Source organism: Bubalus kerabau, chromosome 4, assembly GCF_029407905.1.
Source record: "Bubalus kerabau isolate K-KA32 ecotype Philippines breed swamp buffalo chromosome 4, PCC_UOA_SB_1v2, whole genome shotgun sequence".
Lineage (NCBI taxonomy): Eukaryota > Metazoa > Chordata > Mammalia > Artiodactyla > Bovidae > Bubalus > Bubalus kerabau.
In genome coordinates, this window is record NC_073627.1 from 26,789,461 (window position 1) to 26,933,639 (window position 144,179).

At 44.9% G+C, this 144,179-nt stretch overlaps 3 protein-coding genes and 1 non-coding gene across 5 annotated transcripts in view; 3 read left to right on the top strand and 1 right to left on the bottom strand.

Moving 5' to 3' along the window:
• Nucleotides 1-22,896: 22,896 nt before the first annotated feature.
• B4GALNT2 (beta-1,4-N-acetyl-galactosaminyltransferase 2 (SID blood group)) lies at nt 22,897-99,138 on the top strand. Its single transcript, XM_055576128.1, has 11 exons — nt 22,897-23,047; nt 59,516-59,716; nt 61,054-61,191; nt 80,316-80,422; nt 81,975-82,012; nt 86,322-86,502; nt 87,488-87,574; nt 95,110-95,297; nt 96,050-96,190; nt 97,797-98,016; nt 98,583-99,138. Exons 2-11 carry the CDS (start codon nt 59,541-59,543, stop codon nt 98,786-98,788), a joined length of 1,482 nt encoding a protein of 493 aa, XP_055432103.1. The 5' UTR covers nt 22,897-23,047; nt 59,516-59,540; the 3' UTR covers nt 98,789-99,138.
• A 21,845-nt stretch (nt 99,139-120,983) lies between these two features.
• Nucleotides 120,984-121,055, top strand: TRNAQ-UUG (transfer RNA glutamine (anticodon UUG)). Its single transcript has one exon. It is a non-coding gene; the product is annotated as a tRNA-Gln (tRNA).
• A 10,930-nt stretch (nt 121,056-131,985) lies between these two features.
• GNGT2 (G protein subunit gamma transducin 2) lies at nt 131,986-137,229 on the bottom strand. 2 transcript variants are annotated; one of them, XM_055579994.1, is made up of 3 exons: nt 136,862-137,229; nt 134,784-134,889; nt 131,986-134,324 (listed from the first exon to the last, which is right to left on the bottom strand). In XM_055579994.1, the coding sequence occupies exons 2-3, from the start codon at nt 134,865-134,867 to the stop codon at nt 134,199-134,201; spliced, it is 210 nt and encodes a 69-aa protein (XP_055435969.1). In that variant the 5' UTR covers nt 134,868-134,889; nt 136,862-137,229; the 3' UTR covers nt 131,986-134,198. The 2 variants fall into 2 exon arrangements, with proteins under 2 accessions (XP_055435969.1, XP_055435970.1); XM_055579995.1 differs by lacking the exon at nt 136,862-137,229 and adding an exon at nt 135,403-135,506.
• Nucleotides 137,230-137,444: 215 nt separating this feature from the next.
• Nucleotides 137,445-144,179, top strand: part of ABI3 (ABI family member 3) — a 9,462-nt gene continuing 2,727 nt past the window's right edge. The window contains exons 1-3 of the mRNA XM_055576142.1: nt 137,445-137,829; nt 141,890-142,057; nt 143,126-143,302. Of these exons, the coding sequence (XP_055432117.1) occupies nt 137,713-137,829; nt 141,890-142,057; nt 143,126-143,302 (462 nt within the window). The 5' untranslated portion in view covers nt 137,445-137,712. The remainder of the gene's footprint in view (nt 137,830-141,889; nt 142,058-143,125; nt 143,303-144,179) is intronic.

Genomic DNA, 144,179 nt, shown 5'->3' on the forward strand with positions numbered 1-144,179 from the left:
AGCTTGTCCAGATTTCCTCAGAATGAAATCAGGGCAGCACAGACAAGTGAAGGGCTAAGGAAAACAGGTCAACCAAGCTGGATAGTCACTTCTGTCCCTAAGCCTCCAGGAAGCTGGTTCAGCTTGTAATTCAGTGAAGTCATGAGTGTGCATTTCAGTGACAGCATTCCTCCTTGTTCACTAGGACCTTCACATACCTGAACCCAAGGTCATGGGGGATGGGAAAAAGATTATTCAAGAAAATTATTATGTGTAATAGTAAGAGGGCTGCTTCATCCATGAAGCATGCTTCTCCAATCCATGCTTCCAGGCTGAGGGGAAGAAAATAGCATATAATGGCCACAGGTTTAAAGGATATGCTCATTAGACAGAGGCAAAAAGGGGCCCTGACTTGGGCCAAGCACTTCAGAGGCCCTGCTGTGTTTCTCCTGTGAGGGGTGTGGGGTCCTCATGATAGGAGGAGTCTGGGCCAAGGGGATGTATCAACCCAGAGCCCACACATACCCAAGCCACTCTCTAGGTGCCCAGGACCCTGGAATTCCATGCCCACTTCCAGAATCTGCACAGGCCTCTCCCACAGGCCTGCATCACCACCATCAGCATATACATCCCTAGGCTTACGGAGTGGCCAAGGGTTAGTTCTTTGCAGAATGAGCAGATAGCACATGAGATGTGAAGGCTTAGTTCATGAAAATTTATGAAAATCTATGGAAAGATGAAGGAAGTGGTTGGAAGGGGAAAGGACTGGACCATGGGATGCAAGACCATGCTAGACCATGGGAATTGGCTTGCCATGCAATACAGAGATTGCAAAACTCTTAAGTTCAAAGTTGAGTTTCCTCTGCTAGTTTGTACCTTTTAATCCTCTTTACCTATTTTTCCCCTCCCTCATCCTTCCCCCTGTAGTAACCACTACTTTGTCTCAGTATCTGTGTCTGTTTTTGTTATATTAATATTTGTTTTGCTTTTTAGATTCAACATATAAGTGAAAACATATAGTATTTCTCTTGCTCTGTCTGACTTAGTTCATAATACCCACTAGGTCCATCCATGTTGTTGCAAATGGCAAGATTTTATTCATTTTTATCATTAGTATTGCAACGTATTACCATACAACTGGGCTCATTTCACATGCTAGTAAGGTTATACTCAAAATTCTTCAAGCTAGGCTTTAGCAATATGTGAACTGAGAACTTGCAGATGTACAAGATGGGTTTAGAAAAGGCATAGGAACCAGAGATCAAATTGTCAACATTGATTAGATCATGGAGAAAGCAAGGGAATTCCAGAAAAGCATCTACTTCTGCTTCATTGACTACGCTAAATCCTTTGACTGCATGGATCACAACAAACTGTGGAAAATTCATAAAGAGATGGGAATACCAGACCACCTTACCTGTCTCCTGAGAAACCTGTATGTAGGTCAAGAAGCAACAGTTAGAACCAGACATGGAACAACTGACTGGTTCAAAATTGGGAAAGGAATATGACAAGGCTGTATATTGTCACCCTGCTTATTTAACTTATATGCAGAGTACATCATGTGAAATGATAGACTGGATGAATCAGAAGCTGGAATCAAGATTGCCAGGAGAAATATCAACAACCTCAGATATGCAGATGATAATACCCTAATGGCAGAAAGTGAAGAGGACCTAAAGAGCCTCTTGATGAGGGTGAAAGAGGAGGGTGAAAAGCTGGCTTAAAACTCAACATTCAAAAAACTAAGATCGTAGCATCCAGTCCCATCACTCTAATGCAAATAGAAGGGGAAAAGTGGAAGCAGTGACAGATTTTATTTTCCTGGGCTCCAAAATCACTGCGGGTGGTGACGGCAGCCATGAAATTAAAAGATGCTGGGGTACTCTTTCTGCCCCCTTCTGATGCCTATGTCAGAAGCTTTCTCTATCTCCTTTACACTTTAATAAAACTTTATTACACAAAAGCTCTGAGCGATTAAGCCTTGTCTCTGGCCCCGGATTGAATTCTTCTCCTCCAGGGGCCAAGAATCCCGGTGTATTTGTGTGATTCAACAACAACCTTTCAACACAGAGGCTATAACATTCCATGAACTGCAAGGTCTCCAGATGTGAGGCAGTTCACATTTTCAGACAAACCCTACACAGAGGTACTCTTCAAATCCAGACTGCTTGGCCAAGTAACCAATGTCTTTTCCCACTGACCAGACTGCTTTGTTACTCCTGCTCTACAAAAAGACAGTATCAGCATGTCAATGTCCTGCTAGTAAAATACATACCTATACTTCAGAACCAGTGGTTATTCATTCTGACTATAGCATGCCTATCTGTAGAACAGTGGAAGAAGAGAAAGCTGTGACTTTTCTTTATCTGTTGCCTTTAGTCTCATAGGTTTTACATTTCCCCAATAAAGCCTACTCCTTAACCTATGCCATGTGATATTAAAAAATTCATCCCAAACCCTTCTGGCAGGTGGCAATCTAAATGGGATCTATTTCTATTCCACAATAGAGGGGAACTCAGAAGGGATAAAAAGAAAAAAAATAAAAATAAAAAATAAAAGATGCTTGTTCCTTGGAAGGAAAGCTATGACAAACCTTGACATCACTTTGTTGACAAAGGACTGTATAATCAGAGCTATGGTTTTTCCAGTAGTCATGTATGGTTGTGAGAGTTGGACCATAAAGAAGGCTGAATGTGGAAGAATTGATGCTTTTGAGTTGTGGTGCTGGAGAAGACTCTTGAGAGTCCTTGGACTGCAAGGAGATCCAACCAGTCAATCCTAAAGGAAATCAGTTCTGAATATTCATTGGAAGGACTGTTGCTGAAGCTGAAGCTCCAATACTTTGGCCACCTGATGTGAAGAGCCAACTCACTGGAAAACACTCTGATGCTGGAAAAGATTGAAGGCAAAAGGAGAAGGAGAAGGGAGCGGCAGAGGATGAGATGGTTGGATAGCATCATGGACTCAATGGACATGATCTGAGCAAACTCCATGAGATAGTGGAGGACAGAGGAGCCTGGTGTGTGACCATCCATGGGGACCCAAAGAGTCAGACATGACTTAGCAACTGAACAACAACATAACTGACTTACTTTGATGTTCAGCAGAAACTAACACAGCATTGTAAATCAACTATACTCCAGTAAAAATAGAGAAAGAAACACTTGTTCTGAATCAGGTTTCCATTAATTTGTCACCTGGGAGTTTCCACAAGTAAGCAGTACAGTCAGTGACAGTTATTAATCAAAGAAATTTACACAGTTGGCTTTATAGAAAAAGGATGAGGTTCAAGGCAGGGCTCAAATTCAAGCCCTGCCTTGAACTAAAATTAGACATCTTCCATTAGGGTAATTAGGGTAGGCTCCTCTTCTTGGGTGTTGCATGCATATCCAAGTTCAAATGGCAGTGTTCTCTGGGTGTGATAGGAACTGCGGGGTGCTTTCCAATATCCATTCCACCCCTTTTTCTTCATAGTAGAACCTCAGTTGTATTCAGGATGTCAATAAGTTCGGCTGAAAAAAAACCTCCACATTTTCCAGCCTATCTTAAAGTTAGGGGTGGTCATGTGACAAAATTCTGGTCAATAAGATGTCAGTGGAAGACACTGGCTTATTAAGGGGGGCAAACTCCACTGGTAGTTTCCGCTTTGTATACTTGGTCCTTCCTTCCCTACTCCCAGGAATGTGGAATTGATGGCTCCAACCTTAGCAGCTATTATGTGAGTGGAAGGATGAAGACTCACCCTGGGAATAGCAGAGTGGGCACCAGAGGAATCTGGGTTCCTGGCGATGTGAAGCCATCATTCCAGTTCTGGATTACCTTTCTCTGGATTTCTTATTATACAAGGTAAATAAAACTTTTATTTTGTTCAAGCCACACTTTTGAGAGTCTCTATTTCTTGCAGAAGATTTCAATTCCCAACAGATTCAATGTATTTCCTGCCTGCTGCCTGGTATACAGACAGCTTGACTGGGGCTCCAGCAGCTTTCTTATAAGTGACTGAATGCCAGAAGGGGCTTAAGATCTGGAGGATATGTGTGTAAGCAAAAAAAAAAAGTATATAAAACACCAAATAATTGGATAGCTGAGCCCTGGTTTGGTAATCACAGATAAAGGGGTATGGTCAGAAGTGCCCAGAACTCTTCCTATGCTTAGATTGGAAGACTAAGGCAAAGCTCCCCTCTGGCTTACTACCCCTGTTTGGTATTTCCACCACTCCCTTAAAGAATCTGCCTGCAATGCGGGAGACCTAGGTTCGATCCCTGGGTTAGGAAGATCCCCTGTAGAAGGGCTTGGCAACCCACTCCAGTGTTCTTGCCTGGAGAATCCCCACGAACAGAGGTGCCTGGCAGGCTACAGTCTATGGGGTTGCAGAGTTGGACATGACTGAGCAACTTAACACACACATACACACACACACACACACACACACACACTGCTCCCAGGCCTGGGACTGCCACAAGGTACCCAACTAAACTCCATGGTAACCTGAGGCTTACATGATGCCATCTGGTTGAGTGAGGCACCTTTGTAAGGTGCTCATAAAAACTGCAAACAATCTCCATCCACTCCTCACCTGGCCATTTGGGTCTCCAAGGGCCTACTGAGTTAACTGCAGGATGATGCAAATAAGCAGCTTTCCCAAGGATCACAGGTGGAAAATGTCATCAGTTGTCTTTTGAAGTGGGGAATCATTCTGCTCGCACAACTCTGGACAAGTTGAGAGCCTGTGAGGATACACAGAGCAATGAGTGCATGGTTCCAAGCATGAACAAAAGCCTCCTATGAAGTTTCGGTGGTAACTGTGACTGGTTCACCCGGTGCCGTGTTCTCTGTATTTGCTCTAGAAACAGAATGCTGGTTCTAGGTGATAAAAAACAGTATACCTAAAACATCTCTGCCCTTTTCTGTCCGAGCTTGTGCATGGGGCAGAACAGAGAACTTAAGTGAATCTCAGCTCTAAGAAACCAAGGTATTTCCTTAACGTGTGTGGGTGACACAAGCAGAACCTGGAGTCACTGATATGTGAAGAGTTAAGGATTTATGAATAATGTGGGTATTTAATGAACTTTCCAAATCTAGGCAATGGCCTGAAATTCGTGGGCATGATGGCATGAAGACTCTGTGGCCCCATAATACACCTGGACGTGGGAGGGAGCTGTGGGCACTTGCTGAAGCATCAGTTACAGTGGGTAATAGAGCCAGACAGAAGAGGACACGGGGGTAACCCCATCATAAAATTTGTGCAGCTTCTAACTACAGCTGGGGCATTATTATTGAGTTGTGTGTCAGGAAGAAGAGGAAAACCCTGATATTTATGTGCACTCATGATCTCTGATGAAGGTGAAAGAGGAGAGTGAAAAAGTTGGCTTAAAACTCAACATTCAGGAGAATTTGAATACAGTGGGGGACCACGGACTCGGCTGAGGAGAGGTCGCCTGTCTGAGGTGCTACCAGGAGTTAAAAAAAAAACAAAAGAAAACAAAACAAAAAAAAAAACCTCAACATTCATAAAATGAAGATCATGGCACCTGGTCCCATCACTTCATGGGAAATAGATGGGGAAACAGTGGAAACAGTGTCAGACTTTATTTTTTTGGGCTCCAAAATCACTGCAGATGGTGATTGCAGTCATGAAATTAAAAGACGCTTACTCCTTGGAAGGAAAGTTATGACCAACCTAGATAACATATTCAAAAGCAGAGACATTACTTTGCCAACAAAAGTCGGTCTAGTCAAGGCTATGGTTTTTCCTGTGGTCATGTATGGATGTGAGAGTTGGACTGTGAAGAAGGCTGAGCACCGAAGAATTGATGCTTTTGAACTGTGGTGTTGGAGAAGACTCTTGAGAGTCCCTTGGACTGCAAGGAGATCCAACCAGTCCATTCTAAAGGATATCAGCCCTGGGATTTCTTTGGAAGGAATGATGCTAAAGCTGAAACTCCAGTACTTTGGCCACCTCATGCAAAGAGTTGACTCATTGGAAAAGACTCTGATGCTGGGAGGGATTGGGGGCAGGAGGAGAAGGGGACGACAGAGGATGAGATGGCTGGATGGCACCACTGACTCGATGGACGTGAGTCTGGGTGAACTCCGGGAGTTGGTGACAGACAGGGAGGCCTGGCGTGCTGCGATTCATGGGGTTGAAAAGAGTCAGACACGACTGAGTGACTGAACTGAACTGATGATCTCTGACACAAGGATTATAACTCAAGTTGGTTTTTAAATTCATCCAGCCAAGGCAGTCCCCTTCAGAGCTGGACACTTCAAGTTCATGCCTAGAAAGGGTACCTATTAATATTTATGAACCCAACTCAATTCTCCTTCACATTTTTTCATGGATGTGCCACAGAGATTAGAGAAAGATCATTTAAAAACTACACTAGCTTGGCATTACAAATATAGAATAATATAGAAATAAAAATTTATAGATGACTTAGCTATGAAATATGACTAAAACTACTGCTGCTGATGTAACTTTAGGGACAGTGTCAAAGAGATATGTAACTCAGAAAATAATAGAAATTGTTGGAAGGCATTTTAGAATTTAATAAAGAGCATTTTACTGTTTTTGGAAGTATAGGAAACTCTGTTAATATTTATGGCCATAAGCATTGAACATTAGGAATCTAAGATCATAAATACCAACCAAAAAAATAAGTGGATACCCATTCATACAAAATTGAAACAAAATTTTGTTACTTTAAGTTCCACATGGCAGTTCCTGGACCAAATTGGTTTGATATTTGAAGAGCTCCCACAAGGTCCAACTGACAGATCCCATCCCAAATTCTGACATGGAAATATGAGATCCTCACAAAAATTCCAAGAGCTGACATGTCTTTTTCCTAGAACCTTTCATTCTTCTTTCACTTCAAAGACAAGAGAAATGGAAGAAGAGTCTTAAGACGGCCTCTGGTGAACAGCTTCGATTTCTAGATTGACCAATTTTGAGGCCCATGACTTTTGTGTGGGGAAGGCACAGCATTATCAAGCTGCAGCTGCTACAGCAGTGCTGTGTAACAAACAGCCCCAAACCCAGTGGCGTGCAGCAGTGCATATTAGCCATCGTGCTGTGTAACAAACAGCCCCAAACCCAGTGGCGTGTAGCAGTGCACATTAGCCATCACACTCATGCTTATGGGTCGGTGGGTCAGCTGGAAATGCTCTTCTCACATATGTTTGAGTTTTCTGGAACCAGGGCATTTTTTCTCCCATAGTGATGGCAGAGGCACAGAGGAAATGCAAAGTCACGCTACTAAAGGCATAAGGAAGGGTGAGTGATTGGGAACGATAATGCAATCAATATATGCTATGTTCATCAGCAGTTGAAAAAAGGAGGTGTGAATAACCCAATTCTCTAGACTTAGAATTGTGAGGACACTGCTGGGAGATCGAGAAAGATGAGAGCTGAAAAGCATGCATTAGGCTTAGCAACATGAAGGCCACTGGTGATATTAACAAAAGCTAATTTTGTGATATTGTGGAGTGGAATCCACAATGGGGAGATTGAGGCATGTGTGGCAGGTGGAAGAATGGTGGTGATGAGTATAGACAACATTTCAGAGATCTAGCTCTGAAGGGAGGAAGGAGACTAGTAGCTGAAGAACAATCTGAGGAGGATTCTTCTTTTTTAATGAAAGCGGCACAAACATGTTATATGTTGCCTATAAGGGTCAGAATGAAGGGATGGAGTCAAAGCAAAAAGAATACCCAGCTGTGGATGTGACTGGTGATAGAAGCAAGGTCCGATGCTGTAAACAGCAATATTGCATAGGAACCTGGAATGTCAGGTCCATGAATCAAGGCAAACTGAAAGTGGTCAAACAAGAGATGGCAAGAGTGAATGTCGACATTCTAGGAATCAGCGAAGGAAAATGGACTGGAATGGGTGAATTTAACTCAGATGACCATTATATCTACTACTGCGGGCAGGAATCCCTCAGAAGAAATGGAGTAGCCATCATGGTCAACAAAAGAGTCTGAAATGCAGTAGGTGGATGCAATCTCAAAAATGACAGAATGATCTCTGTTCGTTTCCAAGGCAAACCATTCAATATCACAGTAATCCAAGTCTATGCCCCAACAAGTAATGCTGAAGAAGCTGAAGTTGAATGGTTCTATGAAGACCTACAAGACCTTTAAAAACTAACACCCAAAAAAGATGTCCTTTTCATTATACGGGCTGCTAAGTCACTTCAGTCGAGTCCGACTCTGTGCAACCCCATAGATGGCAGCCCACCAGGCTCCCCTGTCCCCGGGATTCTCCAGGCAAGAACACTGGAGTGGGTTGCCATTTCCTTCTCCAGCGCATGAAAGTGAAAAGTGAAAGTGAAGTCGCTCAGTTGTGTCCGACCCTCAGCGACCCCATGGACTGCAGCCCTCCAGGCTCCTCCATCCATGGGATTTTCCAGGCAAGAGTACTGGAGTGGGGTGCCATTGCCTTCTCCATCATTATAGGGGACTGGAATGCAAAAGTAGGAAGTCAAGAAACACCTGGAGTAACAGGCAAATTTGGCCTTGGAATATGGAATGAAGCAGGGCAAAGACTAATAGAGTTTTGCCAAGAAAATGCACTGGTCATAACAAACACCCTCTTCCAACAACACAAGAGAAGACTCTATACATGGACATCACCAGATGGTCAACACCGAAATCAGATTGATTATATTCTTTGCAGCCAAAGATGGAGAAGCTCTATACAGTCAGCAAAAACAAGACCAGGAGCTGACTGTGGCTCAGATCATGAACTCCTTATTGCCAAATTCAGACTTAAATTGAAGGAAGTAGGGAAAACCACTAGACCATTCAGGTATGACCTAAATCAAATCCCTTATGATTATACAGTGGAAGTGAGAAATAGATTTAAGGGCCTAGATCTGATAGATAGAGTGCCTGATGAACTATGGACTGAGGTTCGTGACATTGTACAGGAGACAGGGATCAAGACCATCCCCATGGAAAAGAAATGCAAAAAGCAAAATGGCTGTCTGGGGAGGCCTTACAAATAGCTGTGAAAAGAAGAGAAGCGAAAAGCAAAGGAAAAAAGGAAAGATATAAACATCTGAATGCAGAGTTCCAAAGAATAGCAAAAAGAGATAAGAAAGCCTTCTTCAGCGATCAATGTAAAGAAATAGAGGAAAACAACAGAATGGGAAAGACTAGAGATCTCTTCAAGAAAACTAGAGATACCAAGGGAACATTTCATGCAAAGATGGGCTCGATAGGACAGCAATGGTATGGACCTAACAGAAGCAGAAGATATTAAGAAGAGATGGCAAGAATACACAGAAGAACTGTACAAAAAAGATCTTCACGACTCAGATAATCACGATGGTGTGATCACTGACCTAGAGCCAGACATCCTGGAATGTGAAGTCAAGTGGGCCTTAGAAAGCATCACTACGAACAAAGCTAGTGGAGGTGATGGAATTCCAGTTGAGCTATTCCAAATCCTGAAAGATGATGCTGTGAAAGTGCTGCACTCAATATGCCAGCAAATTTGGAAAACTCAGCAGTGGCCACAGGACTAGAAAAGGGCAGTTTTCATTCCAGTCCCAAAGAAAGGCAATGCCAAAGAATGCTCAAACTACTGCACAATTGCACTCATCTCACACGCTAGTAAAGTAATGCTCAAAATTCTCCAAGCCAGGCTTCAGCAATATGTGAATCGTGAAATTCCTGATGTTCAAGCTGGTTTTAGAAAAGGCAGAGGAACCAGAGATCAAATTGCCAACATCTGCTGGATCATGGAAAAAGCAAGAGAGTTCCAGAAAAACATCTATTTCTGCTTTATTGACTATGCCAAAGCCTTTGACTGTGTGGATCACAATAAACTGTGGAAAATTCTGAAAGAGATGGGAATACCAGACCACCTGACCTGCCTCTTGAGAAATCTGTATGCAGGTCAGGAAGCAACAGTTAGAACTGGACATGGAACAACAGACTGGTTCCAAATAGGAAAAGGAGTACGTCAAGGCTGTATATTGTCACCCTGTTTATTTAACTTCTATGCAGAGTACATCATGAGAAAAGCTGGGCTGGAAGAAGCACAAGCTGGAATCCAGATTGCCGGGAGAAATATCAATAACCTCAGATATGCAGATGACACCACCCTTATGGCAGAAAGTGAAGAGGAACTAAAACGCCTCTTGAGGAAAGTGAAAGTGGAGAGTGAAAAAGTTGGCTTAAAGCTCAACATTCAGAAAACGAAGATCATGGCATCCGGTCCCATCACTTCATGGAAAATAGATGGGGAAACAGTGGAAACAGTGTCAGACTTTATTTTTGGGGGCTCCAAAATCACTGCAGATGGTGATTGCAGCCATGAAATTAAAAGACGCTTACTCCTTGGAAGCAAGGTTATGACCAACCTAGATAGCATATTCAAAAGCAGAGACATTACTTTGCCAACAAAGGTCCGTCTAGTCAAGGCTATGGTTTTTCCTGTGGTCATGTATGGATGTGAGAGTTGGACTGTGAAGAAGGCTGAGCACCAAAGAATTGATGCTTTTGAACCGTAGTTTGGAGAAGACTCTTGAGAGTCCCTTGGACTGCAAGGAGATCCAACCAGTCCATTCTGAAGGAGATCAGCCCTGGGATTTCTTTGGAAGGAATGATGCTAAAGCTGAAACTCCAGTACTTTGGCCACCTCATGCGAAGAATTACTCATTGGAAAAGATTCTGATGCTGGGAGGAATTGGGGGCAGGAGGAGAAGGGGACGACAGAGGATGAGATGGCTGGATGGCATCACTGACTCAATGGATGTGAGTCTGGGTGAATTCCGGGAGTTGGTGATGGACAGGGAGGCCTGGCGTGCTGTGATTCATGGGGTCACAAAGAGTGGGACACGACTGAGTGACTGAACTGAACTGACTGAGAGAGGGAGAAGTTGGAGATATAAGAGGTAGAGGAGGTGACCGATAGGGCAAGGCCTGGAAAAGGGGGCATGGAGGGACCCAGGAAACAGGGGAGACTTGCATTATAGGGAGGAGGAGGGACACCACCAGGTCCCACTCTTGACTCATAATGAACTTAGAGAAGAAGCTGACTCCCCCATCTTTTCCACAGCTGGTGTAGTATGCTCTGAGTTCCTTTTCCTGCCATGGAGCATCAGTATTTTGTATCTGTGTGCCCCTCTGGATATTTAGTCCCATACATTTCACGAGAATCAACTCAGTCTTCACTAGATTCCCTCAACATTGTTGCTGTGAAAGCAAGCACCACAAGTTCTAGCCTTGGATCAGAAGGTCCGGAATTGCTTGGAGACTGTACTGGTTGGCTTTTTTGCATCAGCATGACTAAGCCATGGGTTGCCCAGATATTTGGTTAAAGTATTATTCTGCATGTGTCTGTGGAGGTGTTTCTGTACATCTGAATCAGTAGGTTGAGAAAAACAGATTGCCCTCCCCAGTGTGGGTGGGCCTCATCTGATCTGTTGAAGTCCAGAATAGAACAAAAAGGCTGAGTGAGAGAGAATTCTCTTTCTGACTATCTTCACACTTGGGAAATCCTTTTCTTGGTCTTTCTGGCTCAGTCACTGACCTGAACTATTCCATCAGCCCTCTTGGATCTCCAGCTTTCTGATTACAGATCTTGGGACGTCTTAGTCTCCATAATCACATGAGCCAATCCCTCATAATAAATCTGTCTATTTAGATATAGATATGTAGATACCCTAGGGGTCTTTTGGTTTTGTTTCTCTGGAGAACTCTGACTAATACCAAATCCTTGGAACATCCCCTCTTAGGAAAAAGGCTTGGCCTGGGGCTGGGACGAAGCTTAGGGGGAGGATGCTGGGGCCTCTGGTGTGCGAGTAATGTAAGTGGGGGGCACCTGCTCCACTCTCCCCATTAGAGGAGCTGCTGCTTTAGTCTTTCCACCATGAAGACAGTACTCATAGGAACAGTGGAGGAGCATGCTTTTGGGACCTCTGTGACACTGGTGAGTCACTGAAAATTCTGAGAAGCAGGTTCTCCTGGCTTCTGGCAAAGAGATGAGCAATGGCCTTGCTTCTTAAGCCCTTTTAGCCAGGTGTTACCTGAGGCTGAAAAAAAAGTCACAATCTTAATCTTGATATGACCCTGGAGTTTGCCCAGCTGTTAGATTCACATCCATAGGTGACACACTAGATGTGGAGTAAAGGACAAAAAGGCACTTATAAGGCTCCACAGTGATCGTTGGGGCTATCAGCATCAGCGGGCTGGAGGTGACAGAAAGCTAATCCAAGAGGCAAGAGATCCAGTTCTGAGTAAAGCTCCAGCCGTGCCCTTTCCTGTATGTCCTTGAGAAGGTCAGGTCACCTCTCTGGGTCTCAGTTTCTACTCTCTTCTTTTGCCCCATCTTGTCCCTGTGATATGTAGAGACTCTTAAATTCTCCACCTTCTTCTACTAATACCCAGAATCAGGCTAAGGGAAGAATATTATTTTGCAGGTGATTCAAAGATAAGTGTGTTCACTCAGTTGTGTCAGACCCTTTGCTACCCATGGACTGTAGCCCGCCAGGCTTCTCTGTCCATGGGGATTCTCCAGGCAAGAATACTGGAGTGGGTTGCCATGCCCTCCTCCAGGGGATCTTCCCAACCCAGGGATTGAACCCAGGTCCCCCACACTGCAGGTGGATTCTTTACTGTCTGAGCCACCAGGGAAGCCCTCAGAGATGACAGGTGTAGCTCATATGTTGGTGGTGGTGGTGGTGTAGCTGGTCTACCAGATGACAGGCCCAGTTCACCGCTTCGTTTGGTGTGTATGCTGCTCCCATGCCTGGGTCTGCTATCAGGTACCCAATAAACCCTGTGATATTACAGGTAAGCAGAGGCTTATGCAGTTTCACCTGGTTGAGTGAAGCACCCTTGTAAAGTGCTCATAAAAAACTGCAAACAAGCTCTACCCACTCTGGCCTGGCCATTTGGGTCTCCATGGGGGCCTCTGAGTTAACTACAGGACCAATACAAATAAGCAGTTTTTCCAGGGGAGTCCGATTACAGGTGAACAATGCCATCAGATATCCTTCGGAGTGGGAGGTACTTCAGATATCCCTCTTCCCACCTCGTGCCCCTCAGCCTAAGATGGTAACAACTTCTTACTGCTGCTTACTGCCCAAGGGTTTTGCCATCTCATTTTGATTTCTTAACTGTACTCACATCTCTGTAAATAGTTCTCCAGTCAAACCCTTTGGACTGAGTCAACAGTGAAGCTGACGTGGACAGATGCATATGATTGTTTAAAGAAGTTTAAATAATTTTTATTTATTTATTTTTGACTGAGGAGCAGATTCCCCTGGCTTCTGGCAAAGAGATGACCAATGGCCTTACTTCTTCTGGTCTTACTGCTGCACGGGTGGGGTGGGGTGGGGCGGCTTTCTCTAATTGTGGCAAACAAGGCTACCCTCTAGTCGCACTGCATGCGCTTCCCATTGTGGGGGCTTTTCTTGTTGCAGAGCACAGGATCTAGAGCATGCAAGCTTCAGTAGTTGAGGCACCTGGGCGTGGGCTCTATAGTTGTTGCACACGGGCTTAGTTGCCCCTCAGCATAAGCAAGTTTAAATATTAATCAGAGTTTCTCTTAAAGCTTAGGATTCAAATATACTGGATTTATTAATAAAAAATATGTCTTAGTTGACTTTTCTTGCAATACTGCTGTGTAAAAGCCATCCCAGCAATGCTTACAAGCATTTATTCTCATGCTTGTGGGTCCAAAGATCAACTAGATTTCAGCAGACCTAGACTGGGCTCAGTAAGCTTTAGACTGCTTGTCAGCTGGCTTGGCTCCTGGCCATGGGTTCAGTTTGAATCCCCTTCCTGGATTTTCTTCTGGAGTCAAGGCTGAAAAGCCATCTGCTACCTGGGGCATGTTCTTCTAAGGAGAGCTTGCTGGAGCTAGGGAGAAAAAGGCAATCCATGCATATTTCAGCCTCTGTTAACATCCCCCAGGCTAAAGCAAATGTTTTGGCTGCACCCAAGTTTCAGCTTGGCTCACCTTGTGGCCATGGCAAGCATGTGATGTAAAACTCTAGTACAGGGGAGTAAAGTATTGGAACCCGTAGTTCATTCCACTACAAAAAATAAGATTTGTTCCTTGAATATGGAGCTTGCACTTGTGATTCCACTAAATTCAATATTAACTTGTAAGTCAGAAAGAGAAAGGCAAATACCATGTGATTTCACTTTCATGTGGAAACTAAAATATGACACAAATGCATTTATCTATGAAACAGAAATAGAATCAGAGAATAGACAGGTAGTTGCCAAGGGGGTAGGGGGTGGGAGAGGGTTGGATTGGGAGTCTGAGATTAGCAGATGCAAACTGGTATATACGGATATGTCAAGTTGCCTTCCCCCATGACTCAAAAACAATTGTGAGCTTTCCTGGGGCTGACCCGGTTTGTAGAATCTGGATACCCAACTATGGCCTAATTACCCAGCTATTATATGAAAGCTTAAAGAGATGGGATGATTCAGTCCCACTGATGTGGGGATCTCCTCAAAAGGAGACAGAGACTACACTAAAACAATCCTTAACCCAAGCACTTGCCTTAAGGTTGCCAGACCCAGAAAAAGCATTCCAACTATATGTCCATGGAAAGGAAGGAATAGTCTTGGGAGTGTTAACTCAAAGGTTGAGACCTGTGCCCCAGTCAGTAGGTTACTTACCCAAGAGGCTTGACCCAACCACTCGAGGCTAGCCTCCCTGCCTTAGAAAATTTGCAGCTATTGCAGTCCTGATAGAAGATGCTTTAAGACTTTCTCTTGAGGACAAACTATTTTTACCAGTCACCATGTGAAACAACTCCTGAATGGGAGAGGCCATTTATGGATGTCTGATCAAAGAATCCTCAGATATCAAGTCTGATCAAAGAATCCTCAAAAAATCCAGGCTTGACTGTATCCCCTTGTGAGCTTCTTAACCCAGCTACCCTCCTGCTTACCCCAGAGGGCTCTCTCTTCTTTCACTCTTGCTTAGAAACTTTGGACCATTAGACAAAACCCCAAGAGGGATTGTCAGAAGATCCTCTGACCAATCCTGAGGAAATCTGGTACACTGATGGGAGCAGCTTTGTCTTAGATGGAAAAAGGAGAGCAGGATATGCAGTAGTCTCTAACTTCAAGACCATAGAGGCTAAACCTTTACCACCAGGCACTTCAGCCCAATTAGCTGAGCTCATAACCCTGACTTGAGCTTTAGAGCTGGGAAAAGGAAAAAGAGTAGCCATTTACACTGACTCCAAGTATGCCTTTCTGGTGGTACGTGCACATGCTGCTATTTGGAAAGAAAGAGGCCACTTGACCACCTGAGAGTTCCCAGTTAAGTATGGTGATCAAATCCTCAGGCTCTTGGAGGCAGTCCATTTGCCTGCTGAGGTTTCAGTCTCCCACTGTAAAGGACAGCAAAAAGGGAGCACGGAAGTGGCACGAGGGAACCAGACAGCCAATGAGGCAGCTAAGAGAACAACATTACAGAACAATGACCTAATAGGGGTTACCACCCTAGTTCTGCAGACTAATTTGCCAGAAACTCCTTCATACACTGAAGGTGAGACTCTTAAAGCTAAGAGCGAGGGCTTTCAAGAAGATCATATGGGGTGGTTCCAAAAGGAGGGACTCCTTTTTCTGCCTGGGAACCTCCAATGGAAGTCGGTTAACTCCTTATATGCCACCACTAATTTAGGTGACAAGGCTCTCCAAAGATTACTAGAAAGGTCCTTCAGAGGAACAGGCCTCCAAACGACTATAAGGCAAGTGGTCTTCTCTTCTCTCACTTGCCAATTAAACAACCCCAAGGAGCTTGGAGACCCCAGCCGGCCCAGCCTATCCAACAGAATGGGGCCTACCCAGGAGAGGACTGGCAGATGGACTTCACCCAGATGCCAGTTTCTCAAGGGTATAAATACCTACCAGTTATGATAGATACCTTCACAGGATGGACTGAAGGTTTTCCCACCCGGACTGAGAAGGTCAAGGAGGTGGTAAAAAAAACTGCTCCATGAAATCATTCCAAGATTTGGTCTGCCCAGGTCACTATAAAGTGATAATGGGACATCATTTACTTCTAAAGTCACCCATGGGGTCTCTAAAGCATTGGGCATTACTTATTAGCTCCATTGTGCCTGGAGGCCTCAGTCTTCAGAAAAAGTAGAAAGAACCAACCACATCTTAAAATCAGAGATAAAAAAGATAACCAAGGAGATCTCCCTCTGGTGCAAGGAGGCTTCAACAATAGCTTTCCTCCACACCCGTAGTGCCCCTAAAGAACAGGTCAGTCTTAGCCATTATGAGATGCTATATGGGAGACCTTTTGTTTATATCAATGACCTCTTCCTAGATCCAGAGACTCAGAACCTCCGATCTTACACCATGGCCACTGGGCAATTCCAAGAAGAAATATGCTTGTGGGGTGTCAACAAGGATCCAAAAGAGTCTAAAGGGCCACCACTATATGCTCCAGGGACTCAAGTCCTAATTAAGGCCTGGAAAGACAGGTCCCCAAAGGCTCAACTCCAGCCCACATGGAAGCGCCTCTACCCTGTAATACTTTCTACCCCCACAGCAGTCAAGGTACCAGGGCCTGACTCCTGGATCTACTGCTTATGAGTCAAACTGTGGAAGAAAGCAGATGAGGACACTCAGCATACCTGTGAGCCCCTGGGAGATCTCAGATACCTACTCAGGACTACAGATAACTACACACACCATATGATCTCACTAATATCTAGAATCTAAAAAATAAAACAAACAGGCAAGGAAAACAAAAACAGAGTCATAGATACAGAGAACAAATGGGTGATTGCCAGAGGGGAGGGTTTCGAGGGTGTGTGTGAAATAGGTGAACAGAAAATCTCCAGTTATAAATAAATAAGCCAGGGAATGTAATATACAGCAAAAGGAATGTGGCCAATAACACTGTAATATCCTTGTATGCGGGACAGATGATTTCTACGCTTACTGTGGCGAGCATTTCATAATGTATGCAGATGTCAAATCACTATGAAGTGGTGCACCTGAAACTAACATAATACTGTACATCAACTATATTTCAACTGGGAAAAAGAAATCATTTGATTTCTCCCCTGAGCACCCCTCCTCTTGGCTGACTCACTGGACCAGGATGCAGAGTTGGTTTAATCAACCTTCCAAGAACACTTTTCAGGAGGCACCAGGATCTTCTGGATCCATCTCAGACCCAAATAGATAAGCGCTCAATTGTCAAAGAGAAAGAGTTTGTGTATATAACCGCGTCAATTTTCTGTACAACAGTGATTATCACAAGATTATAAATCACCCACATTTCACTAAAAAAGAAAAAAAAAAAGGGTTTGGCCTTTAGCCCAGTGTCACCAGTGATGGTGGTGCGTAGATTGGGCACTGGAAGTGGCTGGAATAACCAAGCTCAGAGGACGTCCAAATGACTTAAGAACTTGCCAAATTATCAAAGTGACTGCCAGAAATGGGCCTACAGATAGGGAGAAGTGGAGGTCTTGTCATGGTGGTAAAATAGCAACCCCGGCCACCATGAGAAAGCCTCATGTCATCCTGGGAGAGGCTACCCTCAGGCTAGCCCAGACAGCATGGAGTAAAATGTGCTCAGACCTGGTCACCTGTCAGGGCTCCAGGTAGACTGGAGGAGCTCTTTCTTCACCTCTCAGGGCAGCAGCAAACACTGCTTGGCTCTGGGTCTAGACACCCAAGGGACCACAGCCAGACTTTGCCATGGGGAACTGGTCTTTAAGCCCCTGGCTAAATTAAGCTGAAAAAGAGCAAACATCCCTACTTAGGTAACTTTCCCTTCCTGCCAACCACAAAGAATGTACGCTGGAACCAAAATCACAGGTCGCAATGTTACTGAACAGAAGTTCTTGTGTCCAATGCACAGTGAGGCCAAACTGAGACTTTGGAGTTTGGAGAAAAGAAACATTTATTTCAGGGCCAAGCAAGGAGAAAGAGAAGCTCCTGCTCAAAAACCCTGAACTTCCCAAAGGCGTTCAGGGAAAAGTTTTTATAGGCAAAATTTGGAGTGAAGGCTGCAGAGTTTGTGACTTACTTCTGATTGGCTGGTGGTGAGGTAACAGGTTGGTGTTACAGGAATTGAGAAGCTGGGACTTGGGACCCGGGACCCTTTGCTGCAGGGCTTACACCTGGGCAAATGTCTCAAGCAACAAAGTACAAAGAAACTAAATTATAAGAGAATAAAACTAACAGCATGCATGCTTGGGGGAGGTTATGGACAACAAGATATAAAAAGACAAAAAAAAAAAAAACAGCAAACCAAAACACCCAACTGCCACTTCTGAAGAACTGGAAGCAAAAGTAGGGTAATGTGCACGCCTTGCACTCAACACTGCCAAAAGGGTGGGCAAACCATCTAAGCCATCCCTCAGGCTTGCACCTAGACACACCCCTACCCTCACCCCAAATAAGGAACCAGGTCGTTCCTTATATGGAAGGAGCAAGGTAACTTGTTATTTGTTTTCCATTCTCCCCTACTACAGCAGGGGCCCCATTAAAGCCTTGCCTGAATTTCTTTTCTGATCTTTTATCAATTTCTATTGATAGGTGAAGGTCAAGAACCCTGGAGGACATCAGAATCTTGGGTTCACTCTGAAGTTACCACATTCACTTGTTCAGTTCACTTCAGTCGTTCAGTCGTGTCCAATTCTTTGTGACCCCATGGACTGCAGCACACCAGGCTTCCATGTCCATCACCAACTCCTGGAGTTTACTCAAACTCATGTCCATTGAGTCGGTGATGCCATCCAACCATCTCATCCTCTGTCATCCCCTTCTCCTCCTGCCTTCAATCTTTCCCAGCATCAGGGTCTTTTCCAATGAGTCAGTTCTTCGCATCAGGTGGCCAAAGTATTGGAGTTTCAGCTTCAGCATCAGTCCTTCCAATGAACACTCAGGACTAATCTCCTTTAGGAAGGACTGGTTGGATTTCCTTGCAGTTCAAGGGACTCTCAAGAGTCTTCTCCAACAACACAGTTCAAAAGCATCAATTCTTCGGTGCTCAGCTTTCTTTATAGACCAACTCTCACATCCATACATGACTACTGGAAAAACCATAGCCTTGACTAGATGGGCCTTTGTTGGCAAAGTAATGTCTATGCTTTTCAATATGCCCTCTAGGTTGGTCAGAACTTTTCTTTTCCAAGGAGTAAGCGTCTTTTTATTTCATGGCTGCAGTCACCATATGCACCTTCACTTGGGTGGGGCCTTAGTTCCCTTAGAACTCAAAGATAATTGTTATGTATATTCCCCAAGGAGGAACCAGGACTTCGCTCATCCAGCACTATAGTTTCTTGATTGTTCCTCCTTTGTTTTTGCATTCCCTATTTCCTTGTTTGAATCTGTCCTTTGGTACTGAGGGAAGATCAAGAGGCTGAAGACTTTATCCTGCAAATAAGAAACAAGGGACCTGATGAACTATACTCCAATAAAATAAAATAATTACAAATTAAAAAGTAAAGAAAGAAATCAGATCAGATCAGATCAGTCGCTCAGTCGTGTCCGACTCTTTGTGACCCCATGAATCGCAGCACGCCAGGCCTCCCTGTCCATCACCAACTCCCGGAGTTCACTCAGACTCACGTCCATCGAGTCAGTGATGCCATCCAGCCATCTCATCCTCTGTCGTCCCCTTCTCCTCCTGCCCCCAATCCCTCCTAGCATCAGAGTCTTTTCCAATGAGTCAACTCTTCGCATGAGGTGGCCAAAGTACTGGAGTTTCAGCTTTAGCATCATTCCTTCCAAAGAAATCCCAGGGCTGATCTCCTTCAGAATGGACTGGTTGGATCTGCTTGTAGTCCAAGGGACTCTCAAGAGTCTTCTCCAACACCACAGTTCAAAAGCATCAATTCTTCAGTGCTCAGCCTTCTTCACAGTCCAAATCTCACATCCATACATGACTACTGGAAAAACCATAGCCTTGACTAGACAAACCTTTGTTGGCAAAATAATGTCTCTGCTTTTGAATATGCTATCTAGGTTGGTCATAACTTTCCTTCCAAGGAGTAAGCGTCTTTTAATTTTATGGCTGCAATCACCATCTGCAGTGATTTTGGAGCCCCCAAAAATAAAGTCTGACATTGTTTCCACTGTTTCCCCATCTATTTCCCATGAAGTGATGGGACCGGATGCCATGATCTTCATTTTCTGAATGTTGAGCTTTAAGCCAACTTTTTCACTCTCCACTTTCACTTTCCTCAAGAGGCGTTTTAGTTCCTCTTCACTTTCTGCCATAAGGGTGGTGTCATCTGCATATCTGAGGTTATTGATATTTCTCCCGGCAATCTGGATTCCAGCTTGTGCTTCTTCCAGCCCAGCTTTTCTCATGATGTACTCTGCATAGAAGTTAAATAAACAGGGTGACAATATACAGCCTTGACGTACTCCTTTTCCTATTTGGAACCAGTCTGTTGTTCCATGTCCAGTTCTAACTGTTGCTTCCTGACATGCATACAGGTTTCTCAAGAGGCAGGTCAGGTGTTCTGGTATTCCCATCTCTTTCAGAATTTTCCACAGTTTATTGTGACCCACACAGTCAAAGGCTTTGGCTTAGTCAATAAAGCAGAAATAGATGTTTTTCTGGAACTCTATTGCTTTTTCCAAGATACAGAGGATGTTGGCAATTTGATCTCTGGTTCCTCTGCCTTTTCTAAAACCAGCTTGAACATCAGGAAGTTCACGGTTCACATATTGCTGAAGCCTGGCTTGGAGAATTTTGAGCATTACTTTACCAGCGTGTGAGATGAGTGCAATTGTGTGGTAGTTTGAGCATTCTTTGGCATTGCCTTTCTTTGGGATTGGAATGAAAAGTGACCTTTTCCAGTCCTGTGGCTACTGCTGAGTTTTCCAAATTTGCTGGCATATTGAGTGCAGCACTTTCACAGCATCATCTTTCAGGATTTGGAATAGCTCAACTGGAATTCCATCACCTCCACTAGCTTTGTTCGTAGTGATGCTTTCTAAGGCCCACTTGACTTCACCTTCCAGGATGTTTGGCTCTAGGTGAGTGATCACACCATCGTGATTATCTGGGTCGTGAAGATCTTTTTTGTACAGTTCTTCTGTGTATTCTTGTCATCTCTTCTTAATATCTTCTGCTTCTGTTCAGTCCATACCTAACCATTTCTGTCCTTTATCGAGCCCATCTTTGCATGAAATGTTCCTTTGGTATCTCTGATTTTCTTGAAGAGATCTCTAGTCTTTCCCATTCTGTTGTTAAATGGGGGACCCAAAAAGGCTTTTGTGCCCAGGAGGATTCCACAGGGTCCTGCTCAGTTTCCACAATACTTCTGTGAGGCAAGAGTCATGGCTAAATAAACCTGGTCCCATCTCCAAGTCGAGCTTCCCTGGTGGCTTAGGTGGTAAAGAATCTGCCTGCAATGCAGGAGACCTGGGTTCAGTCCCTAGGTTGGGAAGATTGCCTGGAGAAGGAAATGGCAACCCACTCTGGTATTCTTGCCTGGAGAATTTTATGGACAGAGGAGCCCGGCAGACTACAGTCTATGGGCTCGCAAAAAGTCGGACATGACTGAACAACTAACACTTTCACTTTCATGTCTAAGTCAGAAGAGCTCCCCTCTTAGACACAACCAGGGGGCAGGTACGGTACAGTGCACTGATCTTAGAGATACAACTCCAGGGTGCAAGTCTTCACTCAGATGCTGGTACGAAAGTTTGAACAAGTCGTGGAATCTCTCCCAGGCTGGGTCTTCACAACTGCAAAGCGGTACATTATGAGAGTTGAGTAGAATTAAGGAGTGCAATGTATGTGAAAGCCCTTGGTAAACAATGGGGTGTTTTTACTTCATGTACCTGCAAGCGCTACAATGTCTTGCTGATTACTCTTGTCCAGGAAATCCTAGAATCCGGTTTACAACTATTGCTGCTAACTGAAGCAAACTGACTGAAACCGCCCACCCTGGCTGGGCACCATAGTAACAATATGCATGGGGTATAAGATAGGAGGTTCAACGGGGAACTAATAAGCCACCACCAACCAGAAGAGTTCCATAAAGGTAAAAGGAGACACTATGTGCCCTACCACCTCCCAGAATCCTTTCTGGCACCCATCTTGGCTGAGCAATGCCTAAGCCAATAGGAAGGACTCTGAGTAGGAATGCTTGGCCAAAGATAACCCAGAAACTAACCCCCTTACCAAAAACCAAGACTGCAAGCTGAATGACTGTGAGTTGAGCTGCCAGGCAGAGCAGTTCTTCTGTGTTCCCTTATCCTACTGCTCTCCGCCTGGGCGCCTCTTCCCAATAAAGTCTCTTGCTTTGTCAGCATATACTGTCTCCTCTGACAATTCATTTCCAAGTGTTAGACAAGAGCCCATTTTCAGGCCCTGGAAGGAGCCCCCTTCCTGCAACGTTGGTAGGAAAAGTTATCTGCAAGAGCCACTCCAGAACTCCCTCCAGCAGGGTTTCTCTTTTTTGCTGGCTGCTGAGAAGCTCTGAGCTGACTTTGGGACTCAGCTACACCAAGGCTGTAGATCTCTCTGGTTGTAGATCTCACCCCAGACTTTCTGGGTTTCACTGATTGTCTGGGTTTGTTTGATTTTATGTCTGTCTGAAATTCCTTTTCGGAATTTATATGGACAGAAAATCGGTCATTTTGCAATGGCATTACTAATGCCATTGTTTTGTCTAGTTTAAAACAAGGTTATGTTCATGATTTAAATACTGGATCATACTAAAATACAATACAATCACACTTGAGGTGAACTACAGGGAGCCGCCCAGCACCGCACCTGGCTGAAAAGGGATGGGCAAACGCTAATTTCACCTGAAATCCACCAGACTCTTCCAGACACATGCATTACGTGGCTGTACAAGAGTGTTAGAGGGACTTGACCAACTGCAGCTTTCCTCCCCCAACCTTTCGCCAGAACAGTTCCGGTGGGGCGGGGATGTGGAGTGCGGAGCGCGGTGGAGGTGGGGCAAGACGGATCTCCGCGAACTCAAATGTGAGCTGCGCGGGAGCTTGTGAGGCTCGCGGACGAGTTGGATGGATACCGTTTCAACAGGGCGGAAAGTGAGAGGCCGCGGTCGTAGGGAGCCTAGAGGTGGGCGCGGGGATTTTATTCTTTCTGGTGGAGAGGGTGCTCCGTCTACCCACCAAAAAGTGTCACAGAGATTGGGAGTGAGAGATTGGGAGTGACGCGGTGCAAGGACGGGCTCCGACAGCCCGAGGCAGGTGACCTAGGCAGGAGAAGGGAAGTGCGGGCGCCACGGGCAAAAAACGTTGAGTCCACGCGGTTCTCCACGGAGAGGCCCCCCCCCCCTTTTTTTAATCAACTCGGGCCAACAAGAGGAAGTCTGGCCATCTTGGGGGCTCCGCGTCCAAGGGAGAGAAACTGCACCACTTGTCAGGGGCTTCCGAGTCATCCAGACTCCGTTCAAATCCCAGTTCTTCCATTCAACTGATCACCCTACTTCGCCTCAGCTTCCCCGTCCTAAAAGTGGGGCTAGTAACTGCACTGGTCTCTTAGGGCTGTTGTGACGAATAAATGGTACCACGTAAATAAAGCGTTTGTGCCTAATATCTATCATAGGCAGGGACTATGTCATTACTGTGACCTCGGGAATTCCTTGGTGGTCCAATGGTTAGGCGGAGAAGGCAGTGGCACCCCACTCCAGTACTCTTTTGCCTGGAAAATTCCATGGACGGAGCAGCCTGGTAGGCTTCAGTCCATGGGGTCGCTGAGAGTTGGACACGACTGAGTGACTTCCCTTTCACTTCTCACTTTCGTACATTGGAGAAGGAAATGGCAGCCCACTCCAGTGTTCTTGCCTGGAGAATCCCAGGGATGGGGGAGCCTGGTGGGCTGCCGTCTATGGGGTCGCACAGAGTCGGACACGACTGAAGCGACTTAGCAGCAGCAACCAGTGTTTAGGACTTTGGAGCTTCCGTTGGAAGGGACACTGAGTTCCATCCCTGATCGGGGATCTAAGATCCTAAAAGGTTCAGTTGTCCCCCAAAGACCACAAAGATGCTGGCGCCAAGCTGTGCTCAGGACAAGACCCAGGAGATGGGCGGGGGTTGGTGGTGAAGTGGGCGGGTTCGACCCAAGCTCTCGCGGCTTTCTCAACCCCGGGTTGGTGCCTAGGGCTGGACAATCTGCTGGGAGGCTGCCGGGCTCCACCAGCCCAGGGCGTCCGAGGCGGCGGGATTCGTGATGACTTCGTTCGGGTGAGTGTCTCTGGAGCAGAGGTCAGTCTTGGCCAGCCAGACGCGCCTTCGGAGAGCGGCCAAGTGCGGGGCCCGCGGACGCCAGGATCAAGGGAGGGGGCAGCCGGTCTCTAAATTTAGTCCAGTCCGCCCCCTACTTAGGTGGGGCAGCTAGGAGACAGTGCCTGGGGACACTGATGAGAACCCTTGCATGTTCTCGACCGCTGCGCTCTGGGAACACTGGTTTTAGAAGTGGAAATGGAAATTTGACGTGGAGGTTGCTTCTCGAGCTTGGAGTGCGTAGCGCGGTGTTGCCGAGCGTGCGAGAGCGGCCTGGAACCCGAAGTCTCTGAACAGGGCTGGGAGGTGTGCTTCCCCGGGGTGTAGAACCCCGGCGCGGAGACCGCCAGCTCTGGGCTGCCAGCTCTGGGCTGTCAGAAACTGCGGCTGCGTCCCTTATGCAGCTTCAGAAAACAGCCTGGGGTTTAGGAGTCAGAGATTTTGAAAAGTCGGTTCTCAGGTCCAGGCGACAATCTCGAGGCAGAGTAAGTGTTTATTTTGTGGCTCCGGGTGCTAAATCCTCTAAGGAATAGCGTAATAATTAACAGGGGAAAAAATAGACTTGGAGGGCTCAATTTAGTTTTTATAAACCAGGAAGAAGGATCGGAAATACAATTTGTGCCTTTTTATCCCCAAAGTTTACTTTCTTTGTATTTTTCAAAACTAAAACGATGATTTAATGCTAACAAGGAAGGCATCTTCCGGCAATACAAAAACGTGTTGGTGGGATGATGTTTTATGGGCATTAACATGAAGCGCAGTTTGTAAGCGCTTCCCTGGTGGCTCAGATGGTAAAGGATCCGCTTGCAATGCGGGAGACCCAGGTTGGATCTCTGGGTGAGGAAGACCCCCTGGAGAAAGGAATGGCTACCCACTCGGTATTCTTGCCTGGGGAATCCCACGGACAGAGGAGCCTCCTCCATGGGGGTCGCAAGAAATCTGACACAACTGAGTGACTAACACTTTCACCTTCACTTTTGTGGCTGAGCGAGGAGAGGAGGTAGCCCTTTCATCGCAGAAAGACCTCTCCCCTTCCTTAGCCAGAGACTTCCCTCATCCCACATTCCTTGATGAGTTCTCGAGAAGGAGCCCTGGCACCAGGCTCCCAACTGGTGCCAAGGAATTTAAAGCTGGCAAGTCCTCAACAAACTTGACTTTCCCTTCACATATGGACTGCTGGAATTGTGAACAAAAGGTCTGGGTTTTGCCTGATATTTTTGCTATGTTTATACCTCTGTAATAGTAAGGCTGCTGACTCGTGTGGCCTTGGGGAACTAAAGTTTTTTCCTCAGAAGAAACTATTTCTTTCTTTCTTTTTTAATTTAATTTTATTTTTTTAACTTTACAGTATTGTATTGGTTTTGCCATATATAAACATGAATCTGCCACTATTTCTTTTAACCTTTGCCTTTTTAGTTTTCTTTTTTATTAAAAAAATACCTGACTCTGAAATAGGTATTTCTAATTTTTGTCCCTCTGTGATAGGATAGTTCACTCCAACACACCGTGCTACTGCTACTGCTGAGTCGCTTCAGTCGTGCCCGACTCTGTGCGACCCCATAGACGGCAGCCCACCAGGCTTCCCCGTCCCCGGGATTCTCCAGGCAAGAACACTGGAGTGGGTTGCCATTTCCTTCTCCAATGCATGAAAGTGAAAAGTGAAAGTGAACACACCCTACCTACCCAAGAAACAATCGCCATAGTAGCATGCAGTGAAACTCAGTAAATGTTGGTCGGTAAATTCCTGTCATCCACTGTGGAGCACTTATTTGTTATGAATAGGCCCTGTTCTAGATTGTACCACTAGAGTTCACCTCAGCACTCTTTGAAGTGTCATGTCCAAGCTACAGTTGTGGAAATGGAGAATAAAGGTTGTCCAAGGGCTACATTGAAAGGAGCAGGTTGGAATCTAACTCTGAGGATAGTCAGTACTTTTTTGATTTATTCATAGCATTTCATTCCACAAAAGTTTGATAATCTTACCATGTGAGAGGCATTATACCAGGTATGGGGAATACAACTGTCCTGACCTCTTGGAGAAGTTATGACTCTAGCATATTTGACATCATCAGTTGATCATTTTTTAATACCCTTCTCTACAGGACAGAATTATCTTCAGTAATAATATATAATACCAATGATAATTACTATTGTCTTGCTTTCTTTTCATTTGCAGACAATTAGAAATAAACAGCAATTTTTAAAGATATTCAAATTGGGTAAAATAATTTATATATGAATTAATTCAGTTCAGTTCAGTTCAGTTGCTCAGTCATGCCCGACTCTTTGTGACCCCACGAATTGCAGCATGCCAGGCCTCCCTGTCCAGCACCAACTCCTGGAGTTCACCCAAACTCATGTCCATTGAGTTGGTGATGCCATCCAACCATCTCATCCTCTGTCATCCCCTTCTCCTCCTGCCCCCAATCCCTCCCAGCATCAGAGTCTTTTCCAATGAGTCAACTCTTTGCATGAGGTGGCCAAAGTACTGGAGTTTCACCTTCAGCATCAGTCCTTCCAATGAACACCCAGGACTAATCTCCTTTAGGATGGACTGGTTGGATCTCCTTGCAGTCCAAGGGACTCTCAAGAGTCTTCTCCAACACCACAGTTCAAAAGCACCAATTCTTTGGCACTCAGCCTTCTTCACAGTCCAACTCTCACATCCATACATGACCACTGGAAAAACCATAGCCTTGACTAGACGGAACTTTGTTGGCAAAGTAATGTCTCTGCTTTTGAATATGCTGTCTAGGTTGGTCATAACTTTCCTTCCAAGGAGTAAGCGTCTTTTAATTTCATGGCTGCAGTCACCATCTGCAGTGATTTTGGAGCCCAGAAAAATAAAGTCTGACACTGTTTCCACCGTTTCCCCATCTATTTCCCATGAAGTGATGGGACCAGATGCCATGATCTTAGTTTTGGTAAATTCATACCAAACAAAATATACTTGGCAGTTTGCACTGTTTTTGCTATTTTAAATTTTAAACACAAATGAAAAACTCAAGTGGTCACCACTAAAGATAGAAGTAACCAGAAGCTTGGTTGTATCTTTAAAATCATTGTGTTATTGGTGTCTATTTTACATCTGTTGCTTAAATGGAGAAATGGGCTTGAGGAATTCTGAATACTTATTCTGATTGAACATTTACTCCTGTGAATCTATGTAGCTGAGCCAGGTATGTGTTGGGAACCAGCTGTGCCTGTGCCTGTGAGTTCTTCAGATTAACTTGCACATAAAATAACTTTTATTAAAGATAAGTAATGTGCTAATTTGAAGCTCATCTGTATTATTATTATCTTATTAAAATTTTTATTGCGGCATAGTTGATGTACGATAAGTTTCAAGTGTGCAACATTTTGTTGTTCAGTTCCTCAGTGGTGTCTGACTCTTTCACACCCCAGGGACTGCAGCATGCCAAGCTTTCCTGTCCTTCACTACCTCCCAGAGCTTGCTGGACTCATGTCCATTGAGTTGGTGACGCGATCCAACCATCTCGTCCTTTGTCATCCACTTCTCCTCCTGCCTTCAATCTTTCCCAGCATCAGGGTCTTTTCTATAGTGACTGATGAATTTTAAAGATTATATTCCATTTATATTTATTATAAAATATTGGCTATATTCCCTGTATTGTACTATAAGTCCTTGTGAAAGCTCATCTATATTATCAAGAACCATAGTTATTGCTTAGAACTTAGATCAGCAATTCTTGGTCTTTTTGGTCTCAGGACCCTTTTATGCTTAGAAATTATTGAGGACCCCAGAGAACTTTTGTTTAGGTGGGTTGTATCTATTCCTATCACCATATTAAAAATTAAAGCTGTGAAAAATCTAAAAATACATAAAGCCACTAAAAATAATAATCATAAACCTATCCAATGGAAACATAACACATTTTAATGAAATAACTGTGATGAGTTGAAGACTCTACTGGGGCTGATGGCTGGATCCACTTCCTAGCTCACTCAAGTGCCTGTTGGCTGGGGACTTTAGTTCCTCCCCACGTGGCTCTGCATGGGCAACTCACAGCATAGCAGTGGGCTTTTCCAGAGCAGATCCTCTGAGAATGTGTCACCAAGGTGATAGTCACAGAGTCTTTCATTAGAAGTCTCAGAAGTGACCTATGTTGTTTTCATACTGGCCACCCAGACTCGTGTGGGAAGGGGCTTCTTCCACTCTGTGCTGTTATTGGCCAGGGTGGAAAGGGCTACACAAAGGTGTGACTGCTTGGGAGCTGAGACCATCCAAAGGCCACCGCGGAGACTGGCTACCACAGGACTTTGGTGTTTATTTTCATGAATGAGACTGGCTGTGATTTTTTTCTTTAAAACATTTTTTTTTAATATTTGTTTTTATTTATTTGGCTGCTGTGGGCCTTAGTTGTGACATTAGAGCTCTTAGTTGTGGTGTGTGGAATCTCATTCCCCCACCAGGGATCAAACTTGGGTCTCCTGCATTGGGAGCTTAGAGTCTTAGCCACGGGACCACCAGGAAAGTCCCTCTTTCTTTCTTATACCTTTGTAAGGTTTTGGTGAAATGTTTATGCTGTTTCATAAGTTGTAGTTTTTTTCCTATTCTTTGGAAGAATAGGAAGTCAACTGAAAATGAAAATTTGGCTTATAGAATTATTCAGAATTTTCTATTTTTCCTTGTGTCAGTTTTTTAAAACTGTATTCTTCTCTAAGAACTTGCTTATTTTCTCTAAATTTTCAAGTTTAGTGTCACAAAATTACTCATTTATATTCTCTTATTACTTCCTTAATAGCTTCAAGTTTCAAGTGATGCTCTCAACATTCCTGACTTTGGTGATTTGTGCCTGCTGTTGTTTTTATCTTAATTCCTTCCAGTGAGCTTATTACTTTTATAAGGGATTCCCTGATGGCTCGGATGGTAAAGAATCCACCTGCAATGCAGGAGACCCTGGTTCAATCCAGGGAAGATCCTCTGGAGAAGGGAAGGGCAACCCACTCCAGTATTCTTGCCTGGAGAATCCCATGGACAGAGGAGTCTGGTGGGCTACAGTACATGAGGGTCACAAAGAGTCCAACTAACACTTTCACTTTTAAAGTAAAACAGCTTTGGCTTTGATGATACTTTGAAGTATATGTTCCCTATTTCATTATTTTCTGCTCTCATATTTATTATTTTCTTCTTCCTACTTTATTTTGAGCTTAATTTAACTGATCTTTTTCTAATTTCTGAGGTAGATGCTTGACTTCCTGACTCTCAGATTTTCTTCTTTTCTAATGCTATGCTATGCTAAGTTGCTTCAGTCATGTCCGACTCTGTGCGACCCCATAGACGGCAGCCCACCAGACTCCCCTGTCCCTGGGATTCTCCAGGCAAGAATACTGGAGTGGGTTGCCATTTCCTTCTCCAATGCATAGTGATATTCAAAGGCATAAATTTCTTTGTGAGTATTGGTTTTTAGCTGCTTTCCAGTGGTGTTGATTTGTGGTATTTTCACTGTCATGTAATTCAAATGAATGTTAATTTCCATCGTGATTTTTTTCTTTGACCCATGGTTATTTAGAAGTGCATTTCTGAATTTTTAAAAGCAAGGATTTTCTAGTTATCTTTTTATTGTTCACTGCCAACTTAATTGCATTAGGGTTAGAAAATATACTCTATATTATTGAAATTCTTTGAAATTTTGGACACTTGTTTAATGACCCAGCATATGTTCAGTTTTTGTAAATGTTCTGTGTATGTTTGGAAGAAATTCATATTCTGCAGTCATTACATGTAGGGCTTTATATAGTCCATTTATATTGTTTGCTGATTGTCTGCTTCAAATCATCTAAATGCTTATTAATTTTTTGATTACTTTGTTGATCAGGTTAAAGTCTCTCTCACCATGATTGTGAATATGTCTGTTTCTCCTTGTAATTCTTTCAGTATTTTGCCTTATATATTTTAAGGGTATGTTATTAGAATAAAGAATTGTAATCTCTTTCTGTGAGCTGAGTATTTTATAATGAGGTATTCCTCTATCTGTGGTTTTGCTTGATATCTCTATATTAATATCAAATGAAGTAGGCTTAACTTGATATTAATTAAGTCAACTTCCTTTAATATTAATATAGAGATAGCAACTTTATCTTGGTTACACTTAGTGTATTTATTCCTTTTTACTCTCAACATTTCTATATCATTTTGTTTTGATGTATCTCTTGCAAACCACATATATTTGGATTTCTTTTTAGCATCTAGTCTGATTACCTTAGGTTTTAATTGGAGCCTTTAATCAATTTATGTAATTATTGGATGAGATGGTTAGATAGCATCACTGACTCAATGAACATGAATTTGAGCAAACTTGGGGAGTAGTGGAGGACAGAGAAACCTGGCGTGCTGCAGTCCATGGGGGTCACAAAGAGTTGGACATGACTTAGTGACTGAATAGCAACAATTATTGATATAGTTGCTTAAATCTAACATCTCAGTGAGTGCTTTCTATTTGTTCTGCCTGGTCTATATTCTTTTCTCTCTTCTTGCACGTTTGGAATTGATTTTTTTTTAATTATCCCATTTTCCTGTCTATTAGCTTTATTATCTGTATTTTATTTCTGCAGTAGTTACACTATAGATTATAAGGTTCTTGACCTACCAAAGTCTAAAATGTTGTTTTTAAAAATTATTTAATTCTCATTTTATTTATTTTCATTTTTTGGCTGTGCCATGTGGCATGTGGGATCTCAGTTCCCCAATCAGTGATCAAACTCATGCTGCCTACATTGGAAGAGCAGAGTCTTAACCGCTGGACCACCAGGGAAGTCCTTACTTGTTTTTTTTAATCTTCTTCCCAGGGAAATGTAAAGACCTCGAAACACTTTTAGTCTGCTTACTCGTTTCCTGACTTACATGTCATTACTTTACCCTTTTTTGGTTCTGTTGTGTTTTATGATTTTCTTATTGTTTCTTACTGTTACTAAACAAAACAGTACTATTTTTATAGTCAGTAGTCATCTAGACTTACCCACTTTTCAGTTTTATTTCTCTTCCTTATTTCTTTATGATCTTCCTTCTGGAGTAATTTACCTTTAGTAGTTATTTTAGTACAAGTATGCTGGTGATCAGTTCCCTCAAATGTTGCTTGTCTAGAAACACCTTTATGGGCACCTTCATTTTTTAATAGTCCTGGTGATATCAAAGATATTTCAGTATCTCTGGCTTCTCATATTGCCGGGGTCCTGCCCCGGTTGGATCCAGGGATTCCCTCGGGAGGATGGCGTCGGCAACTGAGAGAAATAGAGAAAGAGATAAGGAAAGAATTTTGCAGTTAAGAAAATAGAGGAGAGAAAAGAGGCTGATATTCCTTGGTTTACGCAGAAAGCCAATAAAGCCCCAGCACAGGACTTGCTCTGTTCACATAGGCTGCAGGCGCCCTCTCGAATAGCTGAAGGTGCCCCACCTTAGGCACCTTCTCAAGTGGGTCTTAGAAGCCCAGGCAGGAAAGTGAATGCAGAGGGCCCCTGCGCTCCAGGGAATCAGCCTGAAAAGGAAAAGGAAAGAGAAAGAACGACATGGGGAGCCCAAGCCTGATGAGCATGGCCCACACTTTATTTTCCAAAGTAGTTTTTATACCTTAAGTTGTGCATAGAGGATAATGGTTGGGGGGTGGGGGTAGAGTCATGCAAGGTCAGCAGTCCTTGATCCTTATCGAAGCCAGGCTTTCTTTCTGCAAACTTATCATATGCAAAAGCTTTAGGTGATTTACATCATCTTCTGGCCAGGAGGCTTGTTAACATTTTATGACCCTTTCTTCAGAAAACTTATTTTTCTCTAAAGGTGATTATTCTAAAGTCAGGCGCCACCCTCTGAAAGCATTAGATAAAGTTGCATTCCTATAGGGCAAAAGTGTGGTGGGCTATAACAAGAAAAGAATTAACTCAAGGGTCCAAGGTTACAAATATTAAAGCTACTACTTACATTTCTATATACCAACTATATTAATCAATACACTCCCAGGGACACAGTAGGTAAGGGATATGGATACTTGGCAACAAGCATTAGCTCAACAAAGAAATCCTCTACTAGTTCTAACAATTTTAACTCTCTGAGAAGCTCTGCATTGTTAGAATATCTTAAGCTTCCCGTGCCTCTCGTGGTTGGGAAGCTGTGAACAATCACATGCGTAGCTGCAGGAGTCCAAACAAACCTGCCAGGCAAGCTAGAAAGTCATCAGAGGGGTTAGAACTGAAACACCCCTATTATGCCCAGGAGACTTATTAACTAGAGTTTTAAGTTGATTTTCTTACAGAGAAAGGTGGTTGGGGATAGCCCCCCGTTAATGTCAGAAGAGTTGGTGAAAGTCATGAAATAGTAAAACAGACAGATTCTGGTTTTGGGGTAGATACTCAGGCAAATCCTGAGGGGGGAGGCCCTCAAGCCCTGACTCGCCTTGCCCGTCAGGGCTCTCCCGCATGACCTTGTCATGGGTGGGAACTCCCGTGCTGGCCCCCGGCACCATATATTCTGTTGGAAAATTAACTAGCAACTTCCTTTAAAGGTAATCTTTTATGGCTGCTTTTAAGATTATCTTCTTGTATTTTATTTGTTTTTTGAAAAGCACTTGTTCAACTTTATGCATCTCCGACCATATGGCTTCCAGCTACCAGGACAAAAGCCCCACCCACACCTTAAATCTCCTCAGCTCTTCTGCTGAAGAATTTGGCCATCGTGACCAGGCTGCTTTGGGAACTTCCCATTCCCCAGAACTTCTGAGTAGCCCAATCGCACCACACCCATGCTAGGACTCACCCCAGTCTTGTTCTTGGCAGTGTTTACCTGTGTCTCCTCACTGACCGAGATCCATGTTTTATCAAGATTGACAGTTGGGCAGAAGCTCTGGTTCCTCTTTAAGTAGTAATGCCTCACCAATTTTGTGTGACTGGGGAGAGAAGGCAACCATTTTCATTACTTTACTACGATTAAAAAGCTATGTTTATCATCTTCACAGCCCATCTCCCTCATTACAGTGTAAGTTGTTCACTCGTGCAAAAGAGTGACATAGCAGGTATTCCACTTTTCAAATAAAACAAATCTTTAAAAAGCCACCAAAGCTATCAAGTGGAAAAGACTAGTTTTTTCATGGAACCAGAGTAAGTCACTGAGAAGGTCAGAGGCAGTGCCAAGACTAGAATTCAGGTCCCTTGATAGTTTCTATAGCTGTTACTCCTGTAACAGAGGTCTCCTAAACCTCCCCCTAGCTTGCGGGCATGCATGGATCTAACAGTTGTGTAGGTCAGTCTGATGCATGTCACTAACCTAGTACTGTGTCGTGAGGGCCACAGCCAGTGACTAACGTCAGCAGTTACTTTTGGAGGACTCCACTGCACTCAGGCAGTAGCTGATACCCAAGCGTGACTCTAGCCCTGATTCTCCTTATGTTTTAATTTTTACTATAATGCTTTTTGGTGTGTATTTATGTTTAATTTTCTTCCTTGTGGCTTAAATAGAACTTCACAAAAGCTCCTTCATTAGTTCTGAAAATTTTCAGTCATTTTTCTTCAAGTATTCCTCTGTCCCAGTCCCTCTTCTCCAGTACTCGAATACTTACTGTTTCCTCTGTGTCTTTGATTCTTTTAGTAATTTGAGATCTTTTGTTCCTATATTATCCATTTTGGCAGTTATTTTATTTTGCTTTTTATTGAAGTATAGTTGATTTACAATGTTTCAGGTATACAGCAAAATGATTCAGTTATACATATACATACATAAAAAAGTAGAGCTGGAAAACCAATAAGGTAGATAAGTGCAGTGAAGTGAAAGTCGCTCAGTCATGACTGACCCTTTGCAACCCCATGGACTATACCGTTCATGGAATTCTCCAGGTACTGGAGTTGGGTAGCCTTTCCTTTCTCCAGGGGATCTTCCCAACCCAGGCATTGAATTCAGGTCTCCTGCATTGCAGGCAGATTCTTTACAGGCTGAGCCACAAGGGAAGCCCAAGAATACTGGAGTGGGTAGCCTATCCCTTCTCCAGTGGATCTTCCTGACCCAGAAATCGAACTGGGGTCTCCTGCATTGCAGGCAGATTCTTTACCAACTGAGCTATCAGAGAAATCCCAAGGTAGATAAACTGGTATACTAAGAATGTCATAGCAAGCTCTGTGAGAATGTTTGGAGGTAGTGTTGTAGGAAGTGGGGAAGGGCCCTACAGGACCCCAAGAGCGGGCTCTTGTCTAACACTTAGAAAAGAATTGTCCAAGGAGACACGTGCTGACCAAGCAAGAGATTTTATTGGAAAGGGCACCCGGGTGGAGAGCAGTAGGGTAAGGGAACCCAGGAGAGAACTGCTCTGCCGCGTGGCTCACAATGTCGGGTTTTATGGTGATGGGATTAGTTTCCGGGTGGTCTTTGGCCAATCATTCTAATTCAGAGTCTTTCCTGGTGGTGCACGCATCTCTCAGCCAAGATGGATGCTAGTGAGAGGGATTCTGGGAAGTGGACGGACACACGGTGTCTCCTCTAGACCTTTCCCGAACTCTTCCGGTTGGTGATGGCTTATTAGTTCCGTATTCCTTATCAGGATCTCCTGTCATAAAACAACTCATGCAAGTGGTTACTATGGTGCCTGGCTGGGGTGGGCGGTTTCAATCAGTGTGCTTCCCCTAACAGCTCCCCTCTGAGAGACTTCGTACTCAAGATACTTCTTGGGAATTGGGGCAGAGGTCTCTTTCTTCTGTAACTTCTTCCTGCTGTGCATGGGCGTAGGCCTGCCTAGCAGAGCAGAAGTCTCTCTCTACCTGATCTAAGTTGGGGTGTTCCACATCTGAAACCAGCTTCCACCCTTGTAGTAACAGCAATTTAGTTTGAAACTGCTGGAGTCTGCTGGAAATAAACTTTGTAAGGAGTTGGAGTATACAGGGGCCAAATAGGGAGGCCTAATAAGATAGTTATCACTGGACCCATGAACAGTAGGAGCCAAGAAGGGAAATAAAGAGAACTCCATATACTTGTTGAACTCAAATCCCGGATCTTTGTGGCCTGTTCCAAAAGTCCCTTGATATCTTCTTGGACCTTCCCAGACTAGTTGTAATAAAAACAGCATTCTTCCTTTAGATAGAGACAAGTGCCCCTCTGTCCTGCAGTCAGTAAATCTAGGGCCTGACGATTTTGTAGGACCATTGCAGCTAGGGAGTCTAACTGGGATTGTAGGCGTTGGAGGGTCCTCGCCATTTTTTCTATGGATACAGCAGTGTCAGTAGAAAGCTGCTGAAATTTATGTAAAGAAGTTCCCCCCATGGCAGCTCCTGTCAAACCAGCAGTCAGTCCTAATGTCAGGAAAAGAGGGGTAAGTATTACCATGCGACGTATCCTCTGGTTGGTATATACTGGTAAAGGCAAAGAGGTATTACTCCAGGCCAGATCTATGTGGGGTGTAACATACCCTAGGGAGCAAGTTCCTGACCAAAAAGGTGGTAGGGATAAATAAGCTTTATCCCCACATATGAAATAGACACCATGACTGGGTTTAAGCTGGGCAGCAAAACGGGTTTGCCAAAGAGGAACAAGATTTCCATCTGCCTTACAACTGGAGCATGGCATAATGGAACAGGGGCAGTTCTTTAGCAGCTGGGAGGAGACCGTCACCCCACTTGCTGCAAAACCAGCAGCAGTGAGGGCATTTAGGAAGGGATTCAAGTGTTGTGAGGCATCCTGGTTCTGTCCTCAAGGTAGAGAGTATTTCGTTTAGGCTCCCACCATAGGGTTAGGTTTTCAGGGTGGGTACCCCTACAAGGGAATAACAGGGGTCAGAGTTGCTTGCCCGATTTAGAAACCAGGATGAACAGGTGTGGTTCTTTGGTCATCCAGAACAGAACATGGATTTTCGAGAATGCTTAATAGCATCCGAGGAGAGCCTCATGTTCGGGGATAGGTATAGTGTGTCAGTTCTGCCAGAACCTCTAGTTCCCAGACTTTGGCTAAATCGTAATACCCTAGTGAAATTTCTAGGTCCCAGTTTTTCCCATCAGTTTCAACAGTGAAGGTCACCGCACATTGTGAGTTACCTAGATTTCCCACTGACACCCCTGTCAGGGAGTCGCTTTTTAGATAGGGAAGGTCACTTGGGGAATGTTAGTCAAGAGAGAAAATAAGGGCTCAGGTGGGATTGCAGATGTTATCGAGGGGGTAAATATAGACAGTTGTTGCTGATACCAAGGCATGAAGTTTTTTCCCCCTTTTTCCCAAAAAGGCCATACCACGACCAGATGGGGTGCGCTGGGTAACAGCATGTAGCTCAGCTGGAAGGGTGGGCCATTGATACCCTGGGATAGGTTGGACATACCTCCAACTTCTGCCATTAATGCAGATCCAGCAGGGGCTGGTTAGGTTGAGTTGAGAAGCAGTGTGGTTTGCAAGTGTATATGCCTCGTTTAGGGAGAGATTAATAGCCATACAGGGAGACATGATTAGAAATAGGAAGAACATCATATGATGCATTTTTACTTATCTGAGGGAGAGTTGATGGGGTTCCGCCTGAACAAGAGTCTGAGATCTTCAACAGGTTCACAGGAATAGTTGTCCTCTGGTTTTGGAGTCTCAGTCCCCGTCTCCCCTTCCTGTAGGCCATAGGGTTTTATTCTAGAATTGTGGACCCAGGCAGATAGACCCTTCACCTTCACAGCATTTGAAATTACTAGGACAACCTGATATGGTCCTGTCCATTTCTCGGACAGCTGGCTTGGACTCCCTTTTTCTTGCCAGGTCTTTACTAATACTTGGTCCCCCGGCTCTACCTGGGGATTTTTCAAGTTTCCTGTGGTCTAGGGAGGATCTGTTTTCCATATCATTGGAGTTCTTGTTGAAACCTTCCCAGGTCAATTATATGTTTTAAGAGAGTATTGGCGTCCTCATCAAAAAACAAATCAGAAGTTAAGAATGGACGTCCATACATCATTTCATAAGGGCTTAATAATAGTGGCTGTTTGGGGGCTGTCCATACCCTCATGAGGGCTATGGGTAGCATATGGATCCACTTATTATGTGTTTCTTGACATAGCTTGGCCAGAGCCCTTTTAAGAGTCTGGTTGGCTCTCTCTACCTTTCCCGAAGCTTGAGGCCTCCAGGATGAGTGAAGGCAGTATTTTATGCCTAAGCATGCGGCCAGGTTCTGCGATATTGTGGCTGTAAATGAGGGCCCATTGTCACTCTGAAGTGATCGAGGCAACCCAAACCTAGGTACTGCCTCCTTCAGCAGAGCTTTACAGACTTCTGTGGCTCTCTCTGTCTTAGTAGGGAACGCTTCAATCCATCCTGAGAACGTGTCAATAAAGTCAATAAAGACTAGCAAATAAGAAAACCCTTGGGTCTTTGGCATGGCTGTAAAATCCACCTGCCAGTCATCTCCTGGGTATGATCCCCAATGTTGGACAGGTTTAATTAGAGGAGGTGGCAAGGGTCTGGTTTTTGGGTTATTTCTTAGACATGTATCACAATTCTGTGTGACCTGTCTAACAACCTTAGCCAACTGGGGATGGTAGAGCATAGGCTTGAGCAAGGTTTCCAGATTCTCTCTTCCAAAATGGGTACTTTTATGTAAGGAGTTAATAATTTTCCAAACCTGAGAGTCAGGGAGTATTACTTGGGCCTGATCAGTCTGAAACCACCCATGTGACCCAATCTCCCAGCCCCGCTCAGCATATCGGGAATGTTCCTCTGGAGTATAATCTGGAGTCAGGGTTTCCTTGGGGAAAAGGGGGCAGATAGCAGTGACAGGGGTAGCTTCCCTAGCAGCTCGTTTTGCCTCCTGATCAGTTTTTCTATTTCCCTGGGCCTCCTCTTCTTGCCCCTTTTGACCTTTACAGTGGATGACAGCTAATTTTGCAGGAAGTTTGACTGCCTCCAGGAGCCTGAGAATGAGCTCTTTGTGTTTAATAGGAGAGCTTCGAGCACTGAGCATCCTTCTTTCTTTCCAAATTCCTGCATGGGCGTGCAGGATGAGGAAAGCATACTTAGAGTCCGTATACACATTAATCCTCTTTCCTTCCCCTAATTCCAAAGCTCTTGTCAGGGCAAAAAGTTCAGCTTTCTGGGCTGAGGTGTCTGGGGGAGGAGACCCACTTTCCAAAGTTTCTTCTAGGCTCACTACAGCATATCCTGCTTTCTTCTCTCCCTTTTCTACAAAACTGCTGCCGTCTGTGTACCGTTTGTCCTCTGGGTCAGATAAAGGTGTCTCTGATAGGTCCGGGCGAGAAGAGTATAACTCGTCTATGATTTGCATGCATTGGTGATCCAAAGGGGAAGTAGGGGGATCTGGCAGTAAGGTGGCTGGATTTAAAGTCTGACAGACCCTCAACTTTATTTCTGGAGTGTCAAGGAGGAGGGCTTGGTATTGGGTGATCCTTCCCCCTGTCATCCACCTATCCCCTTTAGTTTCCAAGACTGCTTTCACCTGGTGAGGCGTATACACTGTGGTGGGCTGACCCAGGGTCAGCTTAGATGCCTCCTTAACCATAAGAGTGGTGGCTGCTACTGCCTGGAGGCAAGTGGGCCACCCTCTGGCCACCTCATCTAGTTGTTTTGAGAGATAAGCCACGGGTTGTAATACAGGTCCCATCATTTGTCCTAACATCCCAAGAGCAGTTCCTATCCTTTCAGAAACATAAAGCTTGAAAGGCTTTTCCAGGTTTGGGAGGCCTAAAGCTGGGGCTGTAGTGATAGACTCTTTTAGGGCATTAAAAGGCCACCTTGCAGGTTTCATCCCAGTTGAGTGGCTCTTCCTCTTTCCCTCTTAACTTTTCATATAGGGGTCGGGCCAGATTGCCATAATTAGGAATCCAGATCCTGCAAAACCCAGTCATTCCTAAAAATCCCCTAAGCTGTTTTTTTGTTTGGGGATATGGGGTATTTAAGATGAGGGATTTCCTCTGGGGGTCGAGCATTCTTTTTCCTTCCATAATTATAAATCCAAGGTATTTTACTTGGGTTAAGCTAATCTGAGCTTTCTTGGGGGATACTCGATAACCCTTTTCATACAGGAAATTTAGAGTTTTAATAGTGTCCCTTTGAGAGCTGGTAAAGTCTGGACTAGCTATAAGCAAGTCATCCACATATTGTATTAGATTGTTGTTTGTTAAAGTTAATTCCCTTAGTTCCCTCCCCAAGGAAGTCCCGAAAATATGAGGGCTGTCCCTAAACCCTTGTTGTAGTCGAGTCCAGCAGAGTTGTATGGCCTCCCTTGTTTCCAAGTCCCGCCACTCAAAAGCAAAGAGTTTTTGGGATTCAGGATGGAGAGGAATGCAGAAGAAAGCATCTTTAAGATCCAAGACTGAGAAGTACTTAGCATTTCTTGGGACTTGGGATAGGAGGGTATACGGATTTAGGGCTATGGGGTGTATGGGAACCACAGCTTCATTAACAGCTCTTAGATCCTAGACGAATCAGTAAGATCCATCTAGTTTTTTAACAGGCAAGATTGGAGTAGTGTAGGGAGACTCACAGGTGATTAGAATTCCAGTATCTCGGTATTTGTTAACTAATGGTCTAAGATCTTGAAGAGCTTCTGGTTTTATGGGATATTGTCTTTTCCAGGGGTAGGGAGCATTTGGCCTCAGAAGAATCTTTACCGGTGAAACATTTATGGCTAGACCAGGGCTGGAGACATCCCACACCTGGGGACTGACCTCATCTAAGAAAGGGACAGACTCTTCCTTTTCTACATCTGACTGTAAATATTCAGACACTAGGCAAAGGAAATTATCGACTTCTAGCTTTCCCCAAGTCACTCTGGTCTGGAGGCGGCAAAGAAGGTCTCTCCCCAGTAGGGGAGCAGGGCAACCAGGGATGTATAAGAAGGGGTGGGTTCCTTGCCAATTGCCCACCTTACAATGGAGGGGCTTAGTAAAATTTCGGCTTTGGGGTTTTACATCTACCCCTATCACTGTTTTAGTCTGGTAGTCTAAAGGTCCTAATCGGAAAGGAAGAACAGAGAAGGCAGCCCCCGTGTCTAAAAGAAAGTTCACATCCTTACCTTCTATTTGTAGAGTCACCCAAGGGTCGAGAGGAGTGATCTGGACCTCACCATTCACCGGGGTTTCTCGAGCCGCTGGGCACCATCAGTCCCGGTCGCCCAGGACTAATACAGAGGGAGCAGGTTTAGGGGTCTCCATATGCCTTCCCTTAGGGCGATATGGGCACTCCCTTTTCCAATGCCCATCCTCTTTGCGGTGGGCACACTGGGTGTGTCTTAGCCGCGGTGGATTGTTAAGATCCTTTTTCCTTCCTTGCTCTCCCCTGGACTCTCGAGTAGTGGCAGGATGAATCAAAACCAGGATTTTAGCCTGTTGTTGGGCCAAGGCCTGTGTCTGCCTCTCTATTCTATCTTTTTGGGCTTCCTTTTGCTCCCTTTTTGCTTCGTCCTCCTGGTCCCTGTTCAAAAACACCCTATTTGCCTCCTCCACCAAATCGGAAATTGGAGTCTCTGGTCCTTTTCCTAGTTTTTGTAATTTTCTCCTTATGTCTGGGGCTGCCTGGGTTATAAAGGAATGGGCCAACAGGACTCTTCCTTCCATAATTTTTAGATCTGTCTTGGTAAAGTTTTTAAAGGCTTCTGTGAGTCTGCCCCAAAAAAGAGCTGGATTTTCATTTTCTTCCTGTGTAACCTCTTTTATTTTATTATAATTAACAACCTTTTGGACACCCTGGGTCATTCCCTGTAGTAGGCAAGTAATGAGGTGTCTTAAGGATTCCTTTCCTGCCCTTGTATTAGGATCCCAGTCTGGCTCTGTAGAGGGGATTGCCTCTTCGTCAGCTGCCAGACTGACATCTACCCATTTTCTTTCATCAGCCACTTTTCTAGCCTGATCTAGGATTCGAGCTTTTTCCTCATCATTACAACACCGGGTGAGGATGACCATTATATCCCTCCAGGTGAGGGAGAAGTTAAGGCTAAGATGCTCAAATTCATCCTTAAATTTTTGGGGGTTCTCGGAATATGAGCCCAGTTGTTCCTTGCATTGGGTAATGTCTTGCATAGAGAACGGAACATGAACGTGGTACCTCTCTTAGGGGGCAGATTTTGTCTGAGGATGACCTTTCCTTCTCTGGAGGACAAAGCTTACTTCCTGATCGTAAACCCATGGGGAGGGGGCATATGGAGGCGGAGCCGAGGCGATGGTGAGTGACTTCCCTTCAGATCCCATGATTTCTGGGCCCAGCCTCCTGACTTCCGGGTCCTAGCTCAAGACTCCAGGGTGTGTCTTACCCTCCTTTCCAGTGACTTCTCTGCTGAAGCAGAGGCGGTCATGAGAAGGTTAAGGGAATCTTCTGTATCAGACCTTGCTAAAAGGATTTTGGAAGAGCATTTATCAAATTCCTCAAGCTTATATTTTTCCTTTTTCCTGGAATCCTGGTTCAGTTCAGTTCAGTCGCTCAGTCGTGTCCGATTCTTTGTGACCCCATGAATCTCAGCACGCCAGGCCTCCCTGTCCATCACCAACTCCCAGAGTTCACTCAGACTCATGTCCATCGAGTCAATGATGCCATCCAGCCATCTCATCCTCTGTCGTCCCCTTCTCCTCCTGCCCCCAGTCCCTCCCAGCATCAGAGTCTTTTCCAGTGAGTCAACTCTTCAAATCAGGTGGCCAAAGTATTGGAGTTTCAGCTTTAGCATCATTCCTTCCGAAGAAATCCCAGGGCTGATCTCCTTCAGAATGGACTGGTTGGATCTGCTTGCAGTCCAAGGGACTCTCAAGAGTCTTCTCCAACACCACAGTTCAAAGGCATCAATTCTTCAGTGCTCAGCTTTCTTCACAGTCCAATTCTCATATCCATACATGACCAGTGGAAAAACCATAGCCTTGACTAGATGGAACTTTGTTGGCAAAGTAATGTCTCTGCTTTTCAATATGCTATCCAGGTTGGTCATAACTTTTCTTCCAAGGAGTAAGCATCTTTTAATTTCATGGCTGCAATCATCATCTGCAGTGATTTTGGAGCCCCCCCAAATAAAGTCTGTCACTGTTTCCACTGTTTCCCCATCTATTTCCCATGAAGTGATGGGACCAGATGCCATGATCTTCATTTTCTGAATGTTGAGTTTTAAGCCAACTTTTTCACCCTCCTCCTGGTAGAGGGCCATAAAGGCCTGGACATAGGGAACCTCCTTGTATTTACCCTCACGTTTGCAGTATAGACTGAGCTGTAAAATGGTGTTGTATCCAAGTTATCCCAACTGGGGCCATTTTCCCCCTCCTTCCAGGGAGTAACTAGGCCAGTACTGAGTACAGTATTTGATAAGTTTTTTCTTTTTTAGTCCTTTCAGTTGGTATCCCTCCCAGTGGGCCAAAAGAAAACCCAGTGGGGTGTCTAAAGGGAAGCTAGGTTTATTTCCCATTTTAGTGACAATATAGTTTATATCTCGTTCCCAGGGGACCAGTACTGGGGTCAGATCAGATCAGATCAGTCACTCAGTCGTGTCAGACTCTTTGCAACCCCATGAATCGCAGCACGCCAGGCCTCCCTGTCCATCACTAACTCCCGGAGTTCACTCAGACTCATGTCCATCGAGTCAATGATGCCATCCAGCCATCTCATCCTCTGTCGTCCCCTTCTCCTCTTGCCCCCAATCCCTCCCAGCATCAGAGTCTTTTCCAATGAGTCAACTCTTTGCCTGAGGTGGCCAAAGTACTGGAGTTTCAGCTTTAGCATCATTCCTTCCAAAGAAATCCCAGGGCTGATCTCCTTCAGAATGGACTGGTTGAATCTCTTTGCAGTCCAAGGGACTCTCAAGAGTCTTCTCCAACACTCCAGTTCAAAAGCATCAATTCTTCAGCACTCAGCCTTCTTCACAGTCCAACTCTCACATCCATGCATGACCACAGGAAAAACCATAGCCTTGACTAGACGGACCTTTGTTGGCAAAGTAATGTCTCTGCTTTTGAATATGATATCTAGGTTGGTCATAACTTTCCTTCCAAGGAGTAAGCGTCTTTTAATTTCATGGCTGCAGTCACCATCTGCAGTGATTTTGGAGCCCAGAAAAATAAAGTCTGACACTGTTGCCACTGTTTCCCCATCTATTTCCCATGAAGTGATGGGAGCGGATGCCATGATCTTCGTTTTCTGAATGTTGAGCTTTAAGCCAACTTTTTCACTCTCCACTTTCACCTTCATCAAGAGGCTTTTTAGTTCCTCTTCACTTTCTGCCATAAGGGTGGTGTCATCTGCATATCTGAGGTTATTGATATTTCTCCCGGAAATCTTGATTCCAGCTTGTGTTTCTTCCAGTCCAGCGTTTCTCATGATGTACTCTGCATATAAGTTAAATAAGCAGGGTGACAGTATACAGCCTTGACGTACTCCTTTTCCTATTTGGAACCAGTCTGTTGTTCCATGTCCAGTTCTATGTGGATGCCCCTATATCTGACTCTAGAGAGATTGTAAGCTCTCTCCTGGTCCCAAATTGCCTGATTGTATATGCACCAAAGGAAATGTTCAGTAGTAAGCACAATCAACGGTGCTGTAGGACTGGTCCCGAAAGGTGAATTAACCCCTAATGATGTGTCTAGGGTGTTAATTTTCACCCAAGACCAGGTGCGACTATACTGAACCCCGTCAATCAGTTCCACGTGGAAGCACTCAGCCAAATGCTCAATTAAATGGCTGAATTTATAGAAACAGGGCACCCGATGGAGGGCTTCTAACACTCGATTGTCTCCCCAGGAACAGAAAGCACAATTGATGGGGAGCAGAGAGCATAGCCTCTCAGAAAATCTCTTGCAAAGACCCAGAACTTCAGGTCCAAGTATCGACAGACAGTGAATGGAAATAACTTGGGTCTTCACAGAGAGGAAAAGAGGCCAGGTTGAGAGGAGTGGGAAGAGACAAAAGGTGGAAGAGTGGGGGAGAGAAAGAGGAAAAAGAAAAAAGGGGTGGCCTTACAGACGTCCCCTGCCACCTACAGATACCCAGGCATTACGGGGCTTTTCCCTGGGCCTCCAGAGAAGGGAGGACTGGAACTCGGCCCTACCAGCAATCAGAACCAGAATTTGAGTTCTCTGCCAAGAGGAGGTGATCAGTCTCCAATCCTCAGCTCAGGCTGAGGCCCTTCGACCAGACTCCTGCGTCCAGGACCGGGGGACTAGAAAAATAGAATGGGATAGGTTGAAAGGAGGGGTGAGATAAAAGGGGGTCAACAAAATCTCTTGTTCCTTACCCGGTCAGGGCACCCTGGCCAGTTGTCCACGTCAGGAGGAGACCAGGGACAAACGAGTCCCAGTTGCGGCCACTGGGTCAGATCCATCGGCAGGCGAGCTGGTCCTGGAGTACCCCAAGCGGTCTGGATGTCAGCCTCAGTAAAAACGGGGGTGTCCCTTCATGGTAGCCAGTTGTTGTAGGAAGGGGGGGACCCCTACTGGGTCTCAAAGGTGGGCTCTTGTCTAACACTCGAAAAAGAATTGTCCAAGGAGACACGTGCTGACCAAGCAAGAGATTTTATTGGAAAGGGCACCCGGGTGGAGAGCAGTAGGGTAAGGGAACCCAGGAGAACTGCTCTCCTGCGTGGCTCACAATGTCGGGTTTTATGGTGATGGGATTAGTTTCCGGGTGGTCTTTGGCCAATCATTCTAATTCAGAGTCTTTCCTGGTGGTGCACGCATCTCTCAGCCAAGATGGATGCTAGTGAGAGGGATTCTGGGAAGTGGACGGACACGCGGTGTCTCCTTTAGACCTTTCCCAAACTCTTCCGGTTGGTGATGGCTTATTAGTTCTGTATTCCTTATCAGGATCTCCTGTCATAAAACAACTCGTGCAAATGGTTACTATGGTGCCTGGCCAGGGTGGGCGGTTTCAATCAGTGTGCTTCCCCTAACAGTAGTAGATGCAGGTTAGGTTGGAAAATGGTAGCTTGGATATTAGGTTATGAAGGGCCTGTAATAGGCCTCCCAGTTGGCTCTAGTGGTAAAGAACCCAGCTGCTAATGCAGAAGACACAGGAGATGTGGTTCAGTCCCTGGGTTGGGAAGATCCCCTGGAGTAAGAAATGGCAATCGCACCAGTATTCTTGCCTGGAGAATCCCATGGACAGAGGAGCCTGGCGGGCTACAGTCCATGGGGTTGCAGAGAGTCACACACGACTGAGCAGCTTAGCACTAACACTAGCAGACATATATATCTATTCTTTTTCAGATTCTTTTCCACTATAGGCTATTACAAGATACTGAATATAGTTCCTTGTGCTACAGAGTAAATCCTTGCTGTTTACCTATTTTATATATAAGTGTTTATCTATTAATCCCAGTTCCTAATACATCTGTCCCCCTCCTTGGTAGTTATAGTCTGACCTATCTTCCAGTCTTGTCATATTCTCTGTTAAATTCATCCACTTAAGCTTTCAGTACTGTTATTTTTTTATTTCTAAAATTTCTGTGTCTTTTTATATTCTCCAATTTTGTGTTTGGGAAGCAAAAGGCAAAGGAGAAAGGGAAGGATATACCCAAGTGAATGCAGAGTTCCAGAGAACAGCAAAGAGATAAGAAAACCTTCTTAAGTGAACAGTGCAAAGAAATAGAGAAAAACAATAGAATGGAAAAGACTGGAGATCTCTTTGAGAAAATTGGGAGATAACAAGGGTACATTTCATGCAAAAATGGGCGCAATAAAGGACAGAAACAACAGAAGCAGAAGCGATTAAGAAGAGGTGGTAAGGATACACAGAACTATAAAGGTCTTAATGACCTGGATAATCATGATGGTCTGGTCACTCCCTAGAGCCAGACATCCTGGAGTGTGATGTCAAGTGGGCCTTAGAGAGCATTACTATGAACAAAGCTAGTGGAGGTGATGGAATTCCAGCTGAGCTATTTCAAATCCTAAAAGATGATGCTGTGAAAGTGCTGCACTCAATATGTCAGAAAATTTGGAAAACTCAGCGGTAGCCACAGGACTGGAAAAGGTCAGTTTTCATTCCAATCCCAAAGAAAGGCAATACCAAAGAATGTTCAGACTACCACACAGTTGCACTCATTTTACATGCTAGCAAGGTAATACTCAAAATCCTTCAAGCTAGGCTTCAGCAGTATGTGAACTGAGAACTTCCAGATGTACAAGCTGGGGTTAGAAAAGGCAAAGGAGGGACTTCCCTGGTGGTCCAGCGGGTAAGACTCTGTGCTCCCAATGCAGGAGGTCATGGTTCAATCTCTGGTTAGGGAACTTGATCCCACATGCTGCAGCTAAGGCTGGGAACAGCCAAATAAATAAATAAAATAAATAAATATTGAAAAAAAAGAAAAGGCAAAGGAACCAGAGACCAAATTGCGAACATCTGTTGGATCATAGAAAAAAAGGGAATTAAAAAAAAAACTACTTCTGCTTTATTGACTACCCTAAATCCTTTGACTCTGTGAATCACAACAAACTGTGAAAAGTTCTTAAAGAGATGGGAATACCAGGCCACATTACCTGCCTCCTGAGAAACCTGTATGCTGGTCAAAAGTAACAGTTAGAACCATCCATGGAACAGCAGACTGGTTCAAAATTAGGAAAGGAGTACATCAAGACTGTATATTGTCACTCTGCTTATTTAACTTATATGTAGAGTACATCATGCAAAATGCTGGGGTGGGTGAAGCACAAGCTGGAATCAAGATTGCTGGGGGAAATATCAAAACGTCAGATATGCAGATGATACCACTCTAATGGCAGAAAGTGAAGAGGAACTAAAGAGCCCCTTATGAGGGTGAAAGCCAAAAGTGAAAAAGTTGGCTTAAAATTCAACATTCAGAAAACTAATATCATGGCATCTGGTCCCATCACTTCATGCAAATAGATGGGGGGAAAATGGAAGCAGTGACAGATTTTATTTTTGGGGGCTCCAGAATCACTTCGGACTGTGACTGCTGTCATGAATCTAAAAGACACTTACTCATTGGAAGAAAAGCTGTGACCAACCTAGATAGCGTTTTAAAAAGCAGAGGCATCACTTTACCGACAAAGGTCCATATAGTCAAAGCTATTGTTACTGAAATTGCAAGTCCATATGCCTGATGCGGTGAGGCCCATCAATATTCAACATTGGAGTTTGGAATAGAGAAAGGTTTTATTACAGATTCATGGAAGGAGATGAATCTGTAATCTGCTCATGCCCTAAGATCCCCAAAGTTACTGAAAGCTTTCAGCAAGTCCCTTTAAAAGCAAAAGGTGAGGGATGGGCGTGGTTAGTTGTTGCAGACTTCTCCGTGTCAGATCCTTTGTTCTTGAGGTCTGGTCGGAGAAGGTAATGGCAACCCACTCCAGTACTCTTGCCTGGAGAATCCCATGGACGGAGGAGCCTGGTAGGCTACAGTCCATGGGGTCGCGAAGAGTCAGACACAACTGAGCGACTTCACTTTGACTTTTCAGTTTCATGCATTGGAGAAGGAAATGGCAACCCACTCCAGTATTCTTGCCTGGAGAATCCCAGGGACAGAGGAGCCTGTTGGGCTGCCGTCTATGGGGTCGCAGAGAGTCAGACACAACTGACACAACTTAGCAGTAGCAGCAGCAGCAGCATGGTCAGGTAACCATGTTCCTGTAAATCTCTACCAGATAAATGTTATTCTCTGTCCTGACAAGAAAGGACAAAGTCTCAAGGCACAACTTTCACCCCAAAGCCCCAGTCCTGGCTAAGAGGAGGCAGATTTCAGTTGGCAGCTCTTTCGGGGCCAGGTTCCCACATCCTGCCCAACTGTTATCCTTGAGGGAGCCAGGCATCCAACCCAACTGGCCCTCAGTTTGCTCAGGCCACCCAACTGGGGGGACCAGTTCTCTCAGACTGCAACTCACACAAATGGCCACTGCCATTAGGTTGCAGAGAGAGAGATGGGGGAGAGGTTCCCTGCTCCCTCAAGGGCTGAGCCAAGACTAGTGGAAGGGGCCTTAGTGAGAGCTCTGGAGCCCTACAGGATGTAGTCCCCAGTCTGTTCCCTGGGCTGGCCAGCTGACCTTCTGGTCCAAGTCTGGGTAAGCTGGAGGCCCACCAGGAGAAGGCCTGAATCTGCCTCTTATGTCACTCTCCACTGGATGACCACCATACCACCGCCTGTTGACTCAGTCACCTCCCTAGTGATTGACAGGTACTAGTGGGCAGGGCACACTGCAGCCCTGACCAATAGCTGAGCAAGACAACTAACGGTCACTCACTGATGGTTGGTTGCTGTGGGCAGGGCCCGCTGAGGCAGGGAGCAATGGCTGAGCAAGACCTGAAGCCTAGTAACAGGGGGGAGAGTAATAAGACACAGCAATGGCTACCTGCTAAGGGCTGTGCTCTTCCTGCTCTGTTACAGGAACATCAAGAGCTTCTAAAATCAGGGAGAGAAAACCCTGACATCCCTGTAGAAGAAAAGGCTAGAGCAGGGCTTCTTCGTGGGCCAGAGACTCCTGAGGGTCCCAGTGACCTCCTTAGGGAGTCTGTAAGGTCAGAACTGTTTCAGGATAGTATTAAGATGCTAGTTGCCTTTTTCACTATGCTGACTTGGACACTGATGATGCAGGGGCAATGATGGAAAACTGCTGCTGGTACCTTCGCTTGAACTGGTGGGAGTTGCATTCTTCCCACCACACCCAGGGGAAACTTCAGAATATCCTTGATGAAATGGTTAAATCAATTGATTTTTAAAAAAATACCAATTTTGGACTTCCCTGGCAGTCCAGTGGTTAAGGCTTTGTAGTTCCAATGCAAGGGGTGAGGGCTCAATCCCTGGTGGGGGAATGAAGATCCTGCATGTGGCATGAAGACAAAGAAACAATTTAAAATATACCTTTTGATGAACAGTAAAACATTCCTACTACAGACTGAAGTGCAGTTGTTGCCTCAATAAAAAGTGCTTGTGCAATTTGAGCAGGGAGCTGAACTAACTGCCTTTTTTTTTTATAACCACTTTTTAAAAATTTATTTTTTAATTGAAGGATAATTGCTTTACAGAATTTTGTTGTTTTCTGCTAATATCAATATGAATCAGCCACAGGTATACATATGTCCCCTCCGTATTGAACCTCCCTCCCCACCCCACCCTCTAAGTTGTTACGGAGCTCCTGTTTGAGTTCTGAGTCATATAGCAAATTCCCATTGCTTATCTATTTTACATATGGTAATGTAAATTTCCATGTTACACTCTCTATATATCTCACCCACTCCCTCCTCCCCATCCTCGCCATGTCCATAAGTCTGTTCTCTCTGTCTGTTTCTCCATTGCTGCCCTTCTAATGAATTAATTAGTACCATTTTTCTAGATTCCACATATATGTGTTAGTATACAATATTTATCTTTCTCTTTCTGACATGCTTCACTCTGTATAAATAAGCTCTAGGTTCATCCACCTCATTAGAACTGACTCTAATGCATTCCTTTTTATGGCTGAGGAATATTCCATTGCATGTATGTACCACAGCTTCTTTATCCATTCATCTGTTGATGGACATCTAGGTTGCTTCCATGTTCTAGCTATTGTAAATAACGTTGCAATGAACATTGGAGTACATTGTCTTTTTCAGTTTTGGTTTCCTCATGGTATATACCTAGTGGTGGGATTGCTGGGTCAAATGGTGATTTTATTCCTAGATTTTAAAAGTAATCTCCACACTATCTTCCATAGTGGCTGTATCAGTTTACATTCCCACCAACAGTGCAAGAGAATTCCCTTTTCTCCACACCCTGTCCCTCATTTATTGTTTGTAGACTTTTTGATTATAACCGTTCTGACTGGTGTGAGGTGATATCTCATTGTAGTTTTGATTTGCATTTCTCTAATAATGAGCAGCGTTGAGCATCTTTTCATGTGTTTGTTAGCCATCTGTATGTCTTTGGAGAAATGTCTGTTTGGTCTTTTTCCCACTTTTTGATTGGGTTGTTTGTTTTTCTGGTATTGGCTTGTATGGGCTGCTTGTATATTTTGGAAATTAATCCTTTGTCAGTTGTTTCATTTGCTGTTATTTTCTCCCATTCTAAGAGTTGTCTTCACCTTGTTTATAGTTTCCTTTGCTATGCAAAAGCTTTTAAGTTTAATTAGGTCCCACTTGTTTATTTTTGTTTTTACTTCCATTACTCTAGGAGGTGGATCATAGAGGATCTTGAGTTGAACTCATAGAGGATCATCAAGTTGAACTACCTGCTTTTTAATTGAAATATTTTTTGTTTAAAGAATGAATAAAAATGAAGAATAAGCTGGTTATTCAGACTTCTGTTTTTGGTAGATATCTCTTTTAAAAAATGAACCAAGTGATCTTGTCCATTTGAAGAAAATGCCTGGTAGTATTTGTTACCAATCACAAAATTCAAGCTTTCCAAAAATTGGAACTTTGTAAAACTTATTTCTACTGCAATGAGTTTGAAAGTCTTATTATTTAGAGACCTTTCTGATGAGACTGGTGTCGATATTAATGAATGAATTCTCTGTATTGCATTAAAAATGCAGCATAGCTCAGTGAACCAGTATTTTCCATATGAATGATCAGATCAGATCAGATCAATCACTCAGTCCTGTCCGACTCTTTGCAACCCCATGAATCGCAGCACGCCAGGCCTCCCTGTCCATCACCAACTCCTGGAGTTCACTCAGACTCACGTCCATCGAGTCAGTGATGCCATCCAGCCATCTCATCCTCTGTCGTCCCCTTCTCCTCTTGCCCTCAATCCCTCCAGCATCAGAGTCTTTTCCAATGAGTCAACTCTTCGCATGAGGTGGACAAAGTACTGGAGTTTCAGCCTTAGCATCATTCCTTCCAAAGAAATCCCAGGGCTGATCTCCTTCAGAATGGACTGGTTGGATCTGCTTGCAGTCCAAGGGACTCTCAAGAGTCTTCTCCAACACCACAGTTCAAAAGCATCAATTCTTCGGTGCTCAGCCTTCTTCACAGTCCAACTCTCACATCCATACATGACCACTGGAAAAGCCATAGCCTTGACTAGACGGACCTTTGTTGGCAAAGTAATGTCTCTGCTTTTGAATATGCTATCTAGGTTGGTCATAACTTTCTTTCCAAGGAGTAAGCGTCTTTTAATTTCATGGCTGCAGTCACCATCTGCAGTGATTTTGGAGCCCCCAAAAATAAAGTCTGACACTGTTTCCACTGTTTCCTCATCTATTTCCCATGAAGTGATGGGACCAGGTGCCATGATCTTCGTTTTCTGAATGTTGAGCTTTAAGCCAACTTTTTCACTCTCCACTTTCACTTTCATCAAGAGGCTTTTGAGTTCCTCTTCACTTTCTGCCATAAGGGTGGTGTCATCTGCATATCTGAGGTTATTGATATTTCTCCCAGCAATCTTGATTCCAGCTTGTGTTTCTTCCAGTCCAGCGTTTCTCATGATGTACTCTGCATAGAAGTTAAATAAACAGGGTGACAATATACAGCCTTGACGTACTCCTTTTCCTATTTGGAACCAGTCTGTTGTTCCATGTCCAGTTCTAACTGTTGCTTCCTGACATGCATACAAATTTCTCAAGAGACAGATCAGGTGTTCTGGTATTCCCATCTCTTTCAGAATTTTCCACAGTTTATTGTGATCCACACAGTCAAAGGCTTTGGCATAGTCAATAAAGCAGAAATAGATGTTTTTCTGGAACTCTCTTGCTTTTTCCATGATCCAGCAGATGTTGGCAATTTGATCTCTGGTTCCTCTGCCTTTTCTAAAACCAGCTTGTACATCTGGAAGTTCACGGTTCACATATTGCTGAAGCCTGGCTTGGAGAATTTTGAGCATTACTTTACTAGTGAGTGAGATGAGTGCAATTGTGCAGTAGTTTGAGCATTCTTTGGCATTGCCTTTCTTTGGGATTGGAATGAAAACTGACCTTTTCCAGTCCTGTGGCCACTGCTGAGTGTTCCAAATTTGCTGGCATATTGAGTGCAGCACTTTCACAGCATCATCTTTCAGGATTTGGAATAGCTCAACTGGAATTCTATCACCTCCACTAGCTTTGTTCGTAGTGATGCTTTCTAAGGCCCACTTGACCTCACATTCCAGGATGTCTGGCTCTAGGTGAGTGATCACACCATCGTGATTATCTGGGTCGTGAAGATCTTTTTTGTACAGTTCTTCTGTGTATGCTTGCCACCTCTTCTTAATATCTTCTGCTTCTGTTAGGTCCATACTATTTCTGTCCTTTATCGAGCCCATCTTTGCATGAAATGTTCCCTTGGTATCTCTGATTTACTTGAAGAGATCTCTAGTCTTTCCCATTCTGTTGTTTGCATTGATCGATGAAGAAGGTTTTCTTATCTCTTCTTGCTATTCTTTGGAACTCTGCATTCAGATGTTTATATCTTTCCTTTTCTCCTTTGCTTTTCGCTTCTCTTCTTTTCACAGCTATTTGTAAGGCCTCCCCAGACACCCATTTTGTTTTTTTGCATTTCTTTTCCACGGGGATGGTCTTGATCCCTGTCTCCTGTACAATGTCACGAACCTCATTCCAGAGTTCATCAGGCACTCTATCTTGCATGGTGTTATAAAATCAAGTGTAGGTAAAAGATTCATTCAAAGTCCAAATGATACCAATGAAAAAAGTTCATTGATATGGTTTCAGATTCCATGTTGCTGCCAACCTTTACACTACTACTACTTGATTTTTGGCATGGTATCAAAGATGAATATCCACAATTATCTTTGTTCCACTTATATATCTGTATGGGGCTGTATTTTCCTCACGTGTTTCTACCAAATAATGTAACAGATAAAATGCAGAAACAATATAAGGATTCATTTTATCTATTAAGCTAAATATTACAGAGATAGGCAAAAATGTAAAACGATGCCATTTTTCTCACTATTTTTTGTTTGGAAAAATGTAATTATTTTTCATAAAAATATGTTATTTGTGTTAGCTTTTAATGGGCTTATTATGTTATTTCTAAATTAATACGTACTTTTAAAAACTTCTCAAATTTAATTTCCAAAATGGTAAATATTGACAGATATAACCCACAAAAACAAAAGCTCTTTGGGAGTCCTCAGTAATTTTTAAGATTATAAAGAGGTCCAGGGATTTTCCTGACAGTCCAGTGGTTAAGATTTCGCCTTTCAGTGCAGGGCATGTGATCCTTGGTGGAGGCTTTAAGATCCCACATGCTTCATGGCTTAAAAACCCAAAACATTAAAGCAGAAAAAATATTGTAACAAATTCAATAAAAGCTTTAAAAATGGTCCACATCAAAAACAATTTTTTTTTTTAAAGAATAGAGATCCTGAGCCCCAGAATACTCAGAACCAGTGATCTGGGCAGTCATCAAATGCCTACTAATATTCCGCAAAAGAGAGATGCTGTGCCTAGCCTCTCTGATGGATGGGCGCACACCATCACCTATGAAGGGATTTTCTCAGAAATCAAACCTGGATCTGATCAAGCCTCTTGATCTAACTACAGATTTATAGAAATTTCAGGAAAAAAAGGAACATGGCCCGGGTCGGGGGAGGGGGGGAGCTGAAATCAACACAGTCCAGATGTGGAAAATCCAAATTATGTAGGATAAACAACATGGTTCCTTAAACAAGTATGTTGCTAGGAGGAGATACAGAGGAATGTATGTATTAAAAGGAACTGATGAAACATATCAACCAATGTATGGATCTTATTTAGATTCTGCTTTGATTCTATTTTTAATTGGAGTATAATTGATGTACAGTGTTGTGTCTGTTTCTGTGTACAGCCACATGAATCAGCTCTATGTATACATATATCCCTTCCTTCTTCAGCCTGCCTCCCACCCCACCCCACTCCACCCCTCTAGGTTGTCACAGAGCACCAGGCTGAGCTCCGTGTGCTATACAGCAGCTTCCCACTAGCTATTTATTTTATGCATGGTTGTCTATATATGTCAAATGCCACTCTCTCAGTTGGTCCCACCCTCTTCTTCCACTCTGTGTCTACAAGTCTGTTTTCTATGTCTGAGTCTCTTCCTGCCCTGCAAATAAGTTCATCAGTATCATTTTTCCAGGTTCCATATATATGCCTTAATATACAATATTTGTTTTTCTCTTTCTGACTCATTTCAGTCTGTACAAAAAAATTAAAAAAAGACAGAAGGGAACTCTGTGCACATTTGATGGTAGTAAAGACTGATTGTTAGATTTTTAGCTGATAATGGTATTGGGTGTCTCTGTGTGTGTAAGAACCTTTATCTGAATCCCCCAAGCTTTAAGCAAAGAAGCAGAACTTCAATGAGGACTGCACAATAAGAAATTTATTATAGGAATTAACACAGTTTTGGGACGAGTTCCAAACAAAAAAATTAGAGAAAAGTCACCAATCATCTCATCACAGGTGAATGAGCTGGAACTGGGAAGAATTCAGAAACATCTGTTTTCTGGAGTACAGCCACAAAGAGAGTTTCTGGAGAAGTATATGAAAGGTTGCTTGTTCCTCATGGTTACCACTACTGTGAGTTCTCAGAGAAAGTTCTTATAGTGAACCTGAGGTAGTTGGTCAGCAGGGCCAGTTGTTGGGAAGGAGGGCTGGATACAGAATTGAGGGAAAGAGGACCAAGTGGATGGAACTTGCCAGCATCTGGCACTGCCTCTGAACTCATGCAAATTTCTCTGTGGCCATCCCTAACCCGGCATTACACAGGGAAGGGAATTCCAGCTTGGTTCATCTGAGTACAAAACTGCCACATTACCCTTCAAAGATAGAATATTTACTGATGAAATGATATGATGTCAAGATTTTCTTCAAAATGATATGAGAAGTGAGGAAATAGGTGAAGAAACAGATAAATCCATTTTGTCCAGAAGTAGAAGGTAGGTAATGGGTATAATAAAATTCATTTTATCGTTATTTTTATTTTTTGTATGTACTTGGGATTTTTTTCTATAATTAAAAAGTTTTTGTTTTTAGGTACCCTGATCACCCCTTGCATTTTTCCCTTGGAGTATCATTAACTTTATGGATTTTATTTTATTTAATATGTTATAGTTAATTATAGTCATTGTTCTTGTTGATGTATCAACTATCTCAAACATGGCTGGTAAAAGACCCTTTAAACTGGCTCCTCTTTCATGGATATAACTGTGGTCTTCTTAGATAGCCCCCTTCCCTTCTGGCATCACAGGATATTCTAGACTTGCTTTGAATTTTCCTTACCCAAAGCCAGAATCAGCCATTTCTGCAAGGGGCTTTGATTTTTCTTTAGAGGGGAATGCTGTATGTAAACCAAGATCCAGATGTTAGAGGTGCTCATAATTATTAGTGTGGTATCATTTCTTCCAGGTTCTTCCCTTTTTAAAAAAGTTTATTGGAGCATGGTTGATTTACTATGTGTCAGTTTCTACTGTGCAGCAACGTGATTCAGTTATACATATTTATATATATATATATACTTTTTCCTATTTTTTCCATTATGGTCTGTCACAAAATATGGAATATAGTTCCCAGTGCTATAGGGCAGGACCTTGCTGTTTATCCATTCTAATGGTGTATATCTGCTAATCCCAAACTCCCAGTTCTTCCCTCTCTCACCCTCCCTCCCTTGGCAACCACGTCTGTTCTCTGTGCCTGTTTCTGTTTTGTAGATATGTTCATTTCTGTTGTATTTTAGATTATACATATAAGTGATATAATACGGTATGTGTCTTTCTCTTTTTGACTTTGCTTAGTATGATAATCTCTAGGTCCATCCAATTTGCTGCAAATGGCCTTACTTTCTTTTCGTGGCCGAGTAATATTCCATTGTATAAAGGTGTACCAGACCTTTATCCATTCATGGACAGTTAGGTCGCTTCCATGTCTTGGCTATTGTAAATAATGCTACTGTGAACATGGTGCATATATATTTTTGAATTATGGTTTTGTGTAGATAAATGCCCAGGAGTGGGATTGCTGGATCATATGGTAGCTATATTTTTAGTTTCTTTTTCTTTTTTTTCTTTTGACTGTGCAGGGTCTTTGTTGCAGCGTGTGGGCTTCCTCTAGTTCTGTCGTGCAGGCTCAGTTGTGGTACATGGGCTTAGTGGCCCAGCACTATGTGGGATCTTAATTCCCCAACCAGGGATCAAACTGAGTCCCCTGCATTGGCTGATTCATGTTGATGTTTGGCAGAAACCAACGAAATTCTGATCACTTATCAATTATCCTTCAATTAAAAAGTAAATAAAATTTTAAAAAAGAATGGATAATTGTGTTAAATGATTTTAAAATCATCTGTCAATATAATCATATTGGGTGTTCTCCTGACCTGAATTTCCACGTGGTGAAATTTATCAATAAATTGTATAATTATTGGAAGGCAGAGATATTGAATAATATCCTCCTAACTGAGAAGGAACTTTGTGACCCAAAACAAAACAGGCAACTGCATGAAGAGCAATTCTGAAGTTTGTTGTGGGTGACTTACACATGAGTAGGAGGCTGGCAGATGATCCAGAGGCATTCAAAGCAGCAGAAAAGGGTACACAAGATTTAAAGGACCAAAGCTGAAAATAAAATCTGACTACTAGGGAGAATCACGTCCTTATCAATGGGAAATGGATGCTTTTCACTCCCTTTGTGTATGTGTGGTAGGGGGAGGTTCTCATGACCATTAACCATTCACAACAGCAAAAGGCATTCTTCCAGTTTTCATGTCAGATGAAGGCCAGGGGAAAACTTGATAGGAAACTCCCCTGGCTTAGGCATGTTTCTTGTGAGTAAGCTAAAGCTCAGTCTTGCAGAAAGGGGAGCAGGTAACAGTTTAAGGAGAAAAAATAATATGGAATACAAGGAAAGTAATTTACCCAGAGAATTTTTTTCTCATTTTGTTTTGTTTTATTCAATGACACACAGTTTCATTTCCTGCTAGCAGAAGGAAAAGAACCAAACCCTCAAAAAAACCAAGACCACATCCCTCTGTTTTTCCTGATTTGTTTCTTTCTGTTAAGTTGAAAATTGTGTAATGAACTTAATGACACTGTTATTCTTTAAAAAAAAAAAAAAGAAAGAAAGAAAGAAAGAAAAGAGGTAGGATTGTGGGCCTAGGATAAAGTTGGAGTGGTTCAACCACACTATAGGATTGAGTCATCCTTGCTCTCCTAGAAGAACTTCATTAGTGATGAATCTTTCATTTAGGATACCATTATACTCTATTTGCTAATATTTGTTCAGCATACTTACAGCATTATTCTTCAGTACTTATACTTGCATCACTGTAAAACTGGTTTTTGTAAATTGGCATGGAATTGTTTACTTATGAAATAGGGATTTCGGATTTTGTTGAGGCCTTTGACAACTTCCCTTGTTTTTTGTTTTTTGTTTTTTTCTTTCACTTTAATGGATCTGTTTAGATCATCTCTTTCATCTAGGTATTCAAGATCTAGGCTTCTTCTTCTTACTTATTCTATCTTCTCTTCCTTCTCTCCTTTCCTCTCTTCTCAGTTCAGTGGGCCAGATTTAGCTGATCTCTGCTTACCAATTCCTGGGAAAGAAATTCTGGCTGAATGGCCCACCTCAGAGGTGTTCGCCTTTGGTCCAATCAGCCAATGGTCAGGGGAGAATCCTGTGATGCAACTAGCTCATAGGTGTGACCTCTGTGGGTCAGGCAGGCAAACAGTCTTAGAGCAGGGAGGTTTTTAAGTAGGCAGATATCTCAAAAGTTGTCTCCTCTGTGCTTGGGTTTAATAATTATTCCATTTTAGATGTTTTCTAATTTACCACTTTCCATTTGCCTTGTTATTAGGTTCTTGTTTCTACTTTTCTTAGATTCATTTTGTTATCCATTTTCAAACTTATTTGATTGTTTAATGTATTAATTTTATGTCTTGTGATCAGAAATTTGTATTTAAATTCAAAATTTCCACTCAGCATAATTTTAGTGTATTCCATAGTTTTGTATGTAGTATCTTCATTATCTTTATATTTTTGTTCTGATGTTGTCCTTGACTCAAATTGTTGCTTTGGAAAGCTTAAAAAAATTTTTTTTTCCATATTGTGAAAGAGGGGCTTACTATTATTATAGGTTATATTTAAATTGTTTATTTATTTATATTTGGCTGTGCTGAGTCTTCTTTGCTTCACGGGCTTTTCTCTAGTTGCAGTGAGCAGGGGCTACTGTTCCTTGCAGTGCGTGGGCTTCTCATTGTGGTGGCTTCTCTTGTTGCAGAGCAAAGGCTGTAGGGCACGCGGGCTTCAGTAGTTGTGGCTCTTGGATTCTAGAGCGCAGACTCACTAGTTGTGGTGCACGGGCTTAATTGCTCCACAGTATGTGGAATCTTCCCTGACCAGGGATCAAACCCATGTCTCCTACATTAGCAGGCAGATTCTTTACCACTGAGCCACCAGGGAAGCCCCTATCAGTTACATTTTGATCGCACTCGTCAGTGTGTGGAGTGTATAATCTGAATGATTTCTACTTTATTATGGTTTTCTTTGTGTTCAAACAAGTGGCCAACTTTTGTAAATGTCCTAAAAGCTCTTTAATAGAATACAAGATCTAAAATTTAGCTGCAGACTTCCCTGGTGGTACAGTGGATAGGAATCTCCCTGCCAGTGCAGTACAGGGAATGTGGTTTCAACCCCTGGTCCGGGAAGATTCCACATGCCACAGAGCGACTAAGCCCATGCACCACAACTGTTGAGTCTGTGCTGTTTAGAGTCTAGGACCTGCAACTACTGAGCCTTAGCTCTAGAGCCCATGCCCTGAAACAAGAGAAGCCACCGCAATGAGAAACTCACACACTGCAATGAAGAGTAGCCCTTACTCGCCGCAACTAGAGAAAGCCTTCCTGCAGCAATGAAGACCTAGGGCAACCCAAAATAAATAAAATACATGGATTTTAAAAAAATTAGTTGCTTTCTTGCTTTATATATTTCTGAGACTTGATTTGTTAGGGAATGAGATGTTAGTGTGTTAGACATGAGAATGTTAGAATCCATGACCACCTTTGGATTTGTAATCTTTCTTCTCCCATATTCTGCCATTCTTTGCTTAAATAATGCTAATACCTAGTGGCTACAGTTCATGACCACTACATGATCTACATCTGTTTTGTAGATCACTCATGTGATCACAGTAAGTGATCCTTTTGGCCCCATTTAATTTTTTTTTTTTCTTTTTTTGCCTCAAATTCAACTATGTTGACATTAATACTGCAAGCCTTACTCTTCCCCTCTCCCTCCTTGGGCTTTAGGACATTCTTTTATTTGTGATCTTTCTGAGTGTCTGTTGCAACTTAATTCTTTTCTCTTTTGCTTATCAGAAATCAGTCTTGGTAAGTAGTAGAAGATATAGGTTTAATTGACCTTTTCCCTCCAGTTACTATTCCCATCTATATTATACAACCAGGTCCTTTTATGTTTCATGTAATCAAGGAAAAAAGATTTACACAGCATTTGCTCTTTTGTGTCCTAACAGCTCTAGATATCTGTGGATCCTCAAGATGTCCGTCTTATTCTTGGCCCTGGGCATTGTTTTATTTATGTTCAGAAGTGTGTACCTGTATTCAGAATTCAGCAGCTACAAAGCACCACTCCTTCAGCCTAGTCCGGCTGCCGGAATGCTGAAGCTTCTCCCTGAGGAACATATCAAGACCCTCTTTACCCACGATGGAATCTGGTGAGACAGCCAGTTATTTCCCCTTGGTCTGACCTCTCCCTCCCTCCTCCTGTGGCTGAGTGTCCTATTGTGCCCACCTTACAGCCAGTTCCCTACCTTTCTGCACCTGTGCTGATTGTGAATGTGATTCCAAACTACAGGCCCAGAAAAGACCTGGGTCTGCAGGGCACAGACTCTGTTCCCTACAACACCCAGCAAAGTCCCTTGTGATTTTGAAGGGCCCGTTTAACCCAAACTACAGGAAAGACGTTGCCTTTCTGTCCCTTTGGCCTCCTCTTCAGGTGGGTGGGACTGAGATGCCACTGTGACTCTCAAGTTTAAAGAAGTTTGGAGAGGGCTTCCCTGGTGGCTCTGTGGTAAAGAATCCGCTTGCCAATGTAGGAGACAAGGGTTTGATCTCTGGTTCTAGAAAGATCCTACATACCGCTGAGCAACTAAGCCTGTGCCACAATTACTGAGCTAGTGCTCTAGAGCCTGTGAGCCACAACTAATGAGCCCATGTGCCTAGAGCCTGTGCTCTGCAACAAGAGAAGCCACCGCAATGAGAAGCCCCTGCACTGCAACTAGAGAGTACCTCCCGCTTGCCGCAACTAGAGAAAGCCCGCACAGCAATGAAGACCCAGCAACAACCAAAAATAAATAAATGAATATTATTTTTTTAAAAAACATAAAGAAGTTTAAGGAATTCCCTGGCAGCCCAGTAGTTAGGACTTGGAGCTTTCACTGCTGAGCCTGGGTTCAATCCCTGATCAGAGAACATTCATGTGGCCTGTGGGATCTTAAGTAGAAGTTTGGTGCAGGAGATGATTTAAGACAGGGGTGGTGTTTTTTTTTTTTTTGGATTACAAAATTTATTTTTTATTATTTAAAACAATTTATTGGAGTATAATGACCTACAATGATGTGTTAGTTTCAGGTATACAGCAAAGTGATTCAGTTATACATGTATATATATTCATTCTTTTTCAGATTCTTTACCCATGTGGGTTATTACAGAATATTGTGTAGATTTCCCTATGCTATACAGTAGGTCTTTGTTGGTTATCTGTTTTATATACAGTAGTGTGTGTATGTTAATCCCAAGTTCCTATCCATCCTCCTGCCACATGTCTGCTTTGGTCACTATAAGTTGGTTTTGAGAGGGGGCCTTCTTATCCCTTCCCCTCGCTGTGTCTTTGGGGATGGCTACTGCTGGGATTCTAGAGTCTCAACCCAACCTGGTTGGTGGTTGTGAGATAGGAGAGTTTCGGGGGAACAGCACGGTGGGTTAGACTTCAAGTGCCTGCCCCACCCACCAGCCCACCCAGTCTGTGATCTTAGTCCTCATCTTGTTTTAGGCTCTTCCCGAAAAACCAGTGCAAATGTGAAGCCTGGATACATCAGGAAAGATATAACTTTGAAAATGCCTATGGCCAGACTGACCTCCCTGCAGTGAAAATGAGGAGACAAGCTGAATTTGAACACTTTCAGAGGAGGTAATGCAGACCACGGGGGTTCTTGGTCCCTGAGGTGGTGTGGAAGCTCTCCCCGCTCTCTCCTGAGGGTGTAGGGCCAAGGAGAGAAGAAAGGCATTCCCACTCTTGCAGGGTCCCTGGAAAGAACTCCTAAGAATAAGCCAAGTACAGAGAACTGGGGAAATAGTCCTTCAGTGAAGATTTATAAAACTTGGAAATTCCCTGGGGGTCTAGTGGTTAGTACTCGGCACTTTCATTGCTGGGGCCTGGGTTTGATCCCTGGTTGGGGAATGAAGAGTCTACAAACTACATTGTGAGGCCAATAACAAGCACACAAACCAAAAAACCCCAAGACACTTGACATGTCTCAAGCATTTCATAATAAAGAAAGAGCAAAGGAAGGAAAAGACTGAAACATCGGTGCAATGTTGGTGGCACAGCCTCCATGCGCCCAGGCCACCAGAGCCTTTAGTCTCACCACGTTGCACTGTCTGATTCATTTATATGTTGAGAATGTACTGTCCCTCTGCTGTGTGTGAAGCCCAGAGTTAAACTTTTGGGATGTGTTGACCAGGATTGTTGGTTGAAAACAGGAGAAATGGATTCTGGCTGGCTTATGTTAAGAGGGAATCTGTAGGAAAGATGTTGGTACTTTCCCATATCCATAGGTGGTAGGATGACCAGGTTGGGAAATCAAGACCCAGGGGAGCACAGAATGGCTGGGCAGGGTTTCCCTTTTTCCCCCCTAGGAATCATTTATGAGTTACAGTGGAAAGCGTACTGTAATAAATAATACCATTTAAGGACTTGAATTCTGGAACAGGCTGGATGGCAAGTTGCTTAACGTCACAGACTTCCCTATCTTCATATGAAAAACTAACAGTGTATTACAGTACAGCAGTAACAGCTTATTACAGTAATAACGGATGGCAAGTTGCTTAACGTCACAGACTTCCCTATCTTCATATGAAAAACTAACAGTGTATTACAGTAGTAACAGCTTATTACAGTAATAACAGTTTATTACTGTAATAGGTTATTTGTAAGAAAACATGCAAAGAGCTAGCAACTCATACAGGGCCTGACGTACAAAAGCACTGCGAAAATATTACCTACTGTTTTGCTTGGTTTATTATTAACATTATCATTCTTATAGTTCTTCTACAGGATACAGTAAGAGGGACTTCCTTGATGATCCAGTGATTAAAACTCCACGGTTCCACTTTAGGGGGCACATGTGTGACCCCTGGTTTGGGAACTAAGACCACATCCTACATGCCGTGCAGTTTATCCAAAAAGAAACAAAACACATAAATAACCTAAATAGTAGATTGTTACCAGTGCTATGGGAGGTTAATTAAAATATCATGGTCGATGGCATAAAGTTTAATGGGACAATGAAAGAAGGTTACTTATTGTCTATCACGATCCCCCATGAAAGAGCATTCCAGAAGGAAGAATTAACAATGTCCAAAGCCAGAGTGGGTTACATGACAGGAAAACAGGCCTTTCCTGATGGCTGCATGACAGGAAAGCAGGCCAGGACCGATGTGGCCTAGCGTGTCAAGGGGAGGCTTGAGGCATGAGCCCAGAGAGGTGACAGCCATGGTAAGCCAGCAGGTGCATTTTGCTTTCTGGGTAATGCAAAGCATTGAACAGTTTTTCTTGATTTGTTTGTAATTTATTTTGGCTGCACTGGGCCTTCTTGCTGCGTGTAGGCATTCTCTGTCTTCGGTGAGCAGGTGTTACTAGTTGCTCTGACTTCTCCTTGCGGTGCCTTCTCGTTGCGGAGCGCGGGCTTCAGAGCACACGGGCGTCAGTAGTTGCAACTCGCAGGCTCAGTAGTTGTGTACAGGGTTAGTTGCACTGCTGCGTGTGGAATCTTCCCGGACCAGAGATCCAACCTGTGTCCCCTGCATTGGCAGGTGGATTCCTAACCACTGTACCACCAGGGAAATCCTTGAACAGTTTTTAAAATTGGCAACTTATTCTATGAGACAGGTGCATGCTAAGTTGCTTCAGTTGTGTCCGACTCTTTGCGACCCCATGGACTGTAGCCTGCTAGGCTCCACTGTCCATGGGATTCTCCAGGCAAGAATACTGGAGTGGGTTGCCATGCCCTCCTCCAGGGGATCTTCCTGACCCAGGGATTGAACCTGTGTCTCTTACATCTCCTGTGTTGGTAGGTTCTTTACCACCAGCAGCCCATTCTATGCGGTACTTTCATATGTAAAATACCACTGTGGCTTTTCTGTGGAGGATAAGCTGGAGGGAAGGTAAAGGGAAGGCAGGGGCATCAGTTGAGGTGCTGGGAAGAAGCTAAACATTTTCTACTGCTGCGGCAATTGTATGTGCCGCTTTGATGACCAGTCCCCAGGCTTTACTGCTCAGTTGACAGCCTAAGTCTTGAATTAAGGAAGGGAAAAAGGGACTCTCGCTCTTGCAGGTTTGATTTCAAGAACGAGCCGCTACCCCAGACTCCATACAAATGGAAGACTCCCCCGAAGACGGAAGAGCAGCAGAAGGGAGTGTTGGTGGTCAGGAAGCCAGTGCAGCGTGCAGGGGATCCTGGCTGGGGTTTGAGCCCTGGGCCCCCATGGCTGTGCGGGGAGCGTGGGGCTCAGTGGTTAACCTGCTGCCAAGGGAGGCAGACCGACTGCATCCTCCATGTCTCAGATAGGCGACCTTGGGCAAGCAGTTTAACTTCCTCTGTGGGGGCCATAGGTACAGGGTGGAATGGTGATAGCGCCTCAGGTTGACGTTTAGCGCTGAAGAATTGATGCTTTTGAACTGTGGTGTTGGAGAAGACTCTTGAGAGTCCCTTGGACTGCGAGGAGATCCAACCAGTCCATTCTGAAGGAGATCAGCCCTGGGATTTCTTTGGAGGGAATGATGCTAAAGCTGAAACTCCAGTACTTTGGCCACCTCATGTGAAGAGTTGACTCATTGGAAAAGGCTCTGATGCTGGGAGGGATTGGGGGCAGGAGAAGGGGACGACAGAGGATGAGATGGCTGGATGGCATCACTGACTCGATGGACGTGAGTCTGAGTGAACTCCGGGAGTTGGTGATGGACAGGGGGAGGCCTGGCGTGCTGCGATTCATGGGGTCGCAAAGAGTCGGACACGACTGAGCGACTGAACTGAACTGACTGAAGGTGATCCATGAAAGGCCTGAACAACCTCAGTGAAATTATAGGGTAGTAAAGGAGATAAGAAAAAGATGTAAATAAACCTATGACATGGTAAGCTCTGGCACATGCAGAATGTGTACCCTGGCCCTGGGCCCCTGTAATACCCTCTGCCTGCCTCCTGCCGGGAAAGCCTGCTATTTGCCTCCTGGTCTCTGTTTGTCACTGTCTGTGAGGTCCCTGTGCTCAGGGACTGTTAGCTCCTGGCACAGAGCAGGGCTATTAGGCATCTGTTAGCGGATGGTGGGAGGGGAAACACGTAAGACGGCTCCATCTCTGTCTGGGATGGCACAGAGCTGCAGAGAGAGAGAGAAGTCACAGAGCCCTCAGGAGAGGGCCCCAGGTGCGCACAGTGCATAGTGGGGGAAGGGAGAGCAGAAAGGGAGCTTTGAAGAGATCGGAGCCAGTAAGATGGGGACAGGAAGGGATAAGAGGAGGTACTAGTTGGGAGTGTGGGCTCATCTGGAGGAATCTGGGCAGAAGGAGTCACAGAAGGGACAGATTCCAAACAGGAATGGCCAAGGACTGGCTGTGTTCTCACCTTCCCCTCCTTCGCCTGTTTGAAATGCCCAGCTCTCTTGGGATTATACCTGGCAATCCAGGTATGAACAAAAATGACCCGATAATGATAACTGACATGAACTGGGTCTAAGGCCAGTAAGGAAGTAGCTGGGTGGGGAGACTCAGTGCAGGGCAAGGCACTGAGTCAGGCACAAAGGTCAGTCTGGTCTAAATAACATCTCTCACTGAGCTTATAGGACTATAGAGGAGTATAGAGTGTGTCCTCCCCTGGGGTCAAGTGGCTACTCTCTGAGTTATAGCCTCCCTGCACCGCCATTATCTGGGTGCATGGAACCCAGCATTGAGTGCACATGGGCAGTCTGTGGCCTGGGGAGTGTTTTCAGCAAATTGCATGGGACTCAAGAGTTCCATCCCCAGCTCAATGATAATAGTAGTCAGAGGGAGGGATGTGGTAGGGTTTAGGAGGGAGGTCTGAGAATTAAAAAAAGAACATTCAGGAAGAAGGTGACATTCAAGCTGGCCTGCCCTCTTTTACTGAACTGATAACCTTGTGTTCTAGTTATTGGGGTTTGGCTCTGGGTTCTCACCCTTCCCAGAAAGTGACTTTACTGATATCTTTGTCCTGGGTTTAGCACAAGGCTGGGCAAGTCAAGGAAGGAATGAATAAGAGGCAAGGGGTGATGTGTGACTCCAGACTGAGCTCTGGGTGTGGCTCATTCCTTGAGGGAAGAAAAGTAATTTGGAGGAAGAAGCTTCAGGCATTAAATAACAAAGGGGAAAGAGCTCCCTTCATTTATTTAGTCAAAAAAGCAAGATGCAGAGGGTTTGTACAGTGTGTTACATTTGTGTTTAAACAAGGAGGGGGTGTTTCTGTGATTGTGTGTGTGCGGAGACATGTTTATATATATTGAAGGGAGGAGGATGAACAGTGATGGTGTTTAACAGTGGGCTTTTGATAGTAGCTTGTAGCATGTGCTAATTTCTGTGGTTCAATAGTCACACTGTGGCTGATTTCAAGCCATGGACAAGATATCACTAGATTCCAGTTATAAGATATCTCCACCATTCAGATACAATAGATGAAAATAAGCTCCAGAGCAGAGATAATAGGAAGATGTAGTAAAATAATTAGGAAGTGGTGAGTTTTGACTGCTTTTCAGCTGTGTCCCATAATTTAATTTTTGTTAATGACTGCGTTTAAAAGCTGGCTTGCAAAATTCCTGAAAATTCAACAGTTGACTGCACTGTGTGGGTGCAGGCTGGCTCTCCCACACCACTGTTACACATGAATATCAATGGCTCGCTGTCCCTTTGTGGTGGGCAAGTGATTTTGCCTCCCAAGCCCTTTTCACACACAGTTTCCAAGCTTCCTGATGGACAGTGGGCTGGGCCAAGTCACTGAGTTACCCGCCTTCAGTGGCCGGTATGCTGGCTACCAATTTAGGGGTATCCAAGAGGCCCAACTTGGACACGACTGAGCGACTTCACTTTCACTTTTCACTTTCATACGTTGGAGAAGGAAATGGCAACCCACGCCAGTGTTCTTGCCTGGAGAATCCCAGGGATGGGGGAGCCTGGTGGGCTGCCGTCTATGGGGTCGCACAGAGTCGGACACGACTGAAGCGACTTAGCAGCAGCAGCAGCAGCAGCAGCAAGAGGCTCAACTCTGGGAAAAGTTTTCTGCTATTCAGTCCCCTCAGAAAGAAAGATCCTGCTTAAGGCCAATGGTGTCCTTCTCCTCACCCAAGTCCTTCAAGGGCTCGTTTCCCCCTCCAGTCTGAGGGATTCCCCACGCCCCCAACCTCAGTTGTAATCACACTCTGGATAAACTACTCTCAGATGCACAAACTCCATTTGCTGTCTCACCGTTCCTTTCCACACTGCTGACAGTCCAGTGGCTTCTTGCTGGAAGGAGGCAGGTCTGGAACTTGTGGGATGGATAGGACTCAGCCCTGGGTTTTTAATGTGTCAATACAGGCGTAAGCCAAGCTATCAGAATGTGGGTACTGCATTCCAGTAGATATCAGCTGAGTGGGACCAGCCAACTCTCAGGCCGGGAGCCTGGACAAAGACACTGTAAGGGCCTACCCAGATCCTCCTAGCCCTGTTCGTAGCAAAACACACCAATTAACAAACATTGCTTCCACATTCTCTGTTTCACACACTCTCTTCCTCTGAGTTTCATTTGTCATCTTCAGGCTAGAAACCTGTTTCTCTCAGCTCAGCAAGTACAAACTTGTCTGGCCAAGGTCAGGTTCCCCAAAGACTTTCTGTCCCAGCACACCGAGGGGAATAGGGGACTCTACAGCTCTTTGGTAACAGCAAGTAGAGATTTTTCTGGGGGTGTTGTGGGGGAGCTGGGTAATAGAAAAGATGTTATTCCATATAATTTTTATATCGTTACACAGATAAGCACACATAATCACATACTTATGTGTGTGCATACATATATAAATATATACTACTGGGGTTTTGTATATATATATATTTATTTTTTTATTTTTAGTTGCACTGGATCTTTGTCGCTTTGTGCGGGCTTTCTCTAGTTGCAGTTCAGTTCATTTCAGTTCAGTTGCTCAGTCCTGTCTGACTCTGCAACCACATGGACTGCAGCATGCCAGGCCTCCCTGTCCATCACCAGCTCCCAGAGCTTACTCAAACTCATGTCCATCGAGTTGGTGATGCCATCCAACTATCTCATCCTCTGTCATCCCCTTCTCCTCCTGCCTTCAATCTTTCCCAGCATTAAGGTCTTTTCCGTTGAGTCATTTCTTCGCATCAGGTGGCCAAAGTATTGGAGTTTCAGCTTCAGCATCAGTTCTTCCAATGAATATTCAGGACTGATTTCCTTTAGGATGGATTGGTTAGATCTCCTAGCAGTTCAAGGGACTCTCAAGAGTCTTCTCCAACACCACAGTTCAAAAGCATCATTCTTCAGTGCTCAGCTTTCTTCATGGTCCAACTCTTAACATGCATACATGACTACTGGAAAAACCATAGCTTTGACTATATGGACCTTTGTCAGCAAAGTAATGTCTCTGCTTTTTAATATGCTGTCTAGGTTGGTCATAACTTTTCTTCCAAGGAGCAAGCATCTTTTAATTTCATGGCTGCAGTCACTATCTGCAGTGATTTTGGAGCCCAAGAGAAGAAAGTCTGTCACTGTTTCCATTGTTTCCCCATCTATTTGCCATGAAATGATGGGACCATATGCCATGATCTTCGTTTCTTGCATGTAGAGTTGTAAGCCAACTTTTTCACTCTCCTCTTTCACTTTCATCAAGAGGCTCCTTAGTTCTTCACTTTCTGCCATAAGGGTGGTGTCATCTGCATATCTGAGGTTATTGATATTTCTCCCAGAAATCTTGATTCCAGCTTGTGCTTCCAGACCAGTGTTTCTCATGATGTACTCTGCATATAAATTGAATAATCAGGGTGACAATATACATCCTTGACGTATTCCTTTCCCAATTTGGAACCAGTCCATTCCATGTCCAGTTCTAGCTATTGCTGCTTAACCTGCATACAGATTTCTCAGGAGGCAAGTAAGGTGGTCTAATATTCCCATCTCTTGAAGAATTTTCCAGTTTGTTGTGATCCACACAGTCAAAAGCTTTGGCATAGTTAATAAAGCAGAAGTAGATGTTTTTCTGGAACTCCCTTGCTTTTTCTGTGATCCAATGGCTGTTGACAATTTAATCTCTGGTTCCTCTGCCTTTTCTAAATCCAGCTTGAACATCTGGTAGTTCTCTGTTTACGTACTGTTGAAGCCTGGCTTGGAGAATTTTGAGCATTACTCTGCTAATGTGTGAGATGAGTGCAATTGTGCTGTAGTTTGAACTTGCTTTGGCATTGCCTTTGGATTGGAATGAAAACTGACCTTTTCCAGTCCTGTGGCCACTGCTGAGTTTTCCAGATTTGCTAGTAGCAGTGAGTGGGGGCTACTCTTGGTTGCGGTGGGCACACTGCAGTGGCTTCTCTTGTCGCAGAGCACAGGCTCTAGGTGCCCGGACTTCATCAGTTGCAGCTCTAGGGCTTAGTTGTATATTTTTAATGTAATTAGTACCATAAGAACAAATCACTCTGAAATTTGCTTTTTCCTTCAATGAGTTTTTTTCCATTTTAAACAGGAAGTTTATTTAAATGATAAGATTTTTTGACTTCCCTGATGGTCCAGTGGTTAAAAATCTGTCTGCCAGTGCAGGGGGCATGCATTCGATCCCTGGTCTAGGTAGCTTCCACATGCCACGGGGCAACTAAGCCCAGGCGCCATAATGCAGCAAAGACCCAGCACAGCCATAAATAAATAAAAACAAACAACAAGATGTTTGACTTGGTGGGAAACTATCCAAGATTCATTTCTTTTCTAGTAATTCATCCTTCCTTAAATACAGATTGCTCTACCTGTAACAGCTGTGTGTAAAAGAATTATAAAATTATCCTTGGTTTTACGACGATAAATGAAAAACATTTAAATTCTCCAATAGAGGGACTTCCCTGGTGGTCCAGTAGTTAAGAATCCACCTTGCAATGCAGGGGACATGAGTTTAATCCCTGGTGAGGGAACTAAGATCCTACATGCTGCAGAGAAGCTAAGCTCGCTTGCCGCAACTACTGAGCCGTGCACCGCAACTAGAGAGTCCCTGTTCATGCGCCACAACAAAGATCCTGCATGACAAACTAAGACCTGACGCAACCAAATCAATGAAATTTAACAAATAAAATTCTCCAATAGATCAAAGTATGCAACGACTTTTATCTTGTGTTAAACTTCAAAAGCAAAATAGCGTACTGAATATAAAGACAAGAGCTGAGTGAGCCTGTTGCTAATGGAGAAAGGGATATTTTCACATAACCAGTATTCCCCCATCCCATCTCCATTTGATGTTGATCAAAACATACTATTGGCTATTTAGTTTAAAAAATTCAACACGGGGGAATTCCTTGGGTGGTCCAGTGGTTAGGGCTTCATACTTCCACTAAAGTGGCCTAGGTGCCATCTCTGGTAGGGGAACTAAGATCCCACAATCCCCTCATTTCAACAATAAACAAACAAGCAAACAAATAAATATGCATGTCCACACACACGAGGAATGGGGAAGGGGAAAATGAAAGAATAAAGAAAACAATACTGTAGTGATCAGGAGGTGATAGAACCAAATTGGAGTTTTTCTGATTTCTGCAATGGCTCCTTGGTCTGGAGGAACAAAGCAGCAGGTTTCCTTTCTAGTGGACAGCCCCTGTCTGCTACTGGGACGCTTCAGTGGCATCTCCAGCCTCTATGTCCAGCTGTGTGTGTCTTTCTCATTGATTGGCTGCCCATCAAATCAGAGTCTGATCTGCCTCGTGGGCAAACCCTGCCAGTCACATAAACTTCCACTGGTTTGCTGAGTGGTGTGTGCCTCTTCATCTCAAACGGCCCGCCGCCTTCAAACCCTGTGATTGCCAGTTCTCAGTTTTGACTCCTTCCTTGGGATTTTTGTGGGTCAGCTCTGAGTCTCCTGTTGCTGCTTCACAAAAGAGGAAGGGAGAAGCACCAGGAGACTCTGATATGTTTTTAAGAGTTATCTATACATCTAGTTTGTTCTTTTTAATTGCTATACAGCTATGAGTATGAATGCATTGAATTTTATTAAGCCATTCCCCTATTGAAAGAGACTCCGATTTTTATAAAATTTTTATGATTACAATTTCATAATTTATAATATTACATTGCACTTCCATTCTTTCCTTCATTTATTAAGATGTGTATAAGGATGTTCATTTCAGACAGTGCTGAAACAAACCTCCTTATATGCATGTCCTATTGTTGACAACTGCAGGTTTCTCCCCCTACCTATAGCATCTGAATTGCTCGACCACAGGATATGCTGATTTCTGCTTTTAGTAAATATGGCCAGATTGCCTTCAAGAGGACCTACATTAATTGACACTTTCATGAAGAGTCGGTAAATGTAGTGCCTTATTTATATATATGCTTGCGGGCTAAGTTGCTTCAGTCATGTCTGACTCTTTGTGACCCTATGGACTGTAGCCCACTAGGCGCCTCTGTCCATAGGATTCTCTAGGCAAGAATACTGGAGTGGGTTGCCGTTCCCTCCTTCGGGGGATCTTCCCAGCCCAGGGATGGAACCCATGTCTCTTAAGTCTCATGCATTGGCAGGCGGGTTCTTTACCACTAGCGCCACCTGTGATGCCTGTTTATATATATACCCTCTACCTAATCAACACTCGTTATTATCAAATTTTAAAACTTCAAGGAAAAGGTGCTGGGTTTTATTTATTCATTTGACTCACCATCTCCATAATGTGCCTGCTCAGTAGTTGCTACTTTCGAGTTTAGTTACCCCACGGCATGGGTTCTTAGTTCCCTGACTAGGGATTGAACCCATATCCTCTGCAGATTCTTAACCACTGGACCATCAGGGAAGTCCTCTTTTTTTTAATTAATTAATTTAGGGCTGTGCTGGGACTTTGTTGCTTTGTGTGGGGTTTTCTCTAGTTACGGCTAGTGCGGGCTACTCTTTGTTGCAATGCACGGGTGGCTTCTCATGTTGCGTAGTTGTGACATGCAGGTTCAGACAGGTTCAGCAGTTGCGGCTCACAGGTTCAGTTGCCCCGCAGCATGTGGAATCTTCCCAGACCGGGGATGGACCTTCTGTTCCCTGTGTTGGTCGGCAGATTCTTATCTACTGCACCACCAGGGGAGCCTGCCTTGTTGTTTTCTTCAAGTTTCATTTCTGTGACTAATATTGAAGCTGAATGTGTTCCATATATTTACTGGCCATTTGTATTTCTTCTTCTGTTAATTACCTATTTCTGTCTCTTTCACCTTTTAAATTTTGGCTTTTTCATGTTCTCATAAATACTTAAGTAGTCTAATCTTTCTTCCAGGTAATCTCGATGATTTCCATGTTTAAGTGGATCCCTGAAGCCTCCATTTCAACTGTATTACCTTAGTCCCTCAAATAGTCAATATCACTGGGTTGTCCTATATCCTTGACTGAAGGTTGTGTTATGTCCTTGACAACAAAACCATCTGAAAATTGTCATTGTGTTTGCTCTGAACATATTGAGACATCATCAACTCCGAGATAAAGTTTGTTACGTATTTTATTTTGTAGTTCAGTGTCAGGAAATTTGACCCCATTCAGTTGATCTGCTTTGCCCTTTTGATAATAAATCCAGCACATTGATTGTCAATTACTTTGTACCCTGGCTACCAGGAAATTTGATGTGACTTTGGTATTTCCAAAAAAAACTGGCTTGACTGATATGACCTAATCATTTTTTTCTTTTTCATTGGTTGTGATTTTTTTTTAATTTTTAAAAAACTTATTTATTTTGGCTGTGCTGGGTCTTCGTGGCTGCACGTGGGCTTTCTCTGGTTGTCGAGGGCAGGGGATATGCTCTCTAGTTGCAGCGCACAGGCTTTTCATCGTGGTTTTTCTTGTTGTGAAGCGCAGGCTCTAGGTGCGTGGGCTCAGTAGTTGCGGCACAGGGGCTTAGTTGCTCCAAGGCATGTGGGATTTTCCCGGATCAGGGATGGAAAATGTGTCCCCCTGCATTGGCAGGTGGTTTTTTTGGGACCCTGTGGACTGTAGCCAACCAGGCACCTCTGTTCATGAAGTTCTCCAGGCCTGAGCAGGTTGCCATTTCCTCCTCCGAGGGATCTTCCCAACCCTGGGATGGAAAGGATAAATAAACGTTCTTACTCTGGGTGTTGTTGGAATTTATGCCTGGAACTGCTGTACTTGCCTGGTGGCCATGACAGAAGAAAGTCTTCAGGCAAAGCTGACACCATCAAGGGGTAACTAGCAGGTATTCAACCTAGAAATTTGGCTATCTCACCAGAAGACTAACCAAACTGGTCACACGGATCACAGCGCTGCCTAACTCAGTGAAACTATGAGCCACGCCGTGCAGGGTCACCCAAGATGGATGGGTCATGGTGGAGAGTTCCGACAAAATGTGGTCCACTGGAGAAGGGAAAGGTAAGACATTTTAGCATTCGTGCCTTGAGAACCCCATGAACAGTATGAAAAGGCAAAAAGATATGACACTGAAAGATGAACCCCCCAGGTTGGTAGGTGTCCAATATGCTACTGGAAAAGAGCAGAGAAATGGCTCCAGAAGGAATGAAGAGGCTGAGCCAAAGCAGAAACAGTCCCAGTTGTGGATATAACTAGTGGTGAAAGTAAAGTCCAATTGCTATAAAGAACAATATTGCATAGGAACCTGGAACGTTAGGTCCATGAATCAAGGTAAACTGGACGTAGTCAAACAGGAGATAGCAAGAGTGAACATTGACATTTTAGCAATCAGTGAACTAAAATGGACAGGAATGGGCGAAAATAATTCAGATGACCATTATATCTACTACCGTGGGCAAGAATCCCTTAAAAGAAATGGAGTAGCTCTCATAGACAACAAAAGAGAAATGTAGTACTTGGTTGCCATCTCAAAAATGAGAGAATGATCTCTGTTTGTTTCCAAGGCAAACCAATCAATATCACAGCAATCCAAGTCTATGCCCCAACCACTAATGCTGAAGAAGCTGAAGTTAAACAGTTCTATGAAGACCTACAAGACCTTCTAGAATTAACACCCCCCAAAAATGTCCTTTTCATCATAGGGGACTGGAATTTGAAAGTAGGATACCTGGATAACAGGCAAAGTCAACAGATATCTAGAGTAACAGGCAGGTTTGGCTTTGGCGTACAAAATGAACCAGGGCAAAGACTAACAGAGTTGAAGATGTAGCTCAGATCATGAACTCCTTATTGCAAAATTCAGACTTCAATAGAAGAAAGTAGGGAAAACCACTAGCCCTGTTCAGATATGACCTAAATCAAATCCCTTACAATTATGCAGTGGAAGTGACAGATTCAAGGGATTAGATCTGACAGGGTGCCTGAAGAACTGTGGATGGAGTTTCACAACGCTGTACAGGAGGCAGTGATCAAAATCATCTCCAAGAAAAAAGAAATGCAAAAAGGCAAAATGGTTGTCTGAGAAGGCCTTACAAATAGCTAAGAAAAGATGAGAAGTGAAAGGCAAAGGAGAAAAGAAAAGATACACCCATCTGAATGCACAGTTCTAAAGAATAGCAAGGAGAGATAAGAAAGCCTTCTTAAGTGAACAATGCAAAGAAATAGAGAAAAACAATAGAATGGGAAAGACTAGAGATCCCTTCAAGAAAATTAGAGATACCAAAGGAACATTTCATGCAAAGATGGGCACAATAAAGGACAGAAATGGGTATGGACCTAACAGAAGCAGAAGATATTAAGAAGAGGTGGCAAGAACACACAGAAGAAATATACAAAAAAGATCTTCATGACCTAGATAACCACGATGGTGTGATCATTTACCTAGAGTCAGACACCTTGAGAGTGTGAAGTCAAGTGGGCCTTAGGAAGCATCACTACAAACAAAGCTAATGGAGGTGATGGAATTCCAGTTGAGCTATTTCAAATCCTAAAAGATGATGCTTTGAAAGTGCTGCACTCAGTGTGCCAGCAAATTTGGAAAACTCAGCAGTGGCCACAGGACTGGAAAAGGTCAGTTTTCATTCCAGTCCCAAATAAGGGCAATGTCAAAGAATGTTTAAATTACCGTACAACTGCACGCATTTCACATGCTAGCAAAGTAATGTTCAAAATTCTTCAAGCTAGGCTTCAACAGTATGTGAACTGAGAACTACCAGATGTACAAACTGAATTTAGAAAAGGCAGGAGAACCAGACATCAAATTGCCAATATCTGTTGGATCATAGAAAAAGCAAGAGAATTCCAGAAAAACATCTACTTCTGCTTCATTGAGTATACTAAAGCCTTTGACTGTGTGGATCACAACAAACTGTGGAAAATTCTGAAAGAGATGGGAATACCACACCACCTTGCCTGCTTCCCAAGAAACTTGTATGCAGGCCAAGAAGCAACAATTAGAACTGGACATGGAACAATGGATTGGTTCCAAATTGGGAAAGGAGTATGTCAAGGCCGTATATTACCACCCTGTTTATTTAACTTATAGGCAGAGTATATCATGCAAAATGAAGCACAAGCTGAAATCAAGATTGCTGGGAGAAGTACCAATAACCTCAGATAGGCATATGACACCACCCTAATGGCAGAAAGCCAGGAGGAATTAAAGAGCCTCTTGATGAAGGTGAAAGAGAAGAGAGAAAAAGTTGCTTTAAAACTTAACATTCAAAAAACTAAGATCATAGCATCTAGTCCCATCACTTAATGGCAAATAGATGGGGAAACAATGGAAACAGTGACAGACTTTCTTTTCTTGGGCTCCAAAATCACTGCAGATAGTGATTGCAGCCATGAAATTAAAAGATGCTTGCTCCTTGGAAGAAAAGTTATGACCAACCTAGACAGCATATTAAAAAGCAGAGACATCACTTTGCCAACAAAGGTCTGTTTAGTCAAAGCTATGGTTTTTCCAGCAGTCATGTATGGATGTGAGAGTTGGACTATAAAGAAAGCTGAGCACCAAAGAATTGATGCTTTTGAACTGTGGTGTGGAGAAGACTCTTGAGAGTCCCTTGGACTGCAAGAAGATCTAACCAATCCATCCTAAAGGAAATCAGTCCTGAATATTCATTGGAAGGACTGATGCTGAAGCTGAAGCTCCAATACTTCGGCCACCTGATGCGAAGAGCTGACTCATTGGAAAAGACCTTGATGCTGGGAGAGATTGAAGCAGGAGGAGAAGGGCATAACAGAGGGTGAGATGGTTGGATGGCATCACCAACTCGATGGACATGAGTGTGAGCAAGCTCCGGGAAATGATGAAGCACAGGAGGCCTGGTGTGCTGCAGTCCATGGCGTCGCAAAGAGTCAGACACAACTGAGTGACTGAAAACAACAACAGCAACAGAAGACCCCTGTCTGCTGATGGTCCTGTCTTCACTTCACGAAATACACACCAGGTAACAATGAAGAAAGGAGCTTGAAAGAGCAGCAGTGTGGGAAAAAAAGAAGTAGTAGGCCTATCTACATGTTCCCTCATACCATACAAGGGAAGGGTGTTCCCATTCTGGGCCTGAGAAGGGAGGATGTTTCATGTGGACGGTCCCTCTCACTCAGCTCCCTCTGTCCCCTCAATTCTATCCCCTTTTCCCTCTTGCCTCCAAGACACACAGTCCAGTGCATCCCAGCCCCTTCCTGAGAAACTTCAGCCCTGGACAAAGGAAAGGCAGGTTCTGCTCCTTCCAGTCCTGAGGCAGGGAGCGTCAGCACTCCCCCTATATCCCCTGCACATCCTCTCTGCCCTCATGGACCTTCCCTTCCACACCGACAGTTCTTTACCTCACACACCTGCACCCTCCCACTGAGACCCACTCTGCTGTGGAAGCGTGCTGGCCTCCTGGGGCAGGCCAAAAATGGGCAGAGGTTGGGAATGAACAGCTCTGGGGGTGGCCCTCAGTTGATGGTGGGTAGAAGTTAGTGACACCCCACTCCAGTACTCTTGCCTGGAAAATCCCATGGACACAGGAGCCTGGTAGGCTGCAGTCCATGGGGTCGCTAAGAGTCAGTCACGACTGAGCAACTTCACTTTCACTTTTCACTTTCATGCATTGGAGAAGGAAATGGCAACCCACTCCAGTGTTCTTGCCTGGAGAATCCCAGGGACGGGGGAGCCTGGTGGGCTGCCGTCTATGGGGTCGCACAGAGTTGGACATGACTGAAGCGACTTAGCAGCAGCAGCAGGAGTTAGTGGATAAATACCCCAGCTGTCTCATTCGTGGTTAGGAGAACTCTGAGACAGGTTCTGTTCAGGACTGAACCCAACTGCCCGCAGCAGCCCCATGAGCTCATAGTTCACCCTTGTGGGCTTCCTCCCCTCACCCTGCCTCTGCCTACGCTTCTTAGAATTGTCACCCAATAACACTATGTCCTCAAAAGCTGTTCGGCGTCTGCTTCCTGGAGAACTCAAGTTCTTTGTTCTGTTTTATTTATTTTTATTTTATTTTTAATATTTGTATTTATTTATTTGGCTGAGTGGAGTCTTAGTTGCCACATGTGGGATTCTTTTTTTTTTTTTTTTTTTTAGTAGCAGCATTCCCTGCTGCTGCTGCTGCTGCGTCGCTTCAGTTGTGTCTGACTCTGTGCAACCCCATAGACGGCAGCCCACCGGGCTCCCCTGTCCCTGGGATTCTCCAGGCAAGAACACTGGAGTGGGTTGCCATTTCCTTCTCCAATGCATGAAAGTGAAAAGTGAAAGTGAAGTCTCTCAGTCGTGTCTGACTCTTCGTGACCCCATGGACTGCAGCCTACCAGGCTCCATGGGATTTTCCAGGCAAGAGTACTGGAGAGGGTTGCCATTGCCTTCTCTGACCAGGCATCAAACCCAGACCCCTTGCCTGCATTGGTAATGAGGAGTCTTAGCCACTGGACCACCAGCTAAGTCCCTGTTCTGTTTTTGAAAAATACCCAGACATTTCAGGATGTGGTCAAATAATTGTCAGTCATATTCCCCTCTGTGCAGTCTTTGATGAAATTAGGGTCATAGAGTGTGGTCTGACAGAGTGAGAACAAGAAGTGGGTTCCCCAGTTTTCTCACACTCTACTAGCTTTTACTGCTAGTATGGAGTCTCCTGTTCTTTTCTTTTCCTTTTTTTTTTTTTTTTTTAATTTAAAAGCATTTAAAAAAAGTCAAATACTATGTGTACACTGTTTCAAGGCAAATGATACTAAAAGGCCTAACCCCGCTCCCTACTCCCAGTCCTACTCCTCAGAGGCCACTATCCTCATCTAACATTTCGAGCTGTTTCCTCTGGAATTACCACCATATTTCTAAGTAAAATGCTTATACCGTTAACTCCAAATTTCTCAACATTAGACATTATCCATTTTACTTGTTATAGTAGATGAACATAGTTCAGTTCTTGATTTCTCCTCTTGTACACTTTCACACTCTGCATAATTTTCGGTTAATTCAACATTTAATATTTCCATTTTATGACTGAATGACTGTGCCTCCCAGTTAAGCCATATGTTGTTGTTTATTGTTCAGTCGCTAAGTCATGTCAGACTCTTTGTGACCCCGTGGACTGCTCTCCTGTCCTTCACTAACTCCTAGAGTTTGCTTAGATTTGCGTCTGTCGAGTCGGTGATGCTGTCTAACCATCTCATCCTCTGTCATCCCCTTCTCCTCCTGCCTTCAATCTTTCCCAGCATCAAGGTCTTTTCCAGTGAGTCAGCTCCTCACATCAGATGACCAAAGTATTGGAGCTTCAGCATCACTCCTTCCAATGAATATTCAGGGTTGATTTCCTTTAGGATGGACTGGTTTGATTTCATCCTTGCAGTCCAAGAGATTCTCAACAGTCTTCTCCAGCACCACAGTTTGAAAGAATCAATTCTTCAGCTCTCAGCCTTCTTTATGTTTGAACTCTCACATCTGTACATGACTACAGGAAAAAGTGTGTGTGTGTGTGTGTGTGTACGCGTGCACACGTGCGCTTAGTCACTCAGTCATGTCTGACTCTTTGTGACCCCATGGACTGTAGCCCACCCAGCTCCTCTGTCCATGGGGATTCTCCAGGCAAGAATACTGGAGTGAGTTGCCATGCCCTCCTTCAAGGGATTGAATGTTAAGCTTTAAGCCAGCTTTTTCACTCTTCTGATCTTTCACCTTCATCAAGAGAGTCTGTAGTTTCTCTTCACTTTCTGCCTTTATAGTGGTATCATCTGCTTATCTGAGGTTGTTGTACTATAATTACATTTCCTTTCTTACATTTCCTTTTGTATGTAATGCTTCGGTTTGCCCGGAATTAACTGTCTCATTCTTTCATTTGTTTAGTTTTCTTTCTATTTACTACTAATTCTACTACTACTTCCTCCTTTCTTAATCCTATTTGTGGTTGAGAATATTTCTTTTATACCAAAGGTAACATTCTATATGGGCTGCCCTGGTTTCTCAGGAGTCTTCCCTGGTGGCTCAGACGGTAAAGAATCAGCCTGCAATGCAGGAGATCTGGGTTTGATCCTTGGGTTGGGAAGGTCCCTTGGAGAAGGAAATGGGGAACCATTCCAATATTCTTGCCTGGAGAATGCCATGGACAGTGGAGCCTGGCTGGCTACAGTCCTTGGGGTTGCAAAAAGTCAGACACAACTGAGGACCTAACACACACACACACACACACAGCCCTCTATACAGATGTGTTTCCTTGCTGACTCAGCGATAAAGAATCCTCATGCAATGCAGGAGACCCGGGTTCTGTCCATGGATTGGGAAGATCCCCTGGAGAAGGAAATGGCAGCCCACTCCAGTATTCTTGCTTGGGAAATCCCATGGAGAGAGGAGCCTGGTGGGCTACAGTCCATGAAGTCACAAAGGAGTCAGACATGACTTAGGGGCTAAACAACAACAATATCCTTCTATACATATACAAGTTTCCCTTGCTCTCTGAATGTAGACAGTTTCTATGAAATTTTTCATAAAATGAAATGGTGTAAAGCGAAGAAACAATTACCTCTGGACGCATCTTGCTAATGGAATGCACAAAATAAATTGAGATAAAGCACAGATGCCAAAGCTACAGTAGCTTGATGCTGAGATCCTGCGTGTAGTTCCCAGGAAAGGAGCCTAGTGGTGCCACTCTTACTGCCTGGGATGCCTGCTGCCTCAGTAATTTTTGTTGTTCAGTCACACAGTCCTTTCTGACTCTTTGCGACCCCATGGACTGCAGCATGCCAGGCCTCCCTGTCCCTCACCATCTCCTGAAGTTTGCCCAAGTTTGTGTTCATTGGATTGGTGATGATGCCTCAGTAAGAGCTGCAGATGCTGAGTGCTATCGTATTATTATTCTGCCATGCTTGGTGGCGTGTGGAATTTTAGTTCCCCAACTAGGGGTTGAACCTGGACCATCGGCAGTTTGAGAGCGCTAACTAGTGGACCACCAAGGAATTCCCTTTCACTGTTTTTTTTTTGTTTTGTTTTGTTTTGGCTGTGTTGGTTCTTCATTGCTACATGGGCTTTTCTCTAGTTGCGGTGAGCGGGAGCTACTCTCTACATGCAGTGCGTGGGGTTCTCACTGCGGTGGCATGGGCTCTAGGGAGTGTGAACTCAGTAGTTGGGGCACATGGGCTTAGTTGCCCTATGGCATGGGGACCAGGTGTTAAATGCGAGCCCCCTGCACTGACAGGCAGATTCTTTACCCCCAGGAAAGTCCTGCTAGTTGTGGTTTTGATTTTGAATGTGCTTTGTTGTAATCTGCTTCAATTCTTTGTAGAGTTAGAGGTTGGAGAGAGGAGCAGGAATAAAGGGGTGAGAGAATGGAGGGCCGATTGGGACCATCTATGAATGATTCCTCCCCATTGGCAGCACAAAGCTCTGGGTACAGACATCACTTTAAGAACTAACCAGGGACAGGTGTCAAGGCAGCTGCTAATGGTTTTGTTTCCCTACAGAGAAGGGCTGCCTCGCCCACCGCCCCTGCTGGCTCAGGCCAACCTCCCCTTTGGGTACCCAGTCCACGGGGTGGAGGTGATGCCCCTGCACACAATTCCCATCCCAGGTAGGTACCTCTCCATTCAGAAGACCAAAACAACTTTCTTCTTATTCCTTCTCAAGCGAAAGGTGGGAGCAATGCTGTGTATCCAGCACAGTGCACAAAGCTTGACATGACTTCATTTAATGTTGGTCTCACTCTTTCCATCACTGGGAATCACCCTTAGTAGCTGTGACCTCCATGGGGATCTGAGATTATATAGAAGAGGACAGAAACCTAGGTGCCTTGAGGAACCTTAGGGAGTAGTGGGCTGCTCGGTGTCCTCCAGCATCAAAGCATGAGCCCGCCTCCACGGAGTGCATAGGAAAAGAATGTCTATGCCAATGGCACCCCACTCCAGTACTCTTGCCTGGAAAATCCCATGGACGGAGGAGCCTGGTAGGCTGCAGTCCATGGGGCCGCTAAGAGTCAGACACGACTGAGCGACTTCACTTTCACTTTTCACTTTCATGCACTGGAGAAGGAAATGGCAACCCACTCCAGTGTTCTTGCCTGGAGAATCCCAGGGACGGGGGAGCCTGGTGGGCTGCCATCTATGGGGTCACACAGAGTCGGACACAACTGAGGTGACTTAGCAGCAGCAGCAGCCAGTTAAAACTCCCCTCCACGACTGGTTTTTACACACTCTTCTAGTTAGTTCAGCATCACTTCTCTGTGAGGTAAATATTATTTTGCCAACTTCAAAGATGAGTTTAGTAAGTTACCTAAGAGCGCATAGGGAGGATATGTTTGAATTAGAGCTTGAATTAGTCATAAGAACAGAGATAGATGCTAAAGTAAAAAACATTTGGGATACCCTGGAGAAGGAAATGGCAACCCACTCCAGTACTCTTGCCTGGAGAATCCCATGGAGGGAGGAGCCTGGTGGGCTACAGTCCATGGGGTCGCAAAGAGTCGGAAACGACTGAGCAACTTAAAAAAAAAACAAAACAAAAACATTTGGGATAAATTGCTAGTGTTTTTGAATAGTCATTTAAAAAGGATTTGCCATTTCTCATAGTTCTTTTTCTTTCATTGTGGGTAAATACACATAACGTAAAATTTACCATTTTACCCATTTTTAAGTGTCCGGTTCTGTAGCATTAAGTATATTTACATTGTTCTACAACCAGCATCCATCTCTAGAACGTTTCACCCTCCCAACTGAAACTCTGTATCCATGTAACATTAACTCCCTTTTGCCCCTCAGCCCCTGGCAACCACCATTCTATTTTCTGTCTCTCTGAATTTGACTATTTAGGGAAATTCATATATGGATGATTCATTATTTATCTATTGCTTTCTTCCCTTCAGTACCAGAGATATCTGGAAGGGAGTGGATTAATTCACAGCACCCATCCAAAACTGACGGTGGGCAGCAGAGGCTTTAGCACCACCAGGGTTTGAGGAGGACCATGGGACACCATCTGATGGAGCCCTGGGAAGGGGGGGGGTGGCCAGCAAACACCCTGGGTAGGTGACACTTGAGATGACTCTGGAGGGACGTGTAGGAGTCGGACAGGAAGGTGAGGGCATGGTCTCAAATGGTGTTGATTGTCCTTTTCCTTGTATCCTCCAGGTCTCCAGTTTGAAGGACCAGATGCTCCCATCTATAAGGCAAGAGTCCCCTTCCCAGCTTCCTTTAGTTCTTGGCATCCTGTCCTTGGCTCACTACCTATGCTTGCTTCCCCCAGTGGTGGCTGGTCTCAGATTTTGACAGAACCTCTATCCTGATTAAATATTAGACATGAGTCCATGGTGGGGAGTGGGGGAAGGGTACCTATAGAAGTCATGAATTTTCCAGGCATGGGGTGGCTGAAGTTCCAGGGAGGACTTTCAAAGAAGTGACCACCAAGGCTCCTGCTGGCTTCAGCTCAAGGGGAAGCTGCTGCCACAGCTGGGCTGTGTTGCCTCTGTTTGGGTCAGCACCAGCAAGGTGGATGCTCTGGGCCTGTCCTTCTTTCGCTACTTAACACAGCTCCAAATTAAGGTCTCTGCAAGTATGTCTGACGGGTGGGATGCAAATTGCATTCAGAACCGTAACTGAAAAGGAGTCTGGGAAGTGTAGTTTTTAGTTTTCCCAGGCAGAGGCCGGAATGGGCGGTGATGGAGCTGCTCTGTTCTCCAGAGGACACCTCTGCCCACCTCGCTACCAAGTACCCTCACCCCCCTCCTCCCTCCCACACCTTTGTCACTTTCTACTGTGTTACTTTCTTCATGGCTCTTATCATACCCAAAGTACTTTATATGTGTCATGATATGCTTATTGCCACTCTTCCCCACTAGAACGCAAGCTTTTTGAAGGCAGGAAGTCAGTCTGCTCTTTTCCCAGGACCTGTAGTTTGGATCTCAGAGTATCCGTTGATTGACTAAAGCATTTTTAGCAGGAATGACATTATCCAGGTTGTTGTTGATCAGTGGCTCAGTCATGTCCAACTCTTTGTGACCCCGTGGACCGCAGCACACCAGGCTTCCCTGTTCTTCACTATCTCCCAGAGTTTGCTCGAACTCATGTCTATTGAGTCGATGATGCAATCCAACCATCTCTTCCTCTGTCGTCCCCTTCTCCTCCTGCCTTCAATCTTTCCCAGCATCAGGCTCTTTTCCAATGACTTGGCTCTTCGCATCAGGTGGCCAAAGTATTGGAGCATCATCTTCAGCATCAGTCCTTCCAATGAATATTCAGGACTGATTTCCTTTAGGATTGACTGATTTTATCTCCTTGCAGTCCAAGGGACTCTCAAGAGTCTTTTCCAACACCACAGTTCAAAAGCATCAATTCTTCAGCATTCATCATTCTTTACAGTCCAACTCTCATATCCATACATGACTATGGAAAAACCATAGCTTTGAAAATATAGACCTTTGTAGGCAAAGTGGTGTCTCTGCCTTTTCATATGCTGTCTAGATCTGTCATAGCTTTTCTTCCAAGGAGCAAGTGTCTTTTAATTTAATGGCTGCAGTCACCATCTGCACTGATTTTGGAGCACAAGAAAATAAAATCTGTCACTGTTTCCATTATTTCCCCCTCTATTTGCCAAGAAGAGATGGGATCGGATCCCATGATCTTCATTTTTTGAATGTTGAGTTTTAATCCAGCTTTTTCACTGTCCTCTTTCACTTTCAAGAGGCTCTTTAATTTCTCTTCACTTTCTGCCATTAGGGTGGTGTCATCTGCATATCAGAGGCTGTTGATATTTCTCCTGGCAATCTTGATACCAGCTTGAGCTTCATTCAGCCTGGCATTTCACATAATGTACTCTGCATATAAGTTATCCAGGTTACTTTTCCTAAAGATAACTGGCTGTTGCAGAAGACAAGAAGGCAAGGGAAGAGAATAGCAGTGGGGATGAAGAGAAGCAAATGGATTTTAGCTACATGTTGAAGGTGGACCCAACAGGACTCACTCATAGATTGACTGCAGGTGTTGGGGAAACAGCAGGACAGGAGTGACTTCTGTTGGGGACTTGAACAGCTGAGTGGGTAAAGGTGCTATTCACAAGGCAGAGAAAACCATGGATGGGGTGGAAAACAGGTTTATTGAAAACAATCAATAAATCAAGTTTTGAAGATCATGAAACTTCCTAGCAGAGCAATCAGCCAGGCAGCTGGATCTCAGAGAGATAGGAGCTAAAGATGTGCATCTTCAAAGCATCAGCATATGAATGGTATTAAAGCCAACGCCTCCAGTGAGAACGTTCAGTTCAGTTTTGTTTAGTCGCTCAGCTGTGTCCAACTCTCTGCGACCCCATGGACTGCAGCACGCCAGGCCTCCCTGTCCTTCACCAACTCCCAGAGTTTACTCAAACTCATCTCCATTGAGTCAGTGATGCCATCCAACCATCTCATCCTCTGTCATCCCCTTCTCCTCCTGCCCGCAATCTTTTCCAGTATCAGGGTCTTTTCAAATGTCAGTTCTTCACATCAGGTAGCCAAAGTATTGGAGTTTCAGCTTCAACATCAGTCCTTCCAATGAACACCCAGGACTGATCTCCTTTAGGATGGACTGGTTGGATCTCCTTGCAGTCCAAGGGACTCTCAAGAGTCTTCTCCAACACCACAGTTCAAAAGCATCAATTCTTAGGTGCTCAACTTTCTTTATAGTCCACCTCTCACATCCATACATGACTACTGGAAAAACCATAGCCTTGACTAGGTGGACCTTTGTTGACAAAGTAATGCCTCTGCTTTTTAATATGCTATCTAGGTTGATCATAACTTTTCTTCCAAGGAGTAAGCGTCTTTTAATTTCATGGCTGCAATCACCATCTGCAGTGATGTTGGAGCCCCCCCCAAAAAAATTCAGCCACTGTTTCCACTGTTTCCCCATCTATTTGCCATGAAGTGATGGAACCAGATGCCATGATCTTAGTTTCTGAATGTTGAGCCTTAAGCCAACCTTTTCACTCTCCTCTTTCACTTTCATCAAGAGGCTTTTTAGTTCCTCTTCACTTTCTGCAATAAGGGTGGTGTCATCTGCATATCTGAGGTTATTGATATTTCTGCCAGCAATCTTTTTTTTAGATTTAATATAAATTTATTTATTTTAATTGGAGGCTAATTACTTTACAATATTGTATTGGTTTTGCCATACAACAACATGAATCCGCCACAGGTATACATGTATTCCCCTTTCCCAGCAATCTTGATTCCAGCTTGTGCTTCCTCCACCCCAGCTTTTCTCATGATGTACTCTGCATAGAAGTTAAATAAGCAGGGTGACAATAGACAGCCTTGACGTACTCCTTTTCCTGTTTGGAACCAGTCTGTTGTTCCATGTCCAGTTCTAACTGTTGCTTCCTGACCTGCATATAGGTTTGTCAAGAGGCAGGTCAGGTGGTCTGGTATTCCCATCTCTTTCAGAATTTTCCACAGTTTATTGTGATCCACACAGTCAAAGGCTTTGGCATAGTCAACAAAGCAGAAATAGATGTTTTTCTGGAACTCTCTTGCTTTTTCCATGATCCAGCGGATGTTGGCAATTTGATTTCTGGTTCCTCTGCCTTTTCTAAAACCAGCTTGAACCTCTGGAAGTTCATGGTTCACGTATTGCTGAAGCCTGGCTTGGAGAATTTTGAGCACTACTTTACTAGTGTGTGAGATGAGTGCAACTGTGCGGTAGTTTGAGCATTCTTTGGCATTGCCTTTCTTTGGGATTGGAATGAAAATTGACCTTTTCCAGTCCTGTGGCCACTGCTGAGTGTTCCAAATTTGCTGGCATATTGAGTGCAGCACTTTCACAGCATCATCTTTTAGGATTTGAAATAGCTCAACTGGAATAAGAAAGGTTAAGAAGGGGAAAGGACTCAGAACCAAGCCCTGAAAAACTCTCTTTGGAGGTCTGATGGATGAGGAGGAACTGGCAAACGGAATTCAAGGAGCCGCCAGCAGGGGTAGGAAGAAATCTTTAAGGATTGTATCCTGAGGCTTCCCTGGTGGCCCAGTGGTTAAGAATCTGCCTGGTGATACAAGGGACACTGGTTTGATCCCTGGTCTGGGAAGATCCCACATGCCTCGGGGCAGCTAAGCCCTGTGCACCACAACTCCTGAGCCCGAGCTCCACAACAAGAGAAGCCCACCCGGGGCAAGGAAGAGTAGCCCCCACTTGCTGTACCTGGAGAAAGCCCACACACAGCAACAAAGACCCAGCACAGGCAAAAATAATTAATTACGATAAAAATAAACTAGTAAAAAAAAAAATGGTATCCTGCACGGCAAGAGTTAAGAATGTTTCAGAAGTTTCCCTTGAACACACCAGGTCTTAGGACTATCTTCCTTGCTGAAGCTGAGGCAGTAACTCCTGCAGAGTTACTCTACATTTCAGGGGCACTATCTATCCTCTCATCCTTATGTGCTCTGCCCCCTGCTGGCCATCCTGGGTATGTGCTGTTCTTTGCATTTAGTCTTGCTGTCTCATCCACCCTAGGTCACCCTGAAAGCTTCTCTGGGGACACTGAACACCCTCGCTGACACCCCAGACAGTGTGGTGCAGGGCAGAGGCCAGAAGCAGCTGACCATTTTGACCAGTAGCCGGAAGGTTTTGAATTTCATCCTCCAGCACGTGACATACACCAGCACAGAATACCAGCACCACAGGGTGGATGTGGGTGAGAGCCTCTCCTTGGATGACAAAATGCTTAGGGACCCAGAAAAACACCACCAGCCCTTGAAGTCTTCCTTCTCCCAGAAGCCTGCCTCCCTAGCTCCTATTTCTAACTCTAAACACTGTACTTTCCAATTACTGTCTCCAGTAATATCCCCCCATTGCCATTGACCCCACAGGACAGGCAAATGCCCGCTCGTCTCTCCATGAAGGCAGATCATTTGTGCTGTGTGCCCAGCTCTGTTTCTCATTCTCGGCAGCGAGCAGAGCTGACGATTTCAGCTGCAGTACAGAGGGTGCAGTCTGTGCCCCAGTGTCTTGTCCTGGGCACTAACCAGAAAGTGGGATGTGAGGAAACCTGCAGTTGGGAGGGCAGTAGCTTTGTCTTCCTCCTCCCATCCCAGCCCCGGAATTCCTGGGAGAATAACTGCTGACCCTAAGGGCAGCCCCAATTTCTTTCTGGATGAATTAAAGGCACTCTTTCCCATTTTGAGCAGCTCCACAGGATGCATTCCCAGGACACCCACCCACACACAGAATGAACTGTGGGATAGATTTCCCATGAACACAAACTAGGGAGAGAGTTCCCTCCAACCTTCAGGTGTTCAAATGTTTCTTATCACAGAATGACCCTGAGAGGTCAAATGAGGCAGGTAGAGTTTTCCTGGTTTTGTAGATGGTGAAGGAGATGAATGATTTACGCAAGGTATTTCAGATGATAAATAACAAAGTCAAACTTAACCCACCCCTCTGATGCCAAGCCCACTTCACCCTACAGAGCCACATGGGGAAGAAATGTGAGTTTCAGAGGCAGTCAGTGGGTTGCCCCAGGGACACACAGCAAGTCAGGAGCTCAGATGCCGTAGACTCCACGCTGTCCTCAGTCTCCTCCCACCAATCTCTCATTCTCCCATCTCGTTGGCTTCCTGGGCAGCATAAGGGAGTAACCCAGACGCAGTACACAACTCTGACCTTATTTCTCCCTCCAGTGAGTCTGGAGTCCAGCTCCTCAGTGGCCAAGTTTCCAGTGACCATCCGCTTTCCTGTTATGCCTAAGTTGTATGACCCTGGACCAGGTAAGGCCCTTGTTCCTGGGGCTCCATAGTGGGTCCTATAGACTACTGATGAGATTCAGAAGGGATCCTCTGAGACAGAGTAGGAGAATAATTATAAAAACAGAGTGGTACTGGACGAGGAATAGATATATCAATAGCATCAAATTAGAAATCTAGAACTAGACAAGTTGAAATTTTACCATATGATAAAGGTAATTTTTCAAATTAAAGGGGGGAAAAGATGGATTATTCAAGAAATCATGTGGGATAACTGTGTAGCTATATGGAGAATGACAAGTTGAATATATCTCACACCTCACATCAAAATAAATTCCCAATAGAGAAAACCCTCATTTTTTATAAGTATTCAAAAAAGCGCTCCCCTGGTGGCTTAGAATCACCTGCCAAGCGGGAGACCCTGGTTTGATCTCTGGGTTGGGCAGATCCCCTGGAGAAGGAAATGGCAACCCACTCCAGTATTCTTGTCTGGGAAATCCCATGGACAGAGGAGCCTTGCAGGCTACAGTCCATGGGGTCCCAAAGAGTTAGCAACTAAACAATAACTAGAAAAAAGAAAAAGGAATTTAAAAACAACTTTGGATTATAAGATTTTTCTAAATGTGACACAAAACCCAAAGGCCATAAAAGACTGGAAACATAAAATACATAACAATTTTTAATTGTTTTTCTTTTTTATGGCCTCTGACATGGCTTGTGGAATTTCAGTTCTCTGATCAGGGATCGAATCTCGTCCCTCGGCAGTGACAGCATGGAGTCCTAACCACTGGACTGCCAGGGAATTCCAAATTTTTAATAATTTTTTTGGACAGAAATCTACCATATGCAAAGTCAAAGGACAAACTAGGGGGAAAATACCTTCAACACAAAGTCAAAGATCTAATTTTACTTAAGAGTATTTGTGAGGACTTTCCTGGTTGTCCAGTGGTTAAGACTCCATGCTCCCAGTGCAGGGGGTACTGGTTTGACCCCTGGTCAGAGAACTAAGATCCCACATGTTGCACAGTGTGGCCAAATACATAAATAATTTCTCACTGTAGTCCTATAAAGTAGATGGTTGTTGTTTCATCTCTGTGTCATGTCCGACTCTTTGTGACCCCATGGACTGCAGCATGCCAGGCTTTTCTGTTCTTCACTATCTCCCGGAGTTGGCTCTTTCATGTTCACTGAGTCAGTGATGTTGTGAATCAATAAGAATAGAACAAATAAGAGAAGAATAAGCCAGTTCACAAAAAGTTAAATTCAAGTATACTTTCAGTCATTAAAATATATGTTCAGTCTCACACTAAGTGCAAATGAAAACTACATCCATATCAAAAAGTACTGGAGGAGGAGCGAGGAAACATTCTTTTAAACTGCCAGTAGGAATGTAAATTGGCACAACCCTTCTGGAGCAACTTAGCAATGTCTGTCAACATTTTAAATGTATACGCACGTTGGGTCAGCGATTCCACTTGTATGAATTATCCTTTAGATGCTTACATCTGTGTGAAAAGACATTTGTTTGAGGGTGTTTATTGCAGCATTATTTGCAATGACAAAAACCTTAAAAATGGTTGTGTGTGTTAGTCGCTCAGACATGTCTGACCCTTTGCGAGCCTGTGGGATTCTCCAGGCAAGAGTGCTGGAGTGAGTTGCCATTCCCTTCTCCAGGGGATCTTCTCGACCCAGGGATTGAACCTGAGTCTCCCTTATTGCAAGCAGATTCTTTACCATCTGAGTCACCAGGGGTTAAATCAAGTGTGGTCCATGGGTATAATGAAATGCCACGCAATGACATTCAGAAGGACAGAGGAGGAAAACGTGAGCCGGAAGTGTTTTTTATACTGATACAAAATGCTTTCCAAGATGTAAGCAAGGTACAAAGAGTGAAAAGTAAGCTACTATTTCTGTAAAAAAAAAAAGGGGGGGTAAAAAAGACGATGTAACTGCTTGATTACAGAAAAATGAACAAGAAGTTAGTAATACTGGTAAACTCCTGGGGAGGAACCAAAATGTTGGGGACAGAGATGGGAAGAAGTATTTTCATGGTATAACTTTCAGTATATTTGGGATTTTGAGCTAGTTGGCATTTTTGACGATATTTCCTGTATATTCAAAATGTAATGTATTCAGATAGATTCTATTAAAAATATAACTTATTTAAAAGCAATAGGATTAAATATCTACAGAGAGGAATTTACAGTATGTGCTTAACATCATCATAACTATCTCAAAAATAAAAGAAATCAACACAAGAAGTTCACAAAAAAGCTTTTTTGGCTTCAGATTTGTCTTAAAGGTGAAGTACTACCCATAAAATGGAAATCTCCATAGTCCTATTTCCCTCCCTTCTTCCAACAGTCATGGTCTTTCTTTTCCTGGTTTCTGTACACGTTTAATATGTAGATGTTTAATATGTAGATTTCTATTCCTACACACATGTGCACACACAGAGCATACAGTATGGTATAATGCATTTTTGAACTTTTCATAAAACTTATCACATTGTATGGCATAAAATTCTAGTTTCTGGCCTTTCATCAGTCCATGGCTTGTCTTTTGGTTTTGCTTCTGGGGTCTTTTGTGTTATAAAACTTTATCCTTTAATAAAATTGATTCATTCTTTTTTTCTAGCTTTTGCTTTTTTGCCTTAATTCAAAAAATTCTTCCCTACATTGAAGCCATAAAGATATTCTCCTGTATTTTTTTTCAAAAGTTACATATGCTTGTTTCTCACATTTAGATACTTAATCCAACTAGAAGTTATGTTTATGTGTGGCATGTGATAGGGACCTAATATTTTACATATGGAGAGCCTATTTTCCCACCACCATGGACCAAGTGGTCCAGCCTTGTCGCGCTTGAACAGCCAGCTGCTCACACACACAGCTTTTTGTATGTAGGGGTTTGAACCAGCCTTTGTTGGAGCACATTGATCTGTATCCTGGGGCTCATTTTACAACATTTCCATATGCTTTATAACAGGTTTTCTATCTAGTGCAGATAAATTCTGTGTTGCAGGATGACTGTACTTCATTTAGTGAAATTTTCTTAGCTCTTCTTGGTCATTTACTTTTTCATTAGAGTTTTAGCATCAGCTCATCAAGATCCTCCAAAATGCGTTGAGATTTTGGTTAGAATTTTCTAAAATTTGTTGATTAATTAGAGATAAATTGACAGTTTTATGAAGTTGAATATTCACAACCATGAATCTGCTATCTCTCTCCATGTGACACTCTCCATGTCATAGTCTCTTCATAGATTCTTCAGTAATTTATTTTTTAGTCTTATTTGTAAAGGAATTGTACGTTTTATTGGATTTGGTCTTAGGTAGTTTATATTTTATTTTATTTTACTTTTATAAATTGGATTTTGTTCTACATTTTAACTAATGTTAGTATATAGGACATTAGTGATTTTTGAATGTTGGACTTAATAGGCATCCTTCTTGCACACATATTAGTGATTTTTTTTAACATATAGAGTCTGTTAAACAAATGATTTTTATCTCTTCCTTTACAATTCTTATCATTTGTTTCTTTTTCTTAATGTGTTTTGGTAAAATCTTCAGTACAGTGTTGAATAATAGCAGTGGCAGCACACACTTTCACTTGTTCCTGACTTTAAGAACATTCTAGTGTTACGCCACTATTCTCGTTTGCTGGGCAGGAGTGTGGTAGATGTGTCAGGGTAAGAAAGTTTCCTTCTTTCCTTCTGTTTCTAAGAATTTTTCCGTTTCTACTTTGTATTTCCTTGCTGAGAGTTTTCATATTTATATGAATAAGTATTGAATTTTATCAAAGAAATTGTCTGCACCCACTGAAATAGTTTTTCTCCTTTAACTGGGTTCATGAAGTGACTTACATTGATTTTCTGCTGTTGAAATTGTTCTTGCATTTTCGGGATTAACCCATCTTGATTGCAGTGTGTTATTTGATTAAATGCTGAATTAAATTTGTTGCTATTTTTATAGATGATTCTTATATCTGTATTCAAAACTGAGACTGTCTTTTTCTGTAATGTCCTTGCTCAGTTTTGTTATCAATATTATACAAGTTTCATAAGACAAGTTAGATGCCTTTCCTTTTTTCACTGTTTGCTGAAATGAATTGAATTATAATAAAATAGGAATGTCTTTGGGGGTTTTATTAAAACTTGTCTGTCCTTTTGTCTTTTTTTTTTTTTTTGGTCCAAGTTTTGGTTGGGGTGGGAATGTGAATGGGAAAGAGTGAGAGAAAGGGAAGAAATTTAAAACTAACAGCTCTACCGCTTCAATGGTTATTGATCTGTATGTACATTGAATCAATTTAAAATGTTTCTATAAAGTTGTCTTAAAGTTGTTGTATATTTGTATATACATAAATTGTATATTTTGAGTTGTTCATAGAATTCTCTTACGCTTGTTAAAAATTTTTTTAATATCTTAAGTCATGTCTCCCTTCTGATTCTTTGTATAAATCTTAAATAATTTTAAGTTGGTTTCATATCTAAATATTCTCATTTTTTATGCCTGTTTTGTTTCATATTTTCTTTTTCATTTATGTGATTCTGTGATTTATCACTTTAAAGATTTTAAACATTCTCACTTTAAGTCCCTTTCAGATTCGTCTATTGTTTGTCTATCTAGAGTGGATTCTTCTAGCACAGGGTGGATTTGCCGGCTGTTGTTCTTTACAACTAGTTTTATTTGAATGTCTTGGGATTTTTGCTGGTGGCTCATCTTGAATACGAGGCTTTACAAGCTTGTTTTGTTTTCTCCTCTCTCCCTCTTTCTCTCTCCTCATTCCTTCCCATCTCACAGCTTTACAGTTGCCCCAGATTCTCAGTCCATCATTATATACTACAGTCTTGGGGTCCCTGTCCCCTAGTGATATGAGCATCACCGAAGAGCCAGTTGCTGGGCCTGAGGGTGGCTTGGCACAGGACACGGCTGTGTGAGGTGGTGTCATCTCTGAACCCAGAGGTGTGTTTGGGGATGATGGCTCTCTGAGGTTCCTCGCCCAGCAGGTAGTATGTCGTGAGAGCTGGAGGGAGTGCAGCCTGGTTCCAGTCCATGGTTTCTAGCAAAAACCCTGGTTGTGGACCCACATACTTCATGAGACAATTTTATTCCATTAACACTCAAATCTGCCTCCCAGCCTCTGCTGTTCTGACTCCAGATTGCAGCAGACTCAGCTCCAGCTCTGCTCACTGCTTTTGATTCCTGTTCCTTGGAAGAAATGTCATCTGTTTTTGAACATGGCTCTGTCTTTGCATATTTCTTTATCATTGCTCTGTGTTTGGAACAATAAAGAATCTCAAAGCAGAAAGCTATACCACCCACCTGGCCAGGAGTCTCCCACCTGGACTACCTCCTGCAGTAACTCAGGCTCCTGATTCTCTCTTTACTGTAATGAAAGAACCAAACTTGTTACGTGGCCTGAGAAGAGAAAAGGTAGGGCTTTCATTCAACACGCTCTTGAACATGATTTACATGCCTCTTTCTGTTACTGAGCCCTTTCCACATTCTCGGACCATACCATACCATACCATAGAAATGAATATCACTTCCACAAGATTCTTCAGCATGCAAAGCCTTTTATTCACAGAGATAGTTTGTACATAAGAGAGAAGGCAGGAAAAATGCCAGCTCCACGGGTAAAATGGGTGAGTTGCTTTTATAGCAAAAGGGATGGTTTGTCTCATGATCACTGATAATTTCCAGAAATCATCAAATTTCTCGGATCAGCAGCAGGTGGCTGCATGATGGCTGTCAGGAATAGAGAGTGTTTCTGTGCAGGGGAAGAAATGCATGAGAATTTTCTGCAAGGAAGCCCAAGAACAGATGTGGTTAAAATTTACAGTTGAGCTTCTTGTCTTGTGGCAACTAGGTATACTCAGTAGTGGACCAGAAGTAACGTTAATCTTTTATATCTGTGATCCTGGTTTCTCCCCCCGGGACTTGGACCCCAAGGGCCTTTGTTCTTTAGTTTGCAAGGCTTGTTCTGCCCAAGGCCAGTCTTTTTCTGAAGTGACTGCACTATTGTCTTCCTGTCTTACTTCCACTCACTCCCAAAGACTCAGGAGGAGCTGGGTAATGGTGCAACAGAATGACCTCTGACTTCTGTCATTCTGAGAAAGTGGCTCTGCAGTGGGGTTCTGTTGCACTCATGCACAAACAGTTGGTGGGGTGTGACTTTGAGCACGTGTTAACTCCAGCTGATCCCACCCCCCAAGACGACCCAGCTGCCTATCAGCTGGCATGGCTCCATTCTGTGGCTAGATCTTCTAAACACACCAGCAGCTACGGTTGTTTGACCCAAGGGTCATTTCCACAGAAAGGCTGTCCTTTCTCTAACTGTTTCTATAAATCACACAACCTGGTCTACCCGCTTCTGATCTCCAAGTGGACCTGTTTCCACTTACATCTTCCAGAGGATAAAGATCAGGCAAGTTTCTCCGTAGGAGTGCAGCTGATGACAGGGCAGGTCCAAGTCCTTTAGAGCTTTTCTCCTCTTCCTGGGACCTGTGACTCTACATAGCGAATCCCCTGATGGGCAAGGCTCTATACATCTCAACTCCTAGCATGAAAGCACGATGCAAGCCCAGTACAGACAGGCAAGCATAAAATGAAACGTCCAGGTAGAAAGTAGGAAACAGCAGAATGGAACCAACAGAACCAAGAAAGAGACTTTAGAATAGAACACAGACAAAATTTAAACAAATCATTATCTTTGTTTTTCAGTCGCTAAGTTATGTTTGACACTTTGCAACCCCATGAACTGCAACACGCCAGGCTTTCCTGTCCTTTACCATCTCCTGGAACTTGCTCAAACTCACGTCCATCAAGTCGGTGATGCCATTCAACCATCTCATCCTCTGTTGCCCCCTTCTCCTCCTGCCCTCAATCTTTCCCAGCATCAGGGTCTTTTCCAATGACTTGGCTCTTAGCATCATGTTGCCAAAGTATTGGAGCTTCAGCATCAGTCCTTCCAATGAATATTCAGGGTTGATTTCTTTTAGGATTGACGGGTTTGATCTCCTTACAGTCCAAGGAGGACTCTCAAGAGTCTTCTCCAACACCACAGTTTGAAAGCATCAATTCTTTGGTGCTCAACCTTCTTCATGGTCCAACTCTCACATCTGTACATGACTACTGGAAAAACCACAGCTGTGACTATACAGATCTTTGTTGGCAAAGTGAAGTCTCTGCTTTTTAATACACTGTCTAGGTTTGTCATAGCTTTTCTTCCAAGGAGCAAGTGTCTTTTAATTTCATGCAGTCACTGTTTGCAGTGATTTTGGAGCCCAAGACTGTTTGCACTTTTCCCCCATCTATTTGCCCCTATCTATTTGAAGTGATGGAACCAGATGCCATGAAAAACAAATAGGATATGTTTAAATATATTTTTCTAATCCAACTAATGAACTCTTATTAAGCACTGACTATACACAAGAGGCCTGAGGTCCACAAACACTTGAGAGGTCGTGATATACAGAAACCCTCAGAACGACTCAAGTCAAGACAGTGAGGCTTCCCAAAGACAGAACTCTGATGTCTACCCTTTCTTGCTCAGAGAGGAAGCTCAGAAACCTGGTGTCCATTGCCACCAAAACTTTCCTCCGTCCTCACAAGCTCATGACCATGCTCCAGAGCATTCGTGAGTATTACCCAGACTTGACCGTGATCGTGGCTGATGACAGCAAGGAGCCCCTCAAAATTAATGACAGCCATGTGGAGTATTACACCATGCCCTACGGCAAGGTATGTCCCTCCCGGGTGGGGAGACACCTGAATCCTGGGACAAGAGGGCCTCAGTCAGAGTCAGGTCCTTACCCTGGAGGGGCCAGCTTCGGTAGACTTCGCTAGGCAGCAAGATCCTGGCATGGGAGGGTGTGGAATTCTCCTCTGAGTCCTTTTGCTGACTCCAAATTCACAGAGAAATCAGGTCACTTTCCCTTTTCTGCATTAACAGGGTGGTTAATCCACCTTTTCTCACACATGGTTTAGAAATTGATTGCGATCCTTCTGAGTGACTTGCAGTGTCTGACAGTCTGGTTTCCTGGCTTGCAGGTCCAAGAGCAGAGAAACCGCTCATCCCTATCATGTCACCCTCTCTGATGCATCTCCTCCACTCACCTTCCTTCAAAGAAAGGAGGAGGTGGACATGATACACACCAGAGTGCCCCTTCCCCTGCAACAGCTTCCAGGCTCCATGAGGGGAAAGGGCTTGAGAGCCCCAGAGACTCTGTCAGGTGAAAAGAGACTTCCGTCAGTCCATATTGGCCACAGGGCCAAGGAAGGACTCTTTCACCTTTCTTGGCCTCAGTCTTTGACCCAGAGAGCCCCTGTCCTTCTCCCAGTGTCTCTGAGGCATGGATTCCCTTTAACCTAGAGGTTCCCGATCACTGTTTGGGGTGCAGTGCAGTGTGGCTCTTGGCAACTGAGAAAGCTGCCAGGTGACGCTGATAGGTAGCAGGGCAGTCCACCACCATCTAACCTCACTCTACTCACAGGGTTGGTTTGCTGGTAGGAACCTGGCCATATCTCAGGTCACCACCAAATATGTTCTCTGGGTGGATGATGACTTTCTCTTCAATGACAAGACCAAGATTGAGGTGCTGGTGGATGTCTTAGAGAAGACCGAACTGGATGTGGTAAGGGAGAGCTGCTGGTTCTATCTCCTCTGTATGACAAGCCAGAGGGGAAGGGAAGGAGAAGGGCAGAGAGGGAAGTGTTCAGGGGAGGAGGGGGGTGGGGAAGAGGAGGGGAGGGGCCAATGCAGGAGGAGATGAGGGGCCGCTGGGGCTGAGACCTTCACATGGGAGTCAGATGTGTGAGTTCTGCTTCTGCCTCCATTCTTACTTTTCTTTGAGCAAATTACACCAACCCCCAATCCCCAAACGCACCATTGTTCCGTCTTTGAAATGTCATGTTTATGCATCACTTCTAACTTCCTCCCTGCCGTGGTGGGAGAAGGCAAGCAGGGCTCTGGTTCTGTCACACACCCTTACAACATGCAAATGGCACAAAGCTGTCAAAGCACGTGTAGCCTTAACGAGAGTAAAAAAAATAACAAAAACATCAAAAATCCATTCACATACAGGAAAGAGAAGAAAAATGTAATAATACTGCATTGTATCTTGAAATTTGCAGAGATAACTGTACTGTGTAGAGATGATGGATCTGTTAATTAGCTTGAGTGTGGTGATCTTTTCGCAGTGTATACATCTATCAAAACATCAAGATGTATAACCTCAAAATATACAATTTTAATATGTCAAAGAAAAAGCTGTTAAAAAGAAAGAAAATGGATAAGAAGTAGCACAGTGACCATGGTTATCCCTTACTCCAAGGGGACAGTCCCCAAAGCATCTGGCTTGACTACAATGTCTCTAGAGACCCAATCACAGTAGCGTAAATGACATAGAAGGTGCAGTTCCTGCCCCTGTAATGAGAGCTGGTGCTGGACTCTCCTTCCAGAGGCATCCTGGACCAGTTCCATTCCCCATTGTTAGTCCATTTTTGTTGTCCTTGGCTGTATGGTCAGAAGAAATGAGGAAAGAGGGGAAGTGAAAGACAAGCAGTTTTCTTTTAAGAGTGTGATATTTATAAAATTAGCAAGCATCTATTCTAAATCACATCCTTTCAGCAAGGACTTAGACACATGGTCAAAACTTGCAAGGTAAGTAGGAAATTTTCAGCTTTAGTGGGATAGTCGCTAGATCTTAATTTAGTCCATCAACACTCAGTCCATTTACTAAGAGGAGGAGAGAAAGAACAGGGGACAGCAGACTGCTGCGTCCCTCTGGGTGATTATGATGGTTCGGGAACAGATATACTTGCTTGTCCTGTTTTGCTTAGGCTCCAACATAGAGATGCACTCATCTCCCATGAGTGCAGGGACAGGCAGCGCAGAGAGGTGAGCCAAGAACAGAGAATGGGAGGAAGGAGCTTGAGACAGACGGCTGGCTGCAGGAAGTCCGTATAGGGACACCTGCATATGCAGGCTGCCTCTCACCTGCACCCAAACACTGCTTCTCGCACCAGAAGGGACTGAGCCACGTGGAAAGAGTGAGCTTGCAGGAGGGTAAGCACAGCAGAGTTGTCTGCCCTTTGGACTTGGTGTAGGCCTAGTCTGAAGGGTAGAGAGAGAAAGGGTGTGATTCTTGTCATAACAGGTTCAATCCAGTAAGGCTTCCTGGCAGGGGCTACATGGATATCGTCTGTTCTCTAATGCCGATTTCTCTGCCCACTGGCTAGGTAGGTGGCAGTGTGCTTGGAAATATGTTCCAGTTTAAGCTGTTCCTGGAGCACAGTAAGAATGGGGACTGTCTCCATCGGCGGACAGGATCTTTCGGGCCCCTGGACGGCTTCCCCAACTGCGTGGTAACCAGCGGCGTTGTTAACTTCTTCCTGGCCCACACAGAGCGGCTCCAAAGAGTTGGCTTTGACCCCCGCCTGCAGCGAGTGGCTCACTCAGGTGGGGAGACTGGGAGAGTGAAGAGGGAGCTGGGCTGTGGACTGACCTCAGAAGTCTGCTATCCCCCGGGGAGGGAGGGAGGAAGGGCAGGCCGTGTGCCACAGATCAGGCAGCTTGCCCATTCTCCCCAAATTGGGGAGCCCACAGTTTCCCCTGCCTCCCTCCACTTTCTCTGCCTTCTTGCCTCCCACAGGCTGTTCCTACCTCTCTGAGATACACTTCCCCTTCCTCTCCCTACAGCTCTGGCCCCTATGTCCTGCTGCACCTGCATTTCCAGACTTCCTTTCCTCTGTAACTGCAGCTGGTGAACTTTCTGTCTTAAACTGCCCTTAGTCCTGGAGTCCACAGTTCCGTCCAGTTGGAAGCTAATCTGTGTCTTTCTATCCATATCACTGTCTGTCCTTCCAACTCATTAGCCTGGGCAGGTGGCTCCACATGGGTGGAACCACCCCAAGGGTGTAAACCGTGTCCCTTCCCCCCTGACTCTCCTTCCGGAGCTGCAATAGGGCCCTGGGTCTGTGGCTTGAAGGTCACATTTCCTTCTCATGCTTCCCTTCTCTTGGCAGAGTTCTTTATTGATGGGCTCGGGAGTCTGCTCGTGGGGTCCTGCTCAGATGTGATTATAGGTCACCAGCCCCATTCTCCAGTGGAGGACCCAGAGCTGGCAGCCCTGGAGAAGACCTACCGCATATACCGGGCCAACACCAATGATAAGATCCAGTTCAAGCTAGCTCTCCACTACTTCAAGAACCACCTCCAATGTGCCACATAAAGATGCCTGGACTTCGGCAAAGTGCTAGGTCTGGCTCAGGTACTGTAGGTCATTAGAAATGGACCAATCACTGATCAGGGCAATGGCAACTATATTAATAATAATTATTGTCTGATGTCTTACCATTTGTGAATCGCTGTACACACCTGATGTGAAGAGCTGACTCGTTTGAAAAGGCCCTGACGCTGGGAAAGATTGAGGGCAGGAAGAGAAGGGGACGACAGAGGACGAGATGGTTGGACGGCATCACCGACTCAATGGACATGAGTTTGGGTAAACTCAGGGAGTCAGTGATAGACTGGGAGGCCTGGTGTGCTGCGGTTCATGGGCTCGCAAAGAGTTGGACACAACTGAGTGACTGAACTGAACTGAACTGAACTGTACAACTGAACTGTACATATAATGGTGGTGGTGGTGGTTTAGGCAATAAGTCGTGTCCAACTTTTGAATCACATTATCTCATGCAAAAGAGCACATGATGGATTGGTATCCTTGATCAAAAGGATCAAAAGGATTGGTATCCTTCTGGGTCCTTGAGGGTTATTTGGTGGGTATTACATCACAGATCATCTCTAGCATCAACTGTCATCCACAAATTTTTATTTGGTCCTACTTTGTGGACTCAAATAATGTGAATAACCCAGAGTCCTTACCTTGAGGAAGTGGCAGTCTGGTTCAGTTCATTCCACTAGTAGCATTGGGCAGCCAGGCTCAGAGGATCAGAGTGGGGAGAACTTACAAGGGCCCACGCAGGTGAAGAGGGCTCTGTGGAGTCAGCTTACCTGGAGTCCAGCACATCGATGGGATCCAGGAAGGTGGAGGGCAGAGATCACTGGGTAGTACACTCACTGCTGGAATAAAGCTTTCCCTGGCATTAGATACCTACCATAAAGACACATTTCAGAATGCTTGGGATTGAACTTGGACCTTATACTTTGTAAGCGCTGTGGCCAAGCCACTAAATTCCAGTTGCTTACTACTCAAGACTGCTGTCGTCTGCAGAATGGAGCCATGGTGATGATGCGGGTTTTCTCTGTCACCTTGGGAATCAGTGGATTCTCCCACTGCTGCGCTGCCTTTTTGTTTCCACTCTTTCCTACTGAAGACAGCCACGGTAGTTCAAAATCTCTGAAAAATGTGTGAGATGTTAATTCATGAAAAACGTTTTGGTTGTCAAATAATTTTTAAAAATACTGCATGCTCTATCTCCCTCTTTGACAATCATAATTCATATTAGTATATTCAAGGCTCTGAGAAGTCCTGCTGTGAAGAAATTGACTTAACGTCAATTCAGTATTTCTCAGATATGGATACAGACTGGCCATCATTTTTTTGTTCTCCTGAACACAAATAAAGCACATACCTCATTCCATTGTATATGTCATAATGATTCTGTTGCAAAAGTTTTATAACTTTAACTAATGTGCATGACCATTTAGTACAATAATATATGTATTTTGTGTATAATACCATAGCTATAAAGGGAGACGATGTTGGCTTGGTCTATTCAGTACTGTCCTTAGACACAGGCAAGATGAGCCCCTGCCTGTGCTTTAGAGAACTCTGCATATCACAGACACATGTATTTATTTTAAAAACCAAACAAACTCACAGAAGAGATCAGATTTGTGGTTACCAGAGGCAGGTGGTAGAGGAAGGGAAAATTGGATGAAGGTGGTCAGAAGGTCTAGACTTCCAGTTATAAGATAAATAAGTAAGTACGAGGGCTGTAGTGTACAGCATGATAAATATAAGTAACGCTACTGTGTGTTATATATGAAAATGGTTAAGAGAGTAAATCCTAAGAGTTCTCATCACAAGAAAAAATATTATTTTTCTATGTCTTTAATTTTGTATCTATATGAAATGGTAGATATTCACTAAACTTATGGTGATAATCATTTCATGATATATGGGAGTCCAGTCATTATGCTCTACATTTTAAACTTAAACAGTTGTAGTTGATGTTTTTGTTCAGTCACTCAGTTGTGTCCAACTCCTTGCCACCCCATAAATTGCAGCACACCAGGCTTCCCAGTCCTTTACTATCTCCCGGAGTTTGCACAAATTCATGTCCATTGAGTTGGTGATGCCATCCAATCATCTCATCCTCTGTTGTCCCCTTCTCCTCCTGCCTACAATCTTTTCCAGAATCAGGGTCTTTTCCAATGACTTGGGTCTTTGGAGCCAAGTATCAGGTGGCCAAAGTATTGGAGCTTCAGCTTCAGCATCAGTCCTTTAATGAATTTTCAAGGTCGATTTCCTTTAGAATTGATTGTTTTGGTCTCCTTGCAGTCCAAGGGACTCTCAAGAGTCTTCCCCAGCACTACAATTCAAAAGCATTAATTCTTCAGCACTTAGCCTTCTTTATGGTCCAACTCTCACATCCATACATGACTAGATGAAAAACCATAGCTTTGATTATGCGGATCTTTGTCAGCAAAGTAATGTCTCTGCTTTTTAATATGCCTGACTGTGTTTGTCTTAGATTTTCTTCCAAGGAGCAAGTGTCTAATTTCATGGCTCTCTCACCGTCTGCAGTGATTTTGGAGCCCAAGAAAATAAAGTCTGTCATTGTTTCCATTGTTTCCCCTTCTGTTTGCCATGAAGTGATGGGACCAGATGCCATGATCTTAGTTTTTCAATGTTGAGTTTTAAGCCAGCTTTTTCACTCTCCTCTCACTTTCATCAAGAGGTTCTTTAGTTCCTCTTTACTTTCTGCCATAAGGGTGGTGTCATCTGCCTATCTGAGGTTATTGATATTTCTCTTGGCAACCTGGATTTCAGCTTATGCTTCATCCAGCCTGGCATTTTGCATGATGTACTCTGCATGTAAGTTAAGTAAGCAGGGTGACAATATACAGCCTTCACATACTCCTTTCCCGATTTGGAACCAGTACATTGTTCCATGTCCAGTTCTAACTGTTGCTTCTTGTCCTGCATACAGGTTTCTCAGGAGGCAGGTGAGTTGGTCTGGTATTCCCATCTCTATAAGAATCTTCCACAGTTTGCTGTGATCCACACAAAGGCTTTAGTGTAGTCAATGAAACAGAAGTAGATATTTTGCTGGAGTTCTCTTGCTTTTTCTGTGATTCAATGGATTTTGGTAATTTGATATCTGGTTCCTTTGCCTTTTCTAAATCCAGCTTGTACATCTGGAAGTTCTGTGTTCACAGACTGCTGAAGCCTAGCTTGAAGGATTTTGAGCAATACCTTATTAACATGTGAACTGAGAGCAATTGTGCAGTAGTTTGAATATTCTTTGGCATTGTCCTTCTTTGAGATTGGCATGAAAACTGACCTTTTCCAATCCTGTAGCCACTGCTGAGTTTTCCAAATTTGCTGGCATGTTGAGTGCAGCACTTTAACAGCATCTTTTAGGATTTGAGATAGTTCAGGTAGAATTCCATCACCTCCACTAGCTTTGATCATAGTGATGCTTCCTAAAGCCCACTTGACTTCACACTCCAAGATGTCTGGTTCTAGGTGCGTGATCATTCTATCGTGGTTATCCGGCAGCCCTGGGATTTCTTTGGAAGGAATGATGCTAAAGCTGAAACTCCAGTACTTTGGCCACCTCATGAGAAGAGTTGACTCATTGGAAAAGACTCTGATGCTGGGAGGGATTGGGGGCAGGAGAGGAAGGGGACGACAGAGGATGAGATGGCTGGATGGCATCACTGACTCGATGGACGTGAGTCTGAGTGAACTCCGGGAGTTGGTGATGGACAGGGAGGCCTGGCGTGCTGCGATTCATGGGGTCGCAAAGAGTCGGACACGACTGAGCGACTGATCTGATCTGCTCTGATCTGAAGAGATCTTAATGAACTTGTATAGTTCCTCTGTGTATTCTTGCCACCTCTTTTTATTATCTTCTGGTTCTGTTAGGTCCATATCATTTCTGTCCTTTATTGTGCCCATCTTTGCATGAAATGTTCTCTTGGTATCTCTAATTTTCTTGAAGAGATCTCTAGTCTTTCCCATTCTATTGTTTTCCTGTATTTCTTTGCGTTGTTCACTGAGGAAGGCTTTCTTATCTCTCTTTGCTATTCCTTGGAACTCTGCATTCAGATGGATATCTTTTTCTCCTTTGCCTTTTATTTCTCTTCTTTTCTCAGCTATTCGTAAGGCCTCCTCAGACAACTGTTTTGCCTTTTTGTGTTTCTTTTTCTTGGGGATGGTTTTGATCACCACCTTCTGCATGATGTTACGAACCTCCGTCCATAGTTCTTCAGGCACTCTGTCTATCAGATCTAATTCCTTGAATCTATTTGTCATTTCTACTGTATAATTGTAAGAAATTTTATTTGGGTCATACCTGAATGGCCTAGTGGTTTTCCCTGCTTTCTTCAACTTATACAGTGCTGTTGGTCAGTTATATCTCAATAAAACTGAAGGAAAAGAACAAATACATGTGTTTACTCAGGATGAGCATCTCTTTCACTCAGGATCTAGTGCTCAGCACCAGGACAGCATAACCTGTTTCCCTAAATATCTCCTCTGAGACTAGACACTGTCCAGGCCCCAAAGAGATGCTTCTCTATTCCTCTTGCCCTGTGTTGTCAAAACAAAAGACAGTTGCATCCAAATGCACTGAAAGTCTGTGGACAGTGCTTTGAAATGTAGGTACGATTTGAGCAGCAAAGTGCTTAGGTAAAAGGAAAAGACACATTTTTAAATTTGTCAAATTCTTCCTCTCAAAATAAATAACAATAAAGTCTTGCTCACTACCTAGTGTGTATTTTCTTGCCTTTCAATGCATGGTTGCAAAAGTACTAGAAAATTAGTGTGCTGTTCACAATTGCATGTGTGGCTTAAGAACGTTTAAAAATAGTAAGCAATTTTTATTACTCTTTAATTTTTATACATGTGGTTCTAGCTGTATCATGCCTAAGTTTTCAAAACTTAAATCCTAACTATAAAAACCACAGCTTTACAATATTTAGGATTTTGCCTTTTAAAGATAAATTTGTCAAGGTAAGAGGATAGTGAAAGTCACTCAGTCATGTCCAACTCTTTGCAACCCCATGGACTATACAGTCCATGAAATTCTCCAGGCCAGAATACTGGAGTTATGCTTTTCCCTTCTCCAGGAGACCTTCCCAACCCAGGGATCAAACCCAGGTCTCCCACAATGCAGGCAGATTCTTTACCAGCTGAGCCACAAGGGAAGACAAGAATACTGGAGTGGGTATCCTATCCCTTCTCCAGCAGATCTTCTTGACCCAGGAATTGAGCCAGGGTCTCCTGCATTGCAGGCAGATTCTTTACCAACTGAGCTATCTGGGAAACATTTACTTTAACAGTTTGCTAGCTTCAGTTATTACAGCTTTTATATGTATAAAAATAATTAAAATATACATTAAATATTTAAATATTGAGACATATTTAATTTGTCCCAGGCCTGGTTCCCCACCCCCACCCAAAAAAAGTCTGTCTTCCTCATGAATTGCTTGCAGCATGGCATGTGGGGTCTTAGTTCCCTGATCAGGGATCAAAACTTTGTCCCCTGCAGTGGAAGCATGGGGTCTTAACCAATGGACCACCAGGTAGGTCTCTTGCATTCTTGATACAGGGAGATGGGGGTCATGGCAACTGTAGCATCTTTCAACATCCTCCAGCAGGGACTGTTGTGATGCACGGCAGTTACCATCAGGAGGTTCCAGGAAAATCTTCCCTGCTCCCAAGATCTGGAACTGTCTACTCCAGCCAAGACTCCAAGAGGAGTTCTTAAAATGGAGGATGTTTGCTTAAACCATGAGCCAGTTCTCCAAGAAAATTTCTCTAGGAATAGATCAAATTCCCAGAGAGTGTGTGACTCCACATCATGGTCTTACTATAGTGGACCAAGAGAAGCTGAACCACTACCCAAGCCAATTGTCTCTCTTGGAATGTGAATTGGATCTGAAACCATCAAGTGGGACAGCGGAGTGCTCCCATATGCTATTCAGATTGGGGAGCAGAAAAGGCCAGTCTGCAGTGAGAAAATGAATTCAACATAAGCACAAAGAGAATCTGAAATGAGAGACTTCTGGAAGCCTTCTGGTTCTTTCCTGAGGTCTGGCTATGGTCCTGCCCTGGGGTTTTGTGAAATACTATATCCTTATAATTCTCCTTTTTTTCTTAATTTGAGTTGGTTCCTGTGACTTACAAGCAAAGTGTCCTAAATAATACAAGTATTCAGTGTATGTGTGTTTTCAAAACAGGCATAAATAAAATGTTTTCTCTTTTGGGTAGTTTGGAAGCAAAAATCAGGTCATAGAGAATAACCCCTGCATGGGCCTCCCTCCAGTCTTAAATTTCAGACACAATTTGATCCAAGAGCAGCCTGGATCAAACCAATAACAAAGGTATCCTTTCAGGACAGTGAAGGGCCTCTGCTACTTCCTGCTAAACTACAAATTCCTGGACTGATGGACATGCTCACGTGCTAAGTTGCTTCAGTCGTATCTGATGCTTTGTGACCCTGTGGACTGTAGCTCCTCTATCCATGGGATTCTCCAGTCAAGAATACTAGAGTGGGTTGCCATGTCCTCCTCCAGGGGATCTTCCTGACCCAGGGACTGAACCTGTGTCTCTTAGGTCTCATTCAGTGGCGGGTGGGTTCTTTACCACTAGCGCCACCTGCAAAGCCCAGGGACAAATTGGTGCAAATAATTGTGTGGGCCTCCAGGGGGAGCTCTGGAGAAGGAAATGGCAACCCACTCCAGTATTCTTGCCTGGAGAATCCCATGGACAGAGGAGCTTGGTGGGGTACAGTCCACGGGTCACAAAGAGTCAGACACGACTGAGTGACTTCACTTCACTTTCACTTTCCAGGGGGAGCTCAGGTCCAGTCCGTTTCCCCTCTACTTAGTCCCACTCCCCAGCTCTGGAAAGGAAAATTTCTGTGAGTTTCAGAAAGGAATCCTGTTGGCTACTGGGTTAGTGGCCTTTTTCTTGCATACATGAGGTGTGTCCATTTCATGTGACTGAAGTAGAAATTGGACTGGGGTTTGCCTCCTTTTGGATACTCTACCTGACTCAGGAAGGTATCTCCCCAACTGTTTTTTGATTATTGACTGACCAACAATATATACAAGCCACTCTAAAGGGTATCTATGAGAATGCATTTGTCTGCATGTACCAGAAACTTGATCCAAACTGTCTTAAACTGTCTCATATATAGTTTGAAGGCCAGAGGTGGAGCAGACCACAGGTTTCCTGTCACTGACAGGAATAGGCGTTAGGGATTCCAAGCCCTGGCAGTGGAGGGGGCGCCTTGCTTAGCTCATCTAGCACCACCCAGGACAATCCAGGTTCTAAGGTAGGAGCCACCTTGGCCGTTACCTTCCTGTTCCCCATCTGAGTGGGCATTGGGCAGGATGACCTTTCTGAGGCCTCCACAGCCATAACTGCCTACTTCCTGCTAGTGCTCTTCACAAGCCCAGGATTGGCCGCAGGAGTTAAAACACACTAGCTGTTATCAGTCAGATGTTTAAGGAAACGTGATTGCCAGTGAGATCTCATTGGCAATTCCTTTCTTTTATTTCAGTCCAGACATCTTGTCTAGACATAGTCTTGGAGACTAGGAAATCCGTTCTGATAACCACAGGTCTCCACACCTGGCCTTTGCCATGATGCTGTCATCTAAGTTACAGTTATCTAAGGTACATAGAGACCGTCTCTTATCTCTTCGCCCCCAGGTTTTTCTTCTTCGTGGGTAGAAAGTGTTTAAAGCATCACAGTGTAATAGGCTAGGCTTTTGCTCCAGTTGGTCTCCTGCTAAGTCTTCTGTCTCTGCTGGTGCTTTCTCTTGGGTGGGAGATTTCAGCTTTTCTAGTCCTGAAGCCTCCACATTATAGGACATCCAGTAAACTTGGATTGCAGGCCATTCTTAGCAAAGCCATAGGACACCTGCTTTAAAACGGGCTGCCTCAGCCTAAAACTCTGTCTCATAGGACCATCATGAAGACGGCATGAAACACATGCCAACATCCTGGTTTTTTCCTACCATTTGCCATTACTGATATCTACAGTCTTGCTAGGCCCATAGTCTGTGTTCCAGACCCCAGCAACAATTTCAGGATCAGCTTCCAAGGAAGTCACTGCTGTCTACCCCAGTTTTTCTGCTCAAACCTACACCTAATGACCTTCACAGTGTTCTTGTCTATATACAGCTCTTCTTCTTAATCCTTTGCCCGGATGCTTCAGCCACCTTTCTGTCCTTCAGCCTCCCTGTTCCAGCTTCAGACAAGTCTGCTATATAAAACCTATATCCCTGAAACCTCTTTAAATTTTACCAAGATATCAAAGTTTTCATTATGTAATTGAGTAGACTGTATAACTGCACAAGCCCCTCTATCACATGTGCTTGGAAATATCCCTGATCTCTGCATGCAAGAACACAGGTACTAATAAAAAGAATAATTTCGACTTGATTGAAATTAAAACCTTCTGCTAAACAAAAGACACTATTTTTCCTTGGTTGTGTGGCTTGTGGGATACTTAGTTCCTCGACCAGGGATCAAACCCAGGCATTCAGCAGTGAAAAGGTGGAGTCTTAACCACCGGACCACCAGGGAATTCCCAAAAAGACACTATTAAGAATGTAGAAAGACAAGCCATAGACTGGAAGAAAATATCTTCAGTATAAATATTTGACAAAGGATCCAGATACGTTAGGTTCAAACTGGTAACAACCCAACTGTCCGTCAACTGAAAAACGAATGAACAAACTGTGGTCCATTCATAGAATGGACTACTCAGCAATGAAAAACATACTGCAAGTAAATAAAATGACATGCATGAATCTTGAAAAAATCTTTAGCAAAAGTGAAGCGAAGTGGCAGTTGCACAGTCATGTCCGACTCTGTGGCCCCATGGACTGTGGCCCGCCAGGCTCCCCTGTCCATGGGGTTCTCCAGGCAAGAACAGTGGAGTGGGTTGCCATGTCCTTCTCCAGGGTCTTCCCAACCCAGGGATTGAACCCCGGTCTCCTGTGTTCAGGCAGATTCTTTACTATCTGAGCCACCAGGGAAGCCAGGCACAAAAGATACTACAAAACAGTATATGTATACTATAATAATAGGCAAAACTAATTTCTGGTAATAGAAACCAGAGTAGTGATTTCAGTAAAGACTGGAAAAAAAGATCAGAGAGCTTTCTGGAATGATGGAAACGCCCTATATCTTGATCTAGTCGGTGATCATATAAATGTATACATTTGTAAAAAAAAAATTGATTTCTTCAGTTAAGGTATGTGCATTTTTCTTAACATAAATAATATCTCAATACAATGATTTTTAAAAAGTGAGATGGAGGGCTTCCCTGGTGGCTCAGTGGTGAAGAATCCACCTTCCAAAGCAGGACATACGTATTTGATCCCTGATCTGGGAAGATCCCACAAGCCACAGAGTGACTAAGCCCACATACCACAACTATTGCGCTTGTACTCTAGAGCCAGGGAACCACAACTACAGAAGCCCGTGTGCCCTAGAGCAACAAAGGCCACCACAAAAAGAAGTCCGCACACCACAGCTAGAGAGTTGCCCCCACTTGCTGCAACTAGAGAAAGCCAACATGCATCAGTGAAGACCCAGGGCAGCCAAAAAAATGATGTAGCTCAGATTTCCTCATCAGAGCCTGGGGAATGCCAGGCTCAGAGCAGGAGGCTGGACAGGAGGGGTTGGGATGTGGCCAGTGGAGGCTCAGGGCATGTCACCCTGCACAAGTCGACACTGGTGGCTTCCCTGGCATAATCAGCGTTCACAAGGCAAGATAGTGACTTGTGACAGATCGCACCTATCCTGGGCGGCCAGGAGAAAGAGCAAGGCTCATTCTATCCCAGTTAACTGTGAGCATCCTAACATGGTTACGGGAAACGGACTGAACATAGCCTTGAGAGTGAATATGAATACTTTCCACCTTGACTACTCAAAGCATTAACGTCCCTACTCCATGGTCTGTTCGTTTACAGGCTCATAAGAAATGGGAGAGTATCTTCAAAGTTCCTAATCCTGGACTTCACCCCTGTTTTCTTAAACCCTGGCCTCATTGTACTTTCTGGGGTACAGTCTGCCCTCAGTCACAGGTGCCACAGCTGAAGCTATGCTAACCCCACCTCTGGCAGACCCCTGAACTCCCCTAGCTCAGGAGCCACCTTGTGGAGGCTTGAGAGTCTATCCTCAAAGATGTCATGAGATGCCATTTTAGGATGTCACACACAGTGGGTTAAAAGAAACTAGTTATACTGGGGCAGGGAGATTAGATGTTGTCTCTGTTATCATATATATATATATATTATATATATATATTTTAAAGTGTATAATATATATAGAAAATATATATATAGTATGTATGTATGTATGTATGATGCTAAAGGGTCTCTGAACACAAAACTGGATTGTTGTTTTTTCCTCCTAAGTTCCCCTGTGCCCTCTAATGGGGTTCAGGGAACATGTCTGATAAGGCATTAGCCATGCTCAAAGGTAAGCCAAGTCCCAAGGAATTCATAGCCCGACCAAGGAGGATAGGGAGGGAAGATGGGAGAGACTGAGCCACAGAACACAATTTCTTATAATTCCAATGAGTCATGAGAAAAGTTGTAAGCGAGATGATTCTTTCACATTCCTTGGGAAATGAGAAAGTAGGGCTGTTAAGGTTTTGTTCAAGCTGAGAAAGAAAGTGGGGGGAATTGCAAAGGAAGAACTAGGGAGTAGAGTAGGGAGAAGTGGGAATAGGAAGGCAGTCAATCCTCCTCCTTCACACTGGAGAGAGGAACTACGCGTATACTTTCAAAGGATATAATCATCACCCTTTAGTAGTTTCTGCAGTAGCTTTTGAAAAATTAATTGCAATACACTTTAGCCTGTACTGAACCCTTGCAAGAAGAAACTAGAACGGGAAGGCTGAGGTCCAGAGCTGCCCAAGTCATTTGATGTTAAGTCAAGTTGATATTACGTCACTCCAGCCTCGAGAGAGGGATACCCTTATCTCACCATAGAAACTCAAGGGGAATTTGGTTATTTCTTCAAAAAGGAAAATCGTTAATGTTTCTTCTAACAATATACAAGAGTTATATACAAAGAAAAAGAAAAGAAAAGGCCTTCATAAATTTATTCCCAGGAGATAACTGTCATCAACAGACCTTTTTGGATTTGGACTAAGCAGGTTCTTCACTATATGTAACAGAAAAGGACTCTAGGTACCTTGCATAGAAAAGTGGCTTATTAGGAGGATCTTACATAGTTCATAACAGCAGAGGGAAAGCAAACTCAGAAAGATGGGCAAGAATGAAGGGAATCTAGGCAGCCAGGAACCTGCCAAGGTCAGGATCCTGGACAACCTAAGGGCGCCGCATCTGCTGCCAGTGGACATGGCATGGCTGCCGTCACGGCCTCTGAGACTCGGCGCCGCAGCCACCACCAGCAGCCAGCTAAGTTCTAAAATGCTCCTGCTTCTGGATTCTAAGTCCAATTGGCTAGGGTATGTTAGGCAGGTAGAATAGGGAAAGGGAGTCCAAAATGGCGGTGGCTAAAAGACAAGGAAGGGAAAAGCCCGCTAAAATAGAACAAAAGAAGGTCCGAGGACCGGAGTGAGGACCTCAGGTAAAACAAACAACACTCCTGGCTGGCCCAATTTACATAGGACAGGCCCAGGGAGAGAAAAACATATAAAAAGAGGAGCAAAAATAAACAAATGGGACCTAATTAAACTTAAAAGCTTCTGCACAACAAAGGAAACTATAAGCAAGGTGAAAAGACAGCCTTCAGAATGGGAGAAAATAATAGCAAATGAAGCAACTGACAAACAACTAATCTCAAAAATATATAAGCAACTCCTACAGCTCAATTCCAGAAAAATAAATGACCCAAAAAATGTGCCAAAGAACTAAATAGACATTTCTCCAAAGGAGACATACAGATGGCTAACAAACACATGAAAAGATGCTCAACATCACTCATTATCAGATAAATGCAAATCAAAACCACTATGAGGTACCATTTCACGCCAGTCAGAATGGCTGCGATCCAAAAGTCTACAAGCAATAAATGCTGGAGAGTGTGTGGAGAAAAGGGAACCCTCTTACACTGTTGGCGGGAATGCAAACTAGTACAGCCACTATGGAGAACAGTGTGGAGATTCCTTAAAAAACTGGAAATAGAACTGCCTTATGACCCAGCAATCCCACTGCTGAGCATACACACTGAGAAAACCAGAATTGAAAGAGACACGTGTACCCCAATGTTCATCACAGCACTGTTTACAACAGACAGGACATGGAAGCAACCTAGATACCCATCAGCAGATGAATGGATAAGAAAGCTGTGGTACATATACACAATGGAGTATTACTCAGCCATTAAAAATAATACATTTGAATCAGTTCTAATGAGGTGGATGAAACTGGAGCCTATTATACAGAGTGAAGTAAGCCAGAAAGAAAAACACCAATACAGTATACTAACGCATATATATGGAATTTAGAAAGATGGTAACAATAACCCTGTATACGAGACAGCAAAAGAGACACAGATGTATAGAACAGTCTTTTGGACTCTGTGGGAGAGGGAGAGGGTGGGATGATTTGGGAGAATGGCATTGAAACATGTATAATATCATATATGAAATGAGTCACCAGTCCAGGTTCGATGCACGATACTGGATGCTTGGGGCTGGTGCACTGGGACGACCCAGAGGGATGGTACAGGAAGGGAGGAGGGGGGAAGGTTCAGGATGGGGAACATGTGTATACCTGTGGTGGATTCGTGTTGATATATGGCAAAACCAATACAATATTGTAAAGTTAAAAAATAATAAAAGAAAAAAAAAATCTGAGAGAACGGATGACTGGAGCCACCACGAGAGCAAGGCTGTATCTTAGTCGCCATGGGGTTCAGCACAATACTCACAGAACTCTGTAAAAGCCCATTAACAAATGCACAGATGGGTGGGCAGGTGCGAGGGATAGTCAGTTACTTGCCATTAACTAGTCTTCTGGACCTAAGAAATTCAATTCTTAAGATGAACTTTGAAAATAGCTTCATAATAAAGTTATATAGTCTAGATGCATAAAAAAAAAAAAAAAAAAAAAGAGGAGCCAAAGCTAGCTCGCTCGCGCGCGCGCTCTCTCTCTCTCCCTCTCCCACCCGGAACACTGGGACGCTCTTCTCCTCGTGTCTTTGGATCGATGTGCCCTCTCACCTCGAAGATGGATTTTCCTGCTATCTTCTAAATAAAATAGAGCTGTAACACTGAGCTGTAACACTGATTTGTCTAAGAGCTATAACACGGTCTATCCAAGACCTGAGAGCGGTGACACGCCGAGGGGGCTTTAATGTCTGTCACTCCAAATCTTTGTTGTGACGAGACAAAGAACCAAGGAACATACACTCGCGTGACATCTATGGTGCCGTGACTCGGATTTAACCTGGCTGAAACAACCTCTGCGCGGAAGAGGCCAAGCACAGCAGGAGCCCATCTCAGCGAAAGTTCCCGCTGTAGAACCAGAAAGCGAAGAAAACCCAGCGCAGGGGAAGGCCCATCGTGCTGGAAACTGGGACAGCGAAAAACAAACTCAGCAGAAAGCTCAGACGGCCCAGTCTCAGATTCCAGAAGACCTTCGGTTAAGGTAAGAGGTCCTCGCTCCTATGGCTGGATGGACATGCCTAACGAAATCTAAATTCCTTTACAATCTCTTGTTTCTTGTTTCCTCGAACCTCCCATGAACAGGTGGGTGGCAGGGGGCACAACTGAGGGACTCTGGAGAGGCTACTCCTCAGCATGTCCCAAAGGCACTATCTGCTAAGCCCCAGTAGCTGTTACACAAGCCGGTGGGGGTTCTTCTGTCCTTTCTCTTCTCTGTGCCAAGGATCAGACCAATGAACCTGTGAGCACCGGTCAGATATTTAGCAAATTTTCTAGCAGGATATGAAGGGGATTCCTTGGCACGTTTTTCCTACTGCTTTTTCCTCCTGTCCTTCAGCCCTCTCCCGGGACTTGAGCCCAACCAAAACCCAGAATGGCTTCAGGTACCTAATAAAGCTCAGGCTCTGAGGTCTCATTGCAAAAATTCATTGAGAGTTAAAGCGATAATTAAGAGGTAGACTTGTTAAGATTCAGAGAGAAGTGCCCACTCTACAGGGTACTGGCCATGGAATTCGGCCTGCCTAGGTTTTGCGAGCATGGGGGTAAATTCATATGCTAATGAGTGAGAGGATCATCCCAGCCATTGGGGAACCACCCACTCCTCCATCTTTTGATAGTGACTTGGAGCTGTCCTGCCACCTCTGGGTGTGTCTGTTGGTTTATAGATTGGGGATTAAGGTTTACTTGAATTTGACTTGTCATCTTGGTCCCAATTGATTTTAATTGGTTTACATTATACCCTTGTGCTATGTCATTCTTTCAAAGATTGTGCTCTGCCCCCTTCCCTCCTCTTTCATCCTCTTTTCCTGAGCCCCATCCAGACCCACAAAGTTGCCTCTACAATCTTCTGGAGAGACAACCAGAAAATAGCTGGCCTTGGGAGGGAAATACTCTATAATATCCAACCCCCTAATCCTACCCAATACTGGTCACACTGGAGATCTTGGGGATACCCAACTCCAGTCCAGGGGTCCCAGGAGGTCATCACGCCTTCACCTGCCTAGGGATCTGGTCCTCGAAAGGTTGTCACGCCTCAACCTGCTTGGGGATCCTCTAGTCCCAGGGGTCCCAGGAGGTCATCACACCTCGACCTGCCCAGGGACCCAATTCTTGGGAGGCCGTCATGCCTCGACCTGCCCGGGGATTAAATCTCTAGGAGGCTGTCATGCCTCAGCCTGCCTGGGGATCTGCACCCTGACCTGGGGACGCCTGGCTCTCAGGTTGCAACAGTTCTGGGTAGGATAAGCTTCAGGAAGACTCACCCCTAAGGAAGTCCACCCATGAAAATCGAAAGAGGTCTTTTTCTTTTCTCCCTGTCATGACTGTTTTTCAGATGGGAAATAACCAATCCACTTCCTGGCAGCCGTCCTTGAGATGCATCCTTGATAACTGGAAGCTGTTCGACCCTCTAGCTCTAAGGAGAAGTCGCTTGAAATTCTTTTGTGCCACTGCGTGGCCACAATATCCACTGGGGAATGAGGAACATTGGCCTGAGGATGGGACATTAAATTACAATACCATCCTGCAATTAGAATTATTCTGCAAAAGACAAGGAAAATGGACAGAGATCCCTATGTCCAAATTTTCTTCCGACTAAGAGATATGAAGGAACTCTGTCTTAAGTATGGGATTGTTGTACGCCCTAAAAGTGAGCCCACTAGGCAAATGGTGTTAGGCACAGGCAACCAAGAAAAGGAACCCCCTCATGAAGGCTCACCTCCCACAGCTCCCGAGCTGCCTGGTGCTCCTTCCTTGTATCCAAACGTGCCCCCATATTCGGGAGCACTCCCTGTACAAAAGCCAGCTCGAGTATGTCCCTTAGTTGAAACTGGAGGAGAATTTGGACCAACCTGGGTCCATATGCCCTTCTCCCTCTTAGAACTAAGGCAGATCAAACAAGACCTGGAAGCTATACAGATGACCCAGGCAAATATATAGATACAACAGGGCTTCACATGTCCAGTGATAGATACCCAGTAGGGGAAACTGCAGTCCCCTCCTCCGATCCTAACTGGAATTATAATGATCCTGAATACTCCTGGGAAAGGGATCATTTTCTAATCTGTGTGAAGGCAGGACTTAAAGAAGCCCAACAAAAAGTAATTAGCTATGCCCGGGTCTCAGCAATAACTCAGGAGCCCAGTGAGAACCCCATTGCCTTTCTGGAAAGGCTAAAAGAGGCACTCCAAAAGTTTACCAATCTGGACTTAGACTCTTACGAGGGACGGTGATTTTAAAGGACAAATTCCTGTCCCAATGTGCATCAGATATCAGAATTAAGTTACAGCAGCTACAACAGCAGGACCCTGCTGCCTCTTTAGATGAGATGGTCCAGACAGCCACCAATACCTTTTATAACAGAGAACAGGAGAAGGAGGCCAAGGCCCAGGAGAGGGAGAAAAAGAGAGACAAGGCATGCGCAGATGCTGGCCGCCCTCCAGAGAAGCCCTGTGGCAAACCCTGAGTCCTTGAAGGACAAGGCACGAGACAGATGCCTGATCTGTAGACAGGCGGGGCATTGGGCCAAAGAGTGTCCAAACCATGACAAGTCTCCTAGAACGGCTTGCCACAAATGCCATCAACTGGGACATTGGGCGGCACTCTGCCCTCGGGACCCAAGAGCCTCAAGGTCAAGCACCAAGCCTGCCCTCACGATGGTTCAAGAGGACTGAAGCGGCCGCTCCAGCCAGCCCGCCTGTCACAGATAACCATCACGGGGCTGGAGCCAAGGGTGCAACTGGATGTGGCAGGTAGGTCCGAGAATTTCTTGGTTGACACAGGGGCTACCTACTCTGTCTTGATCTCCTACTCCGGAGCCTTCTCCTCCCAAACCTGTACCATTTTGGGTGCTACAGGAAAAGCAACTACTAAAAAATTCACCCAAGCACTTCTTTGTTGCTGGGATGGACAAATATTTTCCCACCAGTTTCTGGTGGTCCCTGAGTGTCCTACCCCCTTATTGGGAAGACATATACTCACTAAACTGGGGACCAACCTTGTGATGGGAAGTTTTTCAGTTCCTAGAGCTCTACAGATCCTGGTTACTACTGAAGAACCCATTACACCTTCAATAGAGAGGGACCAAAACCTATGGGAAGACAAAATTAACCCCCAGGTGTGGGACCAGGGGATTCCTGGACGAGCCCACCAAGCTGAACCGGTCATCATTGTCCTCCGAGATCCCACTCGGTTTCCTAACCGGAAACAATATCCTTTCAAAAGAAAAGCGCGGGAGGGACTACAGCCTTTAATAAATAAATCCCTTGCTTGTGGGCTATTGGTCCCCACCAATTCGCCATGTAACACCCCAATCAGTAAAAAAAAAGACGGAACCTGGCGAATGGTTCAAGATCTCCGGATCATAAATGAAGCTCCATCCCACAGTACCCAATCCCTATGTAATCTTGGGAGAAATCCCACCCAGTGCCAAGTGGTTTACAGTCTTGGCTCTCAAAGATACATTTTTTTGCATACTACTGGCTAAAGAATCCCAATACCTTTTTGCCTTTGAGTGGGAGGCCCCAGGAGAAAAACACCAACAGATGACTTGGACAGTATTACCTCAGGGGTTCAGAGATAGCCCCCACCTGTTTGGACAGGCCCTTAGCCAGGACCTCCTAGATCTGGACCTGGGACCTAATGGGAAAATATTACAATACGTAGATGACCTACTCATCTGCTCTCCAGATGAAAAAAGTGCCCAACAACATGCAATTCAGGTTCTAAACTTCTTGGCAGAAAGGGGATATAAAGTCTCCTGTGCTAAGGCACAGATGGTCGAGACAAAGTTCACTTAACTGGGAGTTCAGATTACACACGGATCCAGAAGGCTGTCCTCTGATTGGGTACAAGGAATCCTCCAGTTGCCCTCCCCCACGACTCGAAAACAATTGCGAGCTTTCCTGGGGCTAACTGGATATTGTAGAATCTGGATACCCAACTATGGTCTAATTGCCCAGCCCTTATATGAAAGCTTAAAGGGACGAGATGATTCAATCCCACTGATGGGGGGAACTCCTCAAAAAGAAGGCAGAGGCTACACTAAAACAGGCCTTAACTCAGGCACCTGCCTTGAGGTTGCCAGACCCAGAAAAAGCATTCCAACTTTATGTCCATGAAAGAGAGGGAATAGCCTTGGGAGTGTTAACTCAAAGGTTGAGATCTGAGCCCCAGCCTGTAGCTCACTTATCCAAGAGGCTCGATCCAGCTACCTGAGGCTGGCCCCGCTGCCTTCGAAATCTTACAGCTATTGCAATCATGACAGAAGATGCTTTAAAACTCTCCTTTGGGGGCAAACTAACTATTTTTACCAGCCATCAAGTAAAACAACTCCTAAATGGGAGAGTCCATTTATGGATGTCTGATCAAAAAATCCTCAGATATCAAGTAATGCTGATGGAAAACCCAGGCCTCACTATATCCCCTTGTGCGGTTCTTAACCCAGCCACCCTCCTGCCTACTCCCAAGGGCTCTCTCCCCTTTCAGTCTTGTCTAAAAACCTTGGACCACTGGACAAAACCCTGAGAGGGATTGTCGGAAGATCCTCTGACCAACCCTGAGGAAATCCGGTACACTGATGGAAGCAGCTTTGTCTTGGATGGAAAAAGAAGAGCTGGGTATGCAGTAGTCTCCAATTTTGAGACCATAGAGGCTAAGCCTCTGCCACCAGGTACTTCAGCCCAATTAGCTGAGCTCATAGCCCTGATTCAAGCTTTAGAGCTGGGAAAAAGAAAAAAAAAAAAACAGCCATTTACTTTAGGTGGCTCAGACGGTAAAGCGTCTGTCTACAATGCGGGAGACCTGGGTTCGAGCCCTGGGTTGGGAAGATCCCCTGGAGAAGGAAATGGCAATCCACTCCAGTACCATTGCCTGGAAAATCCCATGGACAGAGGAGCCTGGTAGGCTACAGTCCATAGGGTCACAAAGAGTCGGACACAACTGAGTGACTTCACTTACACTAACTCCAAGTATGCCTTTCTGGTGCTACATGCACATGTGGCTGTTTGGAAAGAAAGGGGCCCCCAATCAAATATGGTGATCAGATTCTTTGACTCTTGGAGGCAGTCCATCTGCCCACTGAGGTTTCAGTCTCCCACTGTAAAGGACACCAAAAAGGGAGCACAGAAGTGGCATGAGGGAACCAAGCAGCTGATCAGGCAACTAGGAGAGCAGCATTACAGAACCATTACCTAATAGAGATTGCCATCTTAGTTCCACAGACTAATTTGCCAGAAACTCCTTCATATACTGAAGGTGAGACTCTTAAAGCTAAGAGCGAGGGCTCTCAAGAAGATCATATGGCGTGGTTCCAAAAGGAGGGACTCCTTTTTCTGCCTGGAAACCTCCAATGGAAGTTGGTTAACTCCTTACATGCCACTACTCATTTAGGAGAAAAGGCCCTCCAAAGATTACTAGAAAGTTTCTTCAGAGGAACAGGCTTCCAAACAACTATAAGACAGGTGGTCTCCTCTTGTCCCACTTGTCAATTAAACAACCCCCAAGGAGCTCGAAGACCCCAGCTGGCCCAGCCCGTCCAACGACATGGGGCCTACCCAGGAGAGGACTGGCAGATGGACTTCACCCAGAGGCCAGTTTATCAAGGGTATAAATACCTATTAGTCACGATAGATACATTCACAGGATGGATTGAAGGCTTTCCCACTCGGACTGAGAAGGCTGAGGAGGTGGTAAAAAAAACTGCTCCATGAAATCATTCCAAGATTTGGTCTGCCCAGGTCATTACAAAGTGACAATGGGATATCATTTACTTCTAAGGTCTCCCAAGGGGTCTCGAAAGCATTGGGCATTACTTATTATCTCCATTGTGCCTGGAGGCCTCAATCTTCAGGAAAAGTAGAAAGAGCCATTCTTAAAATCAGCGATAAAAAAGATAACCCGGAGACCTCCCTGGGATGGAAGGAGGCTTTACCAATAGCTCTCCTCCACACCTGCATTGCCCCTAAGGAACAGGTTGGTCTTAGTCCTTATGAGATGCTATATGACCTTTTGTTTATGTCAATGACCTCTTCCTAGATCCAGAGGTTCAGACCCTTCAGTCTTATACCATGGCCACTGGGCAATTCCAACAGGATATACGTTTGTGGGGTATGAACCAGAACCCAAAAGACTCTAAAGAGTCACCACTATATGCTCCAGGGACTCAAGTCCTAATTAAAGTTTGAAAAGATGGGTTCCCAAAACTCCAGCCCACATGGAAGGGCCCCTACCCTGTAATACTTTCTACCCTCACAGCAGTCAAGGTACCAAGACGTGACTCCTGGATTCACTACTCATGAGTCAAGCCATGGAAGAAAACAGAAGAGGACACTCAATACACCTGTGAGCCCCTGGGAGAGCTCAGATACCTATTCAGGACTACAAATGAGTGCCATTCTAATGAACAACCCCAAAATCTGGTTTCTGGGGATAAGATTTCTCAGGATAACTCTAAAGAGCCAACACAGCTTGACAGAAACTGTACTCCAAAACAGACAGGAGATAGATCTTCTGATCCCTGAACAAGGAGGGACTTGAGCCATCCTGGCGATGTGAATTTAAAATTGACTAATGCCCCTACTAGTCCTTGTTATGCTATATTGATGATGCTTATGATTATTCCATGTACTGTCAATTGTCTAACCTGTTTTGTCTCTGCCCAGGTCAGCCAGCTACAACATGCAGTGCCAGTTCAACAAAGATATAAAACTACAGCTGACCACGGAAAATATCACACACCTTTGGACACCGCTATAAGGACTCTGAGGCTTGGGACTAGCAAGAGGGGGAGGCCCAATACCCCTCACCGTCCCAGTTCAGCAGGAAGTAGCCAGAAAGACCTCGACGCCCCTATTCCCAAAGAATTGGGCCTCCCATCTCTTGAAGGGGGAATGTTAGGTAGGTAGAAGAGGGAAAAGGAGTCCAAAATGGCGGTGGCTAAAAGACAAAGAAGGGAAAAGCCCGCGAAAATAGAACAAAAGAAGGTCTGAGGATCAGAATGAGAACCGCAGGTAAGACAAACAACACGCCTGGCTGGCCCATTTTACATAGGACAGGCTCAGGGAGAGATAAACATAAAAAGAGGAGCCAAAGCTAGCCCCGCCCCCCCCCTCACTGCGGCGCTCTTTTCCTCGTGTCTTTGGATTGACGTGCCCTCACGCCTTGAAGATGGATTTTCCTACTATCTTCTAAATAAAATAGAGCTGTAACACTGAGCCGTAACACTGATTTGTTTAAGAGCTATAACATGGTCCATTTGAGACCTGAGAGCTATAACACGGTGTATCCAAGACCTGAGAGCGGTGACACGTTAATGTCTGTCACTCCAAATCTTTGCTGTGACAAGACAAAGAACCGAGGAACATACACTCGCGGGACAGGTAAGGACACACACTTTTACTCTGGCAGCCAGGAGCCTGGAGAGTGAGAATGTCGCACAGCTCTGCAATAACCCAGTCCCATACAGTGTTGAAGCCCTCAAGAAATCATATGGCCCAGGGCAAATATTCATTGTATCTTTATGCATCCAGCTTTTCTGTTTGTGTGTAAGAGAGATTTTATTATACACACTAATTGGTAAGTAGATTTTTGTTTTGTTTTGTTTAGGACAGTGTATCTTTTCATGCCACTACAATAATTTTCCCCCTAAATTCTTGCACAGTATGTATTGTATAGATATTGTCAATATTTATTTAAATCAATTTTCACACGATGGACATTTATTTTTATTCTTTACTATTATAAACCACACAGCTGAGAACATTCTTGACCAACTGGCACTCATCCTAGTAGTCTCTAAGGATAAGGTTCCAAAAGTGAAACTGCTGAGCAAATGGCCTATAAAATTATCTGTCGCCAGATCGACCTTAAGAGACATTATCCATTTACACCTTAACTAAAACTTATGAGAAAGTCCAAAATCGACTGTCTTTCACTGATCTGCTTCTAATTTTGTTAGACGGAACCATCCACCAAGTAGCAGGAGAGGGAAATGGAAGTGAGAGGTTCTGTGCTAATTTCTTGGCGCTCTAGCCACGTGGAACGCCAAGGAATCAGGTGGGGCGCACTTCCTGGCAGCGATTCGCGCTCGGGACACCAGGGCCTTGAACCGCATTCGCCCCACGTGCCAGTAGGCTTCCCTCCGGGCTCCGCCAAGATAACCTATCCAGAGCACCCTTTGTGTAAATAAATAAACAATAAGAAGCCCAGGATGGGAGGGCCGCTCCTGCTCGTGAGCTGGAGGTCAGAGCCGGCCCTCTCCGGTCCAGCATTGCTAAGACCGATCCCGCCAGCCTGCCGCACTCCGTGCTTCCCCAAACTCGGTGAGGACCCATGGGGGAGAGCAGAGAGAGAGGCGACAAGAAATGACACCCCGGGACCGGGAATGTATGGGACGCCGGGGATGCAGAAGTCCTCGCCGCTCCGCTTCGGCCGGCTCCTGCGGCTCGGGGCCCAGAGCCCACAGTTCAGCGCCGGCGGACACTGGGCATCTACTACTGCTTTCCAAAGGCAGCTTCACGCGCCCGCTATGTGGCTTGAGAAGACTGCCGGCCGCCTAAAGCAGCCAGCAGGTCCCATGGTGTAATGGTTAGCACTCTGGACTTTGAATCCAGCGATCCGAGTTCAAATCTCGGTGGGACCTCTCCAAACCTTTTGGTTCTATAATTCCTATTTTGGAGGCCTCCGGCGGTAGTGGCTGTCTCGTGCTGTGGCTTCTCCCCAGTGACCTATCGGACCGCGGTTTAGGCTCCCTCGGTCTTTCTCAAGATGCCTCCATTTCAGGGTCGGCCTGAAGGTTGCCGCACGCATGCGCAAGAGCCCGGGCCGAAAAGTAAGCGTGTCTGTGGGACTCGGAGCGGGACTTTACCTCGCAGGGGCTGCCAAAGGCGCCGGGAGGGTTTCCAGCATCCTGCTTCCGGCGGGGAACAGCAGCAGGCTTCGGGTCTGGGAGACGCCCCCTGCCCGCGCAAGCTGCCTGGAATCCTTCTTCCCATTGGCTAACGTGCCAAACAGTCTGTTCTGATAGCTGGGAACTAAATGGCCCGAGCGAGCCGAGGTGAGGGCCTAACCGGCGTGTGTTTGGGGATCGCTCCGCCCGGAAGTCGGTCAGATACTGAAATGTGTCTGTCTAGATTGTCCGCCACAGGGGGAGTGGACTTCGAGGTTGTTTGTGTCTTTCAGTCGGAAAAAAAAAAAAAAAATCCCTAAGTCAAGGAATCCGTTCTTCAGTCCGTTTCGGCCCGTCGGGCTATCTGCTAGCGCTTTCTCGTCGTATCGATGGGCTTTCTCTCCCAAGCAGACGATAGGGATCTCCGTGGGATTCACCCACAAGGCTGAGCGAATCTCTTTTGTCGAATTTGACCAGGGTCGGTATTTGGGTGCTGAGCACACGCACGTGATTTGCAGGAAAGATTGTACCTCTGGGATAGCCGCGAAGAGAAGGGAATGGAGTGTTGTCTTCTGGGTTGGTATTTGGGTTTTAAGAGCTGTCTGTCTCTCGGGAATAAGTGACGAGGGAGCCCGCTGACGCACCTGTGATCTCCCTACAGAGTGACTGGCACTGTGATTATGTGGTCCCGCGCCTTGGGAGAATGCCATGGAAACAGAATACTCGCTCTGCTCTTCCCTTCTCTCATCCTGAGCACCCTTCCTCCCCAACCCACCCCACACACTGCTTAAACATTTGAATGGATTTGTGTCTATGGGCGATCCCAGCTTCAAAAATGCCTAGGCATGAGATGTGGGAGGACCTGCACTATCAAAGTTTATTATCAACTCTTAAGCTGTAGGAATTAAGACAGTGTGGTACTAGAGCAGAGAAAGACAGACGAGTAGAACAGAATAGAGAGCCCAGATACAGATGCACACATACTTGGTGATTTATGATAAATATAGTACAACAGAGCAGTGGGAAAAGGGCCTTTTTTTCAGTAAATTATTCTGGGATCATTGAGTGTCCATATAGAAAAATATGAAATCAAAGTCCTCCCAGTTTACAATAACACAGCAATACATTCTAGATGAATTACAGACTTTAATGTGAAAAAAAAAGCAATAAAGTTTTGGAATACAACGTAGGGGAATATCTTCATGACCTCAGGGTAGAGAAAGTCTTAAGACACAAAATATTCTAAAAGCTTGATATATATCACCATATTAATATGATATTCTATGTTATCAAAAGATCCCAATAAGGAAGTGAAAAATTAAGCCATAGAAAAGGAAAATATATTTGTAATGCATAACTGACAATTTGTATCTAAAGTATATTAAAAACTCCTAAAATTCAATAAGAAAAAAAAGAAACCTAATGGAAAATTACAAAAGACTTGAACTGGCACTTCATTAAAAAAAAAAAAAAAAAGGGAAATCCAAATTAACCGATACTCAGGAGAAGATGCAACGCATCAATCAAGAAAATGCAAATTAAAAGCCCAGTGAGATACTATTACAGACTTACCAGATTGACAATGCTGAATGTTGGGTTTCCCTGGTGGCTCAGATGGCAAAGAATCTGCTGCCTGCAATGCGGGAGACCAGAGTTCAATCACTGGGTTGGGAAGATGCCCTGGAGGAGGGCTATGGCAACCCACTCCAGTATTCTTGCCTGAAGTAGGACATGACTGAGCGACTAAGCATACAGCACATGCTGAATGTTACCAAGATTATGGAATACTGTGAATTCTCAGAGGAGTGTAAGTTGGTGAGAAGTTGAAGGTATCACACCCTATAATCTGGCAATTTTACTCTTGTGTGTGTGTGTGTTATGTCGCGTCAGTCGTGTCTGATTCTTTGTGACCCTATGGACTGTAGCCACCTCAGGGGGCTCCTCAGTCTGTGAGATTCTTCAGGTAAGGATGCTGGCATGTGTTACTCCAGGGGATCTTCCCAACCCAGGAATCAAACCTGAGTCTCTTAACGTCTCCTGCATTGGCAGGCAAGTTCTTTATCATTAGTGCCGCCTGGGAAGCCCAATTCTACTCCTGAAAGAAGTGAAGGTCTCTCAGTCGTGTCCAACTCTTTGTGACCCCATGGACTCTAGCCTTGCAGGGTCTTCTGTTCATGGAATTCTCCAGGCAAGAATACTAGAATGGGGAGCTATTCCCTTCTCCAGGAGATCTTCCCAACCCATGCATCGAACCCAGGTCTCCAAAATTGCAGGTGGATTCTTTACCATATGTGCCACCAGGGAAGCCCTAGACAGTGTATTTACTCCAAGACAGCGTATTAAAATATAGACATCACTTTGCCTCCAAAGGTCTGTATAGTCAAAACTATGGTTTTTCCTGTAGTCATGTATGGATGTGAGAGTTGGATTATAAAGAAGGCTGAACATGGAAGAATTGATGCTTTCAAATTGTGGTGCTGGAGAAGACTCTTGAGTGTCCCTTGAATAGCAGAGGGATCAAACCAGTCAATCCTAAAGGAAATCAACCCTTCAGGGGTTCATTGGAAAGATTGATGCTGAAACTGAAGCTCCAATACTTTGGCCACCTGATGCAAAGAGCCAAATTATTGGAAAAGACCCTGATGCCAGGAAAAATTGAGGGCAGGAGGAGAAGGGGTCAGGACAACAGAGGATAAGATGGTTGGATGGCATCATCAACTCAGTGGACATGAGTTTGAGCAAACTCCAGGAGATAGTGAAGGACATGGAAGTCTAGCGTGCTGCAGTCCATGGGGGTAACAAAGAGTCATACACCACTTAGTGACTGAATAACAACAACATATAGCCACAAAAATGTTTGCTTCTGTGCACTTAGAGACATGTGTAAGAGTGTTTTTGTCAACATAATAGCCAAAATTGGGACTCAGATGTCCACCTACAGTAGAATGGATGAATAATTTGCAGTAAGGCCACACAATGGGATATCACACACCAACAAAACAAATGGACAACTCCATGCAACAAAATGGATGAATAATTTTTTCAAAACATGTTGAACAAAAGAAGATAGGTAGGAAAGGATAAATAATAAATTATTCCATTTGTGTAAAATTTCTAAACAGGAAAAACTTTTTTATTGTCTAGAGCTGCAAACAAATAGTAAAATTATCCAGCAAAGCAATGAAGTAATTCACATGTAAGTGAGGGTATGGAATATTGTGGGGAAGAGAGAGGGCTGTGGTTTGAAGGGGGCACCAGCAGTCTTCCAGGGGTACTGATCAGTTCAGTTCAGTCGCTCAGTCGTGTCTGACTCTTTTCGACCCCATGAATCGCAGCACGCCAGGCCTCCCTGTCCATCACCAACTCCCGGAGTTCACTCAGACTCACGTCCATCGAGTCAGTGATGCCATCCAGCCATCTCATCCTCTGTCGTCCCCTTCTCCTCCTGCCCCCAATCCCTCCCAGCATCAGAGTTTTTCCAATGAGTCAACTCTTTGCATGAGGTGGCCAAAGTATTGGAGATTCAGCTTTAGCATCATTCCTTCCAAAGAAATCCCAGGGCTGATCTCCTTCAGAATGGGCTGGTTGGATCTCCTTGCAGTCCAAGGGACTCTCAAGAGTCTTCTCCAACACCACAGTTCAAAAGCATCAATTCTTTGGCGCTCAGCTTTCTTCACAGTCCAACTCTCACATCCATACATGACCACTGGAAAAACCATATCATTGACTAGATGAACCTTTGTTGGTACTGATACTATTGTATTTTTTGTCCTTGGGTGGAAGTTACATAAATTGTTCTACAGATTTTTGTTAAAATGCACATGATGTTGTATGCACTATTCTGAACCTGTGTTATATTGCTCAATTTAAAAAGCCAAAAAGTGATAAACAACAAGGTCCTACTGTGTAGCACAGGGACCTATATTCAATATCCTTTGATGGGGGCTTCCCTGGTGGCTCAGTGGTGAAGAATCCTCCTGCCAATGCAGGAGATATGGGTTTGATCCCTGGTCTGGGAAGATCCCACATGCCTGAGTGGAGCAATTAAGCCCGTGTGGCACAGCTGTTGAGCCTTTAACCCTAGAGCTCCAGAACAGCAACTATCGAAACCACACGCCATCTCAACAAGAGAAGCCACCACAACGAGAAGCCCACACAGTGCAACTACAGAGTAGCTCCCACTTGCAGCACCTAGAGAAAAGCCTGGGCAGCAATGAAGACCAAGCACAGCCAAAGATAAATAAAATCATTTAAAAAAATGTATCCTGTGATAAACCATAGTGGAGAAGAATATGAAAAAGAATGCATTAGTATATATGTGTGTAACTAAATCACTTTGCTATACAGCAGAAATTAACATTGTAAATCAACTATACTTCAATAAAATAAAAAACAAGACAATTAACAAAAAAGTCAAAAAGTCCCTGCCTGGAGACATGTTTCTTCCCTGGTCATAGATGAGGAACCTGAGATCAAAGTTTGTCCACAGAGAGGGAGTCAGGATAAACCTCCTTTCTCTGTTCTGAGCCATCTGAACCATATTCAGAGGATCAGGTTCGATTCTAGGGATCACACAAAAGCACTGATAAATTTCATCCTGCCGCTAATTGGGTGACTGCATTTGGGTAAGAAGTTGAAATGCTCTGAAATTGTAACTATGTGAGGTGATAAATGTGTTAACTAAAATTATTGTGATAATCATCTGGCAGTATATAATATATAAAATCATTACTGTTGTACACCTAAAACTTATACATTGTTATATTTCAATTATATCTTAATAAAGCTGGAAACAATAATCTGTGCCTCATCCGTAAAAGGATAATAACAGTGCCTTTTACCTAGCAGTGCTGTGAGAGTTAGTAAAATTGTAAGCAAAAAGTCCTTTTCTCTGTGTCCCATCCATGATAGATTCAGTAACGATAACTGCTAGAAAGATAACCAGAATAATAAAAACTCAGACTCTTGAGAAAAGAATAAATGCTCATATGGGAAGGAAAATAAAATTTAGAGGACACTTGTTGGTTGTCAGTTTATTTGCCTAGTTATTCCTAGTCTTGGTTGTAACAGAGGCAGAGAGAATGAGCACTCATGGGTGGAAGTTAAAGGGGCAAATGGGAAGAACTTTCTAACAATCTGAGCTGTCCATCAATGGAACAGGCTCGAGAACTTTTGAGCTTTTGGTGCCTGGAAGCTGGAGTCAGGGAGCTCAAGGTCTTTGTCTCAGGGGTGTAGGATGATGCTGCACTGAAATAGAGGTGCCCTGCCTTCCACCCTAAGGTTTGATTCTGCTGTGAATCTTTGCGCCTGCTCAGGACTTACTCACCAGGACCCATCTCATCATTTCTTTGGTGACTTTCACCATTTTTTGTTTCTACCAAGATCCTCAGTAAGGTGTTTTATATTGCCAACCAGTTCACACATACACGAAGCTGAAATAGAAGTTTGAGAAACAATATTTACCTTTATTCCATGTAAAAGTACACTCTGATATTTTCTATGGTTTTTATTTATTTTTTTTTAAGCTGATCACAATCTACTAAGTTGATATCACAACTACTCACTAATGGTTCTGAACCCACCACCATCCCCTCTTCCTTCCCCTACTAGCTCAGCTTTGCTGGGACAGCCCCACCCCCTGCCCCACATTTCCTTCCCTTTCTAGTCCCAATATCTGAGGGGAGAACTTCTCTCTCCGCCTCTCCAACAGTCTAAGGAGCCCTTCCCCCTGGTTTTATTCCTGTGAAGGGCCAGTAAGGATCGCATTGTCTGGAACGTATTGCCTACAGGATGTCCTTGCCTGGAGTGACCAGCAGAGGGACCAGCAGAGCTTCAGGACCTCCAGGGAAGGCAGGTCTGTGCCTAGGCCGGCCTATTCCTTATGCTAGATGCCAAGGGCTGTCCATTATCTTGTTTATTCATTTGTACATGACATAGTGTGTATTCAACACACAATGCCTGGCCCATAGTAAGCCTGTAAAGTAGAGCCAGTTATTCCACTCCCGTTCGTTGAGCACCTACTATGTTCTAGGTGCTGGAAAACAAAAAAGTCAAAGACTTGATATCTGCCCTCAAGGAGCTTGAAACTTGACTAATAAATGGAAGATTAAAAGTATAAAATGAGGGGCTTTGCTGGTCGTCCATTGGCTAAGACTCCCTGCTCCCAATGCATGCGGCCTGGGTTCCATCCCTGGTCAGGGAACTAGATCCCATGCCACAACTAAAGATCAAAGATCCTGCATGCCACAACTAAGACCTGGCACAGCGAAATAAATAAAATTTTAAAAATATAAAATAAACGAGAGTAATATGAAAGATTATAGGCTCGGGGGTACATGTGGACACAAAAGTAAATGAAACCCATCTAGGTAAGGTTAAAAACAGAGAAATCCAGACCAAAGCTCAGAACAGTATGTAAGTGCTACCACGTGTGTAAAAAGGGGGAGAAGGTTTATATGTGTTGGCTTGCATATGCATAAAAGATCTCTAAGAGCACACTTGATAAGTGGGTAACATTGGTTTCTCCAGGAAGGAGTCTAGGAGAAAAAGAGGGAGGGATTGTTCATAGCATGCCTTTTACACCTCTCAAATCCTGCACTACCTAATTTTCTTGTCTTCTTTGGTTGTGCTGCATAGCACGTGGGATCTTAGTTCCCCTACCAGGGAGGGAACGCATGCCCCTGCAGTGGGAGCACAAAGTCCTAACTGAAACCATTCACCTCAGATGGGGACTTCAACCCATGTGCCAGTACTGGAACCCAGCCAAAACCTAGTGACACGCAAACTGAGGAGGCCAGGACTCAAATCCAGTTGAAACCCTGCTTGGGACTTGAACCTGTGATTTTTTTCATTAGAATCACTCACTTGGTGAATGGACTTACTGAGGTTCAGGTTCTTTGTATCTTATCGCAGAAAGAATTCAGTGAGAGACAAAGTGATAGGTAAGAAGTGGATTTTATTCAGAGAGAAACACACTCCACAGACAGAGTGTGGGCCATCGCAGAGGGTGAGTGCGGTAGCCCTGAAATGTGGTGTGATTAGCTTTTATGAGCTGGGTAGTTTCATAGACTAATGAGTGGAAGAATTATTCCAGTTACTTTGGGGAAGGGGCGGGGATTTCCAGGGGTTGGGCCACTTTGGTCTTTGATGGTCGACCTTGGAACTGTCATGGTGCCTCTGGGTGTGTCTTTAGCTTGCTGCTGTGTTACAATGAGCGCATACTGAGGATCAAGATCTAGTCAAGTTGACTTGTCTGCCATCTTGGACCCATTTGGTTCTAATTAATTTATGTTGTGCCCCTGGGCTATGTAATTCTTTCAAAGGTTGTACCCTGCCCCCTCCCCTCCTGTTTCATAACTGCTGGAGGGGATTCCATGAACCACCTAATTTTGAATGACTTATTCATTCAGTCATAAAGGAGAGATTATGGGAAAGCAGACTCTATGTGAATTAGCTGGATACCGACAGTATCTCGAGCACAGCATGAGCTGGTGGAGGAACTAAGAAAAGCTCCACTGACGGAGCCCTGGGGACAGGTGAGCAGTGGGGAGAGCTGAGGCCTCAAGGGTAAGCAGGGCCCTCCTCCCCAACCCTGTGGTGTGGGACGACGGGCCTTGGTGCTAAACCCACAAGTCTTCGCTTGGTTTTACAGGAGGTAGGCAAGGCAGCCACAGAGAAACACAGAAGCCAAGGGGTGGGGGCGGGGGGCACAGGGTGAGGGGAGCTCTGTGCAAGGCTATTGGAGCAAAGGGATAAACACAGGAATGTGTGAAGGAGGTAGAAGGTAGACTCTTTAAGAATTTGCATCTGATTAGACAGCATGAGGGAGTGGGCAGAGTCTGCAGCTCTTCTGGCCTTTCTGTCCTCTCTTGGCCTCTCTGGTTTGTGTCCTCAGCTCTGATGCTGCAGGTGACGTCATCCACTTCACCCATTTCCGTGGTCTGATAGAGAAAATTCAGAGGGGCCAAGGGGACGCTGAGAAGCTACTGCAGAGTCGCCTCCACTACCGGCCCGCCCCCAGCTTCTAACCCTCAGAACTGGTGGAGGAGGGCCAGGAGCACCAGCATTTCGACGCTATTTTAAACCCCACTTTAAACCTTGCTCCTGGATAAGCGTCCTACCTTCTCCACTAGGCAGAGGCCTCTGTCTCCCCACACAGAACCAGACACGTAATCTGTGGGTCCAATACAGAATGAAAGTGTAGGACCTGCAGTCAAAGATTAAGAATTTTGAGATGGAGGCAGCAGAGTGTTAAACCAAGCAAGGGCCTTCCTAAGCAGGAGGCCCTGTGTGAGGGCTCAGGTGGAATAATACACCCACAAAGCTGGTCTAGTTTCCAGGTCTTAGGTTCAGGTGGGGAAGTGGTAGGAGGCAGCAAGGGCTTTGACTAACTTTCCCAGAGGACCTGAGATCCAGATTGGGTAATTACCCTCTGCCTGAGGCCCCAACATGCCCAGCAGATAAGACCCCACCCCCACTCCACTCCCTAGGGGTGCAGGAGTGAGGTGCAGAAGAGAGCATTGCAGGCAGCAGGGGCAGTGGGTGGGGTGCAGGTCGAGGTGAAGCTGCCTGATCCACTAGGCAGGATTTCAAGCTGCAGGCAGTCCTAGGAGCTGAGTCTGGAATGAACTAGTCATCTGTCCCCTCTTCCCCTCTCCTCCTTCTGATGCCTGGGAATCCTATTCTGGGAGCCCCTGGTGAATGTGCAGTGTGGAAGAAAGGTGATAGAGAATTTGAAACTTGGGAATCATTCAGCTTGATGTTAGCTGACCCGGAAATCAGGAGTTCAAGGGCATCCCTCCTGCCCCTTTTCCTGGGTTGGCATCATTTTACTCTTCAGGATCATCAGAATTTCAGTGATTCCATCTCTGCTTGGAGTCCTTACACCTCTGACCCACCCTGATTAGCTTTTTCACTGCCCTCTTCCTCCATTTCAGTGAAGCAAAGGTCCCTAGGGTTTTGCTGGTCTCATCACGTGTCCATCATCGGGATGCTGGTGGGCTCACAGAGTGAGGACTGTTCTGGTGAAGGCCCGGTTTGGTGTTATCATGTTCCAAAGACGGGCTGTGAAGAGGGCTCCTGGATGTGCTCTGACCTGAACCGATAACAACATCCATCAGGGGCTTCCTTTCAGCCAAAAGGCTCAGGAATCTGTGGGATGGAACTGGAGAGGGGTGGCTCAGATTTCTTCTATGACCCACCCTCAGAACACCAAATTCTCCTCTGCTGAACTTCCTAATATGAAGGAAGGAACACTGCCACCAGGGCACAAAATACTAATTCCTTCCAAGTGAAAGCTGGGATTGCCCTCAGCCACTGAAGCCTCCTCTGGCACTAGGAAAACAGACAGAAAAGGGAGTCAGGGCGTTGGGCCCATCACCGATCCTGAGCTCCTATGATTGTCAGCGTATCTTAGGGGTCAGAAGGGTATAGGTGGAATCAAGAGAACCCCTGGGGCACTGAGCTCTGAGTAAATGTATAAGAAGATAGGTAGGGAGTCTCCAGAGAAAGAGAACCAGGGATGGCTGTCTTGACATAAGAGAAGTCGTTTTTGGCCTGAGCTACTTTGTGATAGAAACCTTGTCACAATGCTTGCCTTTGGACAGGTCTCATGAATTAAATATTTTAAGGGAACAGAAGAATGCAACAACAAATGGCTATTATCAGGCTAGAGAAGTTACCATAGTAAAGATAATATATCAGTTGTAAAGATTTCCAGGTCTGTTTCACTGGTAAAAATTAGCCCGAAGCGCTCAAACCACCAGATCAACTGGAACCTAAGAGGTGATGATGTTGACATTTTCTGACCCTTGTGACTTCAGTTAACTCAGGCTTGGATTTTTGTGGATACTTCGTGAATGTGCATGTATCCTTAGTTTAAAAATTCTCCAATTTCTGTTTTGGGGAAGATCCCTGGTGTTCTCTTTTACTGTGCTGTAAGTAATAAATCCTTCTCCTGCTCTTTGGCTTAGTTGTGTCTTTTAGTTTGACCAAGAGGTGGACTGGGTTTTTTGGGTAACACAGGCTAGCAGAAGAAACCACTGCTCTACCTGGATCCTCAATAAGGGTTCAGAATCCTGAGGAATGAAGGTTGGAGTCAGCCCCCGAACCAAGAACTCCAACCAAGAAGGAGGCTATAGTCGATGCTCTATACCCATGTGACTGTAGCCCCATCTGTTTTCCCCTTCTTACTGGAATATTAACACTTCTTCATTTAAAAAAATTAGAAGATGTATTGTATTTAGATATTTTCTCTTTCTCGCCTCTCTTCTTTTCCTGCTCTTGGGCAGTGTATTGGAGTGGCTGCATTTATTATTGAGGTTGCAGAACAGTGAAGCAGGGTTACTGTGGAATTGGGAAAGGAGTGGACAGTCCCTGGGAGACCCTGAATTCTGAACAGTGGCCCATGAGCTTACCAGTAGGAGCAGGACAAGCCCCAGGACTGTGGCCCACTGGGGAGGGGCTGAGGGAGTTTGCAGCTCTGAATCAGATGAATGTATTATGATAGGTCTGTTTGCAAATACTTGGTTTCAATCCTTCTCTCTCAACCCGGAAGCTAGAAACTCGTTGGTATCCTTGACCACTTCCTGTCCCTCGCCCATCAATTAATGAGATGTCAAGATCTGAAAACTTCATTTCCCAAAGAACCCTTCACCCCACCTTCCCCTCTAGACTTACAGCCTCTGCCCCAACCCACTTCTCCCCGCAGCTCACAATCATCTCCTTAATTCTCTCTCTGATTCTACTCTTTGCCTACTCAATCTTGTCAAAAGCCTTGTCAAAACCCTTCTAAATGCAAACATTACCAATTCACTCCCAGCAGATATGGTGGTTTAGTATCACAAACAAGACCCTCTGATCACCTGCAACTCCACCTCTCCAGCAGCAGATCCTAAATGTCTAGGCCTTTCCCTTGACATTCCAACAACTCTGACCTGATAAGTGTTTGCATTCAAACCTTTGTTCTTTTCTTCTTCATCTTTTCTTCTGTTAATACTGTCCCTTCAGCCAGATTTATATCACCCATTTACAACTTAATTCTGTAGGACTCAGCTGCGAACGAACATCACCTCCCTTTTGAGGCCTTTCCCGTCCTCTGGATCTCTGGTGGCCTTGGCCCACGGTGGCCTGAAGCAGGGTTTCAGCTCCCAGCCAGAGACTGAGGTCAGGAAGTGGCAGTGAGAGCGCTAAATCCTGGCCACTAGACCACCGGAAACCAGTGGCCAGTGACAAGGCCCTGGCCCACCAGCTGTGTAGAAATGAATTTCCACATAGAGATGGAAAGTAGTGAAACAGTTAGTGTTTATTAGGAGGGAAAAAGAGTACAGTACATGTGGACAGACACATGATGGGCTCCGAGAGAGAGTCACACCACTGTGGGAGCTTCAGTCACTTATGAGGCATTTCTTCCGGGTTTCCTTTGGTGGGTCATATGGCTTTGCCCTGTTCTGAGTCTCTATTTGGGACATGTCAGCGTCCTCCCATGTGTGTGGACATGTTTTAGCCAAGGTAGATTTTAGTGAAGAGGGCTATGGGTAGTTGCATCTTTTACTATGAGGTGATGCCCCCTCTCTTTCGACCTCCAAGGAGCCTTTCTATGCATGTGTAGGCTGGGAGGTCTCCTTAATTTCAAGAATGAGGAATATGTGGTCTTTTATCTCCTATCTGGGCAGGGCCCGGCCTCCTCTATCATCCTGCATTTATGGAGTTTCTGCTATTATGGAATTCCTGTCCACAGGGGAGAAACTGTTCAGCCTGGGGCCCATCTATCTCACTCTCTCCCAGGATGCAATGCAGCCACTCAGCTGGATTCTGTAGTCTTCCTAATGTCCCCCTCATACTCCGCACAGACTTCTCTGTCATTGCACTGAACACATTGTATCATGAATGTCTGTCTGTGGCTTCTTTAGACAGTAATCTTCTTGCTAACAAGGCCTAGGAATTAGTCTTTCAGCTCTAAGCAGGATCCAACCTCCCTTATGCTAATCAAAGCCTGGCCTTCTGCTGCTTAAATACCTTCATCAGCTCTCTGTTGCAATGAGAATAAAAAAGAAAGTTCTTACCTGAGCTCACAGCAAAGTCCTTTAGACTTGACTTCATCTTCCTCTCCAGCCCCATGTTTTACCCCTGCTGGATTTGTCCTCACCCTCCCCTCCCAACTGTCTGCAACAGTTCATTTTGACCTTGTTCAGTGCCCTGAATGTCCCTCTGCTATGTGTTCCTACACCAGCCTCGACTCCCCCTTTGCCACTGTAGCACTTACTGATTTAATTGTAACTCTGTTTCGTGTCTTCTCTGCTAGATTCCATGATAATAAGAGCCACTTGAATTTTGCTTGCTCTTCTATCCTAGCCCAACATGGAACAGACACTCAGTAATATTCAATAAATCATGACATCAGGACTTTACAAGCTCTTTTTGTCACCAGGCCAATCTCAGGTTATCTAAATGACTGGGAGGAGTTCCACAGGACCAGACATGAGGTGGGGGGAAAGGGCCCCCCCAACTCCAATCCTCAACCCAGAAGCTCTGGATGGAAATGCTGGTTCCTAGGCAGACAGTGGAGGGGGAAATAGGAGGCGTTTTAAGGAGAAGTAACTGTTTCCCAAGGACTGTCCGGGCTCTCAGGAATTGCGTCCTGAGCCAGGGAGGCTCTCCTGGGAGCGGTTCCAGGTGGGGTCAGCAGTGACCCAGCAGGTGATGGAGGTAATGGGAGAGAAGAGTTCACAGTGGAACTGGGGAATGGATTCATGATGAGTGCATCTGGGCCTCTTTACTCATCCTGTGACTAAGAGAGAGTGAACATCCACTGCTTCCCTGCACATCCCAGGGTACTTGGTTCTGGTGGGGAGAGGGCTGAGGAGGGGCAGGCATTCAGGGTGAGGGGCTCCAGCACCATCAGCTTATCATACAACCGCCTTTTTCCTTGAAGGGATTCTTGTCCTCAGGGATGCCTTTAAGAAGAGGGTCGTTTCCTGCTTCAGCCTCCACATAATCCTTGATTTCCTTTCCTGTTTTGGAAATCTGGGAGAAAGCAGAGTGTGGTTCTAGCCCTTTTCTGTTGCTCAGAATTCATGATTTGCTCAGTCCCCAAAAAACAGGTTTCTGGGCAGGGTGGGAATAGAGACAGGAGAGAAGAAAGATGAGAGGCACAGGCAGGTGTGAGAGGGGTATGAGTTCCTTGACCAGAACCAGAGAGCCTGACTCTTACTTGTGAGGGATATTTGGCCAGGCCCAGTCCAGGGACTGAATTGGACACATCAAGCCCTCCAGGCTCTGAGGTTATCTCTTGTGCACCTTTGTGGGAACAAACTTTGCCTCCTCCCACCTCCCAGCCCATTCCAGAGGCACCACTTGCTCTTTCTACTGCCCTGGAAAGGTCCCACCACCCTGCTGTTCATCACACCTTCCTTTGTGTCCCGTCTCCATGAGGACCAGAAAGGGATAGAGAAGAGGCAGCAGGGAGTGAAAGAGGAGGCTCACCAGAGCTCTTGGGTTCTTCACTTCCTTCTTCAGCTGCTCTACCTCCATCTTTAAGAGTTCCTTCTCGCTGAGCTCTTGGGCCATCCTGTCCTGGAGAGATCAGGCCCTGGAAAGCATCCACAGCCAGGACTTTAAATCCCCTGGTCACTCCCAGCTCCTCCTCTGTACTTTCCATACCTCAACTTCTAACCTCGTCCCTGCTCACCGTATATTCTCATCGCTCACCACGGATTCACTGCAGCCCCTGCCCCTAGCCCACTGTGAGCTAGGCTCAGGAGGAGAGGATGGGGCAGGCACACACAGTCTTTGCCCTTAGATAAGATCTGTCTATGGAGAAAATGGGGATCAGAGCATGGAGAAGGGAGAGAAGAGCAGTTTCTTTCAGTGAGACAGATTTGGGAAGCAAAGTTATTGTTGCACCAACACAGGTAGCTCATTAAGCAGTTTTCAGGAAAATTCGGGTCCTGCCAGAAGAAAGACTATCCTAGTGATTAAGAGAAAGGCTCTGGAGTCTTCCAGACTCCAGTTCCGATTGTGACTTGGCAGCTTCCAAGCTGGCGCGCATCCTCCTTCAACCTTCGTATCCCCATCTGCAAAATGGTATAATAATGGTACCTACCTTACATGATTATTGTGAGGATTAAGAAAATAATGTCTGTAAAATATTTTAACACACTGCCTGGCATATAATAAACACAATGTATTTATCATCATTATCACTACCACAGGGTTATCAGGAAGGCCCGCCTGGTTTCTAACCTCAATAATTCTAAGACTAGATCCCAGTCCAGTGCAACCTCAGCCCCTCTCACCTGCCAAGCAAGAGCGTGCACTTCAAGACCCAGACGAAGGCGTTTGAGCCTCCTAGCTCCTTATCAGCTGAAAGTCTTTAGACAAAGCAGATGGTCTGGAAGCCCAAATCTCTGATGCCTAAGCTGATCATAGTCTCAAGGTTCTAAACTCATCCAGCAGCTTGAGCCTTCCAGACTACCACCACTGCAGGCAACCTGTCTCCCCCCCCGCAATCAGCCCCTCTCCTATAGTGACCCCTCTGGCTTAGAGCCCATTTCCCCATTCTTACCCTCCAGCCCTGCCTGCTCCCCTTCCCCAGTCTTCTCTCCCAAGCCACCTCCTCCCCTACGTCTGAGCCTGCTCTGAGGCTATTTCCAATGAGGCAAGTCCTACACCACCTCCTAACTTCCCTTATCCGAGAAGCCTTTGTGTCCCTCACTCAAGCCCCACCATCTCACCTTGCAAGGTTCTCCAAGCTCAAATTTCATTCATTCGTTCCATGAAAATGTACTCAGGATGCTATGCCCAACAGCTAGGGGCCATGGCCACTGCCAGCACCCGCGTCCATGCTTCTTTGTCTCCATGCCTCCCTCTGAGCCCAGCACACGTGTCTCCCTCAGCAGTCCCTGAGCACAGGGCTCACATCCTGATCTCTCTCTTGGTCTCCTCCCAGGACCACCCAAGGGCTATGTCATTTAACAGTCACTGAGCTTCTGCTCCGGAGAAGGCAATGGCACCCCACTTCAGTACTTTTGCCTGGAAAATCCCATGGACGGAGGAGCCTGGTAGGCTGCAGTCCATGGGGTCGCTAGAGTCGGGCATGACTGAGCAACTTCACTTTCACTTTTCACTTTCATGCATTGGAGAAGGAAATGGCAACCCACTCCAGTGTTCTTGCCTGGAGAATCCCAGGGACGGGGGAGCCTGGTGGGCTGCCGTCTATGGGGTCGCACAGCGTCAGACACGACTGAAGCGACTTAGCAGCAGCAGCAGTAGAGCTTCTGCTCAGCCTGACGCCTGTCCAGTGACAAGGGACCCTCTCAAGGAGCAGATATTAAGGGACCAGTGTGGTCAGTGAGGGATTCTTTTTTTTTTTTCCTGACTTTAGAATGACAGACTCCCCAGTAATAGGGGGAGGGAGGAGGCCCAGAGTCCCTCCTAAATTCCCTTACTCCAGGAATCAATTCCCATTGACAGCTCTGAGCTCTAAGAGTTAGAGATCAGGACAGGACCCCGGACATCATCCAGTCTGAGTCTCCTGTGAATTCAGGAAATGGAGCACATACCTCCTGAAGCAGGCTTGATGCTCTGGCCACTGCTGCTTCCTACGACTGACGTGTTAATCTGGAATTTAAACCTGGTGCTTCTCAAAGCCAAGTCCTTCCTGTTGTCTAATCTGAGTCCCTTACGCTCCACTTGGCCAATTTCATCTTGTCCTGCCTCCACCAGGCCCAGAGCATGTACACACACCAGATCTTCATTGCAGGTAACCCTTCGGAGACTTGATAACACTTCTCAGGGGACCTCTGGTTGTATCTTCTCAGTGTCCTGCCTGGTTCCTCTGGCTGCTGCATCGGCTGTTTTCCATTGTTGTGGCACCACCGCCCTATGGGCCCCCAGCATGACCCGTCTCCATATCCTCTCCACCCTCCAGTCCCCTGTCTCTTGGTGACTCATCCCGAGCTTCCCAAGGAAGCCCCCACCCTCTGCCCTTTCCTCCCTTTCCATGAGTGGAAAATCCATCTCCACCTCCCAGAGCAGGCCAGCCCCCTTCCTCCTGTCTCCCACCCCAGCCCCCCACCCCCCCCGCAGCTTCCTCTCCAGGCCCAGGGAGCAATCACAGCCGCCCCGACCTTGGCTTCCTCTGCTAGGAGGGATTGGGGGGCTGGGCCCCCAAAGGAGCCCCCCCCCTTTTCTCCCTTCCTCTGGGCAGGGGACAAAGTGGCACAGGCCCAGGGAGTGGGGACTAACTTCCTCTTGTCCCCTCATAGCATGCCTGCCCTTGCTAGCAGGTTTGGGTCTCACGCAGAGGAAACCAAAAGCAGTGAGAGGGAGGGAAGGCAGAGCGACCAATCAAGGGCAGAGTGAGGTGCAAAACCGGCAGGCTCCCCGGGGAGCCGGGCAGAGGCCAGGGGCCATGGCAGAGCTACAGCAACTGCAGGAGTTTGAGATCCCCACGGGCCGGGAGGCCCTGAGGGGCAACCACAGCTCCCTGCTGCGAGTGGCAGACTACTGCGAGGACAACTACGTGCAGGTAAGCAGAGTGGGTGCAGGCCTGGCACCCAGCCCCTCCAGGGCCCCAGAGCCCATCCTGACAGGTGCTTGGCCTGGGTGTTGGCTGAGCTATCCTCCCACTCCAGGCCGGCTTCATCCCAGACCCTTAAATTCTCATGCTGACGTGTGCTCCCGGGCCCTCCTGTACTCCTCTTTCCCAGAGCCTCAGAGATGCCCAGGGAAGGCAGTGCTACCCCGTCCTGCTATAGGCCTCCCCCCAGGCTCCTCTCCTTCCGAACGTCCCACTCAGATCCAGAGGTCTAAAGACTTGTCCTCACACAGCTGTTGGTGCCATCATTCCATATTCACGCTGGCTCTAGGTGAGACTTCAGAAGAACTTCCCAAACATTGTCTTGAACTTGAGATGGATGAGAGAAAACTCTGTCCCTGATAGCTGAGGGAGAGCTGAGAGATGTCACCCTATGTTGGGTTAAAGAGATGGAGTTTGACTCAGAGGCAGGGGGATGGACAATATGACTGCATGCAGCCGACTACCAGCAAAATGCAAGGAGAGTGGCATTTTAGAACAGTTTTCTAAATTGTGGGGTTGTCCCAGGACGTAGAGTAGGTGCTTGGATGAACAGAAAAGGACAGCCTTTATAACGGCCTTGTGAGACAGTATCATTATTCCTGTTTCATAGATGAAGAGACAGCAATTCAGGGAGGCAAGGTGACTTGTCCAAGGTCACATGGCTTGGCAATAGCAGACCTGGGCATCAGCCTAGCCTTGACTTCTGAAGCTGAACCCTCTCCTCTCTGCCTTTCCCTCCCTGACATGCTGGGTATGATTTTAAGACAAGTTTATTTGCACTGGGACCTCCCAGCTCCGTAGGAGTGAGTGTTGAAAAAAAATAAAAATAAAAGGAGAAAATGTTTATGAGAAAATGGCAGATTAAAGAAAGATCATGGTAACAGCAGTTAAAGTGCTTTGCACCTGAACTGCCTTCATTGCCCGCTTCAGTCCTCACCCCAGTCTGTGAGGTGAGGACCACTCCCACTTCACAACCAGGAGGCTGAGCTTCTGAAAAGTTAACTTACATTCCCAGGGTCTCCAAGCTAATGGTAGAACCCGGATTTGAACAAGCAACTTTGACTCCAGAGCATTCCCCCCCAAACCTCTAGTTGAAAATGCTATTCCCACTGTAGATCCTGAGTGACTGTGGGTACTGAAACTGAGCTGGAATGTGGCTTGTGAACTAGCTACATTCCCCCAGCACTGGAAGGCAAGCTCCTCCTATGGACTAGGATGGAGGCCCTCCTTCCCATTCCTTTAATAACTTCTGCACGTCTCAAAGCATTTCTGGATGGGTTCTCATTTGCACATATGGGGTGCACACAGAATTTGAGGTCAGAAAGACCAGAGTCCAATGTCCAGCTCCTGGACATGGGACAAGTTTCCCTTGTGATTCTTATACCTTTTATCACAGTGGTCACATGGGTTAAACGTAATAATGTATCAGCACATTTAGCCCAGCGTTTCTCCCTTAAGAAGGGCAGGATAAATGGCAGGTGTTACTATCATCATCATCTTTCATCAGATGGATGAAAGACAAATATAGATATTCAAAGTTAATTCTACTGAGGTGAAGCAGCCCTTGCAAAAACCCTCAGGGCATCAGAAACCCTGACCCAGGTCAGAATCCTTGGATTTCAGCTTCCTTCATGCAGAACACTACTAGACCACAGAACCAGTTACCTTCCCTGGCTTCTCCGAGGGTTTTCTGAGGAGCAAATGCCTAGGAAGGATTTGGATGACTTCTCAAAACTGGTCTTAAATAAGACCTGGTTCCCACGATCTCCCCTCCTTCCTCACACCACCCCCTCCATCTCAAGCAGGTGTCAGGAAGCCCTTGGGGAATGGGGGAGGACAAGCTAGGGTCAACTGCAGAGTTCTCTGTCAGGGTCCATTGAGTTTGTAGACAGGGTAATTTGCATGATGAATAAGCAGTCAGCCATGAAGATGGATCCCAGACCTTTGTTTCTCTAGACCTGACTTTGGGTTAAGACCAAAGCCAGGGGTCGGTAGGCATCCAGGCTCTGTCCCCACAGAGCTGGGCCCAAGCAGACATGTTTCCTGTTTGGACTGACAGGAAAAATCCAGTGATGAATTCCACATGCCAGTCCAGGGAGGGGTGAGTACAAGAGAGGCCAGCTAATACAGAGTAGTCACTGCTCCATTCTGGGCCTTCATTTCCTCATCTACTCAAGGACAGTCTTGAACTAGAATTAGACCTGTTGTTCTTTCTGGGTTGATCTCTTTGCCTTTCCAAGGCACTCAGTTATGTATGTTGATGAGATGTAAATTGGATGCAAATAAGCAGTTCTTAGCCTCTTTGGAACAGAAAGGCATGGAGAAGCACCTGAGGGGAGAAGGTTCTGGGCCTACCCCTTGGTTCAAGTTTCATTGAGGCTACACTAGATGCTCCCAGGTCTCTTTGAGCACCCTGCTTAGATAGGTTCTAGGTCTGTTCTCCACTATGGGCCCCGAGGATCAACTGAAGGCCCTTAACAAGGAGACCTCAGGGTGCAGCCTTACTGATCAGTCTGCTGGTCTCTCCCTAGACTTGCCCTGGATTGGCCCCTACCCTCGTGTCCCAGCCTGAGATGAGGAAGCTGCCTGGGGAACCAAATGACTAGAGAAGTAAACCCTCTGCAGTCTTCAGACACTCCCTGCCCACCCCACCACCACTGCCTGGAAGTGTGGCCCTAGCCAGCACCGGGCACAGTGCCTGGCAGGCAGTAGGGACATGGCCAGCAAGTGTTTGTGTTTGCATTCAACCCACTGATTAATTCACAAATGCATATTCATCAAGTTTCATCTGTATGTTTGGCACTAACTATTCCAGGATAGGATACAGAATAAAACAGATGAGCTCCCTTCCCTCTTAGGGCTTACATTCTAGTGTGTGTGGATGTGTGTGTGGGGGGATACATAATGAAGTACATAGATAAAAAATTTCAGATGGTACTAAGTTCTACGAAGAAAACAGTAAATCTAATACAGAGTCAATACAGAGGTGGGCTAGAGGAGATCTTGGGGTGATCAGGCAAGTGTCTCTGAAGACCTGAAGTATAACAAGTGCAAAGGCCCTGAGGTACAAGCAATCTCAGCTTGATTAGGAACTGAGACCCAATAGCCAATGTGGCTGGAGGACCATGAGTGAGCGGGAGAGAGGAAGGGGATGAGGGTGAGGAGAAAAACAGGAGCTAGCCTTGTGGGACCCTATACTGGCCCCGGTTATACAGGCTACACTTCCCTGGTGGCTCAGACAGTAAAGAATCTGCCTGCAATGTGGGAGGCCTGGGTTTGATTCCTGGGTCAGGAAGATTCCCTGGAGAAGGGAATGGCGACCCACTCCAGTATTCTTGCCTGGAAAATTCCACAGAGAAGCCTGGTGGGCTACAGTCCATGGGGTCACAAAGAGTCAGACACAACTGAGCAACTAACACTTTCACAATATAGGCTACAGTTAGAAGTTGCTTTATTCTACCCCTTCTGGGCTTCAGTTTCTTATCAATAAAATGGACCAAATTATTGGTTCCCAAACACCGCCTTGCAGACCAGAGCTAAGCCAGGAGCTCAGGAGTTACCTAAGAAGCTTTTAAAGGTACAGATTCATTGGCCACATGCCCAGGGGATTCTGGTTAGAAGGTCTGGGATGAGGGCCTGAGGTTGGTTGTTTGGTTTTCAAGTCCAATAATATCTTTTCCAGCCAGTGTTGACTTCCTCTTTCCTTTCTACTGTTCACCATTTATGATCCCCCCTAAAAAAATATCTTCAGGAGGGTGGTAGGGCTAATCCTCAGTGTGACTATCTGAGAAGGGTATCTTTACCTCCCCTTGGACCCAGTTCCCAGGGCTGCAGAGTCACTTTCCTAATACCCCTTGAGTCCTTCTTACCGCATCATTCTTACAGAAACCTCCTCAAACATCTGACGGTAACCGCTTTCTCCCAACTCAGCCCCCATCTTCATACCCTATCGCATCCCAGCCCACAGCCAAGGACCCAGTGGAACATGCCAGGGCTGTGTGTATTTCAGGCCACGGACAAGCGAAAAGCACTGGAGGAGACCATGGCTTTCACCACCCAGGCCCTGGCCAGCGTGGCCTACCAGGTGGGCAACCTGGCTGGACACACCCTGCGGATGCTGGATCTTCAGGCGGCCGCCCTGAGGCGGGTGGAAGCCCGCGTGAGCACACTGGGCCAGGTAAGAGCTGGGGGAAAGCTGCTCGCCTCAGCCCCTAACTCTTCAGCCCCACCCGGACATCTTCTGCAGCAAAAGTTCTTTCCTGCCTTCCTCTACATCCAAACACCCACCTCTATCCCAGAAAGTTGGCACTTGCCAAGCTTTTTGAGCTTCCATGTGTCTCAGGGGTGGGCCTTGTTGCCCTCTTCGGACCAGGAATTCCCCGATGGCAGAACTCTTTCTGAATTCCTTCCTACATGATAGAAAGCAGGCTCTCCCCTTCACAGTGGCTACATAGCATAGAAAAGAGGCAAGCGGACCCTGTTTTCATCTAAACACAGGCGGTGACTTTATAAATATCCCGAAGTCAGACTGCTTGCTTGGCAAGGTCATTCTCTGCCACCACCACACAGTGCCCCACCCCATCTCGCATATACACCCTCCTCCTTCCTTCCCGAATCCTTGGCCGAGGAATTACCCCATAAACCACATGCATCAGCCTGGCCTGCGCATCACTCACATGTTCAGTGTGAGTGTGTCTTTTTCTCTCACCCCAGCAGATTGAAGTTCCCACCCTCTCAGAGATGTAGGTTTCTCCAAAGAACATTCCAAGAGGAAGTTGATTTGCTTATATTGTCCCCCAAGGCAACCCACTCCAGTATTCTTGCCTGGAGAATTCCAGGGACGGGGGAGCCTGGTGGGCTGCCGTCTATGGGGTCGCACAGAGTCGGACGCGACTGATGTGACTTAGCAGCAAGAGGGAGAGCTGGTTCAGCCATGATGCTCAGCCACCTCCATGTTATCTCCCTCTGCTCCCAAGCTGGCCCAGTCTCTTCCCAGCACCCCTTAAGGATGCTGTGTTTTCTCTTTTCCTCTGGTTCCTGCTCAGCTAATAATAACTCTTGTTCTCTTCCACTGGAAGTTGCTCCAAAGTGGCTCCATCCTCTCCTGGCAACTCTTTACCCAAATGCTGTGTGACCTCAGGGACAAAACTCACTCTTTCTGGGCACCTCGCTGCCTCCCATGGCCTCTCCCCCTCCCCAAAGTCTTAAGGGAAAGAGCATCGTCACCTCCAACTCTGTCACACAGATGGTGAACATGCATATGGAGAAAGTGGCCCGAAGGGAGATCGGCACCTTAGCCACTGTCCAGCGGCTGCCTCCCGGCCAGAAGATCATCGCCCCTGAGAGCCTGCCTCACCTCACGCCCTACTACAGGAGACCCCTCAACTTCAGTTGCCTGGATGACATTGGCCATGGGATCAAGGTAGAGAGAGGGGCCCCTCCTCTTTCTCCACAGCACAGCCTCTGTTTTTTTAAGGCCATACCTCATGGGGATTTTGTTTCCCCAGTCCATGCCCCATGCAGCGGAAGCACAGAGCCCTAACCACTGGACCACCAGGGAAGTGCCCCCAGCCTCTTCTGCCTCATGGCTCCCTTCGCTCTAGAGCCTCAGTTCTCTTCCAGGACCATGTTCTTGTCCCACCCTGCAGCCCCTTTCCTTCCTCATTCCCTGAAGCCATCGCCCTAAGTGGCTCTGCTGCTCCCCATGGGGCCCCCTTATAGGAGAGGGGGCCCATCTTCTTCCTTTAAAATTCATCACGACCTTTCTCTTAATAACTGACCTTTACCCTTATCACAAGACCTGCTGACAATGCCACCTGGGCTCACACATACAAACTTGTGGGTACAGGATGGGTGTGTGTGTGTGTGAAGGGGAAGAGCGGAGAGGGAAGATGTCAGGGTGCATGAGAATGGTTCCCCAGCCACATGAGAACAGCAACTTCCTCTGTCTGGAGGTTTGAGGTCACTGTGCTGAACAGTCACCCAGAGTTGCTGTTGGGTGGGGAGGGTGGGGGATGCAGGCACTCAAATGAGGACATGCTGAAGACTGGCATTTTCTTCACAGCCCACCTCCTTCTGTGAGGTGGGAGAGGACACACCCTTAATCCCATTTTATCCATTTCTTGTCCCCACACGTCAACATTCCAGATTAGATTGGCTGCTCTCCTGTATCTAAACAGCCCCTTGATTTCCTTAACACAACATCTCCCTCCAAAACAGAAATCACACTCCCTCCTTCAGTCGCTAGGCCCTCTTACCAGTAAGTTCTTCCTTTTATCCAACCTAAATTCTTTATGCCT

Excerpts from the sequence above, each read along its gene's own strand:
- B4GALNT2 (XM_055576128.1), top strand. The coding sequence starts at position 59,541 with ATGTCCGTCTTATTCTTGGCCCTGGGCATTGTTTTATTTATGTTCAGA. Across the intron at positions 87,575-95,109 it reads GTTGTATGACCCTGGACCAG|AGAGGAAGCTCAGAAACCTG; the intron begins GTAAGGCCCTTG and ends TTTCTTGCTCAG. Across the intron at positions 96,191-97,796 it reads AGAAGACCGAACTGGATGTG|GTAGGTGGCAGTGTGCTTGG; the intron begins GTAAGGGAGAGC and ends CCCACTGGCTAG.
- GNGT2 (XM_055579994.1), bottom strand. The coding sequence starts at position 134,867 with ATGGCCCAAGAGCTCAGCGAGAAGGAACTCTTAAAGATGGAGGTAGAG. Across the intron at positions 134,325-134,783 it reads TGAAGAACCCAAGAGCTCTG|ATTTCCAAAACAGGAAAGGA; the intron begins GTGAGCCTCCTC and ends GCTTTCTCCCAG.